The 123,610-nt window shown below is 48.4% G+C and overlaps 2 protein-coding genes and 1 non-coding gene across 4 annotated transcripts; 1 reads left to right on the forward strand and 2 right to left on the reverse strand.

Moving 5' to 3' along the window:
- Positions 1-2,514: 2,514 nt before the first annotated feature.
- On the reverse strand, positions 2,515-2,621 carry LOC114695456. The gene has a single exon (XR_003734868.1). It is a non-coding gene; the product is annotated as a U6 spliceosomal RNA (small nuclear RNA).
- Positions 2,622-11,786: 9,165 nt separating this feature from the next.
- Muc6 (mucin 6, oligomeric mucus/gel-forming) lies at positions 11,787-31,116 on the forward strand. Its single transcript, XM_037202813.1, has 34 exons — positions 11,787-11,868; positions 12,176-12,229; positions 12,380-12,620; positions 12,690-12,816; positions 13,125-13,215; positions 13,301-13,410; positions 13,576-13,783; positions 13,910-14,032; positions 14,373-14,493; positions 14,597-14,735; positions 14,815-14,919; positions 15,028-15,100; positions 15,196-15,333; positions 15,589-15,750; positions 15,840-15,934; positions 16,019-16,151; positions 16,390-16,639; positions 16,726-16,778; positions 16,880-16,989; positions 17,454-17,605; positions 17,796-17,937; positions 18,020-18,130; positions 18,676-18,861; positions 18,963-19,202; positions 19,921-20,077; positions 20,311-20,454; positions 21,307-21,369; positions 21,801-21,836; positions 22,068-22,085; positions 22,237-22,413; positions 22,978-23,196; positions 23,597-27,952; positions 29,672-29,774; positions 30,240-31,116. Exons 1-34 carry the CDS (start codon positions 11,787-11,789, stop codon positions 30,415-30,417), a joined length of 8,697 nt encoding a protein of 2,898 aa, XP_037058708.1. The 3' UTR covers positions 30,418-31,116.
- A 230-nt stretch (positions 31,117-31,346) lies between these two features.
- Positions 31,347-105,150, reverse strand: Ap2a2 (adaptor related protein complex 2 subunit alpha 2). Of its 2 annotated transcripts, none has more exons than XM_028870433.1 (22): positions 104,909-105,150; positions 79,343-79,411; positions 70,014-70,156; positions 68,516-68,709; positions 65,144-65,273; positions 62,215-62,316; positions 55,753-55,861; positions 53,771-53,918; positions 48,784-48,952; positions 47,262-47,399; positions 44,749-44,931; positions 44,199-44,296; positions 43,734-43,965; positions 43,467-43,640; positions 40,394-40,557; positions 38,267-38,349; positions 36,497-36,586; positions 35,117-35,240; positions 34,258-34,374; positions 34,079-34,148; positions 33,866-34,000; positions 31,347-33,117 (listed from the first exon to the last, which is right to left on the reverse strand). In XM_028870433.1, the coding sequence occupies exons 1-22, from the start codon at positions 104,973-104,975 to the stop codon at positions 33,040-33,042; spliced, it is 2,817 nt and encodes a 938-aa protein (XP_028726266.1). In that variant the 5' UTR covers positions 104,976-105,150; the 3' UTR covers positions 31,347-33,039. The 2 variants fall into 2 exon arrangements, with proteins under 2 accessions (XP_028726266.1, XP_028726261.1); XM_028870428.1 differs by having other exon boundaries at positions 53,771-53,921.
- Positions 105,151-123,610: the final 18,460 nt, after the last annotated feature.

Consider the following 123,610-nt stretch of genomic DNA (forward strand, 5'->3'; position numbering starts at 1 on the left):
AGATATTGGGGTGAATGCTGAAACAGAGGAAACAAGCCACAGCCACTTCTCACCTCGCCAACTCCTTAGTTAAAAGAAGAAGATCCTGTCTCCACAAATCCTCAGACTAAATGCCCCTGAGTCCTCAGCCCTGTCTCTTCCCACCTTATATGCCTTTCTCTGCCCAGCCATATCATTTCCTGTCTCAACCTTCCTAGTGCTGGGATTAATGGTGTGCATGCTTCCCAAATACTGGGAGCAAAGGCATGAGATCCCAAGGGCTGGGATTAAAGGTGTGTGCCACCACTGTCTGGCTCTGTTTCTCTTTTAGACTGGATTAATCTCGTGTAGTCCAGGGTGGCTTTCAACTCACAGAGATCCAGATGGATCTCTGCCTCCCAAGTGCTAGAATTAAAGGTGTGGGCCACCACTGTCTGGCCTCTATGTCTAAACTAGTGGCTGGCTCTGTCCTCTGATCTTCAGGCAAATTTTATTTGTTAGAGTACAAACAAAATATCACCACATGTATGTGTACGTACCTTCTGCATGCCTGGCACCCTCAAAGGTCAGAAGTGGGCACTGGATCCCCTAGAACTAGAATTATGGATTGCTGTGAGCTTCCATGGGGGTGCTGGGAATAAAACCAGGTCCTCTAGAAGAGCAGTCAGTGCTCTTAACTGCTGAGCCATCTCTCCAGTCCCCGGTCACTTTTCTTTTTTAAAATAACTTATTCTTATTTCATAAACATCCCTGTTTTGCCCACATGTACGTCTGTGTGAAGGTGAGTCCTCATCTCACGTTCCTGTTTTTGCTCAGTACCACAGTGGAGGAAGAACAGAAGGGATGGGAAATGACCAGCAGGTGGCAGACTTTCCCTAGCCACATTAATAACACACCAGTCAAAACATGCATGGCTTGCCAGACTAGATTAAAAGGCAAAATTATCCTATAGGGCATCTAAACTCACTACAGCAGCCAATCATGGTGATGCATGCCTGGAATCCCAGTACTCTGGAGGCTGAGAGGGGAAGATGGTAAGTTCAAGGCCAGAAGAGGCTATACAGCAAGACCATCTCCAGAAAGAAAAAAAAAAATCATTATTATAGAGGACAAATAAACTATATAAAGGATAGAAAAGGATCTGCTATGCTGATGGGAAGGTCAGAGTTCAGGGTTATCCCAGACTCAGCCAGCTCCTGCCCCACCCAAGGCCATTTGAGACCCTGCCTCAAATCCACGACTTTACCAGTGGATCCTCTTCCTTCCAGAAGGCACGTCAACATTAACATCAGACAAAACAGATTTCTGAGCAATGATATTACCATCAACAAAGGCTACTTACTAATGAAAAGAAGGCTAAAGATGTGTGACCTCTAAAGAGTTCTTAGCCCCAACAATGGAAGCATGATGTTAAAGAAACACTGGTAAATCAGATTCTATCACTGCTCTGTGAAAGATATGAGTAACGTAATAAAGAGAGGCCACAACTTGATGCACTTGCAGATAGCAAAGGACTTGAAGGATTGGGCACATAGCTCGGGTAGTAGAGTACTTGCATGCATGAAGTTTGCATGCATGAAGCTTGAGTTCAATCCCCAGTTCATGTGCACGAACACACACACACACACACACAGCTCATGCACACACACACACACACAAACAAAAACTGAGAGACTTCCAAATGAACCATAGTTAAACTAATAAGCCGATCTGAAGACGGACCAGGGATTTGAAGTACTTCATTGAAGAAACAGGTTCAGAAAATAATGAGAAAACAGTAGATAGAGGAAGCCCACTGAAAGCTGCCCTTCCACAGCACTGCACACAGTGGGCACTGTGGATTTCCACAGCACTGCACACAGTGGGCACTGTGGACCTCCACAGCACTGCACACAGTGGGCACTGTGGACTTCCACAGCACTGCACACAGTGGGCACTGTGGACTACCACATGGCATCACTGACCACATACCTAGGGAGATGTGAAGGGTCCAGAAGCCTCTCATGTCCCAGTGGGACACACTCTAAAGACACAGGCTACCTGGCCATGGAAAACTTGATCATGGCAAAGTGTGAGCACCTGAGCCTCACCCACACGCTCCCAACAGCCCACTTGAGGTTAACTCAAGCTGAAGACAAGCCAAGTAACCAGCAAAGGAGGTGAGCATCCGTCAGGCTCCAAGGGTGAGTTGGGACACAGGCATTTATTTTCTTTTTCTTTGTTTTATATTTACAATTTTATTGATTACCATTGGGTAGGAGGGCAAGCAAGCCACAGCATTTATGTGGAGGTGAGACTACATATTCTGGGCGTCTGTACTCTCCTTCCACCATGCATTCCAGGATTCAGACTCAGGTGGTCAAGCCTGCACAGCGCTTTTACCTGCTGAGCCATTTTGCTGCCCCTGGACGTTACATTTATTTTTCCCCCTTGGTGCTGAGACCTGAACCCATGGCTTCACACATTCTAGACCAGCATGGTACCACTTAGATATGCTCCCAGCCCTAGCATTTCATTTCTTTTTCTTTTTTTGAAAAAAATATGGAACGCTTCACGAATTTGCGTGCCATCCTTGCGCAGGGGCCATGCTAATCTTCTCTGTATCGTTCCAATTTTAGTATACGTGCTGCCGAAGCGAGCACTTTTTTTTTTTTAAGATTTATTTATTATGTATACACTGGTCTTTTGGCCTGAAGAGGGCACCAGATCTCATTAAAGATGGTTGTGAGCCACCATGTGGTTGCTGGGAATTGAACTCAGAACCTCTGGAAGAGCAGCCAGTGCTCTTAACCTATGAGCCAACTCTCCAGCCCCAGCATTTCCTTTCTAAGGCCAGTCTCAGCCTTGCTCAATCTGACACTGGGCAGGAGAGGCTTGAGCCCAATTCCTCAGGACCCCAGAAGTCCACTGGTTCCCATAGTCTCTGCTTGGCTCGACCCTCCTCAAGCTACAAACAACTATGGCCAATGCTACAGCCCTTCTGTGCCCAGACCTTCCTCTCGCCTGCTGCCTGCCTATGCCACACCCACCTTCCCCTTCCCACTGCCTAGGATGGTCTTTGAGTTCCTGAGGATTGCACTGTTCTGACTATGGCTGCCATGCTTCTCAGGGAAGAGACCACAACTTTCTAGAAATTTCCTGCAGGATCTGCGGCCTCAGAGCTGTGGGCTCTGTGCATGTCTGTTTACCATGCTGCTGGCAGAGCCTACACATTGTCCTCAAACCCCACTGAGACACCTTACCCAGACCCCATGTAAGTACATACTACCCTCCTTACTCCAACGGCTAGTCCCAAGCACCTTCACCACCATCAGCTCTTAGGCTAAGTTTACCCATCTCTCCCAGCTGACTCTAGGTCCAGGACACTCTTGAGTACCTGCTGCTGCCAATTCCTGGCCTCTATAGTCATGGTTCTGCCGCAAATGGTCTGGTAGCCTCCAGTAAATCCAGGCTGTTATTGCCCTGCTCTGAAATGCACCTGGCTTCAGGGGCCATCTGACTTGTGTTTCTGGGGCCCTGGTAGATCCCCAACATCATCCATGTATGACAGAAACCAAAGATGTCTGGGGAGAATTGGTCTTGTGCCCCTCCAGCTCAACACCTGACCTCTAGCTTCAAAAGTCACCTACATAGTCTAGGACCTTCCTGTACTTCCCAAATCCCCCTCCCCAGCTCCCAGAAGTGGGCAAGTCTTCACTGACCCTACCTATGACACAGATACTCGCAGGGGGCAGCAGGCAGCCCAGGAAACCACAGCCTGACAGGTGTTGGTCCACAATGCCACCTGGAGCAGCCCAGGGGTTGAGCCCTGTGTCCAGGACAACCCTATCTGTTTTCCACTCAACATCGCTACGCGCACTGTAGAGGGGCAGGGCAGCTTGGGCGGGGCTCTCTGGCGATCTTGCATTGCGTCCTACTTGCCAGGCTGAAGGCACCCTTACATGTGGCCTGGAAGCTGGAATTGTGTTAACATTAGCCAGGGTTGGATGCAGCCCATCCTTTGGGATCCTGAAGTCTTCCCAGGGTTAGGTTTGGTGGTGCCTGTGTGATTCTGGAGTACCTGATGGGAGCAGGACTGAGGGATCAGTGTCCTGGAAGGCTTAATGAGGCATCTGAGCAGTGGGAAAAGTCACACCATGGGCTTCTGTCTGACGGTCAGTGAGGCGCAGGGCTCCCCTCCTTCCTGCACGTAGAATGAAGGATATGAGGAAGTCCAGCATGGGACTCGATCCAAGGGACAGCTGAGCCAGAAGCCTTCCTGTCAAAAGGTGGGTATCTCAGACTAGGGTTTGGCTCAGTTGGTAGAACAGTCACCAACATAAACAAAGCCTTGAATTTGATCCTCAGCACCTCATAAATCAAATATGGTGGCTCACACTAGTAATCTCAGCCCCCGGAAGATGGAGGATGAAGGGGTAGAAGTTCAGGTTATCCTTAGCTACATAGAAAGTCAACACCAGCCTGGGTACATCAGACCAGATCTCAAGAGGAAAAAAGAAGAAGGTGGGTGCCAGCTGTAGCCACCCTTGCCCCAGGCTAAGACCTATTGGTTCCCTAGGAGTCCAGGCCCACTTAGCACCCCTTTCTGATGCCACCCCTATTATCTGCAGTCCCTCCATTAGGTACCAATACAAGACATCCATGAACAAAAAGGATTAAAGGGCCCCAGCCAGAAGTATGGTAGCGAGCTCTCCACCATTTCAGAACATAGTTCCACCCAACCCAAGCAGGACCTACCTCAGGTAGTCACTTCTCTGCCAAGGCCGGAGGCCAGGGCCCATATCCAGAGGGAGGGATTGATCACAACCAAATCCCAGGCTAAGAGCCAAAGCCAAAGCAATTGGTGGAGTCTAGGCACTTGCTAGGTAGAAACTGGGGAACAGTCACTGAAGAGGCTGTGGAGGTCACATACACCCTCTGGCTATGGACATAGCACAAGATTTGCTGGCTTCATTGTTACTTGCATCAAAATTGACTCCAGCAGCTCAGGATAAATTCTACAAAAGCCAAAGAAGCAGGAGTTGGCTAGAGTAGGGGACCAGAGGCCAGGAGTTAGACAGGACCTTGAACATTCTGTAGAGGTAGTATGGGAATAGCACAGCGTGGCTCTAGGGAGGGGTACCAGCCGCAGGATCCTAGGGCCCACAGCCCCATACTTTATACCCAGTCCTTGGAAACTCAGATACAGCCTCCACTCAGAGTCCATGCTGGTTTATCAGTCCTGGCTCACCCTCCTAGAGCCTGGCTCAGCCACAGGGGAGAATTCCTACTTCTGGTGTGGACATCTTTCACAAACTCTCCCTAAATTTAGCCTTTTCATCTGATGGTGTATGGCTGCCAAGCCAAAGGGGTTGAGAAAACACCAGCTCTTCCCCCAGAGACTGTCACACCTAACCCAGATGGGCCCAGAAGTCAGGGACAGGTGGTCTGGATGAGCTCCTGTACCTCTATGAAAGAAACGAAGCCAACCCAGGGTTTGGTCCTTCTTGCCTGTGGCGGGAGGGAGGACCCAAGTATAATGAAGGAAGCTGGAAGCACCTGCCAGGGACAAAAGCCCTCAACCCCACACAGAGGCCTGCTTTTAGTTGTACATGATCCTGGGACACCTCTCTCTAGACCAGTGGTTCTTAACTTGTGGGTCATGACCCCTTCAGGGGTTGAATGGCCCTTTCAAGGGGTCACCTAAGACCATCAGGAAACACAGATATCTAAATACAATTCATAACAGTATCAAAATTGCAGTTATGAAGTAGCAATGAAAATAATTATCTGGTTGGTGGTCACCACAACATGAAGGACTGTATTAAAGGGTCTCAGCACTAGGAAGGCTGAGAACCACTGCTCTAGACACTGGGCTCTGTGACCAGAGCCGGCTTAGGCCACACTTCATAGCCAAGCCTAGGCCCTGGGAGGTCACTGTCCAGGGCTGTGCCACACTGATGGATGTGGAGGGCAAGGGTCTGAGCTGGACGTGAGAATGGACAATCACACACTTGTCCAGCTGCAGGTTCCGCTTTCCTGGCCCGCCAGCGGGATCTGGGGCTTATCACTGTGATTGCCGAGGAACAATGGCGCACACACACTTACCTTCCTGTCAGAGCTATCTCAGCCGTCAGAGCTGTTTGCTCAGTGCATTCGCTCTCCCAAGTCAAAGGACAAAAACACTATTGAGCCGTGATTTCCTGCCAATCAAGTGTGTTGCAGAAGGTGGGCCCCGAGGCCCTCCTGTGGCCCCTCCTCACCAGGATGGAGCCATTGACCCGGGAAAGGGCAATGCCACTCCCTAGAGCTACCTTCTTGCCACAGGTGCATGCAGCCCAAAACAGCCCAGAAGATCCTGGAAGGCACAGCTCTCAGCCACTCATGCATGGTCATATGCACACACCCCTGCAGATTGTTAGACAAGCACAACCAGCCAGCCAAGCAGACACAGGGCTCCTAACGACACTGAGTCATAAGCACCTTCTACGTGACTCCTGTGTCCGGGTCCACCGAGTCCCTCCTCACCTGCCCAAACCCAGCTGCGAGGCTGCAGCCAGAGCTACACAAGCTCCATTGGTGTCACTTTGAGTGAAAATGTCACTCTATCCCTCAGTTCTCACCTGAGTGGGTGCTGCTGAGTGTTAATAAACCACTAAAAGGGCTGGAGAAAAGGCTCTGTGGTTAAGACCACAGCTCAACACTGCCTATAACTTTAACTCCAGCTCCAATTCCAACTCCTCTAGCTTCTGCTGGCACATACCTACACACAAGTACCACATACACATAAATTAGAATATGGAAACTAAAAAGGAGAGAAAACACTAAGAGAGCCTGGAGAAACGGCTCAGCCATTAAGAGCAGTTGCTGCCATTACTGGACTGATATCTCAGTGGTTAAGAGCACTGGTTGCTCTTCTTCATGGCAGCCCACAACCATATCTAACTCCGGTCCCAGAAAAGCTGACTCCCTCTTCTGGCCTCTGCAGGTACCAGTCACACATACGGTGCCAGACATACATGCAGGCAAAACACTCATACACATAAAAAGAAAACAAATAAACCTTTTTTAAAGAAAGGAACACCTGTTATTTTTACCCATAATCCAGGTTTAGTTTCCAGTACCCACATAGCAGCCCATAACTGCCTGTAACACACTCAGGTTCCAACCTTCTTCTGGCCCCTGCAGGGACCTCCATTCACATGATGAACACATACACACTATGGCACTCAAACTCATGCACACACATAACACAAGACAAGTAAATCTATTACATAAAAAGATGGGAGGAGGAAGGAAAGGAGGATGGAGGGAGGGAGGGAGGGAGGGAGGGAGGGAGGGAGGGAGGGAGGGAGGGTCGAAGGGAGGGAGGGTCGAAGGGAGGGAGGGAAGGAAGAGAAAGAGCAATAATAGACCACCCAGAAGCACACACAGCATTAGATGACCACTCCACCCACTGAGGCTGAACTCAGAGTTTCTGTAAAGATCATGTTCTTTCTATGATTCAGTGTGGGGGGGTTGCTAATGTCAAACCTAGGGCCTCAAATACGCTAGACACACACTGTATCACAGCACCACACCCAAAGTCCAAAACATCCTGTTAAAGTTGAGGTTTATTTACAGAAAACAAACAGTCCTGCTTTGTCACAGGAGCTGCTGGATTTGCTGACCCAAGTAAGAACAGAATCTGAGAGCTCCCAGTGTAGAGATGAAGGACCAGAGGAGACAACCTGGGTCCAGGCTATGGGGCTTGGCTTAGCTTGGCTATGAGATACAGGCTCTTTTTGGGGACCCAGACTCAGGCAGAGCTAGAGCTAATACCAAACCTGCAGTAGATACAGCTAGGTGCTGGTCCTGGGTTCCTTCAGGGGTGCAAGTGGCACCACCCAGCACTCGCTGGAGTGACCAAAACCACCCTAGGAGATCCCTGTGTCTCACCCCAGGTTCCCAGTGGGACTGAACAGACTCAATGGTTTGTTGGATCCCACCTCATATCCTGGCTGTGAGACAGTCTCAAGGAAGACCCTACCTTTTCCTCACCCCAACCTTATCCATGATTCTTGCCCTCAGCCTGACCTTTGTCCTAACCCTAGCATTAGCCCCTTAAGGGGCTGGCATGCACCCCACCTTTGGCCCCCGCTTCTCATATTCCCAGGAGCCCATCTTCCAAGTGGGTTTGGCCAGCTGTCTAAGGGTACCCACAGCTCACTCAACCCATGGAGATAATGCAAAGGTAACTTCACCCACGGGGCAAGAGCCCAGAGCACAGCAAACAGTGCCAGGGAACCCCCAGTCCAGGCAGCAGGACCCCTCCCCAGGTGGTCTTCCTCATGGAGGGAAAACTCACAATATCACAATAGAGTAGACTCAGCAAATAAATGTCTCTGGTGGGGTACCAGGACCCAGGGTGGAAGCTGGATTACCTGGCAGGATCAGGAGGAGGCCCCGCCTCTCTGATATCCCCCTAGGCCAGCCCCATCCCAGGCACCCAGGTGTGTGACTGGTGGTGTCCACAGTGACCTGGCAGTTAGGACGGGCGGTTGACAGGCCCCACCATGGCCTCCAGGACAGCCAGATGCAGGAGGTGCTTATGGGCCCCCAGAGTACGTGTGTCAGGCCCCCCACTGGGAGTAGAAAGATAATGGGGCCACAGGCACTGCAGAATTTTCCAAAGAAGTCTTGAGTCCTGATAAAGCAGAAGCCCATATCCTGTTTGGCCACCACTGTGCCCGGCAGGCGGTGGCGATCACAGGCCTGGAGTACAAGGGGTGCAAGTGGGTGCGGCAGGGGAAGGGCACGCCACCCCTACATAAGCTTCGGAGCGCTGGACACTCGAGTCGCAGGGGGGCAGCGGCAGGACTGCCTACGCGCCCAGCAGTCGAAGACCAGGGCTGGTGGCCGCCTCTGCTCCAGGAGTGCCACCATGCTCAGGGGTCAGCCGCTGCTGCTGTTGCTGTTCTTCAGGGGACCATTAATCAATGCTGGTGAGTGGGCATCTGCCGGGCTACGCCCAGGGGGCCGAGTACCCAGTGCCCTCCACAGGCCCCTGTGCATGGGAAAGTCCTCGGGTCGTCTCGCCTCATTGACTCTGCCTCAGACGGACCGGCCATGCGGACACTGAAGAACAGGAGGCAGAAGGGACCCAGCAAACTACTCAAACCCGTTTACCTCCAGTGAGATGGGTATGGGGGCCAGGAAAGGAACAAGCTCATCCATCTGAAATGGGGGGAGGGGTGCTCCCTCTTGCAGAGTCTCAACAGAACAGAATGGTTAGCAACAGGGCAGGCCTGGCACTCTTCCCCTCCCCCCTTGGCTCTGGCCCTGAGAGGTCTTTGAGGAGCCTGAGGTATGTAGCGGCAGGGCCGTGTGTCACCCTAACAGAGTTGCTCCTTTGGTGCTGAAGCCAAAGTCCCTAGGCCAAGCCCAGGCTCCACTACTCCTGACCTCATTCACTAACAGGTCTCAACTTCCCTTCTGTGTATGTGGGGAGACATCTTGTGCCACCTCAGCCCACAGCTCTGTATGCCAATCACCAGCTGGCAGGCACCTCCCCTAGGTGATAGGTCATATAGAGCCCACCCTCAAAATAGACCCAGCCTGGGGGTAAAGGTGCTAGGTGGGTCTCAGACTTGAAATAATGTGATGCCCCTCCCACCAGGCTGCTCTGCTCCTCTCCAGCAACAGCCTTCCCACTAAATAGGGCCAGTGTCTATACCAAAGGTGACTCTGAACACCAAAAGGAATGCTTATAGTTCTTACTGGGTCACCTGGGACCCTGTCTTGCCTCTTACCCAGCATTCCTGGCAGGAAGAGGAGGTGGGGGGAATAACAGGAACCAGGTCCACATGGGTCCACAGCCAGGAATAGGGGAATAAGCCACAGGAGGGCCTGATGGGAGACTCTGGAGAGCTGCGGCGTTGGGAGGCTGAAGGGATGGGGCTGCTCAGACAGCAGTCTTTGAATAATATCACCTCTGTGCAGCCTAGAGGGAGGGCAGGGGTGGGAGAGTATGAAGTCAGACAGGCCAGATGGGACTTGAGGCTGCAGAAGCTGGGGAGCGGGCACCCGAGGCAGTGGGATTAGCCCAGGACAGGTGAGGCCACCAAACAAGCTGAAGGAAGACCCTATGAACAAGAGTCCCCGTGGGCCATGGCTGAGGAATCCGTTAAAAGAAGGTGCAGATGGTCCCAGTAGAGTGGCAGTCTCCTGAATATCTTCAAAAGGGCCTCCAGTTAGAGGTCAGCTCGAAGAAAAACAGGGCAGCCAGTGAGGGAGAGGGCATCTTGCCCAAAGCTCATGAGATGATGTGAGAGCTATCAGGCTGTGACATCTGTCACCCACTAATGGTGAAGTTGATTCTTGGCTGATCTGGCTGGCTAAGCAAGCATCCCCTTCTTCCCTCACTGTTCCATGTGAGACCCTCCTGAAGCTATGCTTGGTTCAGAAGGGTGCCTGTCCTCAATACAGAAGGACTGCTCTTTGATGAAGAGTATGCACATGAGCATCTGTGGTCCCCAGCTAGAAACAACCACCCCAAACACTTCAGGAGAGCTTGGGTGGAGAACTGCATCCCAAAGGATGCACTATGTGGTCCAGCTAGTCAGCAGGGTGGAAAGTGTGTCAGGTAAGGCACTGGCAGAGGGGTCAGGACATTGCAGCCCATGGGAGCCCCAGAGAAACCCTCCCTCACACAGCCATCTGCGGCTGCCTGGCCCTGCCTGGCGGTCACCGTAACAATGATTACCACAGTCCAAGGGCCCACTATGGCTGTTTTGGAGGCTGCCAAAGAGGAAAAGGGGAAGAAAACCAAGTGCAGGGCTCCAGATGGGGGAGTAGGCAGCTTCTGGGTAGTTTACCGAATAGACCCACAGGGAGACAGGACAGTCAGATCAGGGACACAACTGGGTGTGGCCTGGCAGAGGAGACAGCCAAAATCTGTCTCAGCCCTCTGTCCTCTCTTAGGTTTCCACCTGTCAGCACACCCCAGGCCCACCCTCTTGTATCCTTACCAAGAGGTTCATGGAGATGAGCTCTGTGCAGAGCAGTCCCCCCAGAGCCTATGCCTGCATTTAGACTCTCTGTCTGCTGAGCTTTACAGTCTGGCTCAACTGAGCAGTGAATGGGGAGTGATCCCGGCACACAGGCATCGATGCCTATCCCGACACGGCACTTGTTCCCCAGGGATGTCCTGCTAGCTCTACTCCACTCCCTGCTGGCCTCCACAGGACAGGGTGTCCCTCCAGCATGCCCCAGAGTAGAAAGCGCCCTAGGCCCTGTTCCAATGTTCCTTACTTCCTTAGAGAGGCTGCCCTCCCAATTCCAGAATGCACAGTAGCAGCTGTCTACACTTCCTTGCTTCATGTGCTCACCACTCCAGGTCACTTCTGCAGCATGTGTGTGCTGTATGAGTGGGTGCCACCTTCCCGGGACCTTGTGGGAACAAGTCCTGTGTTGTGGACCTGCAGTACCTGGCATGGTGACGGGCACCAAGCAGGAGCTTCCCGCAGCCAGGCTAAGCCAAAGATGGAATATATGAATGAATGAACAAACCAGGAAGTAATGAGAGCAGGAGGATGTTACAGCTGGGGGAAAACGAGCTGAGATGCCGGGGCTTAGACTGGAATCCACCCTTTGTCCTCCCTTAGAGCCTGCTACCTACTCAGTTAAGCATACTGCAGACAAGCTTGTGCTGTTCCAGAGCATGGCACTGCTACAAATGATGGGCAAACGAGGGCTGTGTGCTTGGGCAGCCTCGGGTAGAAGTGGACAAACCCACCAGGGATGACAGTGGGGTGGAACAAGTTGAGATAACAGTCACAACACTAACCATGGGTCCTGCCCATGCAGGTCTGGACACCACCTCCTTTGCCAGCCTAGGTCCCTGGAAGCAGGACTCTCCACAGACGACAGGTGAGAGCCAACAGCAATCACATCACTGACCAGAGTACCTGAGGCCCAATGGCCCAGAGGGCAAAAAGGAGGGGCCACACCTCAACACACGCACACACACACACACACGCACGCACGCACACACGCTTGCTTGACACACCCATGTATAGCATGCAGGCCTTAGGGGTACTGTGGTTTGGGGTTTCCACAAGAAGGATCCAGCCATGAAAGTCACAGCTCAGGCTCCAGCCAAGAGTTCTCATTCAAGGCACAGTGACCTCCGTGCCTGGCCCTGGGGGATACTGAGTCATAGCTTCCTGCCTTACAGGTGCCTGGACTGGAGATGCCACAGATTCCAACACTGAGGATAACCTGCCATCCTGTAAGGCCTAGACAGAAGGCAGAGCCTGGGCCAGAGCTGGGTGGGCATGTGGATTGCAGCTATGGTGGCCTCCGCAGGGTCCCTTCTTCTGGGCCAGGCTATCCCAGACATGCCCTACCTGGTCATTGGAGTGTATCATTTTCTTTGCAGCCCCAGAAAAGGGCTGGTGCTCCACCTGGGGAGCTGGCCACTTTTCCACCTTTGACCACCACGAGTACGATTTCAAAGGGATGTGCAACTACGTCTTTACGGCTACCTGTAGGGATGCCTCGCCCACCTTTAGCATCCAGTTGCGGAGAGACAGGGATGGGAACATATCCCGGATCATCATAGAACTTGGGGCTTCTGTGGTCACTGTGAACAAGGCAATCATCTCTGTCAGGGACATCGGGTAAGCTATGGGGCAGGGTAACCAGGGTCAGGGGCAGAAGGGACAGTTGCTGACTTGTCTTACCCACAGGGTTGTTAGCCTGCCCTACACCAGCAATGGCCTCCAGATCACGCCATACGGCCAGAGCGTGCAGCTGGTGGCCAAGCAGCTGGAGCTGGAGTTAGTTGTCATTTGGGGTCCAGATGCCCATCTTATGGTGAGAGCCATGCGCTGACAAACAGCGTTCAGGAAGGGCCCTTCTCAGAGTGAGTCCCAGGAGCCCAGACTGGCTGGATAGCACTGACTGCTGGCCAGCAACCCAAGAGGACCCGAGTTTAGATAGCAGCTCAGTTTTCCCATTTGAAAAGGAGGAGGATCCAGCCAGGAAAGGAACCCCACACCCCACAAAGAGAAGGGTGGGGAGGTGGGAACACCTGGAACCTTGAAGCAAGAGTCCAAGGGCTCTCCAGCCTGGGTAGGGTACCCCTATGCATTCCCACAGGGACCAACAGTGCTCCCCTGCAGGTCCTGGTAGAGAAGAAGTACATGGGCAAGCTGTGTGGACTGTGTGGGAACTTCGACGGGAAGACAGACAATGAATTTCTGAGCGAGGATGGTAAGCTAGGCTGGGGTTGGGCGGTCAAGCCCCAGGTCCCTCTGTAGTCTGTCCCCACATGCTGACCTCTGTCCTATGCCCCCAGGCAAACTTCTGGAACCTCACAAGTATGCCACACTCCAGAAGCTAGATGACCCCAATGAGATCTGTGCCCATGAGGCCATCCCCAGCCCTACCGCCCTGGAGACCAGATACGTATGTGAGGTGGCCCAGAGCCCAAGGCCAGAATGTGGCTGACACAGGGGGGCTATGTAAGGGTCTCTGGGGCCAATGCTACCCCCACTTCTAGCCTCCAAGCCCTGGTATGTATGATACGAAATGTGGCCTCACCCATATGACTTTGCGCGGCTCTCTATTTAGGCCCAGATCTGCAACCAGCTACTGACCCTGGTGTCCCCTGGGTGTGACGTGCCCAAGGAGCCACTGGTGCTGAGCTGCCAGGCAGACATGGCCGAGTGTGCCCAGCCAGGCCGGCAGAATTGCAGCTGTGCCACACTGTCTGAGTACTCCCGTCGATGTAACATGGCCGGCCAGCCTGTGCGCAACTGGAGGACCCCCGGACTCTGCCGTGAGTCCTAGGCAGGGTGAAAGGGAAAGTAGCTTCGGGTCGGGAAGGGGCCAAGCAAAAACTAAGTAGGGAACTCAGGAAGGCAGGCAGGATCTTCTTACCAGACTCTCTGCCTGCTGCCTGCAGCCGTGAGCCAGTGCCCGGCCAACCAGGTGTACCAGGAGTGTGGTGAGGTCTGCGTCAAGACTTGCTCCAACCCACAGCACAGCTGCTCCAGCTTCTGCACCTTCGGCTGCTTCTGCCCCCATGGTGAGGACATAGACCAGTACCCACTTTCCCCACAACTCACTCGCACGGACCTAGCTTGGCCTAGACATTCTTTATCTGAGTCCCAAGTCCAGGCCTTATCTACCCACCCCAAAACTTTCAGTCAACCCAGGGCTCCACGTAGAGTGAGCAGTGGGGAAGAGGGATCTAAGAGTACTAAGGAGAGGTGGGCTTTGAGCCATCCAAGGCAACTGCCAAGGCTGGCAGGGATGAGGGAAGGAGGAGCGCAGCCTGGGACTGACCAAATAGCCAGCTGGGGAGGAGCCTCCACAGTGATAGGCTGCCTAAGGAACATCCATCCAACCTGAGCCCATGCCCTTAGGTACACTACTTGATGATATATCCAAAAACCAGTCCTGTGTGCCAGTCAGCCAGTGCCCCTGTATGCTCAACGGTGTGGTCTATGGCCCTGGGGAGATCACAAGGACAGCCTGCCAAACCTGGTAAGTATAGAGAACAAGTTCTGCTGGCATGGGACCTGAGAATGGGTACCATTTGCCTTGGGCCTCACAACCCACTGGGGATCACCCCAACGCCCACCTGCAGCCAGTGCACCATGGGCCGCTGGACGTGCACGAAGCAGCCTTGTCCTGGCCACTGCTCCCTAGAAGGTGGCTCCTTTGTCACCACCTTCGATGCCAGGCCCTACCGCTTCCACGGCACCTGCACCTACACTCTTCTCCAGGTAGGAGGAGCCTAGGGCTGGGGGAAGGGAGGTCTGTCCACTCACCTCCCCACTCACTCCCACTCACTCACCTCCCCAGAGCCCACTGCTTCCCAACGAAGGCACCCTCATGGCTGTGTATGACAAGTCAGGTTACTCACACTCAGAGACCTCCCTAGTGTCTATCATCTACCTGTCCAAGAAGGTAAGGCTATCTGCCCTGAATCAAGCACACGCTATGGACAATCGCTGCAGACCCAGCAACTGGCTCCTGCTTCTCTTACTCCCTGCTCATACTCCTCTGTCCCTCCAGGACAAAATCGTCATCTCAGAGGATGAAGTGGTCACCAACAATGGGGACACCAAGTTGCTGCCGTACAAGACACGTGAGTCCTTCTGGGGTTGGCACTGAGAATTTTGTGTGGCTGTGCCTTTGTGGCTTGGCAGCAGGGACAGCCTGCTTAGCCCTGAATTCTTGCAGACAACATCACCATCTTCAGGCAGACGTCTACCCACCTCCAGATGGTTACCACCTTTGGACTGGAACTTGTGGTCCAGCTGCAGCCCGTCTTCCAGGCATACATCACAGTCGGGCCCCAGTTCAAAGGCCAGACCAGAGGTGAGCCACTGTCCTGCTGGTCACTCCCAGAGTCAGCCTGGCTGTCTCCTCTGCTGCAGCTAGATGCAGAGGGGACCCAGGGGTGCCTTATACTGGCTCTCTACATCCAGGGAACCCATAGCCCCAGCCTCATGAGTAAAGTTAATGATTAATCAGAGGGGCATAGCTGGAGAGAAGAGAGCTTTAGGGTATACGGAGGAACTGGATGGGCGGGCCAGGACTCACTCAGTTGCTCTCACATCCCGGCCCCTTCAGGGCTCTGTGGCAATTTCAATGGCGACACAACGGATGATTTCACAACCAGCATGGGCATTGATGAAGGCACTGCCTCACTCTTCGTGGACTCCTGGCGCGCGGGGAACTGTCCAGCTGCCCTAGAGCGTGAGACGGACCCCTGCTCCATGAGCCAGCTCAACAGTGAGTCCCCTACACCCCACCCTCAGCCACCTAAGCCTGTCGGGATGGGGAGGGAACAGGACACCCACAACTGCACCTATTGTCCCCAGAGGTGTGCGCAGAGACCCACTGCTCCATGCTGCTGAAGAAGGGCAGTGTGTTTGAGAAGTGCCACGCTGTGGTGAACCCCCAGCCCTTCTACAAGGTGGGTCCGATGGTATTTAGGAGGGGATGAGGGGAAGTGGTAGCAGATGCAGTCCTAGACACCTGGGTCCTGCCCTCCCCACAGAGGTGTGTGTACCAGGCCTGCAACTACGAGGAGACCTTCCCTCACATCTGTTCTGCACTGGGGGCCTACGCCCATGCCTGCTCCGCCCGAGGCATCCTGCTCTTGGGCTGGAGGAGCAGCGTGGACAATTGCAGTGAGTGCTGGCTGTGGTGAGGGGCTGTGGAAGAGTCAGAAGGGGCAGGGCTGTGGACATAGGAGGGATGGGAGCCTGAAGCCCAACAGAGCCCCTGGGGTCATTGTGAGGAATTCCAGGGCCTTAACTAACGCTGCTCAGCCATTTCTCTGTCTGCTAGTCATCACACCCCCAAGCCCCAGACCCTTTCCCCACACAGCTTTCTGTCCTGAGAACCTGACCCCTAATTCCCCCACAGCCGTGCCTTGCACTGGCAACCGCACATTCAGCTACGACAGCAAAGCCTGTGACCGCACCTGCCTGTCTCTGTCGGATCGTGAGACCGAGTGTCATGCGAGTGCTGTGCCGGTGGATGGCTGCAACTGTCCTGAGGGCACCTACCTGAACCACAAGGCAGAATGTGTGCACAAGGCCCAGTGCCCCTGTCTGCTGGACAGCTACAAGTTCGTCCAGGCTGATCAGTCAACCATGATCAACGGGGTCATATGGTATGGAGGGCAGGGCTGGGCAATGCCTGGTGAGGGAGGGGCCCTGCACACCTGGGAGCTCATGTGCCCTTGCCCCTCTCTTACAGCTACTGCGTCAATGGCCGCCTGAGCTGCCCACGGCAGGCCGAGATGTTTTTGGGTAAGTGTATACCAGGAGCTAGCCAGGAGACCCTGTCCGGAAGGCCCCTACACCACCTGGCATCCCTCAGTCCACCTGACCTGCCTTCCTCCTCCCTGCAGCATCCTGCCCAGAACCTAAGACCTTGCAGTCCTGCAGCCAGTCGTCAGAAGACAAGTTCGGGGCTGCATGTGCCCCCACGTGCCAGATGCTGGCCACAGGCATTGACTGTGTAAGCAGTGTGAGGAGGGTTTCCACACATCTACGGGAGCCCAGTGCAGGGCAGGGACATGCTGCATCCGCAATGTCCCTCTGGCCATGTCTCTGTCTCAATAGCTAGTGCTGGTATTGAGTCAGGAGCTGACTGGCAGCTGGGTAGCTGGAGCACAGGGTACTTGTCTACACAATTCTGTGAGGACACGGACTGGCTCCCAGCTTGGGAACTATGGCCACCTGTCCCTGTGCATGTGGCAGCCCATTCTGATACACACACACACACACACACACACACACACACACACACACACACACACACACACACCTGGAACATTACTGGAAGGGTGGCTTCTCTAGAAGCAAAATTCAGCTGCCACAGACCTTAGGGAAGGCTAGACAAAAGGGAAAACATGAGGAGTCTCAAAGTTGGAGCTGCAGGAGCAGAGTGCCGAGAAGCTAAGAAGCCTGTCTCCCCACCAGGTACCCACCAAATGCGAACCTGGCTGTATCTGTCCCAAGGGGCTCTATGAGAACAGTGACGGGCAGTGTGTGCCTGCAGAGGAATGCCCGTGTGACTTTGCAGGGGTGTCCTATCCTGGTGGCTCTGAGCTCCATACTGACTGTAAGAATTGGTAGGTCATGCCTTAGCCTGAACACCCAGACCCTGAGGGCCATCTGGGCAGGCAAGGACTCTCAAAAGTAAGTTGTCCCAAGGTGGGGCTTCCAGAGGTAGGGTATCCTAAGGTCACAGCCCAGGTCTCCAGCCCACCTCCTTGTGTGGAAGAACTGCCTCTTACCAGCCCTCCCATTCTATCTCCCCAGCACTTGCTCCCAGGGGAAGTGGACCTGCCAGCTTAGTGCACAGTGCCCGTCTACCTGTGTCCTCTACGGTGAAGGCCACGTCGTAACTTTCGATGGACAGCGCTTTGTGTTTGACGGCAACTGCGAGTACACTCTGGCCACGGTAACCACAGTGCCCAGTGCCAAGGCTGCAAGGGGCCAGGGTGGGGACCACGGGGGCATCTCTTCAACACCCTTTCCTGCAGGACGACTGTGGTGCCAACAGCTCACAGCCTACCTTCAAGGTCCTGACAGAGAACGTCATCTGTGGGAAATCAGGGGTCACCTGCTCCCGAGCCATCAAGATCTCCCTGGGTGTAAGTGGCTGAGTCCCACAGGGTGGGGGAGGGCTGGATTTTGATCAGTTCCCTCCCAGGTCTCCCAGCCACCACCCTCACTGCATAGGCCTCCCACAATCCCTCTTCCTCTGTATGACAGGAAGAGGTGGCCAGAGATTGGTGACCCACTGGGTAGTTACACACTCAGAACTTGTGGCCACGTGGTCTCTACCAGTTTCCCAGGGATGTACAGCATTTCAGGGGCAAAAAGAAAGTTGTTCTTCAGGAAGCTGAAATCTGTTTCCATGTGTCTAGAACCTTCTGTATAGAACTGGCTCCCAGCATATACGCCTACACGTCTTTCACTGTTCTTGTTATTGTTTTGAGACAGGGTCTCATGTAGCCTAGGCTAGCCTCAAGTTTATCATGCAGTTTAGGCTAGCTTTGAACTCCCAATCCTCACAAAGATGGAAATTTATTATGCTGGGTTAGACCTCTACCTTCCAAACACTCAAATCACAGGCAGCTGGGGCACTGGGGTGGGCAGAAAAAGAGACCAAGTGGTGACAGCCCTCCCCACACAGGGGCTGTCCATCACAATGGCAGACAGGAACTACACGGTCAGCGGGGAAGAACCCTTGGTGCACCTTCAGGTGAAGCCCAGCCCCCTAAACCTTGTCCTGGACATAGGCATCCCTGGAAGGCTCAACCTGACACTTGTGTGGAACAAGCACATGAGTGTCTCTATCAAGATCCGCCGTGCCACCCAGGTACTCACCGCATGCTTGCTATTGAACCATGGTCCCAGCTGGTCTCAGGGTGAGGGATCTTCCATGAAGGCTGCATGGCTCCTCAACAATTGCTCCCACAGGATGCCCTCTGTGGCTTGTGTGGCAACTCCAATGGGAACATGAAGGATGACTTTGAGACACGCAGCAAGTATGTGGCATCCAGTGAACTGGAGTTTGTGAACTCATGGAAGGAAAATCCACTGTGTGGGGATGCGAGTTACGTGGTGGATCCCTGTAGCCTAAATACCTTCCGGCGCTCCTGGGCTGAGCGCAAATGCAACATTATCAACAGCCAAACCTTTGCCGCCTGCCACAGTAAGGTAGGCCCTGTCCTCCAAGATGGAGACATGAGACACAGTCCTCCTACCATGGGACTCCAGGTTGGCTGGAGGCATCAGGTGTGGAGAGGAGAATACCCATCACCTGAGGCCAGGGCCGTCCACAAGCAAGAGAGATGGTTAGCATTACCCAGACCTCTGCCCAGTAGAGGACCACAGCAGACAAGAGAGTTGAGTAAAGTGTCACCTCGTGCAGACAGCTAGCTGCTCCGGGATGCACGGCCCAGAGAAGAGAGATTCAGTCATAGGAACCCAGCCCTGGCCAGGGCTAAGAATTTTTGGACTCAAGAGTTTTCAGTACAGCCCCTAATATGTGGTCCTCAGTAAAACGACAGGGAGCTACCCCAGGCGGTGCAAAGGCTCTGTAGCCAGGGGCCATCTGGGGTGTTCAGGAGGACCAAAGAGGGAGTAGAGACCCTAAGAGGATCAGGTGTTCAAGCAAGAGACAGTCAGCTTTGGTTTGCCACACCCTGATCCCAACAGGAGTTGTTTCTAACAGACACCCCAGGGCAGGGTTGACTGACACCAACAGCACTGACCCCCAGAAGGTGGCTGCCACTGACAGTTGCAACTTACACTAGAAGATGCTCTCAGAGTGCCAGGGCATTCCCCCAATAGCTATACCCCAAGGCAGCAAAGTCTAACTCCACCTTGCCACCACTGCAAGCCAACTGCCAACATGAGACCCTCCACTCCACAGGTATACCACCTGCCCTACTATGAGGCCTGCGTACGTGATACCTGTGGTTGCGACATGGGCGGAGACTGCGAGTGTCTGTGTGATGCAGTGGCTGCCTATGCCAAGGCCTGTCTGGACAAGGGCGTGTGTGTGGACTGGAGGGCCCCAGACTTCTGCCGTGAGTGTCTCACCCCATGCCCAAACCTGCTCCACCCAGGGGCATACCCCAGAAGCCTCTCTCCAGGCAGGCACCAGACTGTACCCCTCCCTGCAGGACAGCCCTGGGTCACCAGCTGTTCCCCAGGCTCTCCCTTCCCAGACCCATCAAGAGGAGACAGCCTCAAACAGAACCCAGCCCTTCATTCTGGCACTTAGGCCTGGATGACAGCTGATGCACATTCTTCTTCTCAGCTGTCTACTGTGACTTCTACAACATCCACACACTGGTGGGGGAGAAGGAATACCAGTATGCTCAAGAGGCCAACTGCACGTGGCACTACCAGCCCTGTCTCTGCCCTGGCAGCTTGGGGAGCTTCCCGGACACAAACATTGAAGGTATCAAGCACAGGGATGCACATGCCATGCACGTGGGCTTTTGTTCATTCATTTATTCATAGGTCCACTCACTCATTCTTTCATGCACACATCTATTCATAATGCATTCATTTGTTCACACACAGATCCACTGTCATGTATTTATTCACCGACACATTACTCAGCACACATTCATCCACTCACACATCCACTCACTCACACACTCAGCAAACGTGTCCTGAATTCCAGGCCGTGTTCTTGACTGAGGACCTGGCCTCACACAAACTAGCCCTTCTCTCTGGCCTGGGAAAGAGCCTTAAAAAGCAAACCGAGGAATTAATAACTTGTCACCTGACACACCTACCACAGTGGAAGTTAAGACAGATGTCATAGGGACAGCACAGCTGGGGGGCTGCTGCTGCTGCTCTAGAGTCTCACAGAGTCCAAGATCAGAGGGGCAGGAGCTGGGACTGAGACAGTGCTCTCCACATCAAAAAGGAGTAATGAGGCCAGTCATGGTGGCACATGCCTTTAGTCCCAACACTCAGGAGGCAGAGGCAGGCAGATCTCTGTGAGTTCAAAGCCATTCTGGGTTACATAGTGAGTTCCAGGTCAGCTAGAGCTAAATAGTGAGATGTCTCAAAATCAAAGACATAAAAAGGCAGTTCAGACACAGGCGCCAAGAGTCAGAGCAAAGACACACAGGGCAGAGCTCCGGAGCCCAGCAGGTGACTCCAGAAGCTGGTGTGAAGGGAGAGGAAGAGGTGGGGGCGGGAGAGCTGAGAAGGGAGCACATAACAGTAGTGGCCCCGCAAACAAGTGGAGCTGGTGGGTGTGAAAAGGAGTGCTGAGCTTGGCCCTTTTCTGCCCCAGGATGCTACAACTGCTCCCACAATGAGTACTTCGACCACAAAGAAGGGACCTGTGTACCCTGTGGTAAGTCTAACAGATGTTCCTGCCATCAGGGAGTACAGCCCTTGAATGGGTAAAATATGCATCAAGCCTGTCCGGCCCCAGGAACTCCTTCCTAGATGCTTTCCTTCAGGATACTGACACACAGGCTCCAACAGTGTCCTAGTACACAGCAGAAACAAAAATGCAGTACTGGTCCCCTTGGCCTCTGCTCTATACCCCATTCCAGCCATTGCTTAGCCACAGTGTTAGGGCAGGGTGCCCCAAGCCAGTGAGGTAACTTGGGCACACAATGGGGATTTTCCTATGAACCCAGATTTACACTACCCTGCTATGGCACCCTGGCTGGTCCCCTACTCTCCCTGCCAGGCTGACAAGAGAGGGAGGGAGCGGGACAGTCAGAGGAGCAAAGGGACAGTCCAGCAGCAATTCCTGACGACTCCCTTCTCTTGCAGCACCACCCACTACCACACTACCGCCAGCCACCACAGGTGATTGCTCTCCCACTTGGTACCACAGGATGAAGGCTTCCAGACTAGGGCTCACCTTAGCTCCAGTGGACAGCCCTCCCCATCCCACCAGCCCAGTCTCTGCGTCTGCCAGGTCCTGGGAGGGTGGGTAATGTATCTTGCAGTCCCAGGTCAGAAGGGAAACAGCATACAAAGCTTAGTTCCTGGCCAGCCATTGGCCAGGGCCACTTGACTCACTTGATCTTTGAGCAGGAAGCAAGGCCACCAGAGGTAAGTCTATCAGGAGTCCATGCTGCCTTCATAGGTCCATGAGCCACCCTGTACCTTTGGCCTAGCCCTTCAGCCGGCAGATCAGTCTCTTCCCAAAGAGACACCAGAGCCAGATCCTGCCCATCCATGAGAGCACTTATGCCCCACACAGGTTCACAGCCCACCACGGCAACTCCCACCAGCCCTGAGTTCTACAGTTCCAGCTCTGCAGCTACACCTGTGGGCCCCTCCTACTTGCCAGGTCTTCCAACCCCAGCACCTTCAACCCCATCCTCCACTGAGGAAGTAACAGACTGGACCACCCCCAAGAAATCCACAGTCTCCTCAGGTAAAAAGGAGGGATGCAGTAGAGTCCTAGGGTTGGGAGGGGCTCTCACTGTCTTCCCACTGAGATATGCCTGAAGGCAGCGTCTCAGCACAGAATTCCCTGGGCATGAAAGGCAGGGTGGAGATTTTTCTGAAAACCTAGCTTACAACTCAAGCTAGCTGGTCACTCAGTGTGGCCATTCAAAGCTGTTTGAAACTTCCACTAGAATATACATGGGATCCTCTAGGCCTCCATCCTGAAGCCTGCCCCACTCACATATAGCAGCAATCCCAGATGCTGCTGGGGGCACCAAGGAGAAAGGAACATCAGCCCTAAGAGCAGAAGTGTGGGCAGAGGGATGATCAGTGGCCCATGAGAGCCTGTGTGGTTACTGCCCTTGAGGTGAGTCCACACCAGCTAGGCAGACTTGAAGGCTAGGAAAGGGACAAGACTGGTGTTCATCAAACTATGGACAGATAACAATAAGATAAGCATCCTGAAGGCAGGAGCAAAGAGCAGGGGACTTAAACACACATCTGGGAAAAGCAAGTGGGAAAGAGGTATTGCCATGACTTTCCTCTACAGAATACCCTCAAACCACTGAGGCTACTGCACCACTGACATCACCTTTGCCTCCTACATCCATACCGAGGTCAACACCCACAAGACGCCCGGTGACACAGGCCACAACCAAGCCCACAGCATCTTCCCCCAGCTCATCCACAAAGACCACAGCTCAGTTCACAGAGAGTACCACAGTGACACCACCAACCTCAGTAATGCCTGAGATGTCCACCAGCCGAGGTGAGTCAAGGCCCCTGGGAAGCCAGGGCACCCAAGCCAAATGTTCAACTCTGACCCTCCATACAGCATATCCAACTCAACAAGAGGGTCTGTATTGCTCAGGGGGTGAGGGAGAGGGGAACCAATGGGGCAGGAGAAAGGGATACAGCATGACAACCAGCCACGCCTCAGGCCACACAGGACAGGCAGGAATGAGGGAAAGGGGTACATCACAGTATGTGTAAAGGAGGGGAGCTACAACAGCAGTAAAGTTCACCAAAGAAAGCCAAGAGCCTCAGAAGCCAGGAAATTACTCACAGGTAATACAGCATGGTTAGAAAACAGAGAAAAGCCAGTCCAGGGACACAGCACAGCGTATGTAAAGGACTATGAGCATAAACTGAACATTATTCACTGCCATGATCCGCAGTGACATCAGCCCAACAGGAAAGTCACCGTCCAGCCACAACAAGCCATGCAACTGAAACCACAGAACTACCTCTCTCGGGAAAGACTACCCTGACCACACATCAAACAGGACAAAGCAATAGCCTACCACCACCTAATACAAACACTTGGACCCCAAACACAGTATCTCAAACTAAGCCAACACACATGACATGGAGCACCCACTCTCAACCAACCATTTCTTTCCACACTACAGAATACTCCACAACTGCTCCCTCAGAAACATCTATCCAGACAACAACCACTTTTCCAAGGACTCAAAGCTCATTAGCATCTGTAAATCCAACACTTTCGACGTCAGAAGTGACACCAACATCTCAGACTCTCATGACCCCAACTACTTCACATATACTACCATCACCTTCAATAACAAACCCATCCACCACCATGTTTCAAACCACAACAGAGGAAACAGAAATAACACAAACATTAGCCCCAGGCACCTACACAACCCTAACCTCAAATTCATTCTCCACACAAACCACCTCAGCTTCCTTAATACACCCTTCCAATACAACTCAGCATCAGCCCACATCACTTCCCCTCACTACAATATCCAATAGGTCTACCATGGGAAAAACTGGTACCCCTGTGGTGCACACCACCTCAGAAACATATAGCAGGCCTCCTACTCCGCATACCACACAACCTCCACCCACTGTTCCTGTCTCTAGCACAACACACACCACTGGCCACCCGTTAGAAACTTCTGTCCAGACCACAATCACCTTCCATACACAATCAGGTCCTCAGACGTCTTTGGCCACAACACTGCCAGTATTTTCAACCTCCTCTGTAACACCAACTTCACAGATAATTAGGACTCCCACAAGCACAGAAACAGTCTCAACGGCTTCCACCCCCATGATATTTAGCACCATTCTTCCTATGACCACAATGGAGGGAACAAAGCCCACACTTACAGCAGCTCTTGCCACGTCCACAATCACTGCCACTTCTCAATCTCAAAGTTCTTTCTCCACCACCAGAAGCTACACTTCCGTCCGTTCTCACCCTACTTCCATGACGTCCCATCAGTCTATATCACTTCCACCTACAGGGAGTTCACCAAGGGCCACCACGAGTACACCTGGTACTGTAACAATCAATACCTCGTCAGGAACACAGAGCAGTCCCCATAAGCCACATACCACCAACCCTCAACCCACAGCTGTTGTCTCTACCATAACACACACCACAAGGCCCTCGCGAACATCCCAGCAGGCAACCATCACCATACCTACACCTTCATCTCCTCATTCGTCTCTGACGACACCAAAGCCATCATTATCAACCTCATCTGTGACACCTACTGAGATGCTTAGCACCCCTACCAGCCAACACACAGAATCATCAGCTTCTGTGACCAGGACTCTGAGTACCATTCTACAAAACACAACAGAGGACACAGGGACACCACATACACCAACAGAAGGCACATACACAACCAGTGCCACCACACAAGCTCAAAGCTCATTCTCCACAGACAGAACCTCTCCTTCGCACAGTTCAGAAACTTCTTCCATGACTGCCATTCAATCCACATCAGTTCCTGCTACAACATTATCAACTATGTCCACCATGGGTGTAACTGGTACAGCTGTGGTCCACACCACCTCAGCAACACCCAGCAGTCCTCAAGGTCCACACACCACACAACCTTCAACTACGGTTTCTGTCTCCAGCTCAGTACACACCACAGGTCGCCCCTCAGAAACGTCCATGCACAGCACCTCCAACTTACCAACACATTCAGCTCCTCAGACCTCATCCACACCACTGCCATTAATTTCAACCTCCTCTGTGACATCAAATTCAATGAGAACTAGCACCCAAAACAGTCAACACACACTATCATCAGCCGCCACTTCCATGACACCAGGGACTGTTCTTCCTACCACAATGGAAGGCACAAGCCATCCACAAACATCAGTTCCTGTCATTTATACAACCAGTGCCACCACACAAGCTCAAAGCTCATTCTCCACAGACAGAACCTCTCCTTCCCACAGTTCAGAAACTTCTTCCATGACTGCCATTCAATCCACATCAGTTCCTGCTACAACATTATCAACTATGTCCACCATGGGTGTAACTGGTACAGCTGTGGTCCACACCACCTCAGCAACACCCAGCAGTCCTCAAGGTCCACACACCACGCAACCTTCAACTACGGTTTCTGTCTCCAGCTCAGTACACACCACAGGTCGCCCCTCAGAAACGTCCATGCACAGCACCTCCAACTTACCAACACATTCAGCTCCTCAGACCTCATCCACACCACTGCCATTAATTTCAACCTCCTCTGTGACATCAAATTCAATGAGAACTAGCACCCAAAACAGTCAACACACATTATCATCCACTTCCATGACACCAGGGACTGTTCTTCCTACCACAATGGAAGGCACAAGCCATCCACAAACATCAGTTCCTGTCATTTATACAACCAGTGCCACCACACAAGCTCAAAGCTCATTCTCCACAGACAGAACCTCTCCTTCCCACAGTTCAGAAACTTCTTCCATGACTGCCATTCAATCCACATCAGTTCCTGCTACAACATTATCAACTATGTCCACCATGGGTGTAACTGGTACAGCTGTGGTCCACACCACCTCAGCAACACCCAGCAGTCCTCAAGGTCCACACACCACGCAACCTTCAACTACGGTTTCTGTCTCCAGCTCAGTACACACCACAGGTCGCCCCTCAGAAACGTCCATGCACAGCACCTCCAACTTACCAACACATTCAGCTCCTCAGACCTCATCCACACCACTGCCATTAATTTCAACCTCCTCTGTGACATCAAATTCAATGAGAACTAGCACCCAAAACAGTCAACACACATTATCATCCACTTCCATGACACCAGGGACTGTTCTTCCTACCACAACGGAAGGCACAAGCCCTCCACAAACATCAGTTCCTGTCATTTATACAACCATGGCCACCACACAAGTTCAAAGTTCATTCTCCACAGGCAGAACCTCTCCTTCCCACAGTTCAGAAACATCTTCCATGAGTGCCATTCCATCCACGTCAGTTTCAGCTACAAGCACATCAGCTAAACCCACCATGAGTGTAACTGGTACTGTGCCAGTCTATACCTCCTCTGGCACATCTAGCAGTCCCCATATTCCACACACTACATATCTTCCTCCTACTCCTTCTGTCTCCAGCACTGCAAGTAACACTGGTTCCCCTTTAGGAACATCCCCGCAGACCACCATCACAAATCCAACACCATCCGGTCCTCAGACCTCTTTGTCCACACCACTTTCAGTTTTTTCAACCTCTCCTGTAACACGAACTCCTGCGATACATACCACCCAAACTCTTGAACACACAGCATCATCAGCTTCCACATCTATACCATTGAGCACCATTCTTCCAACTACCCCAATCAAGGGTACAAGCTCCCTCAAAACAGCACCATCTATCACTTCCACTACAACTGCCATTACCCAAGTTTACTCTTCATTCACAACAGCAAAAACTTCTCCCTCGGAGCTGAGTCCATCCTCAGTGCCCCACAGCTCTACTGTTTCCCCTCCCTTCCCATCCCTACCAACTGCCTCTTCTCTCCCAACAAGTTTTCCATCCACTTTGGTTTCTCTCACTAATGTCCCACATTCCCCATCTGTAACATCATCCACCTCCTTCCTGCCCCACTCTGGCACCACTACATCTTTTCGTTCTTCAGCATCTTTGCCATCTTCTTCTATGACGTCCCCTCTCACACCTGCTTCAAGTTCTGCAGGTTCTCCTCCACAGTATACTTCTACCCCCAGCCTAGTGTCCCATTCCCCTCTGCTTACTAAACCCACATCATCTCATCCTTCATCTGCTTCTGCCTTTGTGTCTCCAACTGCTGCCTCTACTCCTGTTAATTCCTCTGTGTCCCCCCTTGTCACCTCATCCATTCCTTCCTCTGCTCTCCCCACCATCCACATGACTCCCACCCCATCTAGCCGGCCAACCTCCAGCAGTGGCCTTCTATCCACTACCAAGACTACATCTCATGTGTCCACCTTTTCTTCATTCTCCTCAAAGTCCACCACCTCCCAGTTTACCTCCCTTACCACCCAAGCCTCTACGTCAGGGCTACTGTCTTCAACCATGGGCATGACAGTCTTCCCAAGTTCCCCAGACACCAACCACACCACTAGGCCTGGTACCAGCCCACTGCCTACATCTGTGCTCCTGAGCAGTCCTGCTTCTCCCACTGGAAGTTCCTCACTGTCCACCCCAGTGTCACTCTCCAGTCCGGACTCCTCCGTCTCCTCTCCACCCATTGATCCTGGTAAGTGCCGCCAGTGGCTGCGTCTTTGTTCCCTAGGCTGCTTGGGTTCCAGCAGAATTCTTCACAGAGTGTGGTCTGCTGTTTAGTGTTTTCCTCACATTGTCCCTTGGTGCCTTCATGAAGGCCTGGTCCTGGAGCTTCTTTGGGGCATTTCTGAATCTAAGAGCAAGCTCCTTTCTCCTCACCTCTCAGGAACACTAGTCTCTGTTCTCCCAGTCTGGCTGAATTAGAGACTTGATCCCCATACATCTTAGGCCCATGTGCCTCCCTTGGTCCTAACTTTTCTAAGCGGCCCTCCACACCTGCCCCTTGGGAAGCTAGGATGTGAGATCTGGGTCTGCCTTGAGCTTAGGCACGTATTCTACCTCAGTGCTGAAGGGAATTATATCCTAGTCCAGGCACGGCTCATCCCAGGTGACATGCAGGAGGCAGAGGTGGGGACAGAGGCCAGGCAAGGCTTGGAAACTAGTATGTACAATTCTTGCTGCCCATGGTTTCCACTAGCTCTCCTCTCCAACAACGACCAGGGCTCCCCACAGGGCAGTGATCCCTACACAGTGTCAGCCTGCACAGGAACATGAGTTCAACACATACTCCCAGGACACCCCTGATTTGATTGTTCCTCTCAAGACACCCATCCTGCGGCCAGGCTCCCCATACATGCTCTAGGCCTCCCTCATGCAGGAAGTCCTCACAGAGCCAGCAATCAGTTCTTGTCTTACAGTTACATATTGTCACTTTACGTTCAGGCTGTTTCCCAAGAAAATGGCCGCAGGAAGTAGGACAGAGAACAGAAGGCCACCAGACCCTCCCCAAGCCTCTTAGAGAAGCAGGGCAGGAATAAACTCGAGCATAAGAGAGAGATGATATACGGAGCCTATCTGTCACCCACAAATCATTTTTGAACTTAAACTACGTGTGTGCTATGTGGAAACTTGCAGGATCCCATTCTTTCATCATGTGAATTCTAGGGACCTGTTGAACCGTCTTACCTGCCCCCAACTTTTAGTTTTGTTTTGTTTTTCAAGACACGGTTTCTCTGGCTGGCCTCAAACTCAGAGAGATCCACCTGCTTCTGTCTCCCAAGGGCTGGGATTAAATCCAACCCCAATTTTTGTTGTATTTTATTTATTTAAGGGTGTGCGACACCACCGCCTGGCCTCCAACCCCAATTTTTAACTTTTTAATCTAAGTACCACATGGGCAGTTTGTAACCCAGCCTCTTCTTGAACTCACATATGCCTCCTGAGTGATGATTTTACAGGTGTCCAACAACACACACTGCCCACACTGGCAGTTCCTAAGGTCAACAGTCTGCCTGCCTGATGAGGCATCACCACCACCATTTGTCACTGGCTGCCATGGCCTCTGAAACCTTTCCAGAAGCCCAGAGCAAAAGGTTTTCTCTGCTCTTCCTTACCCCAGGTGGTACAATGAATGCTTATTCTCAGATCCTGTGTGTTCTTTTGTGAGGAACATGGACATTCTTCAACACCTTCCTTTGGCCCTTAGCATGTCCTATATCCAACAGACATAAGACACCTTTCCTGAGGACTCCTGGGGACTGACTCAGATCTACCTGGGCCTGGCTCAATGCCAGATTCTTTCAGAAAGCCTTGAATACTGGAGGGATAAGGAGCTAAACAGAGGAGAGAGCTGGGGGGGGGGGGGGGGAGACCTAGAAGTGACTGAGACCTGCTCTTGGGCCTCCATCTCCAGGAGCCTGCAGCTTGCAGGAAGAGGAGCAACAGATTATCTACCAGGGCTGCATAGCAAACGTGATTCTAACTCGTTGCCAGGGTTTCTGCGCCTCCTCTGTCAGGTGAGTTGTTGGTAAACACCCTCCTTTCTGCAGGGACCAGAACCCTCCTAGGAGCTGGGTTCTCAGTGTTTCCCACACCTACCAAGAGGTCTATACCAGTGGTTCTCAACCTGTGGGTCATGACCCTCGGGGGGATTGAATGACCCTTTCAGAGAGTCACCTATAATCATCAGAAAACACAAATATTTACTTATGATTAATAACAATAGCAAAATTAGTTAAAGTATGTGAAAATTTATGGTTGAGTGTTGCCACAACACAAGGAACTATATTAAAGGGTGCAGCATTAGAAAGGCTGAGAACCACTGGTCTAGGCAGTGCACTCTGGCCACACTTTCCTTGCCCGTGAGCAGACGCTGGTTCTTGAGAGCCTGGCCTACAAATCAGCTTGTATCCATTCTACTTTGGGACTGGCCAGGGAGGAGAGGGCCAATCCTGACCCTGCTGGTCTCTGCTTCTTGGCAGTCTCAATACGGACACCTTGCAGTTGGAAACCCGCTGTGGCTGCTGCCAGCCCCTTAGCACCTACGAGAAGCGACTCTCCCTGCCCTGCCCTGATCCCAATGCACCAGGTCAACAGCTCACACTCACCCTCCAAGTGTTCAGCAGCTGTGTATGTAGCCCCCTGCAATGCAAGGACTAAACAACAGCAAGTGGTTTCTTGAGCACAAGGATCACAGACAGACAGACAGACACACACACACACATACACACACACTCACACACACAGCCATTCCTGATACTTCCCTAACACTTGTAACAAGCAATCCCCTTACCGGCCATGGGCATGGCCTCAAGGAGACCTTGGACAAGGCTCATCCTGAGACAGCAGAGAAACGGAGCAACAGCTGTCACACAAAGCCTCCTACCACGTACCTCCTGCAGACCGTGACCAAGCAAAACAGGCCTTCAGTGGAAATGAACTACCAACATCTCTTCAACCTTGATGCCCTGGGAATTTCCTGTCCACCTGTATAGCACCTCCCAGCCTCTGGCTATAATACCCAAGAGATCAGAACACCCAAAGCAGATGCTGAGAAGACTGGGCAGGGCATCTGGGGAGACATGGGGAGTAACAGGAAGATGCAGGGGTATGAGCCTTGGGTAGGGACAGGCAGCAGGGTAAGCACCAAAGAGGCACAAGGAAAGGAGGTCTCCCCAGAGGCAGGGAGAAGCAAAAGGCAATGGTACCCACTGGGCAGGAGGCTATCACCCAACAAGTCAGTAGATTGCAAATAAACTGGTTCTTTTCAAGGCAGAACCTGGTGTGTACATGTTGCTGTTGTCTTCCAGAATCCTGAGCATGATATCACAAACACCTGCACAGGCCAGGCCACTAGGACCTGGGACTGTCCAGGTCCATGTGGGGCTAAGACAGAAAGACCACCAGCCCTGGTCTTGAGCTGCACCCATCTGGGATTCTGTGGGGAAAGCCATTATCTTCCAGGCTCCCCAGACAAGGACCATCTCTTATGTGCAGCCCCAGACTGGGGCAGAGGAGAGAAGTACTCAATTCCACAGGGCACAGACTAAGGGCAGCATAGGACACTCCCCACAAAGATCACACACATGTTCCAGTTTCCTGTCCTAGCATTTATTTTTTTTAAATCTCTGAGAACAAGCACACTGTACTGATGAAGGCCCAGGAGTCACAGAGGGCAGGCCTGTGCCCCAGCAGCTTCCATGTGCTGGGGCATTACTGATCTAGACACCACCACTGGGTAGCACATGGTACATAAGCCACAGCCACACAGGTTGAGCTAGCCGCATGGTCCTTACAGTAGTGCATGAATTGCACATAATGGAGGGCCACACTGTCCAGCTACTGGAGCAAGAGAACTCCAGAGGCTCACTGTGGCCACAGCCAGATCATTCTTCTGCAACACAAGCCTGTGCCATGGCAAGTGTGGATCACAACACATGACAGCCAGACCAAGGGCTTCATGGAACACAAGGGGTCAGCATAGCAAGTATTGGCTGTTCTGAAACTAACTGCCTGGGCTGTACAGAGTGGGGCTGCAGGAGCTTGAGTGGGATAGGAGCCCTGCCACTGTCCTCAAACCCACCATGGCAGGCTGGCAGCCTAAGGCTAAAAACCTCATGCATAGGGGACCATACCTAGTGCTCTTGTGAGCAAGGGTCATCAACACTGCTGTCTAAGTACAGATAAACCTGTACAGCTGAGTCCACGGCAATGCCGGGCATCATCTCAGGGCAGAGTGCAGGGCCCAGCCTGGGCTCCCAAGGCTTCTGACATGGTCTATGCTCTTCCCCTGATGGGCTGCACATACAGTGCAATGCTCACAAGAGGTTAACTAACAACTGAGCTGCCAGTGCTCAAGCTAGGAAGTCCAATGCATCCTTAGCACAGCACCTGCCTGGGCTGCCATTCTCACCCCAGCCTCTCCCTCCATTACCACACTTAGGTCTCCCTTTCCACCCAATCACAAGGGCTTCACAGAAGTGAGAACGCAATACTGGGGCACCAACTAAGACCCTCTGGAGAGAAGCACACCTTATGAATTATTACTTCACCACCTGACCCATTAACCTTCAAGTCCCCAGAATGTACCACAGAGACAGTACATTCATTAAAAACAAAAGATGGGTGATGTCCATGTCTTCCAAAGTCAATAGGAACCCCTCTACCCACCATGCTGCAAACCTAAGGTCTCAACTATGTGGTGAAATGTTTCAACTGTCCCTTCAAGAACACTGGTATGCTAGGCACAGGACCCTGCCAGGAGTGGGGCATGGAGCTTGCCAACAGTCATAAACACAAGCACTCCGGCACCATCAGCAGTGCTATAGCAAACCCCATCAACTGTTCAACCCATGAGGCCACACACCTCTAAGCCACTGTTGTCACCGTCCAGCAGGGCCACACATCCCGTGTTAACCCTATAAGCACATGGCGCTGTTTCTGGATTCTGAGAATGAGTCAGTGGCATTTTAATAAAATTTGAACAAAATTTCCACTTTCGTTCAAACTTCTAATTTCCCTTTAATTTGTAGGTTGAACCACAGGGCTGTCGTGATTTTCCAGGCCCAGGCACCCTTCTCTGACGGGGCAGGCCTGCTGCAGCCCTTCTCAAACTGTGTCCTGATTCTCTCCACACCCAAGGGCTGGCTGTAGGTGCAGGACTGGAGGGGCCTTGAGCGGCAGCTTTTCAGACAAGGGGTGTTTATCTGCAGTGTGGTACAAAGACAACGGGAGAGACAAGAGAGACGCACAAACAAAGAGCCTGATCTTCTGGCCTGTGGATTAGAACTGTTCCGACAGCAGTTCACATAGTCTCTGAGAGACGGTGTCTTTGCTGGTCCGCAGCGTGAGTCGGTACATCTGAAACAGAGAGCAGCAGGTGAGCGGGCACTGAGCCCAGGTTCTCAGCAGGTACTTTTGTGGTCCAGGCCTCAGCAACCCCTCCCGACGCACCACTGTCTCACCAGTCAAAATAGAAAGGTCTAATAAAGCAAGCGTTTGCAGCAAGGGAGAGGCTGTTAGCGGAGGTGGGGGCCAGCCAGTCACTAGGGAAAGCTCTTTCTTTTGTCTTGTATTTTGAGACACAGTCTTCCTGTGCGGCCCAGGCTGGCCTTGAACTGGTACTCCTGCTGCCTTCTCTTCCTGAGTACTGAGATTACAGGCATGCACCACCATACACAACCAGCTTGAGAGCTTCTCATCAAGTTAACTATGCACGACCTTTGAGCTGACCACTACACCCCCAAAAGCACCCCAGTGTTGGGAAAACAAGCATCCACAAACAACAGAACACACAGGCTGGAGTCTCCAGAGGAGCACTGCTGAGGCAAGTAGAATGCGTACCACTCAGAGAGGAGGCACAACAAGACAGCACCAAGAAAGCTACGCACACACAGCTCAGGCTAGGCTGCTACATGGGCATGTGGTGGCACACCAGGCCTTCTGTGAGGAGAGGGAAATCTATGTGCTCTGGTGGTCAGTAGCTGTCTAAGTGTGTGCACCATCACCATGACCACCAACACTTAGAATCTGCGTGTCTCTTTAAATAAACCTCACCAAAATAAAAAGCAACACAATCATATCCATCCTCCTACTGTGGAGACCTCACCTGAGCTTGCAGATTTGGCTCCAGGCGCAGCAAGCAGCCGATCTGGGTGGTTTTGGTATGTATTATGCCAGCACCCACAAAATTTGCAGGATTTGGATCAACTTCCTCAAGGAGTGCAGAACCAAATCCTATAATCTGTACAAGAGTGAAGAGGCAGGTCAGGATGCACTGGAACAATATCTGCCTCAGCTACATCACCATACACCCTTTTACCTTTGCTTTAGTGATCTCTGTGTCCATCGGATGCTTTGCTTTGAAGATATTCTGCACTTCTTGCTGTGGACTATAAAAAACAGCATGTTAGTACTAAAAGCCATGCTGAGACCCATTGAGCATCCTGTCCAGGGTCAGCCCCCCAATTCCCTTCTCCACCCATAGTACAGCCCTCTCACTTGCTCAACTGCTTCCAACGTTGAAAGAAATCCTGAGAAGCCATTTCTGTAGGCTGGAAAAATTTGTTGAGTGTGATGGGCAGCTTAACAGACACATTCTGGAAGGTCCCACCATACCTGTAACAATAGAGTCATGTTATGGAGAACAAACGCTTGGCCAAAATGTTCCAGTTAATTGAGTCTTCAGCACTTAGAGAAGAGTCATGTGGCCACCCATCTCAATAATAGCCACAAAGATTGCATACCAGCAGTATTCCTGGAGGGGCTAAGCCACATTCTCCATCCATCCCTCCTGCTGCAGTCCATATCTACACCATTCACAGGTGAGCAAGGGACCAAGCAACCGCTTTGTGCCAAGTTTAAGAGGACCAGTTCCTTTCAGCCCTGCTCCTTTGGCAAATGAAGACCCAGGACAGGCCCAAGTAGACTACCAAATCAATTAGCCTTGTAGCTCCCCAACAAGGAACCACTGTAATGACTAAAAAGAAGGCTACATGCTATGACCCAGAAGTCTAGCTCCAAACCAGCTACTACTATCCCTCAAGATGGCCTTTCAAGCCAGCTTCAGCAGGCAGCAGAGAGAGCCTGGCTCTCTGCCTCCCGGAAGCAGGACCTTCCATTTCTCACCACAAAATCATCTGGTTCAGAAATAGCCTAGCCCAGACCACACAGGAGATCAACCCCATGGGAACCACGTCATGGTCACAGAAGCCAGTCCCTCTCCACTTGCTCCTATACCCTGGAAGCTCCAGGTCTGGCAGTGCTCTGCAGGCATGCACAGCTGCACAGCAGTAACTAACTAACTCCCTTGAGCAGAAGCACACAGGTTGGGAAAGGACACAGGAGGCGCACCCCTCACCTGAACTGGATGTTGAGAACAGGTGCCTCTGTGAAATCAGATACACACTCAATGTTGACCACCTGTTGCACCTGTGCGCCCCCATCCACAGTTGGGTCCACAGGCTTGGTCTGCAGGTTCAGATGTGAGAACATTAAGGAGTCCAAGCAGGCAGGGAGAATGGGCCCAGCACAGCCACCCACAACGGCCAGCAGCGGGGTCCCTACACATCACCTTGCCAACCTGTCCTTCCACCATTCACCATGTCCCACTGGCCCAGACCACCCACAGTCATATGTATCTGGCTATTCCCTTTCTCTAAAAGACCTTAGAAGTTGTCCACTAGCAGCATACTGGCCTTGGCACTGCAGAACTAAGCTCTGGAACTCTGTGATGACTCCTGCTGTGCTCAGCAGAAGCCATGCCGACTAACTCAAAGGCACACAGCTTTACAGATCAGTGTAGCTCTGCACTTATGCAGGCCAGAGACTGAAACATCTGAACAGGAGCCTCTAGGTTCACTCTAACACCCTTGCATCTAGGATCTATGCAACCATAGCTCGACCTGGGCAGTTTCTGCTTCCCTGTGCATTCTGCATGGCAACCTGTGCCCACAGCTCATAACCCCTTGGAGCCCAGAAGAAGGAGACACATAGACAGTAGTAGTTCTACATGCATCAGTCCTTTGTGTGCATAGCAGGGAAATGCGGAGATGGAACCAGCATGAGCTGGTTCTTGCTTATTCTGCATAAGTGTGCATTCTACCACTGAGCCACATGCCTAAACACCACACCACTGTTTCTGACTTGTTTCCAAATGGTTCTATATTTAAACATATCATCTCCAAATGAACACAGGTCTACTACAAAGATGACACTCGCTGTTCTACATACTATGAGGTGAGCCCAAGGCATGCATCCCCGGCTGTTGTGAACCCTACTCTGCACACTGCAGCAGACCCCAGCTGTCCCTCTCTCACAGCCACTCAGCTGAAGCCATCCAACATTCCTGACCATTCCTAGTGGCCACATAGAGCCATCCTTGGCCTGAGCAAAGGATGTGCCAAAGCACACATAAGCCCAGCAGGCATGAGATGCTCCATACTGGCTAGTTACCATAGACTCACTCTGCCTTCGGCCACAGCTCCTTTTGGGGGACTTCACAGGGTAAAGGGCAAATGATATCCACAGGAGAGCAAAATAAGAAAGAGAGTGACTCACATAACCAGATGAAAGGGACAGCTGTGTGGGTGGTGTCTGATGCACCATCAGGTCAACTCAAAGTGAAGGCCCCTGATTTTACTAAGCCATGGAAGACACTGCCATATGAACAGTGTCTTCAAGCTTCCTCTAACCCCAATTGTTGTCTGCTGTCCGTGAGCCTAGAGATAATCAAGGATATTAGCCTGAAGGTCATCAGCACAGATTAGTGTTGGAGTGAAGTTTAGGAACTGCGTGGAGGTCTTGTTACCATAAAATATGAACATCCGGCCTAAGAGGAAACAGAGATAGTTTATTTTATATACATTATGTCACACTTACCATGAATAGTCAGTCAAAAGTAGCCCCGGCAATTCCCAGTTGATGTATTTATTGTGAGCTATGACGATTGCTAAAATTAAAAACAACTTTTTTTTTCCTTAATTTTTGGTTAACCAAACAATTGTTTGGTCTCAGTATGTAGCTTACTCTAGCCTAGAATTCCCTATGTATCTCTGGCTGGCCCTGAACTCATGACAATCCTCCTGCCTCAACCTTCCAAATGCTAGGATTATACACATGAGCCATCATACCAAGCTTCTAGTTTAAAAGTAGCATGGCAGTCAGGCACAATAGCATTTGCCTTTCATCCCAGCACTTGAGAGGTAGAAGCAGGAAGATTAGGAGTTCAAGGCCAGCCTCAGATATATAGTACATTTGAGGACAGCCTGGGCTACATGAGAACCTAACTAAACTAAAGCCAAATTAAAAAAAATTAGCATGGTAAGATTAGAAATGGGGGAATAGGAGGTTTCTTCCTCTCACACCTGCCCTAGGGCCTCCTTCTTATGTAGTTACTCAAGGGTGAAAGCCACATTTCTGTAAACTAGAACCAGAACCACAGACACCAGGTCAGGAGGCTGAACAGCACAAATAGGACACCCAGAGCCTTCTGAGGACCAGCCTGCCCTGTGTTGAAGCCATTAGACCCACCCAGATATCTTCCACTGGTGTCTACCAGCTGACCCACTTGGTGATACTAATAGCCAGGACCGTCCTTCAAACTTGCCATGCCCCCTCCAGTGACCAATCAGGACATGCTCTCTGTACCAATGGACCAGATCCTGTGTTGACACTTAAACCCTTAGGGTTCAGAAAAGAAACCAAACACCAAAAAGTTCTGGAAAAGAGAGCAGTTTGGCTTCCCTCCTCAACCAAACCTGGTGAAATCACCAGGCACAGGGGGGCATTCTCATCAACTTGGCATCTCTCAGAGGAATGTGACTGGTGCCCAGCATCCCACAGCTCCTGCAGGACAGGCATGCTGTTCTTAGTCTTCCACACTCCTACTCCCTTTACACAGACAGCAAACCCATCTTAGCAGCAACTCCAACAGTTTGATGGGCAAAATGTTTTCTTTCAGGACTCAAGAAAATCCCCTCCCTTTTTAATCGTGATAAAGTTCATATAACTAAGTCCTGCTAGGTGCAATGGCTTAGCAATGCATAGCCATCCCCACCATCCAATTTTCCATGTCACCTGTCAGTGTATAAATAACCAACATTTCTTATTACATAATTTCCCCCTAATTCCTTTTGGGGTTTTGTTTGTTTGTTTGTTTGTTTTTGTCTTCTTTTTTAAAATTTTTTTATTTTTTCTTTAAGACAGGCTCTTACACATTGCCAAGGCTGGCGTGGAACATATGACAATCCCACTGCCTCAGTCTATCTACCAAGTGCTAGAACTAAAGATGTAAGCACCATGCCTGCCTTTAAAAAAATTTTGTTTTGGTTGGGGGGAGATCTTGCAAAATAACCTTGGCTTTCCTGCAATGTGTTATATAGCCCAGAGTGCTCTCAAACGCACAATTCTCCTGTCTCTGCCTCCAAATGCTGTGATCACAGATGTGTGTCACCATGCTTGGCCATTTCCAATAATTTCTAGAGAAATTTTCATTAAGGAAAATACATACCTAAATTCTGCCGAAATTCAGACTTAAGTCCAATTTGAAGCAGCTGGTTTTCAAACAAAACACCATTATTTTTACAAACAAACCTAGGAGAAAAGGATGGTGAAGCATTACTTAGAGCCACCCACAGGAAATACAATTTGTTTCAGAAAGGGCTTAAAGCATTTGGGGGCGTCTCAATGCACACCTGAGTAGACTCAGGACCAAGGTGAGTGACCTCTGCCCTAAATCAATCAACTCAACCAACTTTCCCACACTTGTCTCTAGGATATGTAAGAGCTGTTTCTTTGCAGTGAAGCCGTCACATTGTGCCTGGGTACTCGGGGCAGAAGGGCTCTGCTGGTTCCACTCTGTACTACGCCACAAGAGCAATGGAAACAGAGTCCCCTCTGAACACACCAAAGGCCCAATGCCACCAGCTCTTCCAAGTCATCAGGCCACAACCCAACAGCTGTCTGCCCAGCCCTGGATACAGTGAGATGTCTCAAAATAAAACACTGTCTATTCAGTATAAGAAGCCATTGTCCAAACACTTCTGAGAACCTGTAACAATGCACATGAGAATGACTGTTCCCTCGTAGGATATTCCCTCGTAGGCCATAAGCCTGGCCTAAGGCTCCAAACACTAGCCTAGGGCCCACCACCCTAGGCCAGCACTCTACCCAGGTCCAGCTTGGATGTTACTCAAGGAGCCTGAGCAGAGGTTAGGGGGCTCACACACCTGGATCTGGGTTATCAACCTGTCATCCAAATGATAAAGAAGCCCTGCCATCCATGTATGGCTGACTTTCCAAAAGGTCACTTCAACTGCACTTGACCTAAGGGAACACAGGTGAATAGTCATGTCAGGCTTATGGAGGATGCAACCTCCCTCATGCCTGCTGCACTGCCCAAAGCAACAGGTCCTTCCACAATGCACCAAATAAACATCATGTGGTAACCCTGTGTGGCCACATCAAAACCAAGACAGGCAAATCCCTGCACAGGCTTGTGTCCTGAAAAACTGTCATAGAACCTTAAGAGATGGGATCAAGGATCAGACCAGCAGGTCAGGGTAAGGAAAAAATAAAGGTGCATGACCTCCTGGAGCTGGGAGCATATACCAGAAGCTTACACCAACAGAGGAAGACTCAAGTCTGCAAACAACTACCACTTCCATTCCCCACGCCCATCTTCACAGGACATCAGGGACCCAGAGCCCATAGCTGCCATGGAGCAATGACAACAAAGAAGGCTAAGGCACTCTGGATACAGACCCTGTCAATACTAGGGGACACGGCTGGACCCCACGCTGCCTCTTCAACAAGGGTCAGGGAAGCTGAGTTTTCCAGATGTCAAATACCAAGCTCAGCAACTCTCAAGCCATCAGAGGTCTGTTCACAGCCTGCTCCAACACACTCCAAACACACATTTCCTAACAGGAAGGAAGGATCGTGTGCAAAATGAATACAAGGAAACGAAAACTCTGAAACCACAAGAATCCTGGTATCATCTCCAGCAGGAAACAAAGGCCATCCTATGATGCATTCTAATCTCCCCAGACAAAAGCCACTGCCACTGGAGGTAAAGTGAGAAGCCCCACATCAGCCACGAACCAGGACACAAGCAGGGTAAGTAGCAGCAGGGAAGCCGGCAAAACCATCCAACAAGAAGGAAAGTGACCCCAAACCTTTCAAAGTGGAAAACAGAGCAAGTAGCTGGACAAAGGCCATGTAAGTGGAAGACATACATGGAGTCAGCAAGAGAGAGCCAGGCAGCCTGAGGCTATGGTGAGAAGGCAGCTATCTATGCACAGCGCTGAAGGGGACTTCCTTATAAAGGGACTATGCCAGAGGAAGACAAAAATACAACCTGACAGAGCTGGAAGCACAAGGTACATGGGGCGGGGCTGAGGAATAAGTGGAAAAAGAAACAAGCTCAGAGTTTTTATCAAATGTCTCAAAGAAAAGAAACAGGAAAGGTACCATCAGATTCCAAAGCAAAGCACAGCCACTCATATGCTCTCTGTCTGCAAGAACACCAGCCCCCTCTCTAATGGTACCCATTAGGTGCCAGGGACTAAGCACAAAAATCACCCACGAGGTATAGCTCCCACCATGCCTCCCCGGCAGAACTCAGAAACTGAGCTACCTGGCAAAGTTGTCTTCAGAGCCGGGTGCAAGAGGTGCAACTGCAGAAGCTGAGTCTGAGAACACGTCCACTAGTAAGCCACCGCCAGAGGAGGGAGGGGGCCCTGTAGGAGCAGGGGGAACAGCCCCCAGACCCAGCAGGTCTGCTGACGGAGAAGGTGTAGACTGGAAGATAAGAAAAGGGTACATCAGCATGGCTACTTGGATGCTTAAGACCCACACGACCCTGTGTCCACTCCCAGGTCAAGTAATATGGAGGTGGGGGGAAGGGGCAGTGAGCAGTCCAGAGACTGCAGACCAGCAAGAGAGGGCTGCTGGCCACCTCCCTACCCATGAGTGCAGATGAAGACATTCACCTCACAATACCATCATAATTTCACACAACTAGAAAATCGTCTGCATTTTCCCCACAAATGCTATTTGAATAAAACAACAAAGTTCTAAAAAAAAAAAAAAAAAAGTTTTGTCATCAAAAAGGTTGAAATGTGCCGGGCGGTGGTGGCACACGCCTTTAATCCCAGCACTCTGGAGGCAGAGCCAGGTGGATCTCGGTGAGTTCGAGGCCAGCCTGGGCTACCAAATGAGCTCCAGGAAAGGCGCAAAGCTACACAGAGAAACCCTGTCTCAAAAAAACCAAAAAAAAAAAAAAAAAAAAAAAAAAAAAAAAAAAAAAAAAAAAAAAAAAAAAAAAAAAAAAAAAAAGGTTGAAATGTACAGGTTAAGAAATAAGTCCAGCCGGGCGGTGGTGGTGCACGCCTGTAATCCCAGCACTCGGGAGGCAGAGGCAGGAGGATCTCTGTGAGTTTGAGGCCAGCCTGGTCTACAAAGCGAGTTCCAGGAAAGGCGCAAAGCTGCACAGAGAAACCCTGTCTCAAAAAAGAAATAAGTCCATGCACATTACTGTCAACTGTTCAAAAAGAGTAAGGTTTACACATGGTGGAAGCAGGAGGATAGGGAGTTCAAGGTTATCCTCTGCTACATAGCAAGGTCTAAGCCAGCCTGGGCTGCACAGTGAATTCCAGGCTACAATATAAAGACTTAGTTTCAAACAAACAACAACAGAAAAGCTCTGGTGTGTGATCTGAGGTTAACACAGCCATCTATATAAGCATGGTTGGGAGCTATCTATTGGAACCTGGTGGGCTCAGCAGTGGGTGCACAAGTGAGGACAATGACTCCACCCCTCCCAGAATCCATCAATAGCCAAAAGTTCATCAGGAAGGGTTAGAGCCCTGGGAATCCTTCCCTCATCTACAACTGATTGTTGATAGGAATGAAAGAAATGTCCAGGAAGGAAAGTGGGTGGAGGAGAGATAGGAGGGTGGGAAGACAGTAATCAGTATGTTTTATACACATGTAAAGTTATCAAAGAACAAATTTGATCAATAAACCTGTAAGACTTAAAAAAGCAAATAAAATAAAAAGATGCAAAGGTAAGCAATCAGCTTGCTGGATGCATTCTCAGCTCAGCTTAAGTCCAGTTCCATTATGAGAGAAAGCAGATGAACAAGCATACACACTTCTTACAAAACCCTTGCTTTCCAGTCCAGGAGACAGCACAAGAAAAGAGCCCCTGAAGCCAGACGGTAGTGGCACATGCATTTAATCTCAGGGGCAGAGGCAGGGAAATCTCCGAGTTCTGTGTCAGCTTGGTCTACAGAGCGAGTTCCAGGACAGCCAGGGCTACACGGAGAAGCCCTGTGGTGGCGGCGGCAGCGGAGGAGGAGGAGGCGGCCTTGAGTCATTACTACACCACACAGGACAAGGGCACAGCTTGTCACCCCACATTCAATTCCCAGACCTGACTTACCCAAAGGTGACCCTGCCACACCAAAGCTGACTCACACCTGTGAGCTATCCACAGAACTCCCCAGACCATTCTATAAATGTGGGGTGCTACTGGCATGAGACCCTGTATTCAAGAGTCACTTTGAATGACTTGTGAACATCCTCCTGGTCATTCACGAAGGCAAACATCAGGGAACTAGAGCCTGAAGCCGTTCTAATACAGTACATCTTGGGCAGAGCCGTGTCCTGTGGATGCATGTGCCCTGCACACAGGTGCCAATGGTCCGTCTCAGCCATAGGGACTCCTTCAAGTCAGGCCAGGTCTTGGAGTGTGCCTCAGCAAAGAATGCGGAGGGTAGAAGTATATTAGCAGGGAAGCCAAAATGTTAATCTTTGAAATAGATGTAATATGCTGTGCTTTGTATAAGTTCATGTGTAGGTAGGCATGTGACAATGTGTATGAATATTATTTCAAATAAATGAGACACCCAAAGTCTTTATCATGCAAGGGGCACAGGTAGGAGTGACAGCCTTGCCAGGCCTCAGGCCAGGAACAGGCCTAATTGCTGCTGCTGGCCAGCACAAAAAAAGAGAATGGGGAGGCTGGGGACAGAGGGAGCTCCCCCACCCCATGTGGCTGCATAACTCTTTCAAAAGGGCCACCAAAAGTAGCAACACAGATGTCCAGTCACAGGGGTACCCCTCACCTCCCAAAGGGGGCAGGGTCACAGTGAGGCTGGTGAGAGAAGAACTAGAAAAACCTGGGATCACAACATCTGATGAAGCACATCTACAGCAGCCCAGGTCACAGCTCCAGTGGTCACAAGACCACATTTCTAGTCCTGTTTTAGTTGGAGAAAGACAGTACCGCTCCAATGGCATTCCCACTTCTTCCACCCACAGGAATGTTTTCATTGTGCCACATCAAGGGGAAGTTTGCTCTACTTCAGTCACTACAGGAAACCTCCCAGAGGAAGAAGGCAAACCCTTCTACATCTATAGAGAACACACACCAGCTCTCCTACAGAAGTGTGGAGTCTAGGTCTAAAAATAAGTCATCACAGAGAGCCACAGGTCCTGGCCTGGTCCCAAGAAGCCATAAGCTCGCCTCATAGAATAGCTGCCCTGTGGACCCTAGGTTCAGGGGCACACCTGACCACATGTCCAGCGCTGGACTCCACCTATGAGTACCTACCCACAAGCTTTCCCAGACACCAGCCCTGCCATTCCCAACCCTGGGATATGAGGCCCTGCTGGGCGCCAGGTACACAGTGGCAGGGACCCACCGCAGCACTGGTGCTGGCTGGAACAGGTTCAGGGCCCCCATTCACGTCAAGGCTTCGCTCACGCTTGCTCTCCTCCAGGTCTGTCACTGTGCTCGGGCCCTTCTTCTTCTTCAGCTTGGCCAAGATGGAGGACTCACGCTCAGGGAAGGGTGGCATTTCCTCTAGGACAGTTGCCTATTGAAAAGACTAGAGGTTGGTGTGGCCACCCTGGCACCCAGCACCAGCCCAGCGGCCCCGGCACCAAACAGCCCAGCCCGGAGCCCGCACCAGGATGTCCGTGCTGGCAACAGTACTCAGCCGCAGGTACTCCACAGCCCGCTGTTGCAGCTCCACATCTGCATTCTTCAGCTGACTGTCACTGCGCAGCACGTCCTGAATGGTAGCCTTTACCTCTGGAAAGAGGTTCACGAACTTGATGTAGGTGGACAGCAGGAGTGCCCGGGTGGGGACGCTGCACAAGTGGAACTTGGAGTGGAGCAGGTTGAACTGGATCAGAGGGCTTGAGAGGGGCAGAGAGCACAGACGGGAGTCACACTATCTCATCTGTCTCACGCGCTGCCTTGTGCTCAGCCTGCACCTGCAGTGGGGACCCTATGCTAAAGCAGGGCCTCAAGGAGGACACACTGCCAGCTCCCAGTGTAGGGGTCGCCTCCTCCCTCAGGATGTCAAAGCAGTGTAGAGAGCAGGGCAGTCCAGTGCAGTGCATACCCCTGGTCCCCTGGGGTCTTTTACCTGGATCGTGGGTCCCCAGCTATCAAGTTTCCAAACTCCCCCAGGATGTAGCCGCCCACTTTGACCAAGTTCTCATGACACGCTGGAGCCTGCAATGCCTGTGAAACAGGGAACACCAGGAGCTAGGCCACAGAACAGGCAGTGGCACAAAGTGAAGCTACAACAAGGACAGCTGGGTCTTTCCTTGAAAGGTGTATTCTAAAGTCAGGAGAGCTTCCTCCTAAAGCCTTGGCAGACCCTGGCTTCCTGCAGCTGGCTGCAGTGCCAACGGCAGAGGGCCCAACAGCCAGGCCTGAGATACGGCAGACATATGATGGCCCTCATGCATAGGATAGCACGTAGGTTGCTCAACAGCCCCATCAGCCCTAATATGGTTTTGGAGATTAGGGTGAGAGCAAGCTGCAGCTTGGCGGGGGCATTAGCTCAAGAAGGGCATAACCACTACTGAGACCAAGAAGGAAGAAAATCAACACCACTGAGGCCCATCTCTGTCCCCTCAAGCTCAGATACCACTGGCCCCAGTGAGGGTGCACACTCTTCTCCCCCATACCTCAAACACTGTCTTGGCAGCATAACCCTGCACATCATCCCGGTTGATGACAATCTGGATGACACGATACCACACCTCTTCGCTCACATAGTCGCCTGCGATGCGGATGAGGTTGAGAATGGTGTCCACATACCAAGTGTAGTCCACTGCATACTTCTCGGCTAGGATGGCCACCTTCAGCACCTGCAGGGAAGACAGGGTCCTCAGGAAGATGCTACCAAGGCTACTAGACACACCAAGAATAGGCTGGCACACAGCTTATGCCAGGTTGCAGAAGGACCTAAAGTTTGGAGTGGACAGGAAGCTTTCAGCAGATCTTTAGAGGCCCAGAGAGTGGAGAGCTGCTGATTCAGGTGAGGAAAGCTGGTCAACTCCAGGGACACAACAGTGCACCCGGGACAAGGTGCTAACACTCAAGACAATCGGCTGAGGTCAGCCATACCCCAACCCTGCATCACCTGACCTCCCTGACTCCATAACACTTCCAAAGTGTGGTGGTTTGAATGAGCCTATACATGGTCCTCATAAGCTCTTACATTTGAATGATTGGTCTCCAGTTAGTGGAACTGTTTGGGAAAGCCTTGGAGTAGGTGTGGCCTTACTGAAGGAGGTATGTCACTGTGAGGGAACAGGATGGCTTTGAAGTTTTATTTAACTTTATTTAAAGGCCCAGTCTGCCTACAACTTGCAAGCCATACAAGCTCTCAGTTACTGCTCCAGCAGCCATGCCTGCCCACCTGCCACCACACTCCCTGCTGCCATGATGCTCATGGACTAACCCTCTGAAACTGTAGACAAGCCTCCAATTAAATTCTCTATTTTAAAAGTTGCCTTGATCATGGTGTCTCTTCACACTGACAGCATGGACACTAAAACTAACAATTAATAAATGGGACCTCATGAAGCTTAAAAGCTTCTGTATGGGGCTGGAGAGATGGCTCAGAAGTTAAGAACACTGGCTGTTCTTCCAGAGGTCCTGAGTTCAATTCCCAGCAACCACATGGTGGCTCTCAACCATCTGTAAGGAGATCTGGTGCCCTCTTCTGGCCTGCAAGGATACATGCAGACATTACACTGTATAATTAATAAATAAATAAATAAATAAATAAATAAATAAATAAATAAATAAATAAAGTCTTACAAAAAAAAAGCTTCTGTATGGCAAGGACACCATCATTCCAGCAAAGCACAGACTAGAGAATCGGAAAAAGTCTTTACGGATTACACATCTAATAGAGTGTATCTAAAATATACAAAAAGAACAAAAAAATGAAAAACCCAATTTAAAACTGGGATACAAGGCCAGGTGGTGGTGGTGGTGCACGTCTTTAATCCCAACACTCAGACGACAAAGGTAGGCAGATCTCTGTGAGTTCAAGGCCAGCCTGGTCTACAGAGAGTTAGTTCCAGGACAACCAGAACTGTTTCACAGAGAAACACTGTCTCGAAAAACAAAAAAATTAGTGAATGAATGAATGAATGAATGAATGAATGAATAAAAATGGGATACAGAACTAAACAGACAGTTCTCAAAAGATGAAATATAAATGGCTGAGATATACTTGAAGAAATGTTCAATATCCTTAGTCATCCAGGAAATGCAAATTATAACTACTTTGAGATTTCATCCTACCCCAGTCAGAATGTCCAAGATCAATAAACAAATGACAGCACGTGCTGGCGAGGATTCAGGGAAAGAGGAGTACTCATTCATTGCTGGTGGAAGTACAAACTCATACTGCCACTAAGGAAATCAGTGAATCAGTGTGGCAGTTTCTCAGAACCTCAGCAAACTAGAAACAGATCTACATAGGATTTCAGGATAGCCAGGGCTACATAAAGAAGGTATGTCTCAAAAACAAAAACAAAACAAAAAAAAAACAAAAAAAACAAAAAGACCCAGCTATACCATTCTTGGGTATATACCCAAAGGATTCAATATCCTACTACTAGAGATACTTGCTCATTCATGTTCATTGCTGTTCTATTCATAATAGCCAGGAACTGAAAACAACCTAGATGTCCATCAATTGATGGATGGAGAATGATTTTTGTCTAGCTCCATCCATTTGCCTGGGAATTTCATTTTACTCTTCTTAATAGCTTCGAATCAGCTCATGCCTGCCTGGCACAGATGACCACACCCTGCACTGCCAAACACCTACACTGGAAGGCTAGAAACAAGGAAGCTGATGCCAAGCAATCTTTTTTTTTTTTTTTTTTTTTTTTGGTTTTTCGAGACAGGGTTTCTCTGTGTAGCTTTGTACCTTTCCTGGGACTCACTTAGTAGTCCAGGCTGGCCTCGAACTCACAGAGATCCGCCTGGCTCTGCTTCCCGAGTGCTAGGATTAGAGGCGTGTGCCATCACCACCCAGCAACAATCTTTTATCTAGTGTCTCATAGACACTCAGGCAAGCCTGCCAGACACTGAAAACCACCCAGGAATTTTATCCACTGGAACTCATATCCACAGTAGGGAGCAGCTTGGGGAGCCCTCAGGCTGCAGGACTCACAATTTCCTCTCGGATGGAGTAGTCAGCCGTCTCTAGGTAGCTCAGCATCTCAGCCACAATCTGCTGGGCGTTGCTGCGGTCACACATGGCGTAGAGCAGGTCCACTGCCCGCTGCCGCACACTCACGTCTCGTTCCGTCTGGGAAACAAGGCAGAGTCAGAGCCACTCCTGCAAAGCACAGGTTGGCGGACAGTGCCTATCCACTGCTGTAGGTCAGTCCATGAGCTAGCATCTATTTATTCCATAGGCGCTATCTTGGGGCACCCTACAGCACTGTGCCCATCAGGCAGGGTGCTCCCCTATCTCCAAGTCCCTTACTGGGCCCCCTAACTATCAATATATGGGACACTTGGAACCCACACACAACTCACTGCCTGCCCCCTCATACTTAGATCAGTCAGGATAATCCAGTTCTAGCCCTGTCTGTTCACTCTCCCTTCTCCCTGACCAGCTCTTCTGAGGATTACACTCAGGCCGAGTGAGCAGGTGGTCACTAAGGCCTCTCCATTGTGTGGGCACAGACCAGCACCTTCCGTGTTGCCCGGGAGCTGGTTCCGAGGCAGGTTCTTGGGCCTCTCTCCAGGTGGCATGGGAAAGAGATTCCAGAAACCCTACCACACACAATGCTTGAGAAGCATGGTGCAGGTATCTATAGGCCCCTGCAGTGGTAGAGAACAGTACAGGATGACCCAGGGCAGGGCAGAGGGACCTAACAAGGGTTAGAGAAGCTTGAGATGAGAGCTTTGTGATCAAAGGGAATGAAGAGAACAGACATCAATCAATACTGGGAAGAATGCAACCTCATATTCAAGACAGGCACCAAATGCCTATTGAGTTATACAAACACAGACCAGGGCCAGACCTGCTTCACTGCAGCTGAAGACTCACCAAGATGAAGAAGGGTCTGCATCCACAGTTCCCTAATGAACTATCCTAACAAGCGGGTACAGTGGACAGTGTGTGCCGTTCCAGAGAAGCAGAGAAGACACCAGCAATGTCACTCACACTCAGAAGCAGGTATGAGAACAGGTAACCTCAGCTAGGCTCTTTAAATTCTGGAATTCTAATCCTTAAAAAAAAAAAATCTAAAATCCTTGACAAGGAGTTTTGCTTTGTAAAAGGTGAAGCTTCCTAGAGATAAGAACAAAATATTTCCTCTTTTGACCAAAAGAAAACTACTTATGTTTACTGAACTATACTATCTTGGACTTAAGGCAGGTGTCACATGAATCCGTCCCATGGGACAGGACTGTCACAACAGAGACAAACTCAAGTAAAGGTACTTGGCTAGAACTCTGTTCTCAGGTGCTGTGTCCATGGGAATAGCAGGACTTCACTGCAGGAAGATAGACAGCTTTCTCCCCCAATTGCTGCATCCACCCCACATGTCAGCAAGAGACAGGCAAACACCCTAGGGTCCAAACTAAACAGGTTGAAGGAACTCATCTATGCCTACAGGAGGCACCTCCTAATCTTCTGGCATCCACATAAAGCAGCCATACATGACCAGCAAGGAGCACACCTTCAAGGCATTGATGACAGTCTCGATGTGGGTCTTTACAGCCTCATGAGAGAACTCAGAGCTGGCCAGTGTGCACATGCTCTCCAGAGCCAGGTAGCGCAGGTTCGTCTCCCGGTGCTGCAGGAATTGGCCCAGCTGGTTGCAGGCACGGACGAGCAAGTTTGGCTCACTGCAAGGAACAGAGGACATGGTAAGGAGGGACACAGTAAGGAGATGCAGTGAGGAGGGGGCAGAGTAAGGAGGAGATGCAGTGAGGAGGGACACAGTAAGTAGGAGATGCAGTGGGGAGGGGCACAATAAGGAGGAGATGCAGTGGGGAGGGACACAGTAAGGAGGAGATGCAGTGGGGAGGGGGCACAGTAAGGAGGAGATGCAGTGGAGAGGGACACAGTAAGGAGATGCAGTGGAGAGGAGGCACAGTAAGGGGGAGATGCAGTGGGGAAGGGCACAGTAAGAAGGAGATGCAGTGAGGAGGGACACAGTAAGGAGGAGATGCAGTGGGGAGAGACAGTAAGGAGGAGATGCAGTGGGGAGGGGGCACAGTAAGGAGGAGATGCAGTGGAGAGGGGCACAGTAAGGAGAAGATGCAGTGGAGAGGGGCACAGTAAGGAGGAGATGCAGTGGGGAGGGGGCACAGTAAGGAGGAGATGCAGTGGGGAGGGGGCACAGTAAGGAGGAGATACAGTGGGGAGGGGGCACAGTAAGGAGGAGATGCAGTGGAGAGGGGCACAGTAAGGAGAAGATGCAGTGGGGAGGGACACAGTAAGGAGATGCAGTGGGGAGGGGGCACAGTAAGGAGAAGATGCAGTGGGAAGGGGCACAGTAAGGAGGAGATGCAGTGAGGAGGGGCACAGTAAGGAGGAGATGCAGTGAGGAGGGACACAGTAAGGAGGAGATGCAGTGAGGAGGGGCACAGTAAGGAGGAGATGCAGTGAGGAGGGACACAGTAAGGAGGAGATGCAGTGAGGAGGGACACAGTAAGGAGGAGATGCAGTGAGGAGGGACACAGTAAGGAGGAAATGCAGGGGAGAGGGGGCACAGTAAGGAGGAGATGCAGTGAGGAGAGGCACAGTAAGGAGAAGATGCAGTGGGGAGGGGGCACAGTAAGGAGGAGATGCAGTGAGGAGGGACACAGTAAGGAGAAGATGCAGTGGGGAGGGGGCACAGTAAGGAGGAGATGCAGTGGGGAGGGGGCACAGTAAGGAGGAGATGCAGTGGGGAGGGGGCACAGTAAGGAGGAGATACAGTCGGGAGGGGCACAGTAAGGAGGAGATACAGTCGGGAGGGGCACAGTAAGGAGGAGATGCAGTGGGGAAGGGCACAGTAAGGAGGAGATGCAGTGAGGAGGGACACAGTAAGGAGGAAATGCAGGAGGAGGGGCACAGTAAGAGGAGATGCAGTGGGGAGGACACAGTAAGGAGGAGATGCAGTGGGGAGGGCACAGTAAGGAGGAGATGCAGTGAGGAGGGGCACAGTAAGGAGGAGATGCAGTGGGGAGGGGGCACAGTAAGGAGGAGATGCAGTGGGGAGGGGCACAGTAAGGAGGAGATACAGTCGGGAGGGGCACAGTAAGGAGGAGATGCAGTGAGGAGGGGCACAGTAAGGAGGAGATGCAGTGAGGAGGGGCACAGTAAGGAGGAGATGCAGTGGAGAGGGACACAGTAAGGAGATGCAGTGGGGAGGAGGCACAGTAAGGGGGAGATGCAGTGGGGAAGGGCACAGTAAGAAGGAGATGCAGTGAGGAGGACACAGTAAGGAGGAGATGCAGTGGGGAGAGACAGTAAGGAGGAGATGCAGTGGGGAGGGGGCACAGTAAGGAGGAGATGCAGTGGAGAGGGGCACAGTAAGGAGAAGATGCAGTGGAGAGGGGCACAGTAAGGAGGAGATGCAGTGGGGAGGGGGCACAGTAAGGAGGAGATGCAGTGAGGAGGGACACAGTAAGTAGGAGATGCAGTGGGAGGGGGCACAGTAAGGAGGAGATACAGTGGGGAGGGGGCACAGTAAGGAGGAGATGCAGTGGAGAGGGGCACAGTAAGGAGAAGATGCAGTGGGGAGGGACACAGTAAGGAGATGCAGTGGGGAGGGGGCACAGTAAGGAGGAGATGCAGTGGGGAGGGGCACAGTAAGGAGGAGATGCAGTGAGGAGGGGCACAGTAAGGAGGAGATGCAGTGAGGAGGGACACAGTAAGGAGGAGATGCAGTGAGGAGGGACACAGTAAGGAGGAGATGCAGTGAGGAGGGCACAGTAAGGAGGAGATGCAGTGAGGAGGGACACAGTAAGGAGGAGATGCAGTGAGGAGAGGCACAGTAAGGAGGAGATGCAGGGGAGAGGGGGCACAGTAAGGAGGAGATGCAGTGGGGAGGGACACAGTAAGGAGGAAATGCAGGGGAGAGGGGGCACAGTAAGGAGGAGATGCAGTGGGGAGGGGGCACAGTAAGGAGGAGATGCAGTGGGGAGGGGGCACAGTAAGGAGGAGATGCAGTGGGGAGGGGCACAGTAAGGAGGAGATGCAGTGGGGAGGGACACAGTAAGGAGGAGATGCAGTGGGGAGGGGGCACAGTAAGGAGGAGATGCAGTGGGGAGGGGCACAGTAAGGAGGAGATGCAGTGGGGAGGGGGCACAGTAAGGAGGAGATGCAGTGAGGAGGGACACAGTAAGGACGAGATGCAGTGGGGAGGGGCACAGTAAGGAGAGATGCAGTGGGAGGGGGCACAGTAAGGAGGAGATGCAGTGGGGAGGGGGCACAGTAAGGAGGAGATACAGTCGGGAGGGCACAGTAAGGAGGAGATGCAGTGAGGAGGGACCACAGTAAGGAGGAAATGCAGGGAGGGAGGCGGCACAGTAAGGGAGATGCAGTGAGGAGGGACACAGTAAGGACGAGATGCAGTGGGGAGGGGCACAGTAAGGAGGAGATGCTGCAGTGGGGGGGACACAGTAAGGAGGGAAATGCAGGGAGAGGGGCACAGTAAGGAGGAGATGCAGTGGGGAGGGGGCACAGTAAGGAGGAGATGCAGTGGGAGGGGCACAGTAAGGAGGAGATGCAGTGGGGAGGGGGCACAGAAAGGAGGAGATGGCAGTGGGGAGGGGCACAGTAAGGAGGAGATACAGTCGGAGGGGCACAGTAAGGAGGAGATACAGTCGGGAGGGGCACAGTAAGGAGGAGATGCAGTGAGGAGGGACACAGTAAGGAGGAAATGCAGGGAGGAGGGGGCACAGTAAGGAGGAGATGCAGTGGGGAGGGACACAGTAAGGAGGAGATGCAGTGGGGAGGGGCACAGTAAGGAGGAGATGCAGTGAGGAGGGGCACAGTAAGGAGGAGATGCAGTGGGGAGGGGGCACAGTAAGGAGGAGATGCAGTGAGGAGGGGCACAGTAAGGAGGAGATACAGTCGGGAGGGGCACAGTAAGGAGGAGATGCAGTGAGGAGGGACACAGTAAGGAGGAGATGCAGGGAGGAGGGACACAATAAGGAGGAAATGCAGGGAGGAGGGGGCACAGTAAGGAGGAGATGCAGTGGGGAGGGACACAGTAAGGAGGAGATACAGTGAGGAGAGGGACACAGTAAGGAGGAGATGCAGGGGAGAGGGACACAGTAAGGAGGAGATGCAGTGAGGAGGGACATAGTAAGGAGGAGATGCAGTGGAGAGGGGCACAGTAAGGAGGAGATGCAGTGAGGAGGGGCACAGTAAGGAGGAGATGCAGTGGGGAGGAGCACAGTAAGGAGGAGATGCAGTGGGGAGGAGATGCAGTGAGGAGGGGGCACAGTAAGGAGGAGATGCAGTGAGGAGGGGGCATAGTAAGGACGAGATGCAGTGAGGAGAGGCACAGTAAGGAGGTAGTAGAAGTGCAGTGAGAAGTGAGAGTGAGGAAGGGGTGCTGTAAGGAAGGAGTACAATGAAGGGTTGTAAAGAGGGGTTACAATGAAGAGGGGTGACTTTCTAGTGAGTCTGTAGGATTTCCCCTACTCCAGTGTGGACTCCAGAAAGCTCTGGTAGACCAAGGCTTCACTGTCTTCAAGTTGTGCCCAGAAAAGTGACCTGAACAGCAGCCAGCCTAGAGCAGGGCTGTGCAGGAAATTGGACCAGGCTAGGGCAAACAGTAAGTGGTGAGGGCTAATGGGGAACTCAGGACAAATTGTCACAATTCCTCCTTACACATGTTTCTTAAATAAGGGCTGGACAGTGGTGGCACACGCCTTTAACCCCAGCACTTGGGAGGCAGAGCCAGGCAGATCTCTGTGAGTTTGAGGCCAGCCTGGTCTACAGAGCAAGATTCAAAACAGGCACCAAATACACAGAGAAACCCTGTCTTGAAAAAACAGAAAACAAACAAACAAAAAGAACAAATAAGATCGCCTTCACATTGTTTTTAACAGTTCATTCTCAACCCTGCTCCAGTTTGACAAACTGTTTCTGTCCCAGTAACATTTATCTAAAGGATTTAGTAAAAACAGCTGATTCCAACCAGGCTAGAGTTGCTGTCTTCTACAGCCCTGCTCCTGAGCCTCATGCCTCTGGCACAGATCCAGAGCACAGTGCCACCAGCATACACGAGGGCATGCCACCAGGGTTGAGCATAAAAGACCAGAAGCAAGCCTCTGCTATGTAAGACCACCACTGCCTGTGACCCAGCCATGGTCCTCTACAGGGGCTGGGAGTCAGGATTCAGGAGACCCAGGAATACTGGAGTGTGCCTTCCTGAGCAGCAAAGCTAACAGCATACAGGTACCTCTTCCTTTCAGAGAAGCCTCTTGGTGACAGGGACACAGCAGCTCTAGGGAAGATGCTACGGCCAAAGTATCTAGAGGGGACATCCTGTGGCCAGAGACGGAACATCAGCTGGAGAAGCATGAGGAGTCAGTGGTCTTACCTGACACAGGCCAAGCCTAGAAGGAAGCTACCTGTCAGCATCTGTACAAACAACAGACACCAAGTGCCAGCCTCCACCTGCTATCTCTGAGAGTGATGTGTTGCTGACAGTGGCTCACCTGTCATGATGGATGATCAGGCTGATGGCCTCAAACAGAACAGCATTCTTGGCATTTGAGTGTTGGACCTTCTTAGACTTGGGTGGCTCCTGGGCCTTGTTCAGGATGGTCTCCAAGCACTCAGTCAGACGGCCACGCACCGCAGGGTCTTCTGGGCAAGACACAACTGTCGGCTGGGCTACCAAAGCATACATCCCACCGGCCCAACCCCACACCTGGGCAAGAGGCCTCCAACACACTGTTGGTCCTATTGACAGTTATTCCCAGCTGCAGATACAGCGGGGAGCATTTGTTAATTGCCATGGGACAGCTCCCTGTTCAGTGTCATAAACATGAGGTGCAGACAGAGCAGCTGTGGTAGCCACACCTGCTTCTCATTCAGATGGCACAAAGTACCTCCACTGAGACAAGAGTATATTAGTCATAAAATCCAAGAGTTATGGGTGAAACATCTAAGAAGCTTCAGAGACAAGGAGACTTTTTTCTGTTATTACCCACAGAAATAGAGAAAATATACAGCAACATAAAGAGGAAGAAATTTTTTAATTTGGTTCAAAGCAGAAAGAAAAAACAATGTGCAAAAACTAAAGCCAGCCATGGTGGTACACACTTGTTTCAGAGCACTCAGAAGACAGGGGCAGAAGGATTAGGAGGTCAAGACTATACAGTAAGTCCAAGAACAGACTGAGTTATTACTTAAGACCCTGTCTCATTAAGAACAAAACTAGGAAGGCTGGAGAGATGGCTCAGTGGTTTAGAGTACTGTCTAAACCACTAATGCACATAAAAATAAAGAAATAAAAATAAAGTTAAAAAAAAGAAGAACAAAACTAGGGCCAGTGAGACAGTTCAGTGGATAAAGGCATTTCCCATCAATTTGTCAAACAGGTCCCAGACTGTTGTGAGCTGCCATGTGGGTGCTGGAAATTGAACCCAGGTCCTCTGGAAGAGCTATCAGTACTCTAACCTGAGCTCAATCCTTAGAACCCACATGTGGAAAGAGAGAACCAACAACACCCACAAGTTGCCCTCTGACCTCTGCATGCATGTTGTGGCACATGCACCCACAAACATACATACACACACACACACACACACACACACACACACACACACACTGTAAAATATGAAAACTAATAAATGTAAATGTAAAAACTAATAAAACAAAAACCTATAGAGAGCAAATTCGAGTCATAGTGGTGGGAGCCTGTTATCCTAGCACTTGGGAGGCTGAAGCAGGAAGATTACAGTGAATTCCAGTACAGTCTAGGCTGTACAATAAGAACCTATTGCAGCCAGGCAATGTGGTGCACACCTTTAATCCCAGCGCTTGGGAGGCAGAGGTAGGAGGATCTCTGTGAGTTCAAGCCAGTCTGGTCTACAAAGTGAGTTCCAGGAAAGCCAGAGCTGTTACACAGAAACCTTGCCTGGAAAAACCAAAAACCAAAAAACAACCTATTGCAAAAAAGAGAAGGAGGAAGAGGACAGAACATAACCAAGGCTCCCAATGAATTTTATGTGTGGATATATGTGCATGTGGGAGGGGGTCAGCCTCAGGTTCCATCCACATCCACACTTTTGAGGTAGGGTCACTCACTGGGACCTTGCCAGTAGCTTATACTAGATCCTCCTGTCTCTTCCTCCTGCTACTAGGATTACAAGTATGTACTACTAAGCCTGGCTTTTCATGCTGGTTTCAGACTGAACTCAAGTCCTTGTTGTCTATCATGCCAGCACTAATTTGACCTCTCTCTGAAGCACCTAATAAATTTTTAAATCTAATAAACAAGACTTTGATCAACTAAGGAATTAAATTCTCCCTCATAAAGAGTCTGGGGTGAACTGAGTCTGTGGTCATGGAGTAGGGGGCTGCAGGGAGCACCAAGGAGGGGATATGGGGAATACTACTTGCAGGGGAGAGGGGGCTGCTGTAAAAAAAAAAAAAAAAAAAAAACACCTAGAAGGGCTGTAGGGAACATTACCTGGGGGTGGGTAGCACTGCAGCAGCCTCAGAAGTTTGACTGACAGCCAAGGAGCTGGGACAAAGTAGTAAGTATAATCCTGAAGATCCGTCGATGCAGACGTCACGATCTGTAAAAGAGGTGAGTGCATAACAGGCACTGTCCTCAGGAGCCTCTGGGGGGACCCTTAGGAGAGCCACACTGGTTCCCTGGACATGCCTTCTGAGGACAGTAGTGTGCAGTGTTGGCTATTTCAATACCGTTTCCTGTCTCCCCTTGAAAAGAAGCTGGCGTGGCCACATCAGCTCACACTGAAAGGGACGGTGCACCCCTTTCAGAGGACAACTCCAAATGCTGTCACCACGAGGGCTACGGTGCCCTGAGGCACAGATGACCAAGGCTGCTTCCAAGCAATAACCAAGCAGCAACCACCCCTTAGTACTAAACACTGACACCTGAAGAAGGAAGTCAGTCTTTTCTTCGTGGGCTAGAAACTGAACACACACTAAAGAAAGTGCCTCAGGGCCACTCAGAAGGGAGGCAACAACCTAAGAAGCTAACATTCTGACCCACACCCAAAGCCCAAGCCTGAGCCATGCTGTGAGCTTGTTGAGCCAGGCAGTACTTGCTCTACTTAAAATCTCCACCTCCTAATCCAGTATGTCCCCTTGCCTAGCTGTGACAATAGCTGTCTCCACGGACAGCTCCGTGTCCTCTCCACCTCATGTACCTTTTTTGTTGTTGCTGCTGTTTTTTGAGACAGGGTTTCTCTGTGCAACAGCCCTGGCTGTCCTGGAACTCGCTTTGTAGCCCAGGCTGTCCTGGAACTCAGAGGCCCAACCACCTCTGCCTCCTGAGTGCTGGGATTAAAGCCCGACACCACCACACCTGGCTGCCTATTACCTCTCTCTAGGGACTCAGAGTTGCTCCATCCCTAAAAGTGCACCCGTGTGACCTTTAGCCATGTGAGCACATTCTAGAAAGCTCATCCTGATGTAGCTGGAGAGTCAGGAAAGGACTAAACAGGGCAAGAACTTGACAACAAGCAGCCAAACAAGGCAAAAACAAGCCCCAAACAAACCACTTCCAGGAAATGCACAGAGAAGCAAAAATATGATTTGTCTTTCCAACATGTTCTTTCCAGCTACATCATGCTCAAAGAGAAACCTGAAGCTTTAAATGAATTTATTTACAACAGGAAGGCAAGGATAACTCTTGAATGTTTAGGAAGAAATAAGACAAAGACATAAACAGGAACAACATAGGAAAACGCAATAGAGAAGACCAAGAAAATCAAAAGTGAATGCTTTCAGAGGAATTAGTACAGTCAATACAGCACACCTCAGATATAGTCCATGAAGCTGCAATAGAAAGGGGGCTAGAGATGTAGCTCAGTGATAGAAAAACTTCCACAGACTCAGGTTCAATCCCAACACCACCTGGGGGGGGGGGGACACGACCCCGAGACTTGCCACTTCTGCAGATGAGATAAGGACATGGCCAATAAGCAATGAAAAGATGCCCAACTTCATCAATAGGAAAATGCAAATCAAGATCACAGGTCACAACCACAACTGTGAGGAAAAGCATGAACAAAAAATAAAACATGCCAGCATAGTAACATGATGGTGCATACCTATAATCCCGGCACTTGGGGGTGGGGGGAGATCTCCAATTCAAGACCAGCCTAGGCTACAGAGCAAAACCTTGTCTCAAATAAGGGAGGACGGGAGGGTGGTCCAAATGGCTCAGTGGGTAAAAGCACTTGTCTGTCTCACAAGCCTGACAACCTGAGACCAATCCCTGGAACCCATGTAAAGATGGGAGGAGAGAGCTAGAGAGATGGCTCAGTGTTTCTTCTAGAGGCCCCAAGTTCAGATCCCAGACCCACATCAGGCAGCTCATGACTACTTGTAACTCCACCTCTAGAGGATCTCATGTCTCATGTACATACCCACATGCAAACAGACAAAGCTAAACAAAATTAAAATAAAAATAAATCCTTTTTTAAAAAAATGGGAGGGGCTGGAGAGGTGGCTCAGTGGTTAAGAGCACTGGCTGCTCTTCCAGAGGTCCTGAGTTCAATTCCCAGCAACCACATGGCAGCCCACAACAGACTGTAACTTCAATTCCAGAGGATCCAACACCCTCACACAAACACACATGCAGGCAAAACACCAATGCACATAAAATAAAAATTTATTTAAAAAAAAAAAAAATAGGAAGCCGGGTGGCGGAGGAGGCGGCGGCGGCGGCGGCGGCGGCGGCGGCGGCGGCGGCGGCACACACCTTTAATCCCAGCACTCGGGAGGGAGAGCCAGGCGGATCTCTCTCTAGGGAGTTCGAGGCCAGCCTGGGCTACCAAGTGAGTCCCAGGAAAGGCGCAAAGCTACACAGAGAAACCCTGTCTCGAAAAAAACCAAAAAAAAACAAAAAAAAACAAAAAAAAAAAAAAAAATAGGAGAACCAATGCCTAAAGGTTGTCCTCTGACCTCCACATGAGTCATGATGTACACACACATACACACTAAAAGACAAACATTAGGGCTAGAGAGATGGTTCAGTGGTTAAGAGCACCGACTGCTCTTCCAAGGTCCTGAGTTCAATTCCCAGCAACCACATGGTGGCTCACAGCCACTTGTAATGAGATCTGGTGCCTCTTCTGGCCTGCAGGCACACATGCAGACAAAGCACTTTATACATAATAAATCTTAAAAAAAAAAAAAAAGACAAACATTAGTGAGGATGAAGAGAAATTAGACCCTTGTGTACCATTGATGGAGATGTAAAATGGTGTAGGTACTCTGCAAACTATGTCAGTTTCTTTTAAAAATAAAATTAGCACCTGGCAGTGGTGGTGCAAGCCTTTAATCCCAGCACTGGGGAGGCAGAGCCAGGCAGATCTCTGTGAGTTCGAGGCCAGCCTGGTTTACAGAGCAAGATCCAGGAAAGGCACAAAGCTACACAGAGAAACTCTGTCTCAAGAAACAAAAAACAAAAATAAATAAATAATGAAATTAGCATATAATCCAGCAACTCCACTCCCAAAAGAAAAAGCAGCATGTAGGAGACACATTATACGCAGCCAAGCCACATTTACAACAGCACTATCCACAGCAGCCAAAACATGGCAACCCAGCAGCCAGGTAGCCCAAGGCTGAGGAGTTAGCAAAATGCATATGAGACAGAATATTATTCATCCCTCAGAGCTGAAGAGACAGTTTAGTGGTTAAGAGGACATACTGCTATTCCAGAGGACCTTAGTTCAGTTCCCAACACCCATGTTGGGTGGCTCATAACTGCTTGTAACTTCAGCTCCTTAGGGACCCATCTCTCTCTAACCTCTGTGAGCAGTATGCATATACACACACACACACACACACACACACACACACACACACACACACACACACAATCTTAAGTAATTATTCAGGCCTAGGAAGAAAGAAAATACTGAGAAGTCTAGCGACACAGGTGGACCCTAAGGGCATTATGTTAAATGGAAAATATTATGTGATTCTACTTGCGTGAGGTAGCCAGGGTTGTCAAAGCCAGAGACAGTCATGTAGAAAGTGCCAAAGGTTGGCAAGGGGATAAGTGGAGTATCAGTGTCTAACGAGGACAAGTTTACAGAGTGAAAAGACAAATAGAGGACCAGTGAGATGGCTCAGCAGGTAAAGGTGCTTACAGTTAAGCCTAATGACCTGAGTTTGATCCCTGGGACCCACATGGAAGGAGAGAACTGACACCCACAAGCTGACCTCTGACCTCCACATGCATGCCATGACATACATGGCTCACAAGTGTGCACAAATAATAAATACATATTAAAAATGAAGTTGTAGCAATAGACAGAGTTATGGATCTAATTAACACCAAATGAACTATATACATTTTAAAGTCAGAATAATAGATTTTATATGTATTCCACCACACTAAATTTTTTTTTTTTTTTTTTTTTTTTTTGAGACAGAGTCTCACTATGTATCCCTGGCTAGCCTTGAACTCATGGCTCTGTCTCCCAAGTTCTGGGATTAAAGACAGGTGCCACCAAACCTGGCCCCAAAAAATTTTTGTTTAATCAGTTGCATAAGATAACAAACATCATATGCCGGTTAGTGATGGCGCATACTCGGGAAGCAGAGCCAGGCAGATCTCTGTGAGTTCAAGGCCAGCCTGGTCTACAGAGCAAGATCCAGGACAGGCATCAAAACTACACAAAGAAACTCTGTCTCAAAAAAAAAAAAAAAACAAAAAAGATAACTCATATAATAGTTAAAGTACAAATTCTTGACTTGTAATACAGCTCAGCAGTGGAATGTTTACCTAGCATACACAAGGTACTAGATTAAATCCCCTGAATCTCAAAAAAAAAAAAAAAAAAAAAAAAAAAAAAAAAAAGTAAAAAAGTAAAAATTTTAAGCAATCTCTGAGAACAGCATTTTAAAACAGAGCTGTCTAATATGTAAGGCACTTGGGGGTGACTGGGGATGGCATGGCTGTGGCAACAGGGTCCTGGGACAGCTTCCTCAAGACCTGGAACTAAGGCCAGCAAGTGGTGACTGGAAGACCATTCCAACCTTGAAGCGGTACAGCAATAGCATATCCTATCCAATATACTAACGTGGACACCTGGCGATGGGTGGCACACACCTTTAATCCCAGCACTCAGGAGGCAGAGGCAGATGGATCTCTGAGTTCAAGGCCAGCCTGGTCTACAGAGCAAGTTCCAGGACATGGTCTAAAGCTACAGAGAAACTCTGTCTCAAAAAAAAAAGAAAAGAAAAGAAAAGAAGAAAAAGAAAAGCTACAAAGGGTTACAGAGACACCTTGTTTGTAAAGGCACATGACCCCATGGGATTTTGGGGGTAGGGACCAGGTACACAGATGATTTGTGAGACCAAAGACTGGCAAAGCTTCAGAGAGCAGTGTAGGGAGAACAGGAAGTAGAACTCGCAGAGTAGCAGGCTCTCCAATGTGGTCCAGGGTATTGGGTCCCTCACATCTGTACAGGGCCAGCTGTGCCACCTAGGAGGGGCCTCAGAGCAGCTGACTTCTCAAGCAGGATTTAGTGCTCTGACCAGAGGAGGCTCAGCAACTTAAGTCTCTAACCAGAGGACTCTACAAAACAGTGACATGGTAATACACCTAGCCATGGAGGAAAGTTCGTCAGTTCAAGGCCAGTCTGGGCTGCACGGTTAGAGCCTGTCTCAAAGCAACAAGAAAGCCAAATAGCATGTCGCACTAACTTCTGCACACAGATCAAGGAAGGCCATATACACCCACTACCTTTTAAGAACAACAAAGGGTAAATAGTGGCAAGTTGTATGTTCCAATCCAATGCAGCCGACAGTGCAAATCCATGTGAATGCTTCCCAGTCTCCGTGACACCAGGCCCTATCACAACAAAATCCAAGTCCAGGCCGGGCGGTGGTGGCGCACGCCTTTAATCCCAGCACTTGGGAGGCAGAGGCAGGCGGATCTCTGTGAGTTCGAGGCCAGCCTGGGCTACCAAGTGAGTTCCAGGAAAGGCGCAAAGCTACATAGAGAAACCCTGTCTCGAAAAACAAAAAAAAAAAAAAAAAAAAAAAAAATCCAAGTCCAAGAGGCCAGTGTGAGCACCCTCAGGCCAGACCAAATCAGAGGAACCAGCCACACTGCTGCAGGTGTCACAGCAACTAGTGCAGAAGCTACTGAACACCCTACAGCCTGAGCAATGCCATCCTACAGCTTCCAACATTTCACACATAGACCACGAAACATCCTGGGCTGCTCCCAGTCCATCACTAATGACCATCTCCAAGCAGAAAGTAACAAAAGACTTGAGAGAACAGGGATGACTATACTGCAGCCCATCGAATGGCCACTTCTTTGCAGAATCAGAAAAGTAGTAACAGCTACTCCAAACAAAAGTGAGGGGTTCACACCCAAGGCTGCCAGATAGACACATACAATAAACATGCCGCACAGACCCGCTGACAAAATCCAGGACACAAAGCCAGGGCCAGGCCGGCAGTGGTGGTGCACGCCTTTAATCCCAGCACTCGGGAGGCAGAGCCAGGAGGATCTCTGTGAGTTCGAGGCCAGCCTGGGCTACCCAAGTGAGTTCCAGGAAAGGCGCAAAGCTACACAGAGGAAACCCTGTCTCGAAAAACCAAAAAAAAAAAAAAAAACAACAACAAAGCCAGGGCCAGTCCTAGCTACAGTGAAGGTGGGTAGGGAGGACACCAGCTAACAGGCTCTCCTGTTTAGGAGAGGGGACAGGAGAATGCTTGCCACTGGCAGCTGCCCCCCACACTGAATAGGGCAGGGTGCTTCTCAACTAACAGAGAAAGAAACATCAAGAACTGGCAGAGATAATTTTTATCCTGGAATTTACAAACTGGGCCAAAGATGCTGCATTCTAAAGCATAAAGAAATACTTCAGTCAAGCAATGAAGATCAAGATCCCCTGCTATGTGTCTGTCCCCACCATGGACTTACTCTGCTCAGTCGAGAGACGGCTAGGGAGACAGAAGTCTTGAACTCCTCAGGATTCTTCTGGGCCAGTGTGGTAATGAGGCTAGTTGCAGCAGTCACCACACCCTGAAAGACAAAAACTCCAATCAAGAGGCCCACAGGCACCACAGGTAACAGTACATATAAGTACAATCTACGGTACACAGCCACCTGAGCGAGCCCCAAGCCTGCCCTGACTGCCCCGTGAGGTTTGCAAAACTGAGGCAGGGCGAACTGGCTCCTTCTGGGTCCACCTTCTCTCTGGAGACTGGCAATCTAGTCTAGCTTGGCCCAGGTACTTGCAGGTGAAGCAGGGCTGCAACTGGAAAACCTGTGAGCCCTATTCTGTTTGTCACCTGTGTGCCTCTGTCCCCATCTGTTCCAGTTGCTTTTCATTTAAATCACTGTGCCCACTGTAGTGGGAGACAGAACCTTCCAACTCACTTGAATTTTCACAGTTCTGCTGTATCTTAACTTGGATAGGTCCCAGACCCAGGGCTGAAGACTGGTCCCCTGCCGAGTCCCCACACCCTACCGACTCAGACTGGAGGAGCTGAAACCCCAGTGCAGCACGGCAGTTCCCCCACAAGGCCTTAGGTCTACCACTGTCCCAGGAAAACAAATAGCCATTTCTAGTACATTATCTCTTGAAAGATTTTGGTTAAGAAATCTCTAGTCTGGCAGTATGGCACACCTGTAATCATAGCACTTCAGAGAAAGGGGAAGAAATGTTTCTTTAAGGCCAGTCCAAGCTATATAGCAAGACACTGGTTCAAAACCAAAAGTAAATTCCATCAGGTTAGGAGGCAGGTGTGGTGATATTTTGTATATCCTCTAACAAATAAAGCTTGTCTGAAGAGCAGAGGATGGGGCCAGCCACAGAGTTAGCCAGAGGCCAGGCAGTGGTGACACCTTTAATCCTAGCACTTGGGAGGCAGAGGCAGACCAATCTCTGTGAGTTCAAGGCCACCCTGGACTATACGAGATTAATCCAGTCTAAAAGAGAAACAGAGCCAGGTGGTGATGGCTCACACCTTTAATCCTAGTACTTGGGAGTCACAGGCCTTTAATGCCAAAACTAGGAAAGTTGAGACAGGAAGTGATATGGCTGGGCAGAGAAAGGAATATAAGGTGGGAGTTCGTCCCCCTTTCAGCTGAGGACTTAGGGCATTCAGTCTGAAGATTCATGGAGATAGGATCTTCCCCTTTTGGCTGAGGAGTGGCTGTGGCTTGCTCTGATATTTTATTATTTACCCCAGGTATCTGGCTCTGGGTTTTTATAAAGACCATTTAGGATTCATGCAACAGTCAGGTACTTCAGGATTCCTAGCATTTGGAATAGGCCAAATTCATAAGAAATACAGCTACTCAAGCTATGTGCAAACACCTAACTATTGGCCACTGACTCAACTTCTCTTCACATCACGGTTTGTTCTTCTATGATGTCACAGGAAGCTAAAAACAAGAAGCACACTGCCATATACAAACACATGGTCCTCAAGTATCCCCTGGCCTCAGGTGGATATAGGGCAACCCTGGCCTTTTGCTCCCTCTTCAAATCTCTTCCCCAGATGGCCATTCAGTCCTCATAGCTCTAAGTCATCTGTTCCATCTCACCACCCTTAGGGGTCAAGGGCTGACCCCTGCCTCCTTACCAGTATATCCCTCTACTGAGAGGCCTCTGTGTGGTCTTGATCTCACCTGCAGATCCTTGGCCTTGGGATTATACACTGTTCTCAGAAGAGGTCACCAAGCTATACGAAAGCATCTGACGTCTTACCAGAGTAAATGCTGCTCAGTGCTCTTCACAGGTGGCTCACCTGCACCAAGGCATGACACCTGACTCTCACAGCCTCTGAAAAGCTGGTTTAAGTCTGGACCACTATGGCTACAAGAATCTTAATCTTTCTGAGCCTTGGTTTCCTCGGCTGTAAGACTGAGAAATTCCTACCTGGTGGTAGTGGCAAACACCTTTAATCCCAGAACCCAGGAGACAGAGGCAGGCAGGTCTCTGTGAGTTCAAGGCCATTCTAAGAGAGTTCCAGGACAGCCAAGGCTACACAGAGAAATCCTGTCTCGACAAAAAAAAAAAAAAAAAAAAAAAAACTGGGAAATTCCCACTGTTTACAATTTACCAAGTCTACTGATGATGAACTACCATTTAGCTGGCACAGTTGATGGCCTCCAGCAACATCTTCTGACCCCAGATGGTACTCAAACCTGCAGGGTCTAAGCTATCTGCACCAGTGCTCAGGGCCCACTCATAAAGCAGCATTACTGGCTCACCTCCAGGGCCCTTGCCTTCTCTGAACTCCCTTCAAGATCTACTCAACTCCTCTCTCAACAAGCACAAGAAGTCACAACACAAGGACAGCTTGATCGGCTGCCATTACACAGTAAAATGTCCAATGCAAGCCCCATCTACTGTCCTCTGAATGTTCATGTAACAATCTTTAACTTAACAGCAGATCTTCCTGGGGGGAAAAGTAACTAGCCAACACACTTGCCTGACCCCATTAGACTCACTTGCTCAGCAGTCCAAGCAGCAGAGGCCATGGCCCACAGCTGTTTCCCATCCAGCTGAGCAGCCATAGTCACCATTACAAACCTCCAGTCCTCTTCTATAAAGTGGGTAATTTAGTAATACTGGCACGCTGAAGCTTCACCAAGAGGTGGAACACACCCGTCACAGTCCCACACAAGCAGCTTATAAGGACATAGACGCTGAATGGGAATCACCCTGAATAGATGGAATCCCTGGAGAATGCCTTGCTGCAGGGAGAGGCTGGCAGCCTATGTGTCTAGCTGCAGAGGAGACCTTCATCATCCTGAGAGTCTCAAAAGGCCAATTCTACAGTGCTCTTCTGAAAAGGTTACTAGATGGTGAACAGTGGAATGAAACACAGACACTTACCAAGTGCTGGTCATTGAGGAGGTGTACCACTCGGGATGTCCAGTCACCCATAGGAACTAGGTCAGGTGATGTCCTGTATAGACGCAACAAGCAAAGGGCTGCACTCTGCTTCACACTATCCATAGTGTCTCTGGAAAACAGACATCATCAGTCACTCAGGAGAATGGCAGCCTCTCAGGGTACCACAAGTTAAGCCAAGAAGAGCATGGAGCTGCGTAGAGAGGATATCAGGTTTACCAGGAGACTAGTGGGTCAAGAGGGCCTGTACAGCTCAACATGCCAGCCCTGCACAGGCCACTCGGAAGGACAAAGTTCAAGCATGACACCAGCCCACAGACAAAAGCCTGCACTGTTTGCTCTTTGACCTTCAACTCTCATCCCTTCCTGGACACTGAATATACAAGATAGACAACAGAGGCCAGCCATGTCTATGATGCTCCTCTCTGAACCACAGGACAACCCGCCCACCCCCCCCAATTTGTTACAGCAAGAACAGATTGGAGACCTGAAATACCAGAGTGGTTTCTACAAAATGTGTCCTGATCCCCACACTTCACCCTGCTCCCCTATTCTGAGGAAGCAGGCTGAAGTTGTCTTGTCCTGGTGAGGAAGTGGGGTCTCTTTTTCTTTTGCTTTGGATTTTTGCTGTTTGGTGCAGGGTGTCATCGTGTATCCTACACTACCTCAAACTCAAGATTCCCCTGTCTCAATCTCCTGAGTGCTAAGATTACAAGTATACGTCACCATGCCCAAATCTAAGACAATCTTCAGAGAAAGCACAGTGGCCTGGCCCGGCCGCAGCCTCACTTCAGCGTCGGCATGCAGCTGTTGTGCTCTCTCACCTGACACACCTGACCCACAGCTGCTACCTTCCAGACACACTGCATGCGAGGGCCTGAGGCAGCCTCTGGTGTCAGGAAGTGCTGCCCTCTCTCTACTCCCTCCAAGGCCACCCAGGCCAAAACAAAAGTTGTAAGTGGGTGCAGACACCAAGCAGAGGCGACTGTTTTCTGCTCTGTTGAAGACAGGAGCTCTGGGAACTCCCCTTCACCCTACCAGACCCTGCCAAGAAGTATGAAAGAGGCCAGGTGTAGTGACATGTCTCTAGTCTTAGCACTCAGGAGGCAGAGGCAGAAGGATCTCTGAGTTCCAGGCCAAACAGGACTACATACTGAGACCCTCTCTCAAAGACAGTCAAACAACAACCAAGCAGTAGGAAAACAAACAGGCTGGTCTAGCCAGCTGGAGGAGGCAGTTGGTCAGAACATCCCGTAAGAACCAGCTGGATCTTTATGACTGAGGTGGAACTGTGGCTTTCATGAGAAGGAAGAGAAGGGCCTGTGGACTCTAGCTCAGTCAACTTTTTTTAGTTACTGGATTTTTATTCCCAGATGAATAGAAAACCTTTTAAATCTCCCCAGGACTATTCCAATGAAGAAAATGACTACTGTGAATAATTCTGGTTTATGTGTAATGCTGGGAATGGAAACTAGGGTTTCACACGTACTAGATAAATGCTCGCCGCTAAGTTGCAGCCTAGGCTGAAAGTTCTTTTAGATACTCATCCCACGGGGAGAAGAGCAGGCCCATGCCTCATTCTGGCCTCATATCAATCCCATGGGAGCCACTGCAGGTGCCCTCACTGTAGGCTATAACTGCAGGGTCTGTGCAACAAGAACTATGTTTGTTTCTACACGTTCAACCAGGATGCTGAACCGGGAGACCATCTCCCCTTGTTCCCAGAAAGCTCAAAAGAAAGGAGCAAGTACCTGCCAGCTCAGAGGTAAGACACAGAACATCCTCATATACCCACTGAGCCCAGCGCAGCTCCCGCCTGCCAAAGGCATTCTCTCTGATCCTCTACTGTATCCCAGAGCACCAATGCCACCTCCCATCTCACGAAAGGTGCCATGGTAAGCTTTGCCTATGAACTGTCCCTACAGCCCGACATTCTCCAACTGGGAGGCACCACCTGTCTTCTGCTAAAGAACCTTTACTCAGCATTGGGCCTTGTGATCACTCTGCAAGTGCTCTTGCATATTTCAGGAAATAAGTCTGTTCCTCCAATGGTTGGTTTTCAAGGCTTGCCCTGTCTGCGCCTCCTCCACTGGAACAGCCCGGAGGCAGTGCCAGAAGGCAGCAACATAACAGAGGCATCCAAGCCAGAAGCCCTCAGGAGCACAGCAGGAAACACTCGGGTGTCCTGTCCACAGGACTCCATGGTGACTATTAGGGAAAAAGGCCAGGGAGGCCTTGCTAGCAGCTCACACTTGCAGTCTGCCCAACTTCCTTTCTCTCTGGTCTGAACTCTAGCCTTTCCTCTACCCCAAGACCCACTGTGACCTCCTACCTCAAGTGCCCTGGTGTTCTCTATTATTTCTGCTTACAGTCTCTAGTAATAAACCTTCAAGTTCCCAATGCAACTCAGCTCTGTAATGCTTGTCTTCATCAATCTCCTGTGGTCCACACCTACATCTCCACAGAATGGTTCTCTCCAGCCTGGCTCCTCTACTCCTGTGCTTCCCAATACTCAGGGTTGAGGTGCCAAGGCTGGTTTAAAGCTCCTACACCACAGCACAGTGACAGAGGCCTGCACTGTTCTCTACTTTGTGTCTGTGCCATACACAGGACATTTAGTAACATCTTTCCTCTCTGCCTACTAGTAACAGAAGTAGGCCCTCCACTATGAAAATGGTGAATGCTCTGAGTCTTTGTTCAGTGCCTGCCCCATCCATTTCCCCTCAGATAGCTGAGTAAGTAGAGAATGTAGGCTATCCCTGACCTCTGGGACCCCCTACCTATACGCCAGCTTCATAGGCAGCAGAGGGGTGTGGCCACATCTCCCAGGGTCTTGACACCCTTTTCAATTCACTAACAACTATCCTATCCTGTCTCCTGGACCATGATGAATGTAACCACTATGTCTATTGATTGGCTAGACAACAGCATAAAGCATGTGACCAGGCAGAAGCTAGACTTGCCTCTGCCAGCCTTGAGGCCCAAAACAGCCCAGGGCTGCTTCAAACTCTTCCAGAGCTGCCCCTTGGCGCCACTTGAGGGAAGAGATGATTCAAATTCTCAAGATACAAGGGCTTGGCCTTTGCCCCAATACTTCTGGGAAGGGATAAGATTCAGGGCTATGCCAAACACCTTTGTTTCTTTCTCCCTGGAGTCCATGCAAGGCTGGAGTCCTTTCTGGGCTGGCGGGCTAAGAAGGGCTTTCTTCTAGGATCTGCTATCTCAGTGGTCTCAGGAAGAGAATCTGGTGGTGCCTCTGAGCTCTATACTAGGACTTTGTGACATCCCACACTACACATAGTGGAGTGTGCTTAGGAAGAGCATGCTGTCTGTCAACAGCACCCAGATACATACCCTGCTACGAGGATCTTGGGGATCTCTCCAGCGAAGGCCTCTGCCATCTCACGGCTACCCACATTGGCAATGCAGTGCAGGGCCAGGCCCATAAATGTGGGGTTGCGGCTGGCCAGGTCATTCTTGATGGCATTGTTAATCAGGCGGATCAGTTCGCTGTTCGAGTTCACCAATACAGAGATGAAAAGGTAGCCCTGTATTCCCAGAAGGCAGGGACAAAAAGCTTATGACAAGAAGCCTAACACACAATGCGCATATAAGCAAGCCTGGAAAGCCTCAAGTGCCATCCCAATGGGTGCCACAGAGTCTGGTCCCTGAAGACGGCCCACGTTCAGATAATATACCAGTGAACAACACTTTTGCTACCATCCAGCCCTGATGCAACATTCCCACTGAGATGTGTGCATTGTGAGAGTCCTTCCCAAGCCTCACTTCCCTCTCAGTAGCTCACACATCTGTGTCCAGATGCCACCGCATCCTCAGGTCAATGGGAGGGGGCTGTCACTGCAAGAACCAAGCCTGGCACCCTTCGCTAATAAACACACACGTCTGTCCAGAAACCCAGTTTACTGCTCTCCCTCCTCTCAAGTTTATCCCCATTGTTACTCCACTACTTGTTCACACCCACCTGTCACAGGTGAAGATGTGAAGGCTAATTTCCTTAATGAAAATCCTAAGACATTTGGCTTTTTTTTTTTTTAATTTCTGTTAAGTTAAATTTTTAAGCAAGAGAGAAAGCTATTAATTGAAACACAACAGCCTCACTACATACAAAAGAATGTAGAGCTGAAACACCAAGCCTAAGCAAGTCTGAGCAGCCTGCACAACAGGACCTCACACTCTGGTGCAGGGGCAGAGGAGGAAGGGCAGCGCCGTCTATGGCTTTCTTTCTTTTGTAACAGTTTTATTTTTTTTATGATTTACTTACTTATTACATATACAGTGTTCTGTCTGCCTGTATGCCTGTATGGCAGAAAGGGCACCAGATCTCATTACAGATGGTTGTGAACCACCATGTGGTTGCTGGGAATTGAACTCAGGACCTCTGGTAGAACAGCCAGTGCTCTTAACCTCTGAGCCATCCCTCCAGCCCCATATGGCTTTATTTCTTGCCTCTGTGGGCACAGATCCTGTTCAGACAGTCATGTAGAAGGCCCTGCAGTAAAGTCACTGCTGGCACTGTACTCACTACCAAGGTCCTGTGAAAAGGCAATGAGACCTGTAGGCAGCAGACACAGGGGTGTGAGCACAGAGAATCTACCAATCTAAGCCAGAGAGCAGCAGGAAGAAGGCCACCCCACCAAAGTCCATCCTTGGCACCAATGCCCCCTAGAAGCAAAGAACTAAGTTGGAATGGGCATGGATGCTAGGTACCAGCACCGGGCAGTAACACAGGCCAGAAACATAGGTGGTTAGTACCCAATATGGAACAGAGTGAAGGAGGAGAGTCTGCAAACTGCACACAGGGCACACGACCCTGCCCCTCGATCATACTCACAATCTGCTTTTCCGTGTATCTGTTTGAGCTCAGAAGATTCACAGCTTCCATGTGTCCAAAGTCAATGTCATGACCAAGGAGAAAGATGAAGAGCAACTTGCAGACATACTTCTTTTTACTGTAGCCATCAAGAGCCTTGTCACCTACAGAAAAGGTGAAGAAAGGTTTATATCTGGTGGGCAAGGTGAGGAAGGCAGAGACCTGTGTAGCAGAGTAACAGACTGCAGGAAAAGCCTCAATGAGGGCACAGGCCTCCAGTCAGACATGCAGCTACAGACACAGGCAGGGCAGCTATCTCACTTGGTAATCACGGTGAACACCAGAATCCAGAATACCTGGCAGTAGTGCTCTGTACCCAAGAAGACCTGCTAGTGCCTGTCAGTGGGGCCTTGACCTCTTTCAACCTGCCTTGGCCCCAAAAGTCCCAAAGGGATAGATCTGCAAGCCCTGCATAAGCCATCAAACTAATCCTTTAAACAGGCTTATTGCCTTAGGCAGATACACTTACTATAAATTATCTTCCATTTCACAACAATTATGGGGCAAATCACCTAGCCATAAAACCACACAAACACAGTCCAGGAAAACGTGGTATGGCTCAACTCCCTCCTAATCACAGCAAAGCAGGTCCAGCAGGAGACTTACACAAAGCTCCATATGTAACGGAGAGCCATCAGTACTGGGGCTCACTTCATCGGAGGCACAGGAATATTCCTGAGCCAACCTGCAGCAGTAAGGGGGTGCTGGCATATACTATTCTCACTGAGCTGGGCCTTTCCGGTGACACTGAGTCAGTATAAGATACACATAAAGGTATGTGGCTGGTCAAGACCAATCGGCAACACTTTCCTTCTGCTTGTGAAGGGCTGAGCAGTGGCATCTCTGTGGATAGGACTGTGGACCTTCCAGGGATGTCCAGAACAAACACCCTATATGTTGGGTAAAGACCAACTCAAAGTGACTTTGTGGAGCCCCTGGGAAATAATTCTTCCTTTCTAGCAGCAGAATATAACTAAACCTCAAACACTGTGAGGCCCTATCTAGCTGGGTGTACCTCCTACTTATCCTCAGCCTATTGCTATCTTCAGTGCTCTGTGTATGTGGCCTGAGTAATAGCAGAGAGGCAGAGACAGGCAGATCTTTCCAAATTTGAGGCCAGCCTGGTCTACATAGTGAGTTCTAGCCTAGTCAGGGCTATACAGTGAGACCCTGTCTCAAAAAAATAAAGTTATTATTCAAAAGGTTAAAAGTATTATCAGGTTACAGATGTGGCTCATCTGGGTTTTACTCCATTATAAAAAAAAAAAAAGTAAATTAATAAATTCCATTTCGAGGTATGCCTCAAAGACTATAGATCAGGAAGTTAAGCATGGTAGCATATGACTGTTATCTAAGAACTCAAGAGGTGGAAGCAGGAAGATCGGGAAATTCAAGGCCAGCCTCAGAAATATAGTAAGTACAAGGCCAGCCTGAATATAGCAAGACTGGGAACAGTGAAATGTCAGCAGGTAAAAGCATCTAATGCAAGCCTGATGACCTGAGTTTATGAGTTAAAGACACAGAGGATGAGGCTGGAGAGATAGCTCAGGGGTTAAGAGATCATGCTCTGCTCTTCCAGAGGACCAGAGTTCATTCCCACATCAGGCAGCTCACAACTACCTCTAACTCCAGTTCCAAGAGGATCCAACACCTCTAGCCCCTGCAGGCATCCCCACATAAAAACACTCACATACACATAATTAATAATAAAAATTAATTTTTGGGTTTTTTTTTTTTTCAAGACAGGGTTTCTCTGTGTATCCCTGGCTATCCTGTAAACCAAGCTGGCCTCAGACTCAGAAAACCTCCTGCCTCTGTCTCTCAAGTGCTAGGATTAAAAGCATGCGCCACCACCACCCAGCTAAAATTAAAACTTTTTAAAAAGACACTGAGGATGTGCCAATCACATCCTCCTGTTTGGTGGTAATATGACCTGGATGGACAATGAAAGAGCTGCAGGAAAGGAACTCGTCAAAATCTAGCAAGGCAATGAACAGTACGTATTCATAGACTCTTCTGCAAAACCAAAAATAAAAGTTAATGAAATGTTTTACAATCTAGTGTGGTAAATTAACAGAAAACCTCCAGAATCTGGGAAGGCCTATGAAAGTCAAAGTCATCTTGTCTGCTTCTTTACTAGACTAAATATATTGTAGCTCTGATGCCCAATTAAACAGGGCAAGGGTCCAATTCTGTTAAACCTACCATGATCAGGTTGGAGGGATGGCTCAACTGTGGGCGGGTCCTTACAGGGTACTCATGAGACTGGCATTCAGATTCTAGACCCACGTAACAAACTGGGTGTTCTGAAAACACCTGGAAGTCTCCATATGAAGGATACAACACCCTCTTCTGACCTCTGAGCATGCATAAGTACACCAATTGCTACTTTTTTTTTTGAAACAAGGTCTCATGTAACTCAGGCTAGTCTCAAACTCACTATGTAGCAGAGGATAACCTTGAAATTCTGATCTTCCTGCCCTTACTTCTTAGTGCTGGGATTATAGGTTAGCACCACCATGCCTGGTTATATGTGGTGCTAGGAATCATATCTGGAACTTCATGTGAACTAGAAAAGCATTTGAGCAATAGACCCAAATCTCCAGCCTCAAACCTACCATCATCTTAAATAGACTTCCTGTGCTGGCAACCTTTGAACCAGTGGATAAATACCACTGTACCAGCTACATTCTAATCACAGACTTTTACCTGTATCAAAGTCTTAGAATATGCAGCTTATAAGGTCAAAGCCTACATCTATCCATTACTGCTGAGAGACAATCTTCACCCACCAGAATGCTCCATACTCTATACTGGAGAGACTGTAGTTTCTCAGGTCCCGCCCAACCCCGCAGTCCCGCAGCTGCTTATAAAATAATCACTCAGAGGCTTATATTAATTACCAACTGTATAGTCTATGGCAGGCTTCTTGCTAGCTAGCTCTTTCATCTTAAATTAACCCATTCCTATTAATATATATGTTGCCACGTGGCTGTGGCATTACCAGTCTGCTGGCATCTTGTTCCTCCTTTGGCAGCAGGCTGGTATCTGCCCCACTCTCCTTTCTTCTCTTCTCTCCAGATCAAATGTACCACCTAACCTTATTCTGCCTCATCAGTGACCAAACAGCTTTATTTATCAGCCAATCAAAGCAACACATACAGCATACATACAGAAAGACATCCCACAGCAGGAGAGTAAAATGGTAAAAGTTTTTTATTGTTGTTTTTGATTTTTTTGTTTTGTTTTTTGTTTGTTTGTTTGTTTGTTTGTTTGTAAGACATGGTTTCTCTGTGTAGCCCTGGCTGTCCTGGAACTCTCTCCATAGCCCAGGCTGGCCTCAAGCTCACATAGATCTGCCTGCCTCTGCCTCCCAAGTACTGGGATTAAAGGCACTCCCACCACCAGGCTTAAAATGGTAAATCTTAAAAGTACCACGGCCGGGCGGTGGGTGGCGCACGCCTTTAATCCCAGCACTCAGGAGGCAGAGCCAGGCGGATCTCTGTGAGTTCAAGGCCAGCCTGGGCGACCAAGTGAGCTCCAGGAAAGGCGCAAAGCTACGCAGAGAAACCCTGTCTCGAAAAACCAAAAAAAAAAGTACCACAATGTTAATTTAAGAAAATCCCAGCCAGACATGGTGGTGCTCACCTATAATCCCAGCGCTCAGAACCTCTGCAGAGGCAGATGGATCTCTGTGGGTTCTAGGCCATCCTAACTCCTCATCCAGACTCTTCAAATCTCCTCATTCCTTTTTTGTTTACATAGGAAATAGTATTTGTAGTTGTGAACAGTGGGAGGCTACAATAAGAAACACTTATTTCCAGAATGATGTTTTAATAATTTCACAATTCCTATAACTCACTCTCGGGCTTCTACAGCTCTGGACTCCTACTATGAATCCCTGGCTTGCTCATGCACAGAATGGTTTGCAACATCAAATATGCAGGTTTGGTGTTTCTGCCTGTTAGTGAAGGTTTCACATGTATCACTTTTGGAGGGGTGATGAGTGAAACAAAGCCTCATTCTATACCCCAGGCTGGCCTGGAACTCACTATGTAGCCCAGGATGAACTTACAGCAATATTCCTGTGGCATAGCGGCACACCTGTAATTCCAACACTTGGCAAGAGGCGAGAGGATCTAAAGTTCAAGGCCAGCCTTGGCTGCATAGCAAGTTTGAAGCTTTCCTAGACCATGTCTCATTTAAAAAATTTAAATATTGTATGTCTAGCTGAGAACCACTCTATTTAAGTTGATCAACTCAATGTTATAACTATTTTGAGGTGGCCAAGTGTGAACTAAATGGGCTGGAAACATAACTCATTGATAGAAGGAAGACCTGGGTTTGACCCCACAGATCCCCTACAGAAACCAGGTGTGGCAGCAGACACCTATAATCTCAGAACTAGGGTGGAGGAGAGTTAGAAGTTCAAAGTCAACCTTCATGACATCATATTTTCTAGGCCAGTCTGGTCCTTCTAGGCCAGCCTGGTCCTAAGTCTTAATTAATTATGCCCTTTTGCATAATTCAGCATCAATCATTCAGTAAGTTGAGACTGCCATAAAAATAAAGATACAGATTCAACTCTCCAATGTTTACTGCTCACGTTTTATCTGCTTGCTATCAAGGACTTAATTTCTACATAGACTTTAAACTCCACACAAGACATCATTACTACACACAATCACCATCTAAATTTACCCAGCATTCTCTGCTTTATCATTCCTCTCTGTGTAACTGACCTTGTACCTGGAATCATGAGTCTGTAAAAGTTCCTCTATCAGAGAGGCCTGCTGTTAGGAAATTCTTCCATTTTGTCTTTAAAACATCTTTTTAAGCTTTATTATTGTATTATTATTATTATTATTATTATTATTATTATTATTATTATTTTATTATTTTAGAGTTTTGAAGAGGTTGTTTTTCTTGAGATGGGGTCTCACTATGTGTTACTGGCTGGCCTGGAACTTGCTGCCATGTAGACCAGACTGGCCTCAAATTCACAGAGATCCACCTGCCTCTGCCTCCCAAGTGCTGGGATTAAAGGTATATGCCACCATGCCTAGACTTATTATTTGGTTTATTTTGTTTTATGAGTATGGATATTTTGCCTGCATGCATCATCACGTGCATTCAATCCCAGAAAAGGATATTGGATACCCTGAAACTGGAGTCACAAATGGTTGTGAGCAACCACGTGGGTTCTGGGAATCAAATTAAACCCAGGTACTCTGGAAGAGCAAGACTCTTAACCACAGAGCCATCTCTTCAGCCTTATTTCATTTTTGAGACAAGGTCTCACTATAACACCCAGACTGGTCTTGAACTGGCAATTCTCCTGCCTCAGCCTCCTGAGTTTTACAAGTGTTTGTATATGCAAGCTCGCACTTTCTCTTGTCCTCTCTCTCCCTCCCTCCTCCTCCCCTCCTCCTCCCCACTCCCGTTGTTGTTTTTTTAAATCCTCTTTTCCTTGAGCTTTGCTTTTTTTAAAAAAAAAAATAAGATTATTTTTCCCAGAGTCACCCCTAGAATGGACTTCCTCAATGTCTGGACTTATCGTCCTTCTTCCTGTTCCCTGCTGTTCCTGCTCCAAAGCTGCCAACCTTGCACAGCTGCTGTGGAGACAGGCCCTCTGCCCCTCACTGCTCAGAGCGTCTGTCTTTGAACTTACACAGTGTATACTAACACAGTCAGTGGAGGTTCTTTTATCTATTCTACTTCTTCCATAGACTCTTAGTTTTCTAAAGTCTATCCATCAGATCTGCCCATTCCCACCGGGTTCCTCCAAGACACCAAACAACCTTCCAGGCATCAACTCTAGTCTGTACCTCCCACCGTCTAGACACCATCTTTTCCTCCTCTGTGCTACAGTTTTCATCTGACTAGCCTTCCAGAACACCAAAGTTCTCTTAAATTACCCCGTCCCCACAGCCATCCACTATATATTTAAGTTACTGCAACTGGTCTTATTTCAAAGTCTGTCCTCACTTCTGACACTTTCGAAGTTTCCTACCGAGTCTGTCTTTTAAACCTTTAAAATGCTGTAAACCTAGTTCACTGTAACATGAACCTGACTTAAAAGTCTTCATGATTCCGTCTCTTGGGCCTCTGTGGGCTCTGGCTCACAGGATCTTGTTTCTCTGAGCACCCTTGTTCTCTGCCCACACACTAAAGAGAGTATTTAAACAAACTGCATCCAGGTCAGGGAGATAACACTTTCCTACCAAAGGACTGTGTTCCTCACCTCAACACAAGTCTAGGTGTGAGGCTGTGTGCAGTGCCACATGCCAACAGAGCCCAGCTGCAGTCTGGGAGAGGCCAATGGGCCCAGTTCCCAGAACTCTAGGGGGATTTTGGTTTGATGTAGAAGTGGGTCTCCAATCTGGTGGGCTCCAGATTTTGACTCTGATCCCTCCACACAGGGGTTCCCGACATTCTGAGTCAGGTATTTCTTGGTAGGAAGGAGCTATGTCCTATGGGTGTCCAAAGCCTCTAGCCTCTGCCTACCAGATGTCAGCTATAGCGTACCCAGCTGACAACCAAAGTGCATTTCTAAAGTCCTCAACGCCACCCAAACGGCTGTCTGGACTTGTTTTCTCAGGGCAGTAAGGGAAAGGCACAAACAGTGCTGCTCCTGGCCTCACAAGCCATAGCCTCCTCCTGGGTACCCTGGGAATGTTTCTTTTTGATGCTCTGATGCTCTCAGAAGGTCCTGGAACACTGTCTACTCCTCATCTGACTTCCAAGGGCAGGACTGGTCTCCTGTGGTATTCAGCAGAGGTGGCCCACGCCACCTGCACAAGCTTCCCGTGCCGTCAGACACCAGAGGAGGCAGTGGGTCCAAATGGAGACAGGTTCCAAATGTGAAAGAAACACAAGAGGTGTCAAAGAGTTACATGAAAAAACAGAGTACACCTCTGCAATGTTTGCTGTCAATAACATGTTGCAGCAATAATTCAGAAGCCTGGGTGTGATGATATTTTGTTTGTACTCTAACAAATAAAGTTTGCCTGAAGATCAGAGGACAGAGCCAGCCACTAGATTAAACATAGAGGCCAAACAGTGGTGGCACACACCTTTAATCCCAGCACTTGGGATCTCATGCCTTTGCTCCCAGTATTTAGGAAGCATGCACACCATTAATCCCAGCACTAAGAAGGTTGAGACAGGAAGTGATATGGCTGGGTGGAGAAAGGCATGTAAGGCAGGAGACAGGATTTTCCCCTTTCGGTTGAGGGGTTGGCGAGGTGAGAAGTGGCTGTGGCTTGTTTCCTCTGATCTTTCAGCATTTACCCCAATATCTGGCTCCAGGTTTTTATTATAAGACCAATCAGGCCGGGCGGTGGTGGCGCACACCTTTAATCCCAGCACTCGGGAGGCAGAGGCAGGCAGATCTCTGTGAGTTCGAGGCCAGCATGGTCTACAAAGTGAGGTCCAGGAAAGGCGCAAAGCTACACAAAGAAACCCTTTCTCAAAAAACAAAAAACAACAACAACAAAAAAAAAAAAGACCAATCAGGATTTGTGCAACACCTGAGCTACACAGAGTATGCTATCAAAGTTAGCTTTATCTATGTCTATTTACTTTTTCAGTGAGCCATTAATGCCAGGTGTGATAGCACACACCTTTAATCCCAGCACTTGGGAGGCAGAGACACAGATATCTGTGAGTTCAAGGCCAGCCTGGTCTACAGAGTGAGCATGTTCTAGGACAGCAAGGGCTACACAGAGACCGCCTGTCTAAATAATAATAATAATAAAATCAAAAAAGGAAGGAAGGAAGGAAACTTGGACTCAGGAGGTACCATCTACTGCAGGCTTCCAAGCAGTGCAGACCTAAGCCAACTGGTCTCCTCTGACCAGAGGGGACACCTGAGCCACAGGTTCACCAAGAACAGACACAGACTTTCTCAGTGCACAGGAGTGCCTTCCTTCCTGCACAGGACAGCTCAGTTTCCCAAGACTTCCTAGTTCCACAACAATGTTTATAGAATGGATAATTTAACAACACCTCCCTTGATTTTTTTTTTGGGGGAGGGCTGGGATTCAAATCTAGGACTTTGTACCATGTCAGGGGAACACTTTACCAGTAAGCTATGGCCCCAGCCGAAGTCCTTAATCTCTTTCTTAACATTTGTTCATTTTCTGTTTGTGTGTATGCATGAGGGAGCACACATGCCAGGGTGCACATGTGTAGGTCAGAAAGCAACCTACAGAACTCAGTTCTCTGCCCCTACAATGTGAGTTCCAGGGATGGTTGTCTAGCTGGGAAGTACCCATAACCAATGAGCCATCTCTCAGGCCCCAAAGTCTTTAATCTTTAACTTACACATGAACAAATTAGATTATTGATATTAAAACTGACAAAAATATCAACAGTTGGGGATGGAGACAAGACACCAGGTCAGTTTTATTTCCAACCCCCAGGGAAAGAGCAAGATCGCAGCTAGGAAGGAGCCAACCACCCAAGTCAACACAAGCTGTTCTTACTGACTGGATCCGGCAGTGGCTGGATGCACTATACTAAAAACTTGATGTATTTTAGGAGTTTTAAAGAAATGTAAAAAGCTGGGTGGTGGTGGTGGTGGTGGTGGTGGTGGTGGTGGTGGTGGTGGTGGTGGTGGTGGTGGTGGTGGTGGTGGTGCAGCACACCTTTAATCCCGGCACTCCAGGGAAGCAGAAACAGGAGGATCTCTATGAGTTGGAGCCCAGCCTGGTCTACAGAGCGAGATCCAGGACAGTCAGGGCTACACAGAGAAACCCTGTCTTGAAAAAAAAGCAAACAAAAGAATGTTAAGACTGTTTCTGTCTTTCTCACTTTTCTGACAGTTGCAACAGAAACACCTAACAAAAGCAATTTCAGGGGGGGTTTATTTTGGTTTAAAATTCAAGGGTCTGTCCATCATGATGAAGAAGTCAGTGCAGGAATTGAGGTGGCTGGTCACACTGCATCCAGTCAGAAAACAAGTAAGATGAACCCACAGACAGACCTAAGCATCACTAATCTCCTGTGCACACTTGCTTATATAAGCAGGGGTCACTAGGGCTGAACTGGGAACACTCTTGAAGCTGGAGGGATGTAGTCAGCTCACTTTCTTCTTTTAATTCAGTCCAGGACCTCAACCCATGAAATGGTACCACACACATTTAGGGTGGCTTCCTTCTTCAATGAACCTAATCTAGATTCCTCACAGACACGCCCAGATGGATTCCAGATCTCATCAGGCTGACAATGAAGACTAACAATTATCACAAGGCCCTTACTATGTTGTAGGAAAGAGCAGCACTTACCTTTAAATTTTGATCTAATATTTGCCAGTTCCTTGTTTATCCTCTTTATTTCAGCTTCTTTACTTTTACCTAGGAAAAAAGAATATAAACACATTGTTTCATGGCCTCTAAAGAAGCACTCATTCCTGCTAGGACCCACACTGAGAACTGATGCCAGAATCATGGTTTTCAGTAGTGCTGGGGTAGGGAAGGGCTGTGAGCCACATGGATGTCTAACTACATGCGACATGAACTCAGACAAAGCCCTGGGGTCTCCACTCAGCCTCATAACTTGAAGACAGGAGGCAAGACCAAGGAATGAAGTAAACTGCTTCAAGACCAGCAGCAGAACCCAAGACCCTAGTTGACCAGCCTAGCATAATCACAGCAAGGTGAGTACCCCATCAGGACAGTGATGAACTAGGTCCACAGCACCTCACGAGGGATGCACTACATCACTGGTTCAATTCTCTCCTACCTGTGTGCCATAGCTCTGAGGCTAGAAAGTACCTACAGCACCCACTGAGGGCTTCCCCAGTAAGCCATCAGCTATAGCTCACAGAACTGACTTCCATGAGCACAGATGAAATAACAGTTTAACCCACAGGCTTCCAACTGTCTTCTCTAATGAAACTCACAAACCTGTAAAACCTAGCAAGTCTGCCCCCAACACAAAATGAAATTAGAAGAAATGGAAGAACAGCTACTTCATGTCAGTCAAACTTCCACCACATGTGATATCCACGGCTAGACATCATCCAGCCTTCCACAAACACTGGCTTGTTACATGCCTGTCTTTTAACTTTATCTGGACTGACATGTAAATCAGTCTAGAGAGTGCAGGGAAATTAACCTGGACCATACATCTTACCAGGTAAGGATAACTGTACAAACAAGTCTCTGTATGTTTAAAACACTTTTTGAAACAGCAAAAAACAATTTAAAGACAGCACTGTGGGTAGGGCACTTGCTGCACAAGCCTGGCAATCTGACACTGATCCCCAGAAACCCAGGTAAAGGTGGAAGGTGAGAACTGGCTCCAGTTGTCTGGCCTCTGGCCTCTACAAGCACATCACACTCCTCACACACATGCAATATTAATAAATAAAATGAAAACTTTAAAAATAGCTTTGCGCCGGGCGTTGGTGGCGCACGCCTTTAATCCCAGCACTCAGGAGGCAGAGCCAGGCGGATCTCTGTGAGTTCAAGGCCAGCCTGGGCTACCAAGTGAGTTCCAGGAAAGGCACAAAGCTACACAGAGAAACCCTGTCTCGAAAAACCAAAAAAAAAAAAAAAAAAATAGCTTTGCCAGGCATGGTGGAGCAAACTTTTAATTCTAGCACTCAGGGCAGAGGTAAGGCCAGCCTGGTCTATTAGTGAGATCATGTCTCAAATAAATAAATAAATAAATAAATAAAACTCAACAACTGATAGCTGCTCAAAGAGGGAAGAGAATCCTCCTCCTCTGAGAGTGTGGGTGGTCACTGGCAGGTTTCCTGAGCACCAGTAAATGGCCCCACACCAGTGCATGTGAGCAACATTAACTGGACTTAGTGAGTTATCAGACAAAAACAAAACAGAAGACAACATAAAATTGAGAGGGAGATATGTAGGGAAGGGAATACAGGGGAAACTGGAGGAGGGAAATGAGAAACAGATATGATAGAAATTTCATTGCAAACATCTATGAAATTGTCAAAAGAAAAATGTACAAGTTTCATGCATAAAAGCACTACAGACAATGCACAAACAGTACCACACATGGTACCCAATTAATATGCACGATCTTGGTGTTTTTTATGTACAACTTAAAAATAAATTTGAATTTTAGGGTTCTAAGTAAAATTAAAATGGCCTCAAATAAAAAATAAAACAGATCCAAGGCCAGACAGATGGTTACAAGCATTTGCTGCTGTTGCAGAGGACTCAGTTGAGCAGTTCACAACTCCTCTAACTCCAGCTACAAGGGATCCGATGCCCCATTCTGGCCTAAGAGAACATTGTATGCACATGGTGTATATACACAGCATACATACAGCAAACACTCATACAAATAAAATAAAAGTAAATCTTAAGGGAGGGGGGAGGCTGGAGAGATGGCTCAGCAATTAAAAGCATTGCCTGTTCTTTCAGAAGTCCAAGGTTTGATTCCCAGCATCCACATGGTATCTCACAACCATCTATAACTCCAGTCCCAGGGATCCAAAGCCCTCTCATGCACAGACATACGTGCTGGCAGAACACCTGTACACATGAAATAAATAAATCAAAGTTTTAAAGAAAAAGTTAAAGAACCCCCTCCATGGTAGTGAGAAATAAAAGTGCTGGGGTTGAGGAGGGTGGATATGACTGAGATACACTGCATTCATGTATGAAGTTATAATAAAATAATAAACAAAAGAAAAAATAAGTCAGGCGTGGTGGTGAACGCCTTTATTCTCAGCACTCAGGAGGCAGAAGCAGGTGGATCTCTGTGAGTCCCAGAACAGCCAGGGCTACAGAGAAACTCAGTCTCAAAAAAACAAAAAACAACAACAACAAAAAAAAAAGATAAAAATAAAGGACCCTCTCAAGTTAGTCCTGAAGGAACAACCCATCTGCAACACAAAACCACAGCACAGGCCGACCCAGGCTCAAGGCTGTCAGAGTGCCAACCCTGACTTATCCCACATCAAACCTTGCAGGGCCTGGCTTCACACTGCTGCTGCCCAGCTTATCAGCTTCCCAGCAAGACAGGCCCAAGCATCACTTATCTCCTGTGCATACTTGCCCACAAACAGCACTCACTATGGCTGAACTGAGAGCACATATGAGTCCAGCTCTGTCCTAGCAAGCTCTAGATGCATGGTGAGCAGGACAGGCTAACAGGATTCTATGCAGCTGGGGTATAGGGCAGCAAGGCCTAAAGCCCAGCATCCTCCCCTCACTGTCACCAAGCCTGATGGAGCAGGTCTTAGGACTTGGGCTCCCATCTGCCATGCCTGAGCAGCTGAAGGCTCATCCAGGTGGGCACAGCCAGCACATGCTTAGCACTGGTACTTCTAAACTGTCAGGGGCAAGGTAACAAGCTGTTTTTTCTAAAGCCTTCTTTCATTAATCCTGGTTTAACCAGGTATAATAGTTCAAATTTATAATCCCAGTATTCAGGAGGCTGTGGAGTTGGAGGCTAGCCTTGCCTAACAGTGTAAAGAAAAAAAGAGTTAAGAATAAAAAGCCAGGCTTGGTAGGACACGCCCACCCTAAACCTAGCATAGGCCTCATCTCCACATCTCCTTTGAGCATCAGGTTCTGCCACATCTGCTCTAAAGAGATATCAAGGTGTCCCCTGCAAGTGGCCCAGCCTTAGTAGAGAGGCTCTTAGAACACACAGATGTCACCTGAGGTCCAAAAAAAAAAAAAAAAAAACTTAGGCTGTAGCTGTACAGTTCCTGTGGTGATACAGGACCACCTGTGTAGAACGGCTGTGGAAGTGGCCATTAAGGCAGCTCCTCCCTCCAGGACAGTGGCCATGGACTGCAACACAGACAACATGTACAGAGAAAACGGGCTGCAGAGCTTCATTTCAGCAAAGAGACGCTTGAAGGAAAAAGATGTTTGTGAACCTACTTTTTATCCAGAAGCAATTTGCCTACTGGATAGTGCAAAAAGGGTTGTGAGGTTTCAGTTGTTCTAGAGAGAATTAAAATTTAGGCCATGAATAAGAAATGAAAAGAAAAATCTTAAAAATGGGAGGATTTTCTTAAATTGTTTTGTGTTTTACATAAACTAAAACAGCTTTAACCTGAAAAGTATTTCATACTCCCTCTTTTTTTTTTTTTGCCCTCCCCCACACTTTGAGACAGAGTCTGACAAAGAATGTGGTGGCCTTAACTAGCCTGAAACTCATGATACTCATGATAATCCTTTTGCCTTGATGTCAGCCACCACATCTGGCTCTCATATTTCTTATAATAAAGGAAAGGAGACCTCTATCAAGAAACATAGAAATTCTTTCCGGTATTATCTATAATTGATCACTCCATATAAATCTGCTCTGTAGTGATGTAATACAAACATCCTTTAAGCTAGGTGTGCAATTACAGGTTCTAAATGTGTTGTTTAAATTTAAAAAAAATGATACTCTTTCAGGGAAAAAAACTTAAAAACTCAAGATACTGGCTAACAAGAGTCAGACAATAAGAAACAATCGTATGAAAAAGAACAGACTGAAGAGGTAAGAATGCCTGCCTGGCATGACAATGCCCAGGTTCGATTCCAAGCACCATACACATAAAAAAAAGACAGGATGACTGCCATGAGTTCAAAACAGCCTAGAGTACAGAGTGACCCTTTGTCTTTAAATTAAAAAAAAAAGCTAGTGAGATAGTAGTGAGTGAAGGCATCTACTACCAAACTGAAGAACTAAATGCCATCCCTACAAGTTGCCCTCTAACCCGACAAGCACAGTGGCACTAGCAACCCCATGTATACAAAACAAAGCTTCAGAGCATGATGAAAGGTCTACTGTACACAGCAGCTTTTGGTTCAGTGTGTGGGTGCTGTATATGCAAGTTGTTTGTTGTTCTTTAGTTTCTTAGGCAGGATCTCACGTTGTGGAGCGGGGGAATGCGTCAAAAAACAAGAAAAATTAGCTGGGTGTGGTGACTTTCTCTGAGTTCAAGGTTAGCCTGGTCTACACAGTAAGTTTCTAGTCTGGTCTATACAGCAAGTTCCAGGACCATATCTTAAAAATAATAATAATTAAAAAAAGGAAGTACTACATGGGGCTCTTGGGACACCAGATAGTGTTGGACATCAGACTGGGTGTAATATATCTAAGATACTCAAGCAAAAGAAACAAGACATTAGGGCTTTATATCCAGCAAAGTTATCATCAAGTATAAATGTCATAGACCAACTACGTACATTAAGTCCAGACTGTTGCAGAATATTCCTTTACACTGTGTGAAGATGTGTCTCTGTGACTGGTTTAATAAAGAGCTGAATGGTCAATGGTTAGGCAGGAGGCAGTTAGACCAGACTTCTGGGGACAATGAGGACTCAGAAAGGAAGAAAGGGGGGCCACCAGCTGGATGCAGAGGAAGCAGGACATACATGAGGAGAGGTAAAATCCACGAGCCATGTGACAGCATGTAGATTAACAGAAATGGATTAAGTTATAAGAGCAAGTTAGAAACAAGCCTAAACTAAGGCCGAGTTTTCATAATTAATAAGAAGTCTCTCTGTGTCATTATTTGGGAGCTGGCAGGACAAAGAAAGACCCATAATACTAGACCACCCTGCTCCCTAAATGCTTTGTGGGCCATGGACCGTAGACATCCAGAGTCACATGAAGGACCACAGAAAACATCAACATATGAATATGAGTGTGCAGAGGAGCATGAGTTGGAGGGTGATTGCAAGAGTGAGCATAAGTGTTTGGGAGACAGTCTAAATGTACAGGATGGGTGAGTGTGCGAGAGGAGGGCATGCATGAGTGTACAAAGAAAGCAAGTACAGAACCATTGTGTCCAGGCAATGTAAACAATGTGCAACTGTCACACACACAACCTCCCACAGGAACACAGCCCAACAGGGAGGTGGCAGTAGCTCAGCCTTCACCTGGGGTAGCAGCACCTAGCTACTAGAATGATCACTCAGAAAACTTAAGTTTCCCTACTCAGTTGTTCCCAGTGCGAAGGAAGACCTGTTTCACCCACAACCCAGAAGCAGTACTGTCCTCAAAGCACAGGTCAGCCCTAGTTCAATGTGGTTGGTCCCAAAACAGAAAATAGTGAGCCACCCCAAATGCAGATGATGAATACACACCCAGAGATCTCAGGCTCACTCTCAGTGGACCTGGCCTTCCCTGTGTTTCTGACCTAACCTGCCTCTGCTCTATGGGGCCCTAGTCAGGCCATTCCAGGCCCACTACCCTGGCCTCACCCTAAGTCCTCCACAGTCACCTGAGTCTGCTCAAGGCACTCTCCATAATAGACATAAGGACATCCCTGCCTTCATCTGGATCCTTCAATCCAACTGACCATGGCTTTCCCTACAGAAAACTCAAGTCTTCTAAGAACAAGGAATGACCCTATCCCTTTAAAGAACTTCCATTTACCACCAACACACTCCTAGAGCAGCTCAGAGATAAGCCCCCCATGTACTCCTGTCCTCAGGCATCCCTGTCGGGCTGTAGCCCTGCTGCCTCTTCCACTAGAAACTGAGACCATCTTACCTTCTCCTGGATCAGATGCCCTCAGGTCATCTCTCCTTTCCCTGGATAGGAGCCCTATGTCTACTACCTCCCAGCACTGGCAGACAGAGGAGCAGCAGGGGCTAGAGAAAGGAGAGCAGGTCAAAACTTCCCACGAGAGGAGTAACCATGAGCTAAGCGTGTAGACACAGATCTGGTACTGCTGCCCCAAGATGGGCTCATGTTTCCCAGCTCTGTGATGGCTCTAGGCCTGGTCTGATAAAGAAGAATTCAATGTTACTGTGAGGGTTAGGTAGCATGAGCGACACAGGCCATAAACACTGCCCTTCACAGAGTGTTACTTTCCCTCAGTTGAGTACAGGGGTCACCAAATGTTGAACTCTGGAAATGCCATAGAGGAAGTCCCACCAGATAAAGTGATACACAGAATTTAGAGTGCAGGGGATACTAGCAGACCTGCCCTCCTATGTCCCGCTATTTTGCAGGAGGCATCTGATCTGCATCATGTATTAAAATGTGCCACTGAACAGCAGCACCGGGCTCATGCTTCTCACTCATGTCACCTTCTAACCCTTAGGCAGAGGGCCTCATCTCTTCTATCTTCTATCTAAACAGATATAAGGAAGGGGGAAAAACACTCTTGTGACAAAGAATGTGTCAGATGTGGGTGCTGGGAGTGGAACCTGGGTCCTCTGCAAGAATAAGTGCATTTAACTACTGAGCCATCCCAGTAGCCTCCTAAATTTTTTTTAAGATTTATTTATTAATTTTATGTCTATGACTGTTTAGTCTGCATATATATGTGCACCCTGTGCATGCTTGGTGCTAGATGTGGTGGTGTATGCCTTTAATCCCAGTACTCAGGAAGCAGAGGCAGGCAGATGTCTGTGAGTTTGAGACCATTGGAGTCAGCCTGGTCTACATAGAGAGTTCTAAGCCAGTCAGAGTTACAAAGTGAAGCCCTGTCCAAATAAATAAATAAGAATTAAAGTTAGATATAGGGAAGGACAGGGGTTACTGACCTATTCTGACTTTGGAAATCAATTTTGAAAGGGTAACCACCAGCCTGAGTAACTAAAAGACCTGTGTCAACAAGCCTGCCAGACAGTCTGAGCTATGGGATTCTGGTCTTAGCTACCCTGACTCTCTGAAATGCAGCAGCAATTTCAGCATGGACTTCGGAGTGCCACTGGCTAATAAGTGACCCAGACTAGCTGCAGACATTGGCCAGGAGCAAGCTGTAATTTGCCTCAGTGAATCTCAAAGAATGCACAGAATGGGGACGGCTGGTATTGAGCACCTGGGGAAAGTCATTCCTCAGCAACAGGCTAGTTAATCATTTCTTCTCCACGGACCAAACTCATCCCTGTTGGTACTGGTAAGGAATGGCCTGGATTACAAAATACCTGCCTAGCCTGGGCATGCTGGCAGACACCTCTAATCCTAGCATTCAGGAGGCTAAAGCAGGAGTATCACAAGTTCGTGGCCAGCCTGGACAGCGAAGTAAGACCTTACAGAAAGAGACAGACAGACAGATATTAAAACTGTGAGCTTTAACATGTACAATAAAACTATCTAAAGTGAAGAGTTTCAGTCAAATGTATGCAAAGACTGAAACTCTTTATTCTAGGCCGTCCACCTTAACGAAGATGAGACTCTTGATAAGCACTGAAGGTGTTCACCATAGTAGCCACTCACAACTCCCACAAGCCGCAAGGCTCAGGCTACTGGACTTTCCCACCTCAGATCTTCTACTGACAAGACTGCCATCAATCAGAATGCTCTGAGGAACACAACTTCAGATAATGGACAGAAGACAGTGAGTGGCCATGGGCTTGACATGGCTATGGTTAGGGATGCCTCTGTGATCTGTGTTAATGTATATGTGTGTGATGTGGGTCCTCATCAAAATCCACACCAACAAATCCAAGTGAAAGAGTGCACAGATGGCCTGGTGGCACATGCCTGTGATCCTGAGCATGTGAGGCTAAAGCAAGTTTGGTAGTAGAAGGAAGAAAGGGAGGGAGGAAGGGAGGGAGGGAGGAGGGAGGGAGGGAGGGAGGGAGGGAGGGAGGGAGTATTAATTCATAGAACATTAAAAATCGTTCTGCTGATAAGCCCAGAAGATAAACCCATGTGGCATTGACATACTAGTGGGCCCACCTTTTTCAGCAGCTTTTTGGGATATGATTCACAAACCACATCGTTCACTCACATAAAACATGTACGTCATTGGCTTCCAACATATTCAGATCTGTCTGTCCTTTATCTCCCCAAAGGAAACCCATAACCATTAGCAGTCACTCACCATCCCCTGCCCCAGCCCTGGCAATCTCAACTGGCTCTTAATAGGCTTGCCTCTTCCCAGTCCTTCATCTAAATGGGAAAGTACAGGATATGTGATCCAAGTCTGGCTTCTTCCCCTCAGCACAAAGCTGTCAAGCAGCAGTTAGCACAGCACTTCAGTTTTACTAGTGATGTGCCACTGTGTTCTGTATTTTGTTACCTAGTGGGTTTTTTGGGTTCTTTCTACTTTTAGGCTATCAAGAACAACATCCTGGGGACTGGACAGATGGCTCAGTGGTAAATAGCACTTGTTCTTGCAGAGAACCTAAGTTCAGTTCCCACACTCACATGGTAGTTCACAAGCATTCATTAACACCAGCTCTAGGGTAACTAACACTTTCTTCTGACCTCCATGGGCACCAAGCGTGCACAGGGTACACATATATATATGCAGACTAAACAGTCATAGACATAAAATTAATAAATAAATCTTTAAAAAAGATTTTAGGAGGCTACAGGGATGGCTCAGTAGTTAAGTGCACTTTTTCTTGCAGAGGATCCAGGTTCTACTCCCAGCATCCACATGGTGGTTCACAACTGTCTGTAACTCCAATTCCAGGAGATCCAGTGTCCTTTTCCGGCCTCCTCAGGCATAGCAATATGAGGTACAAAGACACACATGCAGGCAAAACACCCATACACATAAGATAAAAATACATATTTCTAAAAAAAGAAAAAAAAAAAACCCTGCCAGGCACTGGTGGCCCATGCCTTTTAATTTCAATACTTGGGAGACAGAGGCAAGTGGATCTCTGTTGAGTTCAAGGCCAGCCTATTCTACAGCGCAAATTCCAAGACAGCAAGAACTACACAGAGAAACTTTGTCTCAAAAAACAAAACAAAACAAAATTTAATAAGTTAACATCCCACAGGACCAGCCAAAGCTACAGTGAGACCCTGTCTGTCTCAAAAAAAAAAAAAAATATTCACATGTAGGTTTCTATATACATACTTCCTTTTTTTTAGACACATACCTCACAGAGGAATTCCTGGCCACATGGTAACCATATTTAACACTGAGCCACCATCCTGCCATCCTGCGTGTACCCACCCTAGACTTGCAGCCAGTCAAGGAGGGGACTTCGGCCCTTCCACAGGAGCCAAATTCAGCACATAGCTTCTAAGTAAATTAGAGAATTTACCCCAGATCCCTTTCAGACACCAGAACAATCTATGACACCCACTCAGGTAAGCTGTGAACCATGGTGACTAGGGCTCATTCCTCCCTTCTCTTTCATGTATGTATATGCACACATCTACGTGGATGAGCCTGCCCATGTGTACATGTAGAAGCCAGAGATCACCCTCGGGCATCATTTCTCAGGCACCATCTACACCTTGTTTTGGTTTTTTGTTTGGTTACTGTTGGTTTTTCAAAACAAGGTTTCTCTGTTTAGCCCTGGAACTTGTTCTATAGAACAGGTTGTTGGCCGTGAACTCAGAGATCCATCTGCTTCTGAGTGCTGGGATTAAAGGCATGGGCTACCACTGCCCGGCCCACCTTTATTTTTGTTTATTTGTTTTATGTTTGTTTGTTTGTTTGTTTGTTTGTTTGTTTGTTTGTTTTGGCCACTGAACCTAAAATTCATCAAGTAGGCTAGACTGGCTAGTCAGCCAGCCCCAGAAATTCCCCATCGCCTCCTTCCCAGTGCTGGTATTAAAAGTATAATCCGCCGGGCGGTGGTGGCGCACGCCTTTAATCCCAGCACTCGGGAGGCAGAGCCAGGCGGATCTCTGTGAGTTCGAGGCCAGCCTGGGCTACCAAGTGAGCTCCAGGAAAGGCGCAAAGCTACCCAGAGAAACCCTGTCTCGAAAAACCAAAAAAAAAAAAAAAAGTATAATCCACAGCCAGTCCTTTAATCCCAGGACTCAGAAAGCAGAGGTAGGCAGATTTCTGTTTGTTTGAGGTGAGGCTAACATGGTCTACATATTGATACCTTGCCCGCCCCCCAAAAGGACATCACAGGCAATTTTCTGTTTGGTTGGAAAAGGGTGTTGAAACATAGTCTATGTAGCCCTGGCTGGCCTGGAACTCATTATGTAGACTAAGCTGGCCTCGAACTCAGATTTGCCTACCTTTGCTTCTCCAGTGCTGGGATTAAAGGCCTATGCCACCACTACTAGCCCTACACAGCTTTTTACATGGGTGCTGGGGGTTTAAGTAAGGCTTCCACACTTATGGGGCAAACACTTTACTAAGTGAGCTATTTCCCAAGTCCCAATGGTGCCTGGATGTGCTATGGTTTTAAGTGGACCTGTCATGAAGTGACAGGAAGCCAACACACCCACTACCTCTGCAGTCACTACCTATTCTCATTGCCCCTTACAGCAAAACTCTTGGAAGCGTTAAGTTAATTATTACTGTCCCCTACAACCCACCAGACTTATCTAAACCTCCTTCCTTACTGGCCTCTGATCCTCCCAACCCCAATACACCTAGGACACCCTCAAAAGAGGGTGTGCACTGCAGTCTGTAGCCTGCATGATCCAAATCTGGGCCCCAGCACTCAGCAGCAGCAGTAGCCACAGCAGCTGCCTCACTTGCTCAGCCAGAGTAGGGAAATGCACAAAACCTGCAGTCAGCTGCAGAACTAGGGTGGCCAGAGTGATGATTCCATTTCTCCTCCTGGGCCTGTACCTTCATGCCCTCACCCAGTGAGCCCTCCACTCCAGCTTTAAATGTCACTGTAAAGGCACCCTACATTTCTACCTCTTCTCTAAACTCCACTCTTTTGTAACAAACATCTCCCCAAACCTACTGGCCACAAGCAGGGCCCAGACTTACCCTCTCTTAAAGATCTAAGAAGACACCTGAGAGGCAGGCTGTGATGGCCCACGCCTTTGATCCCAGCACTCAGGAGGCAGAGGCAGGCGGATCTCTGAGTTTGAGGTCAGCCTGGTCTACTGAGTGAATTCCAGGACAGCCAGAGCTACACAAAGAAACCCTGTCTCAAGGAACAAAAGAAGGAAAAAAAAGAGAGAAGACAGACATCAGAGCTAAGCTCTGACTCCAGCCTCCTGCCCAGGAGAGGGGATCCAGGCCTGCTGCCTCACTGAACTGAGCAGGGAAGGGACTCTGTGGGAAGACTTGACAAGCACTGCCTGGTTAATAGAAAATCACTCAGCTCAATAAGCCCAATGTGGCCTGCCCCTGGAGAAAGAACCTGCCATAAAAGTGGAAATGAAAGCCAGGTATTGTGGCTCACACCTGTAATTGCAGTACTCAGTAAGTGGAGGCAGGAAAATCACGAGTTCAAGTCCAGTGTCCACTACACAGTAAGCACACAGTATGCTGGAGGTCAGCTTAGCCTACAAGACTCTTAGAGAGAGAGACAAAGAGAGAAAAGAGTGAAATTAGCCCCAGGCCTAAGGCTACTCTGGTCCTTCCTTGCCACACCAAATTGTCCCCAAATGACAGGGCTTGAGCCCAGAACAAAGCTCTGTGGTATTTATAGACAGGAGGATGATTCAAAACCAAGGTGGGACTCACACTGTCTAAATCCCAGGAAAATGTCACCCCAGGGACAAAAAAAAAAAAAAAAAAAAAAAAAACCCAGAAGCAACTTAAAAGGAGCAAGAAGGCAACTAACAGGCAGAGGTTGTGAACAGCAGAAGGCAGAGCAGGTGGGGCAGCACAGGGTACTCAAAAGAGGTTGAGGCACGTGGTGCCCAGCATGTCGACGGGATCTAACACTGCAGGTCAGCAGCTGGAAGGCCAGTGCAGACACGTGTTTCAAAATTGATGAAGCTACTATTTAAATCTGGGTGTCCCCCAAAAGCCAATGTGTTGTTAAAAGCTTGCTCCCCAATTTTGGGAGGCCATGGGTAGAAGCAACCTAAGAAGGGGGACCCAGAGTCGTGGGGCCTGCTCTAAGGGACTGTAGTCCCCATCCTCCTCTACCTCTTTCTCTTCCTGGTGCTTAGTTAAGTGACTTTGCTCCACGTGTTCCTTCCATGAAGTCCCACCAGACCCACAAACAATAGGACCAAACCACTCAAGGACTGAAAACTCCAAAGCTGGGAGAAAAATCAACCTTTTCTCTGTTTAAGTCTGTCTTTCAGACTTCAGAACTATAAACTCACTCATCTAAAAAACTCCAATCCCAAGGATAAGGGCACTGACATCATCAGCCGGGCGGTGGTGGCACACTAGGTGTCCTCTGCAAGAACGGCACATGCTTATATCCACTGATCAATCTCTTCAGTACCTATTTCAAACAACCCATAGCTAAGAGATCAGGCAGTTGACAAGGGCCTGCCTTCCTGCTGTATCATTCAGGATGGAAGGTGACAGGGGAGAATAGGCAGATCTAGGTCAGGTACAGGGCCCATGCCTTTAACCCAAGCACTAATAAAGTAGAACAAGCAATCTCTGTGTAAGGCTAACCTGGTCTACATAGAGTTCCAGACCAGTAGGGCTACATAGTGCAACCTATGTCAAAAAAAAAAAATCAATTTTAGATGGGTGTGGTGTCACATGCCTTTAATCCTAGCCCTCAGGAGCTACAGGCAGGCAGATCTCTGTGAGTTTGAGGCCAGCCTGATTTATACAGCAAGTTCTAGAACATCGAGGGTTATGTAGAAAAACCCTGTCTCAAAATTCAAAAAACATAAAATAATTTTATGTATTTACTTAGTGTTGGTATTAAAGGTGTGTATCACCATCCCTGACCAATTAATTAAAAAAAAAATATGCACTCCAGTGCCCATGTATACACACAATCTAGAAAAAAAATAAAGGAAATTTGAAACATATGCCCTCAGAATACCCTTCAAGGAAGGGGCTATACCAAAATCATAGCAAATAGAAGCCTTATCCCAGCACTCAGGAAGCAGAAGCAGATGGATCTGAGTTCAAAACCAGCCTGGTCTACACAGTGAGATCTTGTCTTAAAAAAAAAAAAAGCAACACAAGTCAAATGTGGTAGCACCTGGAATCCCAGCACTAGGAGGGCTGAGACAGGGGGATCAGGCATCAAGGCCAATCTAGGCTACATAGTGAGACCTTGGTTTGGAAAAAAAAATCACCTGTAATTTACTATATAGGAGTACAGAGAGCATGTGCCTAGGATCCCACAGCCCCAGCTTCCACCCCTAGCAAAGCTAAAAGAAAATAAGAATAAAAGTATAGCAAAGGAGCATAATATACAGATCTGTGGTGTTATTTTTTGTGAGTCTCACTAAATCTCACCTCAAACCCACTATTCGTGCCTCAGCCTCCAGAGTGCTGCGATCCTAAGGGTGCACTTCCACATCCTGCTCATTTTCTAGGTTACTTGTTTAAAAAAAAAGAAGCAGCACATTTAAATTAGGTCTGCAGCAATGTCACATCAGAGAATATCAAGGAAATAGCACTTCACAGAACTGGATACACCCTCCCACCATAAGGAAAACAATGACAAGAATGTCAGCTTCAAAAGCCAGGCAAGGTGGTACATGCCTTTAATCCCAGAGAATCCCAGGCCAGCCTGGTCTACATAGTGAGTTCCAGGACATCCAGAGCTACTAAGTGTGACCTGATCTTTAAAGGAAGAAAAAAAAAAAAAAATGAATGCGACCTTCAGAGGCTGGGCCAGCCTCAGAGGCAGAAGGACCTGGTACTCCCTGGCAGGATATTTACCCTGCAGCTCCCTCCAGCTATACTCTCCCTTTCTAGGAGAAAGGGATTTGCTACTCTATGCAGGGACAATTCAGGGTGCAGTTCAATACAGCAACAAAAGTTTAACATGGACTGAATGCAGCCAGCAGGGTGGAGCACACCGTCTTCCCAGCTACTCCTGAAGCTGAGGCAGGAAAATGACTGAACCTAGGAAATGGAGGCCAGCCTAACTGATGTAGCCATCAGCGTGCATGCGTGCGTGCGTGCGTGCGTGCGTGCGTGCGCGCGCGTGTAGCAGTAGTAGTAGTAGCAGTAGTGAAGAGTCTGGTATGTGTTAATAGTGGTGAGGAATCTACCAGAGAGAGAACATACTGAGGATTCCTTCCTTGTAAATGGACTCACAACAGCCCACAGTACCAATAAGCTTAAAACTGGTCAAAGATTTTCTAATTTCTAAGACACAATGGGGTTCAAAGCTAGGCTCTGATCTGTTGGTACTATGGCCAGCAACAACCACCTCCACCAAAAATAAAAGTAAAAAAAGTGCTGGGAGGAAGCGGTGCACGCCTTTAATCCCAGCACTCAGGAGGCAGAGGCAGGTGGATCTCTGAGTTCGAGGCCAGTCTGGTCTAAGAGCAAGTTCCAGGACAGGCTCCAAAGCTACACAAAGAAACCCTGTCTGGGGGGGGGGGGAGCTACTGAACTGGTTTTTGTTGTTTTGTGGGTGGTTTGGTGTTTTTGCTATGGTTTGATTTGGTTTGTTTTCAGAAAGGTTCTCAAGTGATCTAAGGCTAGCCTCAAACTTGCTATGTAGCCAAGGATTGCCTGATCCTCCTGCCTGCCTCTGCTTCCCAAGTGCTAGGGGTACAGCATGCACAATGCTGGGCTTCAGAACTATTTGCTTGCTTGCTTGCTTGCTTGCTTGCTTGCTTGCTTGCTTGCTCTTTTTGTTTTTTGAGATAGGTCTCTATTATTACGTAGCTCTGGCTGTCCTGGAACTGTGTAGACCAGGCTAGCCTTAGACTCACAGAGATCCACCTGCCTCTGCTCCCAGGTGCTAGGATTAAAGAAAGACATGAACCACCACACCCAGCTTCAGAAGTATATTTTGAAGTATTAAAAAATGCAAACCAGAAAAATTCCAAAATACTCATCATATATTTTCATCATTTTAAAAGATTTCACCATCAATCTAGTGCTTTAAACTGCAACTAGAACAGACTTGTTTCCATCACTTCACAGAAGAAAGCATAGCCTGCCCTCAGGCAGCTGCCTGGGAGCTTGGAGAGCCAGCAGCCTGGGCCCCAGGGTGACCTCTATGGGTTCATCCCACCTGCCTCACTTTCATCAGAAGACAATCCAATGTAAATCTAGCCTCCCTGCCTTTCAGCTAACCTGTAGACAGACACCCAACCTTGGGGCCAGTGCCAAGAAAGGTAAATGGGAGAAGGGCAAATGCAGAGCCATGGTGGTTCTCACCAGGTTGAAGTTTCAGGCTCTAGACACACACAGGGCAGAGGAACCAGACTGACATGAAACCCTGGCTGCAGGTTTTTCCACATGAGCACACAATGCAGGAAGAGAGCCACTGGCCCAAAGCTTCAGTGGCCTTGGGAACTGCATGATGACAGCACCTGACAACAAAGAATCGGACCTCCACAGCAGGACCCCTTTTCCATGGGGGGGGCACCTACCAGATGTGGTCACATCCCTGCCCACCCCTCTGAAAATCCCACTACTACTACCAGCCTAGCTTTGTACCCCCACAGAACCCCTCGTGACCTAACCTACCCTCATTCCCACCTCTAATCCCCTAGCTCTTTTTCTCCAACAATACTAAGGAGAAATGGGTGAGGTTGGTGAATTCATGGCTGCAGGGGCCACAGTGTGGCCAGGAGTAACACCCTTCTCCACCCAGTTCCCTGAAGGGTTATGCTAGCACTGACTTTGTGACCTCAGGCTCCACATTCTCTTCATCTTCAGCAGTTCTGTGTACAGGGCACTATTTCCAGTGAAGCTGCTGTCTACTCACAAGCTATGTTTTATGCATCTTGTTTAGCCAAGCCTAACAATGTGACATCCACCCCAGGACTAATTATGAAACACTGCTGTGGCCCCCATCTCAGCATAGGAACACTCAATTAATCCTAGACACCTTGAAACTCTCCCAGAATAAAACTGACATGTGGCACTGTTTTCAGGACATGTCAGCCTTATTGGCCTCCACGTGGAAGTCAAGAAAGTCAAAAAGCAAAAAGCAAACCCTTACGTTTGAGGCAGCACACAACTTAGTACCGTTTGGCTTTGTTCTTTGGTTTGGGGTTTATTCTTGTTGCTGCTGTTTTCAGCAGCCTTGTAGCCCAGAATGGTCTAGAATTCATGATCCTCCTGCTTCAGCCTCTGCAGTGTTGGGATTACAGGTATGTAGAACACCCACCTTGATCATCTGTGTTTTAAGTGAATGCCATTCAATCTGAATTTCTTTCCAACTGGGAAGATTTTTATTTAGCTTCTACATACAGAAGCTGAAAGAAGCCATCCAACTTTGTACCTCCCATAGCTTCCATATCAGGCCTTCTATCAGGCCACATGCCATTCACTGCTGACCAAATGGGAGGGTGGGAGGGGAACATTCCAGTATTTTATTAACCTGCAGTCAGGAAGGGACTACACCATACACTTCCACCTGAAAAAGAATGCTTGTTGGGCAAGGCCACACCCAAGCACACAGCCCTCCAAAGTTACCTTGGAATTGCTGATTTATAATATCCAAATACTGTATGTATCTCTATTATTTCTCTATGACTCCTGTAGGACCACACACCTCCAATCAGAGAATTCCATCAAGAAAGGTGTCCATCCCACTCCACCTCCAGACCTGAGAAATCGATCAGGCAAGGGCCCATCCTGTCCATCCCAATAGCAGTGCTGGTCCACTGTTTTGTTTTGTTGTTTGTTTTCTGATTTAAGAGGGTTTTTTTCTTTGTGATAGCATTTCACTGTGAAACCCAGGCTGACATCAAATGCAGTCTTGCCTCTGGAATTAAAGGTTTACACTAGCATGCATGGCTTCAGCATAGTGGTTTTTTGTTTTGGGGTTTTTTTTTTTTTCTTTCTTTTTAAATTACATCTACTTCTCTGTGCATGTGTGAGTGTCCACATGTGCTGTCGGACATGTGCTGAGGTCAGAGGACAACCTGAAGAAACTGGTTCTTTCCTTCCTTCACACAGATCCCAAGGAGCAAACTGGTTGTCAGTCCTGCATACCTTAACCCTCTCAGCTGTCTTAGCCGTCTAGGCCAACCAACATTTTTGACAAATTTACTACAGATTAATAAAAGTACTTTTGTTTTTAGAACCTTATATATCCTAAAGTTTGAGCTCTGGAGTTGGCCTCATGCTCAAGAATCTGCCACAGGTAAAATCCACCAGAGCTCAGTCCTTCTGCTCAAGAGTTCCTACTATGTATTTCACCTCTTCTCATACTAGTATAAACTCTTCAAAATACTGTTTCGGGGATGAGAAGATGGTTCAGTGGTTAAGAGCACTTGTTTTCCTGCAAAGGCCCAGGGTTCATTTCCCAGCACCCACATAGCATTAACAGGCATCCAGAACTCAAGTTGCAGGGAATCCAACACCTTCTGATCTCAGGCACCAGGCATGCATTCAGTGCTCAGACATACATGCAAACAAAACACTCATACACATAAAATAAAACTTTTTTTTTTTAAATAACCATTTTCTACAGCAGATGCTCATCTGCCCTTCTACTCTGACTCATTTGTTTTTCAAAGAGCCAAGGAAATGCCATTTAATCCCACAGAGACAGCCTTTCTAAGAACCCTGCTGCAAGCAGTTGCCAAAGCAGCAGAAGAATCACTCTAAGAGGAAAGAGGTACCAAGCATGGTGCCACACACCTGCCATCCTAGAATCCACGTGGATTCAAGGCAAGCCTGGGATACACTGGGGGCAGGGAGGGCAGCTGAGATTACTGCTAGGTACTGACATGGGAAGACGCTACCAATGGGATAGCCAACTTGTCATAAAAGAGACAGTGATACCACCCTTCAGAGGAGGAGGGAGAGAAAGTGCTGTGAAGATCATGTGGGCATTTCCTGGCAGCCCCAACCAACAGTGTAGCATAGGAGCCCTGCCTGTAGCAGAGACTTCCTTCCTCATCCCTCTTCATACTGTCACAAGTTTTCAAAATGGGTTTCTAAGGAATATGAATTATGCAGAAGATTGCAAAAGAAAATGAGCAAGGCAAGCATTCTTCTCCAAAAGTCAGCACTTTCAATGGGAAGTCAGGGAAGATGACAAAGTAAACTGCATGGACTTTAACTTTGAAGGTTCTTTTGAAATTCAACAAAAAGTTAGGCATGGTGACACGTGACAATAATCTCAGCACTACAGAGGCAGCCTGGGCTACCTAGGAAGACCTTATTTCCAAATTAATTAATTAGTCAGTTAATAAATATTCCAAGCATGATAGCTCACACTATACTCAGAGAGCTAAGACAACAGGACTACACAGTAAATTCCAAGTCAGCCTGGACACAGTATGAGACCTTGTCTCACAAAAGTAAAATTTTTTCAAAAATTAAAACAAGGGCTGGAGAGATGGGTCAGCAGTTATAAGAGTTTGCTGCTCTTTCCCCCACACCCCACACCCCCGAGATGGGGTTTCTTTGTGTAACAGTCCTGGCTGTCCTGACTCGCTCTGTAGACCAGACTGGCCTTGAACTCACAGACTGCCTCTGCCTCCCAAGGGCTGGGATTAAAGGCACGCACCACCACCCAACTGAGTTTGCTGCTCTTACAAAGGACTTGAAGCTCACAACCACCTTCAATTCCAGCCTTAGTGGATCTGATGCCCCACAGGCACCTGCCTTCATGTGCACATAACCCCAAACACAATTAAAAATAAAGCAAGTCAGGGCTGGGGAGATGGCTCAGAGGTTAAGAGCATTGGTTGCTTGCTCTTCCAGAGGTCCTGAGTTCAATTCTTAGCACCCACATGGTGGCTCACAACCATCTATAACAAGATCTCGTGTCCTCTTCTGGTGTGCAGGCGTACATAATAAATAAATAAATCTTTTTTTAAAAAATTGAGCCTGCCCTCTAACCCTGAGTTATCACTCTTTAAATAAATAATAAAGCAAGTCAAACAAAGAAAACAAAAAAAAAAAAAAAAAAAAAACCAGAGAAATCCTGTCTCAAAGAAAACCAAATAAATAAATAAGTCTTTAAATAAATAAATAAAAACATTCAACAGACCAGGTCTAATTTATTACCTTTACCATTAGTCAGGAAAATCAAGTACCAACTTCATATTTAATGTTTCCATGGAACTTAAGCAGAATTTGAATTGTTATGTTCCATTTCTCCATGTCCAACTAATGGCTAATAACTGAGATTCTGTGAATAAATAAATGTTTGAGACTTTAGTAATGCTAAAGTACAATTCAAAGGGGCATCCATGACAGTAGACCCTGCCAGCTGAGCACAGCGAACTAAATTCTTCTCTTAGGAACATGAGACACCACTTGACCACCCTCCTGAGCTCCTACAGTAATTAACCATGAGACATCCAAGCATGATAAAAGCACCTACATTGTCTCCAAGCTCCATCCCCACACAGGGATAAATGGCAATTTTTGCAATTTCCTGTCCATAGCAAATGACTACTATCACAAGGACCTTCTGTCTTTCTGTGGCAGTCCTGCCTGTTCTACATCAATTCTTAGAATATGCCATGTTCAGCACTGTTACAGAAAGATGTTCTTCAACTTGTGATGAAGCTATGCCCCAGTAAATCCACAGTAAGGTGAAAATAGTGTATCAGAAAAGGCACAGAACACACTTAACCCAGAGCCTCAAGCTCAGCAGCACAACACACTGCAAAGTCACACTTGTCTATACTGGTGACCAGGGACTAAGGGGATGTTATTCTCACTGCCACTGCTCAGTACTACAAAAGGATCATGACACAAGAAGCCCAGGAAAAGATCCAAATTCAAAGCCAGATTTTCATGGACTGTGCATTGTTTTCATGCATATTAACAAAAACAAAAACCCCATCAGGCCAAACCATCGGGGATCCCTGGTATTCCCAATCATACTGGACTGCTGGTATGTCAAGGGCAGTGCACAAAGGTAAGTTCCACTTGGCTGGGGTTGTGGCTCAGTGACAGTGCTCTAGCCTAACGAGTGAGGCCTGGGTTCCATCCTCAGCACTGCAAAAACTAAAGAAGAAGACATGCTAAATAAGTTATATATGGTTCTCCTTCATGGACATACATCATCCATGGAAAAGCACATAAAATTCCAAACCCCCAACGTCAGAACGGCTGTGGTTTCCTTGGAACACTATTAACACAACAGCCTATATGGGTGTCAAGTACCATACTGAGTGAAAAAGCCAACCTCCAAAGGTCACACGCTCTATAATTCCATTTATGTGACATCCTTGAGATCACAAAATTACAGAGCTGGCGAGCAGATTAGCGGTTGCCATGGTGGGAGGCGGTAGGTGTGGCTATGAGCGCTTATGCCAGGGAGCTTCATGGTAACAGAGCAGAGCAATCTCTCACAGATGTGTAAATGACACGAAGCTATTCAAACTAAAACCACTCGGCACCACACACCCACACACACTCAGACACACGAGTACAGATAAAACTACTGACATCTAGGGCTGAAATACTCAAAGCTCTCAGTTTACTCCCCAGCAGCAAATAAATAAATAAAATAATGAAATATAAATAGCCCAGTGTTTGTACTGCCTGTTTTCCCGTGTTGAAAACACCCTATTTACAAATGATGTCCACATCAGGAAAGGTGGGGTAGAGGATGCCAAGGACCTTCCTGTCAATTTCTTCACCACTTCTGTACTGACGGGTTGTGTGGGTCAACTTGACACTAGCTAGAGTCATCAGAGAGGAAGAAACCTCAGTTAAGGAAATGCCTCCGTGAGATCCAGCTGTAAGGCATTTTCTCAATTAGTGATCAATTGAGTGGATGGTGGTATCCCTGGGCTGGTGGTCCTGGGTTCTATAAGAAGGTGGGCTGAGAAAGCCATGGGAAACAAGCCAGTAAGCAGCTCCCCTCCATGGCCTGTGCATCAGCTCCTGCCTGCAGTCCTGCCCTGTTTGAGTTCCTGCTCTGATTTCCTTCAGTGATGAACAGCAATGCTGTATTTAAAAAAACTAATAAACTCTTTCCTCCCCAACTTGCTTTTTGGTCATGGCATTTCATTGAAGCAAGACAGACTCTAACTAAGACAACTTCCTATGAATCTATAATTATTTCAAAATAAGAAATTATAGCCAGGCAGTGGTGGTGCATGCCTTTAATCCCAGCACTTGAGAGGCAGAAGCAGGCAGATCTCTGTGAGTTCAAGGTCTGCCTGGTCTACAGAGCGAGTTCCAGGACAGCCAGAGCTACACAATGAAACCCTGTCTTGAAGAGAAAAAAAAAGAGAGAGAGAGAGAAGGAGGGAGGGAGGGAGGGAGGGAGGGAGGGAGGGAGGGAGGGAGGGAGGGAGAGAAAGAAGAAAGAAAGAAAGAAAGAAAGAAAGAAAGAAAGAAAGAAAGAAAGAAAGAAAGAAAGAAAGCAAGCAAGCAAGAAAGAAAGCAAGAGAGAAAGAAAGAAAGGAAAAGGGCCGGGCAGTGGTGGCACACGCCTTTAATTACAGCACTTGGGAGGCAAAGCCAGGCGGGTCTCTGTGAGTTCGAGGCCAGCCTGGTCTACAAAGTGAGTTCCAGGAAAGGAGCAAAGCTACACAGAGAAACCCTGTCTGGGGGGGAATTATTTTAAAACTTGGACCTAAAAAAAAAACCTAGAATTTTTCTTTTTTAACATTTGGTGGGGTACATGTGCCACAGCACACACGCCAATGTGCATGTAGATGTTAAAGAACAAATTTTGTGATTCAGTTCTCTCCTTCCACCATGTTGGTTCCAGGGATGGAACTACGGTCATCAGGCTTGGCAGCCAGTGCCCTTACCAGTTGAGCTATCTTATCAGCCCAAAATTTTTTTCATGACAACTTAAGAGAGAAATGGCAATGGCTCAGCAGTTAAGAACACTGGCTATCCTGGGGATAGTGGCACATGCATTTAATCCCAGCACTCAGGAGGTAGGGGCAGGTACATCTCTGAGTTCGAGGCCAGCCTGGTCTACAGAGCGAGTTCCAGGACAGCCAGGGCTACACTGAGAAACCCTGTCTCGAGGAACGGAAAAAAAAAAAAAAGACTACTGGCTGCTCTTGCAGAGGATACTGGTTCAATTCCTAGCACCAACATGGCTGCTAAGAACTGTCTATAACTCCGGTTCCAAGGGATCTGATATCCTCTTCTGACCTCTACAGGCATCAGACACATATGTGGCATACATACATACAGAGAGACAGACATGCAGGCAAAACACTCATACATTGTATATATATTGTGTATGTGTTGTTATTTAAAGAAGAAAGAAACAAGCTGAGATGGCCCAGTCATCAGGAACACTTGTTGCTCTTGCAAAGGACACAGGTTCAGTTCCCAGCACCCACCAACCACATGGGTAGATCACAACCACCTGTAACTCCTGTTCCAGGGACTTCAACGCCTTCTGGCCTCTTCTGGCACCTGCAGGCACATGATATACATATAAACAAGCAGGCACACACATACATACACATAGAAAAATAAACAAAGGCAAGAGAAACAGAAGCAATTTACAGGACTCTGACACACAGAAATCACATTACCGATTCATAGCCCTGGCTGAAGTAGATCAGGAAGGAGCAAGTCAGTTTTATTTTCTGTTACCTGAGCTGCAAAGCTACAGGTCTAAGTGACATGAGAACAGGTTGGTGGTTGCCTATTCTAGGAGGGTAAACTAGTAACCCAAGTGCAAACAGATGCAGAACCTCCAGGCTCACATCCTGTCCACCTTGACCCTTCCCTTTCTCTCAATGTTGACCACAGGCCTTCAGAGAGAATCATCAGGTTAACAATGCTGCTGAAACAGACGGAACAAACTCTAATGACACTGCAGGTCACATGCAACCCTTGAGAGCCCCGGCTGATGGCTCCCGGCTACTGGGCTGGTGGTAGTGGAGCCAATCCAGCACTGCACCTTAGGGGCTGACCTGGGACCCCCTCTCCACAGAGCCACCACTCACTCTCATCATGAGAAAACAATAAACACAAACTCAGGAAAAGGGGAAGCAGTGACCCCCTCCCCATGGCCTAGGGATCAAGTTCACAGCAGCTCTGGTCCCTGCTCCCAAGTGAGAGCTTCTGTGTCTTGCTTGGAGCTGACTCACTCACAGAGCACATATTGTGTGCCAGACACTGAGGGGCACAGAAAGGGTGAAGTGAAGAGCAAGGCACAGAGGCCCTTATTTTGGTGCTTCCTGTACAGCAGGACATAGACTCCACTGGAAAAGCCAACATCACAACAGAGGACACGGCTCCTTGGAAGAGGCCTGAGAGTAAGGAAGGTTCTTCTGAGATGATGGCTGGGTTACACAGAGACCTGGCTCCTAGAGAGTCCCAGGTACCCCCCCTTCAATGGCTCCGCTAGGGATGGTCTTACACATTCCCTACACCTTTGGGGAACAATTTACCACTATTACAACTGAGGCACCTGGTGCTGCCGAACATACTCACACAGAATGATCCCCCCACAACAAATGCCAATCATTCCCCAAAGATGAGCTGTGCGAAGGCAGGGAAGGCCTGCTCTACAGTCAGCCAATAAGTTATTTACCAAGTTCTCACCATGTGCCCTCTCTGATCAAACACAGGACACCTGTCTAACAAGTGGTAACTAGCTGGGTGAGAAACTGGCTTTCACTTTCAATGACCTGCTCAGTGTCACCCTCTTCAGAAAACACAAGGATGGGACTGGGGTGATGGCTGGAGGGAGGGAAGGCTGGGGGGGGGTGTGACATGGGGTAAAGGTACTTGATGCCACACCTGAAGACCCACATGATGGAAGGGGGAAAGAGATTTCTCAGGGAGAGTTGTCCTCTGACCACCACACAGCCACCATGGCTTGTAGATAAATACACCTACACACACACACACACACACACACACACACACACACACCTATAAATGTAGTTTCTTACAAAAATTTTAAGAAAAGAAAAATGCATCATGACTATAAATGTTACTGTTTAAAGTTTTGGTAAGCCCTAGTCCAAGGATGCCTGTACCTTTGCAGAGCAGGGAGGGACAGAAGTCTACTCTTCCAGAATCCTACAGTCCCACAGGCAAGCTGGGGTCCTGCACCCAGTCTTAGGGATACAGCATAAAATGACATGTTAGTGTGACGAGAAAACTGGGCAAAATTCCTCAGGACACACATTAACCTCTAAAGTAACAAAAGTCATGGAGTCAGCTATTTGCTGGATACCAGGGGGGGAAAAATAATAAACAACTGACAGGAAAATGGCTTTTCTTCTCTTCAGTAAGGGGATGTCTGATAACCCTCAGAAGTTTCTGTAAGCCAAAGTCCCGGGCACCCGCCCTGCCTGACCTTTAACCTTCCTACCCATTTCACTTTGGGCGGATTTTTTTTTCCCACCCAGGGGACACTGGCTACAGAACTGCTCAGCAGAGAAGCAGGAGCAGCTTCCAGCATCCACACCCGGCTGCTGCCGGTTCCCTGGGGGAATGAGTCACTTTAATCGCAGTGGGTGAGATCTAATCATCGCCCAACATGCCGCCTCAATCAGGTCCGAGACGTACGCTGTCCCGATCCCCGCCCAAAGAGAAAATCCACGCTGTTTTGGAAAAGGCTGGGTTAAAAGCTCCATTACTAGAAAGACCAAGATGACATCATGCTGGCTGGGGAGGGGCGCCTTGGGCCGGAAGCCCCTCGACGGTGCCACAAACCCCACAGACACCCCACCCCGCCCCAAACTCCCATCGCTATCCCTAGATCTCAAGACACCTAAACCCCGCACCTCAGTCTGAACACCCACAGGCAATCCCCAGCCGTCCAAACCGATACATGCACCCACTCCACCAGGGGTCTGCACTCCCTGATCTTTGCCTAGCACCTCTGCTCCTATCCCCACCCTACCGCCAGACTGCACGTCCAGGACCCTGCCCCGCACGCTGGCCTGAATCTCCACTCCACACCCCACTGTCAGTCCAGTACCAGGGACACCACCACCCCCGCCCCAGTCTGGGCCCCCGCAGCAGGCAACCAACTCCCGCCAGATGTGCACCCAGGACGCGCGCTCTGCACCCTAAGTGCCCGCGCGGGACCCCCGCCCCACCGCGCGATCTGCACCCCGCAGCCCTCCTTCCCAGGCCTGCGTCGACCCACGCGGCTGCCCACATTCCCCTCTCCGTCGGGACCGCACCCCCAGGCTCCGGGCCGCACCTGCGGACCCCCAGCCGCGCCCCCGCTCAGGCCCGCCCGGCGCCTGGCACTCACAGTTACGGATATCGGAGATGAAGACCGCTAGGCCCCGCATCCCGTCCCCCTTGGATACGGCCGGCATCTTCGCGCCCCGGGAGCGGCCTCGGCGGCGGGCTGGAACAGCGCGGGCGCGGCCGTCACGCCGAGGAGCCCTGGAGCGCGGAGCCGCCTAGCCACAGCCGACTCGGGCCCCCGAGCGCCGCTCGCTGGGCCGCGCGCGCGAGCACGCACGACGCACGCGCCGACGCGCACGCTGAGCCTCGCGCCCGGCGATGGGCGGGGCAAGAGGGCGTGCGCATTCTCGCGGTGCTGGGCGGGGGAGGGGGAGTAAGGGGGCGTGGCTCTGGATGGGGCCGGATCCCAGCCGGGAGAACCCAAGCTGTGCGGAGCGCGCAAGCGCAGCGCCTCCTGTTAGCACCGCCAGGCGAAGGATCCTCCTAAAGTAAACCTGACTAGCCCCCGGATCTCGCTGTCATGGGTGGGCCCGGCTTTACGTAGACAGGGATACCGACACCAGAGCCGGACCAACCCTGTGTCACACAGATGGCGGGCTAGGGAGAGGGGGCGGGGGGCAGGAGGTGCAGCCCTAGCACCTACAGCGGTCAACCTTCACCTGTCAAACCGGCTCCAGCCTAGCTCCCTTGTGGTGGGACTGACCTCCTTCCCCAAGCCATCCGCGTGGAGCCGAGGCCCGAGGCGTTTGCGAGCCTCTACGCTGGGACAAAAGGAAGCGCTGTTCCAGGACCCCACTTCCTTTACAAATGGGGAAACTGAGGCCTGAAGATAGACTGACCACCCTTGCCAAGGTGACTGCTATGTGGTGCACAACCTCTCAGCACCCATCCAGGCCCCTTTACTACTTGTTGCTGCTCCCCTGTCCCCCTCTCTAGCCAAGAGGACCCACTGGATTCTTCCTATGAACACATTTTGCAGAGGACCTGGCTGAGCCTGACTCTCTGGGAAATGGAGAGTATGGTGGCCCTTCCCCAGCTCTCTTCTATGAAACCAGATGGTTTTGAAGAGGAAGCTCCCCACCTCAGGTGGTTATCCTGGGCCAGACCCACCAGGCCGACTTTTGTCCCTTTGCATGCTCTTTTACTCAGTCCGGGTGGAGCCTAGCCAGGAGATGGAAGAGGCAGGACCCTCCCAAGAATCAGGGACCCCTCTAAGGCCCCAAGACTGATGGAAGAAACTGAGAACATAATAAACCAAAAGTCTGGCAAGACTGCTGAGTTTGCCCAGCGAGATTCTAAGAGGCAAAGAGCCAGCATCAAAGAATAAACTTCCACAGCCACCATCTGGCAGAGGTGCTTCTGGACCATATGAGGAGTGCTGGACAGACAGCAATAGGAACCCCTAACGCCTATGCCCAGACAAGAACAAGGCTGCAGGAGGGTCTCAGACTCCTCCATTGCACTGACTCTGAGATTCACCACAACCATCCTATCTGTGATGGTTAATATTTAAATAAAACTTTATTATCATTTATTTATTGAGGGGTATGCAATGTGGAGATCAGAGGACACATGGTGAGAGCTGGTTCTCTCCTTCCATCCTGTGAGTCCCAGGAAGCCCCTTTACCTGTTGAGCCATCTCAAAAGATGGTTAATCTTGATTGTCAATTTGATGGGATTTGTAATCACCATGAGAACCAACATTTGGGCAAGCCTGTCGGGAAGTTTCTAGATTAGTTTAATTGAGATGGGACTGCCCACCATAAATATGCAGGTCGGGTCCTGCACTGATTGAAAAGCAAGGGAACTGAGCAGCAGCATTCGTCTCTTTGTTTCCTGGCTCTGGTCATAATGTGACCAGCTGCCCAGCTCCTACTGCCCTGACTTCCCCACTGTGATGGACTGTATCCTCCAACTGTGAGCGTCAACAAAGCCTCCTGTTCTTAACTTGCTTTTGTCAGATAATGGAAGAAGAAGAAAAAAACAGCCACTAATATAGGGTCACACAAGTGTGCCACATCAGGCCCCTCGAGTGGCTATAGGAAAGACTCCACCTCCTGCCAGCGCCTTTGCCCTCCCAGATACACAAGTACCCAGATCACTTTCCCCACCCAAGCCTGGAACCTGAGCACATGGTCCTTCTAAACAAAGGCTGCTCACTCCGCACTGAAAGAGAGGCTGCTGATGTGCAATCGTTGGTAACATTTCCATTTCGTGAGTTGTCTGAACTAGAGACTTGTCACATTAGCCTCATCACAGTATTTTTCCCCCAAGGACAGAATGGTACTGAGAGCCCTGCCTTCCACCATAAGCACTAGGTAAGGTAGTAAGGGCTCTGCAAGCTCCAGCTGGGTTAGAGCAAACAGAAGAGCATCCCTGACAAACAGCTTCTGCAGCCCTGCCTGGCCTTGTCTCGGTTCCTATGCTCACTTAGATCTGCTCACACCTCCTGTCAGTTCTACAAATGGCCCAGTTTTCATCCTATAATTTCTTCAGTGAGTTACAGATAATGAACCTTACAGAATATTGGGGTTCTCTGTCTAGCACAGGTGTGCCTAGATCCTGAGCTTATTGAAGGACAGGGATGTAGAAGTCCTCAGACCCAGTGGCTATCTCTGTGATAGATAATTACCTGTGGTCATCAGAAGTGACAAAAACCCAGGGAAGGCCAGGTTCCAAAAGTGGAGTAACCCCTGCCAATAACGATGTGTACATATGGAGGGACTCAAAAACTCTAAAGTGGTTTGTGGGTGTGCCTCAGTAGTAGAATATTTCCCTTGAATGTATGAGACCATGCATTCCATCCCCAGGACCACAGGAAAATAAAATAAATGTCATTGAGCATGGTAGTTCATACCTTGTAATCCCAGCTACTTCAGTTGCTAAGGAAAGAGGATTGGAGGTATAAGACCAGACAAGCAAGTTAATGAGACTCTGTCTCAAAATTAATTTTCATTTATACCGGGTCTTGTATGGCTCAGGCTGGGCTCAAACTTGCTCTGTAGCTGGTACTGGGCTTCAAAATAAGCTTTTTTAAAGGCTGGTGATGTAGCTTAGTGGCAAAGTGCTTACTTAGTATAGACATCAAGGCCATGCCCTGCTCTAAGTTAGTACATTTTATGTGAAACCATGGCTTTCAGGCTGTGCCTTGCCTTGGATGACTCCATTTTACAGGCAGCGTTTGGATCTGAGTGCAGATGTAGAGGCAGGGCGACTCTGTATCTCATTCATGCACATAGGCACCACCACCTTTCCAGCACCACCCATGAGGCACAGACTGATAAATGACATTCCTAACAAGTTGCAAAGTTACCACCTATGAACTTATCAAAGTGTATTGGAACACAGGGACCCATGAGTGCATTAAAAAAGGTCTCAGAAAAGCCAGGCCTTTCGTGGTGGTGGTGGTGGTGGTGGTGGTGGTGGTGGTGGTGGTGGTAATGCACACCTTTAATCCCAACCCTTTGGAGGCAGAGGCAGGTGAATCTCTGAATTTAAGGCCAGCCTGGTCCAGGGCTACACAGAGAAACCTTGTCTCTAAAAACCAAAAAGAAAATAGAAAAGCCAGATCTTTTGAATATATTGAATATACCAGACCAAAAAGGATGCAATCGATTGCTTAAAAGAAGAGACACCTAACACTACCATGGCAGCAGTAGTGATAGAGATAGTCCCTAATAAAATGTCATCTGACCATCCCATGCAGTATGTGCCTCAAGGAATGGACAGGCAAAAAAACTCCTTATTGTCCCCTGGGGCATGATATCTGACTATTTGTCCCTGCCCACTCAAATTTCAGTCTGTCCATCTTTCCATGTGAACCTGGTCCTGCCCTTCACCTCCATGGCCCTGCTCCTGCACATCTTCAGCAGCTCTCCCTTTTCATTAGTTAATATCTTATCTAACCACATGCATATAAGCTCTCTGCCTCTGTCTTCAGTAAGACCTCTTTGAATTCAGAGGCCTCTTACTTCTGTCTTAGTTAGGGTTACTATTGCTGTGATGAAACACCATGACCAAAAACAGGAAGACAAGGTTTGTTTGGTTTACATATCTGGAGTCACAATCCATTAAGGGAAGCCAAGGCAGGAAACTCAAACCCAGCTTGTTCATCATAGCTTGTTCAGCGCTCACGCTCTCGCTCTCTCTCTGTCTCTCTCTGTCTCTCACTCTCTCTGTGTGTGTCTCTCTGTCTGCCTGTGTGTGTGTGTCTGTCTGTCTGTCTCTCTCTCTCTCTTTCTCCTCTCTCTCTCTCTGGTTTTTTGAGACAGGGTTTTTCTATGTAGCCCTGGCTGTCCTGGAACTTGCCCTGTAGACCAGACTGGCCTTGAACTCAGAGAGATTCACCTGCCTCTGTCTCCTGAGTGCTGGGATTAAAGATGAGCAACACTAAATTCAAGTCAACCTGCTTTCTTGGAGAACCTAGGACCACCAGCCCAGAGATGTCCCCACCCACAATGTGGAATGCCTTCCCATACCAATCGCTAGTTAAGAAAATGTCCTGCAGTCTTGCCTACAACCCAAGGAAACATTTTCTTATGGAAACATTTTTTTCAGTTATGTCCCCTCCTTTCTGATGACTCTGGCTTGTGTCAATTTGGCATAAAATTAGCCCACACAACCTTTTTGTTGTTATCGTTGCTGGTTTTAAAAAGACTTAGTTTATGGGTATAAGTGCTTACCTACATGTATGTCTGTGTGTGTGTGTGTATACATGTATGTATGTATATATGTATGTATGTATATATATGTATGTGTGTGTATATATATATATACACTATGTGGGTGCCAGGTGGGTACCTACAGAGGACAGAAAGGGACATTGGCTCCCCTGGAGCTGGAGTTACAGATGGTTGTGAGCTGCCATGTGGGTGCTGGGAACTGATCTTGGGTCCTCTGCAAATGCAGCCAGTTCTTTTAACCACGGAGCCATGCCTCCAGCTCCCTTATTTGTTTTATATGTGTTTGGTTTTGCTTCTGTTTTTGGTTTTGGGATTGGGGGGATGTTTGTTGTTGTTTGGGGTTTGGTTTTGTTTTTGTTTTTGTTTTGAGACAGAGTCTTCTGTAGTCCAGACAGGTCTCAGACTCACTATGGAGTTAAGAATGAACTTCAGCTGCCAGTTTTCCTACTTCACTTCCCAAATGCTACCATACCCATCCCTTCAACTCTATTAGCCATTCTGTAACCAACATTCTGACATTGCAGAAAGACATAAACATACGTTTGTGTGTGTGTGTGTTGCTATATGACATGTAATGTGTGATCTGAGAGTTAATATTAGTAATTAATACTGAAACAAAAAAAAAACACAAAAGACTAGGAATAAAGCTCAGTTGGTAGAGTATTTACCTAACATGTACAAAGCCCTGGGTTTGATGCTCAGTAGGACATAAAACTGGGTGTAATAGTGTATGCCTATAAGTCCAGCATTGGAAAAATGGAGACAAGAAGATCAGGAAGTTCAGAGTCATATTCTGCTTCTTAGCAAGTTCAAGGACAGCCTGAGCTATGTGATATCTTGTCTCCAAAAATAAAAGATTTGTATAAAAGAACCTGTGGGGACTGGAGTGACTGTTCACTGGCTGTTCTTTTGAAGGACCTGGGTTTGGTTCCCAGCACCCATGTGGTGGTATCTCATGACCATCCACAACTCCAGTTCTAAGGGATCTGATCTCTCGTCTTACTTCCAAGAGCACCACGCACACATGTGATATACATACATACATACATGCAGCCAAATATTTAGGCAGAAAAATAAATCCTTTTTTTTTTAAAGTGTAAAAGAAAGAACCTGTGGTTGCTAATTACTATCAAGAGAAGTTGGGAATACTTAGTAAATTACAGGTAGCAAAACTGACGTGACCTGTGAATTTATTGTTATTCAGTAAAGTCTAACACAGTGGAAAGACACAAACATGTCCTGTCCGGGGAGTCCCTCATCCCTACCATTGCGATTGTTATCAAATACAATTAGGATTCCAGGAATTCCTAGAATTAATGCAAAGAAAGGAATTTACAGATATCAGTGCTTGAACCTGCCTGGCCCCTCCTTTGACTTTGGAACTATGTAAGACACAGAAAGTCAGCGTCTTCTCAGGCTCTTGGACATCATCCCCTTAGGCTGGCAGAAATGGTGGCAAAGGTGAGCTCCTTGCTTTAAGAAGCAGTTGGCCAAGATGATCATGGCTCAAGGAACAATAAATAGCCTCCCGGCCTCAGAGTCTATGACATCATTAAATGATCTGTGTAGCGATGGCACTGGGAGGGGGTCACCTGCACAGGGGACCCTTGAGCCAACTGATTGTCCTCTCTCTCTCTCTCTCTCTCTCTCTCTCTCTCTCTCTCTCTCTCTCTTGATTTTTTTTGAGACAGGGTTTCTCTGTGTAACAGCCCTGGCTGTCCTGGAACTCCCTCTGTAGAGCAGGATGGCCTCATAAAGATCCACCCGCCTCCCAAGTGCTGGGATTAAAGGCGTGCACAACCACCACCACCACCACCACCGCCGCTGGGAAATTGTCAACTCTCTAATCCCCACTTGGTCAAGAAAATCCCAGATTTGGTGAATCATGCCTAGTATAAGCCACTAGTTCCCCCATGATTTCCAAAGACAGGCTGGGATCCAGACCCCAGAGACTGCCAGAAGAGAACACAATAGGTGCTGCTGAGAAGAAGCACCGCCTGCAGTAACATCTCAACTCTGCCCTCCTTTCCTGGTGGATTACCAGCAAAACAGGGGAAAGAGACACCTGAAGGTCAGAGTTAGTAGACAAAGCACTGGACTCTTCAGTAGAAATCCCCCTTTGGCCTCCTGGCTGAGAGAGTAAGAAATGACCACTGGTAAGGGCTAGGGAGGGGTAGCTAGGTGGAGACCTTGGGAGTGAACACCCCTGGTGCTTGCTGATACCAGTCCCTCCTTCAGAAGTTCTGATGAAATGGCCTGGTGAACTAAATATGTAGGATAATACATAATAAATATAAGGATAATCTTGAACTCCTGATCCTCCTGCTTCCATTTCTAAAGTACTAGGATTGTAGTTGTAGGAAGGCATTTCTGTTTTCAGTAATACTTTGTGTGTGTGTGCGCGCGCGCATGCGCGCGCGCGCACGTTTTACAGGGGGTTGACCCTCCCACATGCCAGACAAGTGCTCTACAATTCATCTGTATTCCCAGCTCTATAGTGCTGGAAGTTTTTTAGACACCCTCAGGACCAGACTCTTTGGAGACGGAGTGTGGTCTGTAGCACAGGCTTCTTTAACTGCTCTGCCAGCAGCTTAAAGGAGTGGGACTCAGGGAGTGTTATATAGATTGTCGGGTATATGGCTGTAATGGTAATGGTATCTCAGTTTTATTGCTAACAGCATCTAAAAGAAAAACTAGTCCACATGTAAATACACAGAAAAACTGGTTCTATGTATAATGATGCATACCTGAAATCCCAGCACTCAGGAAGCTGAGGCAGGAGAATTGCCATGAGTTTGAGGCCAACCTGAGCTCCACAGTACATGGCAAACCAGATGGGGCTGCACAGCAAGACTCTGTCTCCAAATAGGAGAAGACATGCAAACATGCATCCATCCACATGAATAATAGGCCAGTAATCCCAGCGCTTGGGACATAGAGGCAGGAGGATCAGAACCTCAAGGTCATCCTCAGCTAGATTATGAATTAGAGGCCAGCCTGGAACACATGAGACTCTACTTCAAAAATAAACAAGTAAGTAAATAAATGCTAGGATGTAGCACAGGTGTAGAGTTTTTACCTGTCCTAATTAGGTTTGTCAACTTGACACAGTCTAGACTCATCTGAGAGGAGAGCCCCTTGATTGAGGAACTATCTGGATCAGATTGGCCTGTGGGCATGTCTGAATGATTGTCTTGATGAAGGAATGCTTGGCTCACTGTGGGTGGCACTATCCCCAGACAAGTCATCCTGGGCTGAATAAAAAGGCTAGCTAAGCAGGAGGTTATGAGCAAGCCAGAAAGTGAGCCAGCAAACAGCATTCTCTCATGGTTCCTGCCTCCAGGTTTGTGCCTTGTGTTCCTGCCATACCTTCCCTCGGTGATAGACTGTGACCTGGGCATGTAAGCCAAATAAACCCTTATGTTGCTTCTGGTCGGTGTGTTATCATAGCCACAGAATGAGAGTAGAACACTGCCTAACATGTATGAGGCCTTAGGTTCAATTTCCAGCACTGGAGAAAAAACAGTCAACATTTGCCATGCTTGGTGTCAAGATCCATAGTCCCAGCACTTGGGAGAAGGAGCTAGGAAGAATAGGACTTCAGTGTCAGCCTCGGTTAAGTAGTGAGTTCAAGGTCAGACGGATTTACCTCAAACCCTGTCTCAGAAATGTTTGTTGTGCAAGCACCTAAGTTCCAATCCCCAGAAACCAGGTAAAGAAACTGGGCATGATGACATCCCTAATCCCAGTACTGAAGGGCTTGTCTTAATTTCTATTGCTGTGATGAAACATGGTGACCAAACCCAACTTGTGGAGGAAAGGGTTTATTTGGCTTACACTTCAATATCACAGTTCATCACAGAAGGGAGTCAAGGCAAGGATTCAAGCAGGGCAGGAACCTGGAGGCAGGAGCTGATGCAGAGGCCATAGAGGGGTGCTGCTTATTGGCTTGCTCCCCATGGCTTACTCAGCCTGCTTCTTACAGAATCTAAGACCACCAGTCCAGGGATGGCACCACCCACAATGGGCTGGACCTTCTATATCAATCACTAATTAAGAAAACCGAGCCGGGCGGTGGTGGCGCATGCCTTTCAATCCCAGCACTCGGGAGACAGAGGCAGGTGAGCTCTGTGAGTTCAAGACCAGCCTGGTCTACAGAACAAGTTCCAGGATAGGCCAAAGCTACACAGAGAAACCCTGCCTTGAAAAAAACCAAAAGATAAAAGGGGAAAAAAAAAGAAAAAGAAAATGCCCTATAGGCTTACCTACAGCCTAATCTTATAGAGGCATTTTCTCAATTGAAGTTCCTTCTTCTTGGCTCACTCTTGCGTCTGTCAACTTGACATAAAACTAGCCAGGAGAAGCGGGGAGGTGGTGGTGCACACCTTCAAGTCCAGAACTTGGAAGGCAGAGGTAGATGGATCCTTGTGAATTAGAGGCCAACCTGGTCTACAGAGCAAGTTCTAGGACAGCCAAAAGCTACACAGAGAAACCCTGTCTCAAAATACAAAAAAAAAAAAAAAAAAAAAAAAAAAAAAAAAAAAAAAACCTAGCCAGGAGAGAGGTGGAGATAGGATGATCCCTTGGGGTCACTGGAGAACAAGTCTATCCTAATTAGTGAGCTGTGGGCAGATGAACTATTCCTCAAAGAGGTAGCTTGAGTTTCTGAGGGTGACACTCAAGGTTGTCTTCTGACCTCTACACACACACACACACACACACACACACACACGCATAAAGATATACAAAATATAAATAGACCAAAACTTGATAAAGGACATGGGATTGATTACAGGTTGGCCAAACCTGAACTAGAAAACAACAAAAATCATCCTAATTTCTCTCTACCTTTTCTGTGGTATTCTTATAATCTTTAAATTATGTATGTGTGTATGCTGTGTGTGTCTGTCTGTCTGTCTGTCTGTCTGCTATGTGCACATGCATGTGGAGATAAAGGAAAACCTTGAGTGCCATCCTCAGCGATGCCATCCACCTTCTTTGAGACAGAGTCTGGTGATGATCCGGAGCTCATTAATTAGGCTAGACAAACAGGCTAGTAAGCCCAGCCATCTTCCTGTCTCTGCCTCCTCAATGCTGAGTTTATAAGCATGCCAGCATGGCCAACATTTTGCTTAGGTACCTGTATCATTCAGATCCCGAAAACAAGCCCTTCACTGGCTGGACTACATTTCCAGTCCTTCAGTCTTACAGTTTAGAGAACAGATGTAATAGCACAAGTGCGTAAATCCAGCCATGAGACAAATCAATCAATGCCCTCTCCAGGGGAAAGGCAGCTTTTCCTGTGGCTGTGCCCCAGACTGTCCCATTCTCAGCAGGGACATTATATAAGTTACATATAGGTTACACTGTTAAAATTCTTTCTGGGGAGACAAAAGGCAGGCAGATCTCCGAGTTCTAGGCCAGCTTGGTCTACAAAGCTAGTTCCAGGACAGCCAAGGCTACACAAAGAAACTCTATCTCAATTTTCTTTTTCTTTCTGGTTCAGCATTAACTTCCTTGCTGGGGACTCCAAGAGAAACATTTTCTCCTCCTTCTGCAACAAATCCGGTCAGCTCAGGCCTACACTCATAGCTGTTGACCTGGCTAAAAGTCCTTTGTTTTCTCAAATGCATGAGGACAGAGGCCAAGCTGATTAACAAGGGACTTCAGATATAGTACCTTAAAGAAGAATGTTAACCAGGCGGTGGTGGCGCACGCCTTTAATCCGAGCACTCGGGAGGCAGAGCCAGGCGGATCTCTGTGAGTTTGAGGCCAGCCTGGGCTACCAAGTGAGTCCCAGGAAAGGCGCAAAGCTACACAGGGAAACCCTGTCTCGAAAAATAAAAAAAAAAAATAAGTAAAAAGAAAAAAAAAAAAGAAGGCAGAGGGCTCTGTGTTCCCCCAACACACATCACTTGTCTCTGTGGCTTCCGAATAGCTCTTTCATCTGTCATTCTCGGGTGGTAGAAAAGGCATGGGTAGAGCTGGAGGTTTGCTTATCATACATGAGGCTCTGAGTCGATTGTTAGCACTATACAGGGCACTGGGCTTGGTGGTTTAAGTCTGCAATCCCAGCAGTCAAGAGGTTAAGGCAGGAGGACTGCCATAAATTCAAAGCTAGTCTGGCTACCTAGTGAATTTCAGGCTATCATGGGCTACAATGTAAGATCTTCAGGAGGGCTAGAGAGATGTCTCAGTGGTTAGGAGTACCTGTTGCTCTTCCAAGGACCCAGGATCAATTCTCAGCACTCATGAGGTGGTTTATAACTATGTGTAACTCAAATTCCAGGGAATCCAATGCCCTCTACTGGCCTCTGTGGGCACCAGGCATGAATATGGTCCACAGACGTTACACAGAGGCAAAATAACCATACATGTAAAATGATTTTTTTTTTTTTTTTTTTTTTTTTTGGTTTTTCGAGACAGGGTTTCTCTGTGTAGCTTTGCGCCTTTCCTGGATCTCACTCTGTAGACCAGGCTGACCTCGAACTTACAGAGATTCACCTGCCTCTGCCTCCCGAGTGCTGGGATTAAAGGCGTGCGCTACCACCGCCCGGCGTAAAATGATTTTTTAAAAAAGAAGAAGAAAATAAAGAAGGACAGGAAAGCTGGAGAGATGGCTGAGCAGTTGAAGGTGCTTGCTCCTCTTACAAGGAACCCATTAGATTTCCAGTGCCCATCAGTAGGCTCACAACAGTTCTAGGGAATCAACACCCTTTTCTGGCCTCTGAGAGCACCTGCATGCCCAGACACAGACACACACACTCCCAGACACACACACACACACACACACACACACACACACACACACACACACTCCAAGACACACACACTGCCAGACACAGACACACAGACACAGACACACACACTCCCAGACACAGACACACAGACACACACACACCACACACACACAAATTGTTTGTTTGTTTGTTTGTTTGTTTGTTTGTTTGTTTGAAACAGGGTTTCTCTGTGTAACAGCTCTGGCTGTCCTGGAACTTGCTTTGTAGACCAGGCTGGCCTCCCACTCACAGAGATCCACCTGCCTCTGCCTCCCAAATGCTGGGATTACAAGCTTATGCCACCACCTCCCAGCAATAAATTGTTTTGTTTTTTGAGACAGAGTTTCTCTTCATAGCCCTGACTGTCCTAGAACTCACTTTGTAGACCAGGCTAGCCTTGAGCTCAGAGATCCACTTGCCTCTGCCTCCCAAGTTCTGGGATTAAAGGTATGAGCAACCACCACCAAAAAGAAAAAAAGAAAAAAGAAAAGCCCCCATGGAGCCACAAAAGAACTCCTCCTGAGACCTCTCTGCAGAGTTGAGTTTCTGAGACCTTTGTTCATTGCATCATCCCACAGCCATTACACAAAGAGGACCTGCTGGGCAGGAAGTAGTCCTGGGGAGACTTGTACGCCACTGGTAGAGATTGCAGCTGATTGCTCACACTAAATCTTCCTCCTATTACACTAGTGAACTCCTGAGCCTAACCCTAAGTGGACATATGGCCACCCAGAATAAATTTCCCAGCCTTCTCTTTATCTAGACATTGCCAGGTGATAACAGAACATGAAGAATGCTATTCATTTCTTGCACCTTCTGTAACTAGTACCACAGTGAGCTAGATTTAATATAGCAGGCATTGGTTCTCCCACAGTCCTGGAGTTCTTTTATACTATTAAAATTCCAAGATCAAGAACTGGCTCCTCCCAAGGCCTCTCTTTTGGCTTGTAGGTAGCATCTTTTCCGTGAGTCCTCACATAGTGGTACTCTGTTTGTTTGTGTGTCCCATTCCCTCTTCTTCTAAGAATTCTACCAGGACTGGTGAGATGGCTCAGTGGTTAAGAGCATGTACTGTTCTTGCAAAGAACCAGGATTTAGTTCCCAACACCCACATGACAGCTCATAATTCATCATAACTCCAGTTCCAGGGGACCTGACACCCTCTTCTGGCCTCCACAGGCACCAAGCATGCATGTGGTATACATACATACATACATGCAAGAAAGCACTCACTTATGTAGACAGTTTTCTTGTGATGCGCGCGCACGCGCGCGCGCGCGCGCGCAACCCTGAGGTCCTGCAGCCACTTATAAAATAATCACTCAGAGGCTTATATTAATCACCAGCTGTATGGCCTATGGCAGGCTTCTTGCTAGCTAGCTCTTATAACTTAACCCATTTCTATTAATCTATAAGTTGCCACATAGCCGTGGCATTACCAGTCTGCTGGCATCTTGCTGCTCCTTTGGCAGTGGCTTGCATCTCTTTTTCTCCCTCTCTACCCTTCTCTCTGTCCCTCCACTTGGATTTCCCACCGGGCTGTAAGCTTTCTTGCCATAGGCCAAAGCAGTTTATTTACTAACCAATGGGAACAGTATATATTCACAGCATACAGAAAGACATCCCACAGCACACACACACAAAACAAATAAATCTTAATTCTACCATATATAATTAGGAACCATCTTTCCTTAGTGGCTTTATCTGAAATAATTGCACCTGACCTAATCCTGTCTATTCATTCTGAAGTACTCAGTCAGGACTTCAACATAGGAATTGTTAAAGATACAATTCAAGGCATAGTAGAGGTAATGTGTGCATATTTGGAGACATGGTTTGAGTTCCTAACCTTCCTCTCTCCTAGCCCCCTCCTTGAAACCTAGTGTTTTAAGGTTTGCTTGTTAGGGTTTTTTTTGCTTGTTTGTTTGTTTGTTTGTTTGTTTTGTTTTGTTTTGTTTTTTTGAGACAGGGTTTCTCTGTGTAGTTTTGTGCCTTTCCTGGATCTCGCTCTGTAGACCAGGCTAGCCTCGAACTCACAAAGATCCGCTTGCCTCTGCCTCCCGAGTGCTGGGATTAAAGGCATATGCCACCACCGCCCAGCCACTTGTTAGTTTTTAACATTTAATTCACTAATTATTTTGTGTGGTGGGGAAAGTTTGTGGGAGTGCCACAGCACAAGTGTGGAGGCCAGTTCTCTCCTTCTACCATGTGGTGCTGGGTATTAAACAAGGGTCCCTGGGCTTGGCAGCAAGTGCCTTTACCTATAGAACCATCTAACCAAACCTCTTTGACTTTTTTTAAAAAACATGTTATTTCTTTTTATTTATGTATATGGGTGTTTTGTCTGCATGTAAGTCTGTGCACCATATGCATGCAGTGCCCTTGGAAGTCCGAAGAGAGCAGTGGATCCCCGGGTCTTCTGAGAGAGTGGGCGGCCAGTTGTCTTGACCACTGAGCCAATCCTCCAGCCCCTAGGTTGCTTGGGTTTTTTTTGAAACAAGGTCTTGTTTTGTCTCCCTGATTGCCCTAGAACTCACTATGTAGCTCAGGCTAGTCTCAAATTTATGGTAATCTCCTGTCTGGGGTAGACTGAACTTGTACTCCTGATCCTTCTGTCTCTATCTCCAAAGTACTGGGTGTATGTGAGTCAGTATGGTTAAGACCTTTTCTTAATGGACTCCCACTTTGTTAAAAGAGATACAGAGAAACAGAGATACTAACAGAGACAGAGATGAAACAGAGACGAAACAAGACAAGACAGAGAGACCCTCCAGGCTTCCTCATTTCCACAGATCACAAATCCAGGCCTCCAGGATCCCTGAGAAACCTGTCTAGAAACATTCCCCTTGACCTGAAAGGCAGGCCCCTAAGTCTCTCTCTTAGCCCTGGCCCTTCCTCTGAGGGCCCAGTCAAGGTGAGCTAATAGACTATACTGTCAATTTAAGATTGACTAGAAAAAGAACTTATAGAAAGAGCATGCTGACTAGGTATCTAGGTGTCTTAATTGGGTTTTTCTTTTCTTTCTTTCTTTCTTTCTCTCTTTCTTTCTTTCTTCTTTTCTTTCTTTCTTTCTTTCTTTCTTTCTTTCTTTCTTTCTTTCTTTCTTTCTTTCTTCCTTTGTTGAGACAGGGTCTCTCTTTTATGTAGCTCTGGCTGTCCTAGAACTCACAAAGACCCATCTGCCTCTGTGTCCCAAGTACTAGGATTAAAGTCAACATGCCAGACTTAGTTAGGTTTCCATTGCTAAGACAAAAACACCATGTCCAAAAGCAACTTGGGGAGTAAATGGTATATTTTATCTTACAGTTTGTAGGTAATCATGAAAGGAAGTCAGGGGAGGAACTCAAAGCAGGAACCTGGAGGCAAAAACTAAAACAAAGGAATTGGAAGGATGCTGCCTACTGGCTTGCTCCCCATGGCTTGCTCAGCCTGTGTTTTTACATACCCCAGAACCACCTGCCCAGGGCAGGAGTGGCATCACCCACAATGGGCTGGACCTTCCCAGATCAATCACTAATTAAGAAAATGCCCCATGGGCTTACCTATAGGTCAGAGGTGTTTTCTTAATTGTGGTTCCTTCACAAATAACTCCAGCTTGCGTCAAGTTCACACATTTAAAAACAAAAACAAAAAAAAACCCCACAATAATAACAACAGAAACCCAGGATGCTGGGAATAGTGCTTTGGGCCTTTCAACACCACTAAATGATTTTCCTGGAGCTGTTGAGATGTTATCATCAAACTGGATGTGTAGTGGTTTGAATGAGAATGCCCCCATAGGTTCATATGTTTGAATACATGGTCCCCAGTTGATGGAACCCTTCTGGAAGGATTAAGAGCTGTGGCTTTTTTGAAGGAAGTTTGTCATTGGGAGTGAGCTTTGAGGTTTGAAAAGACTTGTGGGATTCCCAGTGCGCTCTCTCTGTCTCTCTCTCTCTCTCTCTCTGTCTCTCTCTCTCTCTCTCTCTCTCTCTCTCTCTCTCTCTCTCTGCCTCATAGTTGTGAATTAATACATAAACTCACAGCTGCTCCTTTGCTCCACCATCGTGGACTCTAACCCTCTGAAACTGTAGGACAAATAAAAAACTTTATTTTATAAGCTGCCTTTGACAGTATTTTATCACAATAATAGAAAAGTTAACTTTTTTTTGTTTCGGAGGAATTTGGAAGACTTCTGGACTTTGGATTAGAAAAGCAGTTGAATACAGTAAGATGCTTGTTTGTTTGTTTGTTTGTTTGAGACAAGGTTTCTCTGTGTAGCCCTGGCTGTCCTGGAACTCACTCTGTAAAACAAGGTGGCTTCAAACTCAGAGATCCGCCTGCCTCTGCCTCCCGAGTGCTGGGATTAACGGTGTGCGCCACCACCACCCCCCGGCTTTTGTAAGCAGATCTTTTTTTTTTTTCCAGTGCTGAGGACCGAACCCATGGCCTTGCGCTTGCTATGCAAGCGCTCTACCACTGAGCTGAATCCCCAGCCCCAATAAGCAGCTCTTAATGGGCTATCGATCCCATTGGGCTTGGAAGACAGCAGTGTTGAGAGCTAATGTAAACTGTGGGGGCTTAGTTGGAGAGTTTTCAGAGAACAGTGTCAGCAACATGGCAAGAGACATTCTTGTGATATTTTGGCCAAAAGTGTAGCTGCCTTTTTCCATTGTTTTAATAATTTGCCTGAAGCTAAATTAAAAAGTCATGGGCTAATTTCTTTGAAGGAGATTGCAAGACAGTCTAGTTTTGACTCTGTTGCATGGTTCCTAGTAATCCCCCTTACGCAGTTCTACCATGAAAAGGAGCAAGTGGGGTAAAAAGAAATACAAAATGTACAATTTGAAGAGGAAAAAAATAGCACCAGGAAATTTAATGTTGAAACTAAGGTTTGTGCTGAAAGAGATAAAGAGACCAAAGAGTGCCTTGACCCATAATGGAACAGAGGGAGTGTTGTTCTCAGGGCAAGACCCTACCCAGAAAATCCTGCCACCAGTGAAAGGAAAAGGACATAAGGAAATGTATGTTCCTAAACAACAACAAATCAAAGCTGTTACAAATGTGATTTAAGGGGTCCAGAGTTCATTCCAAGTTGGTCATCAAATTTGGCAGTATGGTCTAAGTGGTTCCAGCTGTAGAGTCATGGAGGATACATGAGCAAAGGAGTTGTGGAGTCCTCCTTCAAAGTTAAGGAGAGCCACTGAGGCCAGTGGATGGCAGGGGAGTCCTGCGTGGAGGCCCCGAGAGGCCATTTCGTGAAGCTGTAAAAGTGAAGCCTAGATTGTGTTGTAAATCCTGCATGTTAGAAGTTGCCAGAGCTGTGGGATATCTGCCAAGTAGAGCTGTACACAGGGAATAGAACCAGCTGGAAAGAGAGATGTGTCTTGCAGAGAGCAAAGCTAGAAAGGCAGAGCCATCAAAGCCTTTGACATTAAACATGGAGCTACAGCCTTGTTAGGTTCAGTCTTACTTAGGTCCAGGATTTCCTCGTTAGACCTCAATTCCTTCCTTTTGGAATGGTAATGTATAGTCTGTGCCACTGTAAGTTGGAAGTATATAATTTGCATTTTGGTTTTACATAGGACTACAATTAAGAGATTTTCTTCAATGTCAAAAGAAATTTGGACTTTGGACATTAAAATGGTGTTGAGACTGGGAAAGACTATGGAGACAGGGTGTGGACTGTGGTGGTTTGAATAAGAATGCTTCCCTTAGGCATATACATTTGAATACTTGTTCCCCAGTTGGTAGAACTGTTGTGGGATAATCTTTTTGTACACTGTAAAGATGTGTCTCCGCCTAAAGCACCTTCTGATTGGTTTAATAAAGAGTTGAATGGCCAATAGCTAGGCAGGAGAGAATAGGCAGGACTTCCAGGGAGAGAAAGGGCTCTGGGAAGAAGAGAGGTGGAGATGCCAGTAAGACAAGGAGGGAGTTGTACATACAGAATTAAGAAGAGGGGCGGTGGTGGCGCACGCCTTTAATCCCAGCACTCGGGAGGCAGAGGCAGGCAGATCTCTGTGAGTTCGAGGCCAGCCTGGGCTACCAAGTGAGTTCCAGGAAAGGCGCAAAGCTACACAGAGAAACCCTGTCTCGAAAAACCAAAAAAAAAAAAAAAAAAAAAAAAAAAAAAAAGAAGAAGAGGTAAGAAGCCACATAACAGAACGTAGATTAATAGAAACGGGTTAATTTAAGTTATAAGAGCTGGTGGAGCCAGGCAGTGGTGGCATACACCTTTAATCCCAGCACTCAAGCCGGGTGGCAGTGGTAGTGCACGCCTTTAATCCCAGCACTCGGAAGGCAGAGCCAGGCTGATCTCTATGAGTTCGAGGCCAGCCTAGTCTACAGAGTGAGATCCAGGAAAGGCACCAAAACTACACAGAGAAACCCTGTCTCAAAAATAAAAAGATAAAATAAAAATAAAAATAAAAAAAGAGCTAGTGGGACAAGCCTAAGCGAAATACCAAGCTTTCATAATTAATAATGTCTCAGTGTCACTATTTGTAAGCTGGTGGCTCAAAGGAAAGTCCGATTTATAGAACTATTTGGAAAGGATAGAAGGTGTGGTCTTGTTGGATGAGGTATGTCACTGGGGGAAGGCTTTGAGGTCTCAAAACCCTTGTGTGAGACATAGTGCTCACTCTCTCTCTGCCTCATGGTTGTGCATCAAGATGTGAGCACTCAGCTGTTCCTTCACTCTGCTGTTGTGGACTCTAACCCTCTGAAATCATCACCTAAATTAAACATTTTCTTTCTTGTGTTACTAAATTAAACACTATATATAGTTTGTCTTGGTCATGGTGTTTTATCACAGTAATAAAAAAGTAACTAAGACAGGATGCTTAAAAACAACAGGAGTTTATTTCTCACGGTTCTGGAGGCCAGAAGTCCAAAATAAAGCTAGCATCCAGGTGGGGTTCTTCTGTAGGCCTTGAGGCAGCTGCAGCTAGCTGCTGGGCATTCCTGGCTATGGAGCTGTGTTACTCCCTTCTGTCCTCACCCTCACACGGCTTTCCTACCTGTGTCTGCCTCAAATCTCCCTCTCATCCTCTTATAAGGACACCCTCTCCTCACATCACTGGATTTAGGGGCTACCCTAATCCTTAATCCAAGAGTCTTAATTTAATTATATGTGTATGTGTATAGTTCTTATTGACAAATAAGGTCACATTGAAAAGTAGTAGAAATTAGGACTCACACAGTGTTTTGAGGAGGGGGCACCATTCAACATAATCATCCAGTAAGAAGTAATGCCTCAGACTGGAGAGGTGGCTCAGAGGTCAAAAGCACTGACTGCTCTTCTAGAGGTCCTGAGTTCAA

This window comes from Peromyscus leucopus, chromosome 1 (genome assembly GCF_004664715.2).
Source record: "Peromyscus leucopus breed LL Stock chromosome 1, UCI_PerLeu_2.1, whole genome shotgun sequence".
Taxonomy (NCBI): domain Eukaryota; kingdom Metazoa; phylum Chordata; class Mammalia; order Rodentia; family Cricetidae; genus Peromyscus; species Peromyscus leucopus.

Coding starts and splice junctions, on each gene's coding strand:
- Muc6 (XM_037202813.1), top strand. CDS start 11,787: ATGGGTCCTGCCCATGCAGGTCTGGACACCACCTCCTTTGCCAGCCTA. Junction 16,990..17,453: donor TGGCCACAGGCATTGACTGT/GTAAGCAGTGTG, acceptor TCTCCCCACCAG/GTACCCACCAAATGCGAACC. Junction 18,131..18,675: donor CCATCAAGATCTCCCTGGGT/GTAAGTGGCTGA, acceptor CTCCCCACACAG/GGGCTGTCCATCACAATGGC.
- Ap2a2 (XM_028870428.1), bottom strand. CDS start 104,975: ATGCCGGCCGTATCCAAGGGGGACGGGATGCGGGGCCTAGCGGTCTTC. Junction 40,558..43,466: donor CAGCCAGCACCAGTGCTGCG/GTGGGTCCCTGC, acceptor CTTATCTTCCAG/TCTACACCTTCTCCGTCAGC. Junction 34,001..34,078: donor CAGAGATCACTAAAGCAAAG/GTAAAAGGGTGT, acceptor ACTCTTGTACAG/ATTATAGGATTTGGTTCTGC.